Consider the following 144179-nt stretch of genomic DNA (forward strand, 5'->3'; position numbering starts at 1 on the left):
GTGTTGGGAAGGGGAAAAAAGGTTGTGTCCGTGGGGTAGGTGTTAAAGCAACAGTAACATCTGCAGAAGAAAGACCATCTTCCAGCCAAACTAAAATGTCTACTTCTTTTAGCGGACAATGTGATAAGATCCCTTTCTTACGGCCACGCCAATCGCTACAAATTCCAGATGAGGCACAAAAACAGCAGGTGCTTCAACGGATATCAAGTTCTCCTTTAAGTGGGCTCTCCTCCACATCAACTTCAACATCACAAATACTCCAGTCCTCAAAGGTGTCACCCAAATCGCACTTGCTTCCTCACAGCTCCCAAATCTCCAGCTGCCCGTCTGAGTATGAGGTAGAACAGATGGTTGAGTCTGCAGAGCTGTTTACTCATACTATAGCCTGGGAATCAGAGGTCGACTCCAGCGCTTCTGTGAATCCAGACGAGGAAATGATCTGCACTGATGCCCAGAATCTTTATGAGTCGGATCCAGGACCAGACACAGAAGGTTCTGACCATAATGTAGACCCTCATTCCCAAACTGTAACTCCTGTTGGTGGAGACAATGAGGAAGACGATGATAAGACTCAAATACCTGATTGGAGCGACAACTTTAGTTTTTTGTCAGGGCAGGAACAGGTTGGCTCTGAGGACGACGGGTGTGATAACGCACAGGGTGATGATGATGAGGTCGGAGATCCCACTTACTGTCAACCCACAGTCAGCCAAGAGATGAGGTCAGCAGAGGAGGTGGAGGAAGATGCTAGTGACGACGAGGTCAGGTTGCGCCTTCCTGGACAGAGACGTAGTACTGGAAGCACGTCAACAACTGCATCCTCAAACACAACTCTGCCTCTCACCACAAGTCGTGGTGGCTCTTCAGGTCGCATGGGTGCTAAGCCTTGCATAGCCTGGGCATTTTTTCAGATCGATAAAGATGACCCAACTCGTGTTATCTGTAACATTTGTCAGCAAAAGCTAAGTAGAGGCCAAAAAATACATAGTTTGAGTACTTCATGCATGAACCGGCACATGGACATGAAGCATAAGTTGCAGTGGGAAGCTCAGTGTGCTACAATGCGGCCTAGCCGGCCGGGCCAATCACCGTCTGCCATATCTTGTGCATCCGCGGCCTCTTCATCCTCTGTGACTGGGGGGACAGCAGTCACACCTGTTTTGGGGCGCAGACCTGCCACCTCTTTACCCGCAACAGCCAGCGTGATTGGCAGGTCATCATTTTCTTTGGAGGTGGTAACACCAGCTGGTGTTGAGCGCTGTCCGACATCGATAGCACCACCTTTGGATCAAGGCAACCTAACATGTCCGCCTGCATCTTCCTCACAGACCGGCAGTTTGCCGGGGACACCCTTATCAACCCCGTCTAAGCACAATAGCCAGGCCTCGGTCCCTCAGATGTGGACAAGTAAAAGACCATTTCCTCCTAGCCATGAGAAAGCTAAGAGGTTGAATTTCACCATCTGCAAGCTCTTGGCTACAGAAATGCTGCCTTTCCGCCTGGTGGACACAGAGGATTTTCGAGACCTTATGTCCGTCGCAGTGCCCCAGTACCAGATGCCCAGTCGGCACTACTTCTCAAAGAAAGGTGTGCCTGCGCTCCACCAGCATGTCGCACACAACATCACCGCTTCTTTGAGAAACTCTGTGTGTGACAGGGTGCATTTCACCACAGACACTTGGACGAGTAGGCATGGACAGGGGCGTTACATGTCGCTGACTGGGCACTGGGTAACTATGGTGACAGCAGGACAAGGGGCTGCTGTCCAAGTCTTGCCGTCCCCACGAGTTGTGCGTCAATCCTCTTTATGTCAAAGTTCCTCCACTGCTTCTGCCTCCTCAACCTCCTCTCGGTCTTCCACCTGCACCCAAAGCCTGTCTGGTCATGCCACAAGCTTTCTAACTGCGCAGAAGGGATCCTGCACACCTCCTTACTATGCTGGCAGTAGGGCTCAACGTCATCAGGCGGTTTTTACATTGAAATGTCTGGGAAATGTGAGTCACACAGCTGAGGAGTTGTGGTCAGCTCTGGAGAACCAATTTCATGAATGGTTGTCTCCACTGGACCTGAAACCAGGGAAGGCCGTGTGCGACAATGCTGCAAACCTGGGTGCGGCCCTTCGCCAGGGCAATGTCACACACGTGCCTTGTATGGCTCACGTGTTGAACCTGGTTGTCCAGCAATTTTTAGCCCACTATCCCAGACTAGATGGCCTTCTGCAGAGGGCACGGTCGCTGTGTGCTCACTTCCGCCGTTCGCATCCCGCAGCTCAGCGACTTACATCTCTACAGAAGTCGTTGGGCCTGCCACTTCACCGGCTAAAATGCGATGTGCCTACCCGGTGGAATTCAACTCTGCACATGTTGCCGCGACTGTGGCAGCACCGACAAGCCCTGGTGCAATACGTTCTGACGTATAGCCTGGGCCAACGAGATTCAGAGGTGGGGCAAATCACGCTGGAGGAGTGGTCTCAGATCAGGGACCTATGCACCCTTCTGCACAGTTTTGAAATGGCGACGAAGATGTTTAGTGCTGACGATGCCATTATCAGCATGACTATTCCGGTGATTTACATGCTGGAGCACATGTTAAACAGAATTCGGAGTCAGGTGGTGGCACAAGAGGAGGTGGAGGAAGTAGAGGAGGAGGAGTTGTATGCGGAAGGGCTAACATCTGCAAGGTCCAGACGGTCGGCAGCACCAAGGCGGCAGGCATGTGAGGGTGGGGGAGATGGTTTTACCAGGGCGCATGGTAGCAGCCAAACTAGTGAGGAAGGTGCAGGAGCCCAGGAAGAAGTGGAGGACGAACTGATGGAAGACTCATCAGATGAGGGAGACCTTGATCACATTTCTGTTGTGCGAGGTTGGGGGGAGAGGACAGAGGAAGGAAGCATGATTGTTACCTCGCCACCAACACAACAGGGACTTGGTGCTCCTGGATGCGCAACACACATGAGTGCCTTCTTGCTGCACTACCTGCAACATGACCCTCGAATTGTGAGAATTAGAAATAATCCTGACTACTGGGTTGCCACACTGTTAGATCCCCGGTACAAAAGTAAATTTGCAGAAATTATTCCTGCCATAGAAAGGGATGCACGCATGCAGGAGTATCAGCAGAGACTGTTGCAGAATCTTACATGTGCTTTTCCACAAAATACCAGTGGTGCACGTAGTGAATCTCACAGTTCCAACTTGCCAACCGTGGGACCGTCAAGTGTTCAGCACTCAAACCGTAACAGAACCACAGTATCTGCTGGTAACATCAATTTTGCGGAATCATTTCACCACTTTTTTAGCCCATCCTTTGCAAGGCCACAGGAGACAAGAAGTCTGACACATAGTCAACGCCTAGAGACGATAGTACAGGAGTATCTCCAAGTAAACATTGAAGCCACGACTGTGTCACTGGACCCTTGCTCTTTTTGGGCTTCCAATCTGGATAAATGGCCGGAGCTAGCCACTTACGCCTTGGAGATCTTGTCATGCCCCGCAGCCAGCGTTCTGTCTGAGCGTGTGTTCAGCGCTGCTGGTGGTGTGCTGACAGATAAGCGCACGCGGCTCTCCACTGATAATGTAGACAGACTCACGTTCATAAAGATGAACAAATCATGGATCCGAAACGACTTTTCTACCCCTGTGTCATCCTGGGGAGAGTAAAAGCTTGATGATTGGTTAAAATCACCCTACCAACCGTTTTAAGCTTTCAAATTACTAATCATGTTTATCTGTATCTTGACTGGAAAATAATTTGGGCTTTGTAGCAGTGTGCAGCACCGATCCTATTAGACCATCTATACTAAAGCTTCACCAGATTTAAAATTAAAAATAATTTTTAGCTGCATCTAGCCCGGAAAATAATTTTGGGGCTCCGAGATGCGCAAGGCACATAAGTGCCTTCTTGCTGCACTACCTGCAGCATGACCCTCATATTGTCAGAATTCGAAGTAATCATGACTACTGGGTTGCCACACTCTTAGATCCCCCAAACTTTTCGATCAACCTTTTCATTTTAATAAAGACCAAAAAAATGGTCATTTTTGAAATTATAAGCATTAGCAGGTTGTTAGAAACTTAAATCAAACAGTTTTCAACTCAAAACTTTATTCTAGGTGATGTTACATTTTCACATAGGACCCCTTGTTCGAAAGGAGCTTCTGAACTCTCTCGTCCATTGAATTTGTCAGGTTTTGGATGGTTTCTGCTTCAATTGTTTTGCATGAGGACAGAATACCCTCCCAGAGCTGTTGCTTAGATGTGAACTGCCTCCCGCCATCATAGACACTCCTTTTAATGATGCTCCAAAGGTTCTGAATGGGGTAGAGGTCAGGGGAGCATGGGGGTCACACCATAAGTTTGTCCCCTTTTATGCCCATATCAGCCAGAGATGCAGATGTTTTATGTGCAGCATGAGATGGTGCATTATCATGCAGAAAAATGATCTTGCTGTGAAATACACGGTTCTTCTTCTTGAACCATGGCAGGAAGTGCTGTTTGAGAAAATCCACATACATTATGGAGTTCATCTTTAGCGCCTTCAGGGATCCTAAAGGGGCCGACAATCTCTCTCCCCATGATTCCAGCCCAAAACATTACTCCACCTCCTCCTTGTTGGCGCTGTAGCCGTGTTTGCGTGGGGTGTCCATCAACCAGCCATCCTCCACTCCATCCATCTGGACCATCGAGCGTTGCACGGCACTCATCCGTGAACAAAACAGTTTTGAAATCAGTCTTCATGTAATGTTTGGCCCACTGGAGCCGTTTCTGCTTGTGTGAAGTGGATAGAGGAGGTCGACAGGATGGCGCATGCACAGCTGCAAACCTCTGAAGGACCCTGCATCTTGTTGTTCGGGGGACGTTGGAGGCACAAGCAGCTTCAAAAACTTGTCTGCTGCTATGACAAGGCTTTTTTGCCGCTGCTCTTTCAACCTGCTGTAATTGCCTGTAGGAAAGAGTCCTCAATTTGCCCTTATCAGCACGCACACGTGTGTACTGTGAATCAGCTACATACTTCTTGATTGCCAAGACACTTCATCCTGATCATCGCACAATGTTGATTGTAGTCATGCCTTGACCTAAACACTCCACAATTTGTTGCTTCTCAGCAGCCGACACATCCTTTTTCTTTCCCATTTTGGCAGAAAATGTAGGCTGCTTAATAATGTGAGAGAGCCTTCTTAAGTAGTCTTGCCTTTCATTGGACACACCTGCCAAACTAATTAGCACAGGTGTCTGCAATTGCTTACAGTGATATAAAGAGCCCTGACACACATCACCATCAATGAGTTTAACTGACAAACAAACAAATTCTTCCCTTATCACTCCTAAACACTTTTTGTATAATAATTTGGAACGCAGTGTACATGTGCTTTTCCACAAAACACCAGTGGTTCACGTAGTGAATCTTACAGTTCTAACTTGCCAACCGTGGTCTGTATGGAGTTGTTCAATAAAGAGCCCAAAATTAAGATAACATAGATGGGAGAGGTCTCTATGAATAGGAATTCCTAAGTATTTGATACCCTGTGAGGGCCAGGCAAAGGGAAAGTTGGACTGGATGGAATCCTATATGGATTTGGGGAGGGAGACATCGAGGGCCTCAGACTTCGCTGCATTGATTTTAAAATTTTACCATGTAACAAAGTGATCTATTTCAGCCATAACAGCATGGATGGATATATGTGATTGAGTGATATATACTAGGACATCATCAGCAAATAGAGAGCACTTGTACTCGGTGCCTCCCACCTCAATCCACCTAATATTGGGGTTATGGCGAATTGATGAGAGCAGGTGCTCCGTCACTAGGATGTATAAGAGAGGGGACAGAGGACATCACTGCCTTGTCCCATTGGTGATTGTGAAAGGTGATGAAAATGTTCTGACGCACCCCCTGGGCCTTGGGACACCCGGAGCCAGACCCTTTTTGGTGGATGCTGGTGGTTGTAGTCTTCGTGGCGGCGACCCAGTTCCGTGGCTCAGGGCGGTCAAACCAGTGGCGGAACTATTTATGTGGTTTTCATGTTTAAATGTCCGACTACGCCACCCGTGGATTGCGGTCAGAGTGAACCGCCGCTACAGGGCAGACCACTGAGGCTGGTGTTGTGGGTGCAGCAGAGCGTAGCATAACTCCCCACGGGAGGAGTATAGCCTCAGGGCAGTGTATGCGGAGGATGGGGGTGATGGTTCAGGGCAGCAGCAGTAACGACACGGAGTCAGTGATGCAGTTCAGGGCCTTTACTCACAGTTCCTATTATCCAGACCACGTCTGCAGTTAACGGCTGCCCACGTCGTACTGTGCTCACCAGGTGAGGGGCTCAGACAACTCCCAGATAACTTTGGAGCACTTCACAGGACCCCCTTTGTGTGTCCTTTGTCTGGCCTTTCTTACCAACACTTCTGTCTGGCTGCCTCGGGCCTCCTCTTGGTAAACTTGGCGCCAGTTTCCCTGACCCTATGTGGTGCCTTCCTAGCGGGTGTAGCGAGGGGCTGCGCCACATAAAATGTCAGAGCCTCCGGTTTCTAGCTGAGGGTCGTTTGCTGCCTCCACTAGTTCGGGGACCGGTCTCCCCCTTTGGCCTGACCCCTCCACGCAGGTGGATTCGGGCGTGCGGTGGCGACTCGCCCGTCCGCACCCCTGGGATCCCTTCATTCCTCGTTCCTGGAGCCTTCTCCGCTCCTCTTCCTTCCTTCTCCCTCTTCCAGGCCTGGGCCTCTGTTACTAGGCCCGCCTCCGGAGCAGAGCTCATGCAGAGCCCCTGCTCCCTGCCACTTCTGCTCAGACTTCTCTGCACTGAACTAAGATGGTGCCCACCTTTTATACTCCCTTCTCAATGCACCCAGGAACTGCTTCCTCCCTGCTCCTGCACTACAGGGTTCCCCTTCCTCAGTGTTCCCTCCCCCCACTCCAGCCAGGGACAGGGACTGTCGTGCCCATCTCAGGGGCATATTGGTCGCCCTGCCCCACGGCAATGTGGTGTAATGCATGCAGGTGTCGGGTCCTGATCCACACTCCATCCTTACCTGAGAGTGAGATATCACACCTCTGGGTGAGGTGCAATACGTCTGTAGCAACCGAGCCCTCAGGGTGCTACAGTTCCATTTATCTTCAGCCTAGGTGACGTATTGCGATACAGGGCCGTGATTTTGGCTATAAAAGGGTCCCCTAGACCCCTACCCCAAGCTTTTTAAGAGAATCATATATGGCGTGCCAGGAGACTCTATGGAATGCTTTCTCAGCATCCAACGAGAGTATCTAATTACAAATTTTTAACTGCATCTAGCCCAGGAAATACTTTGTGCCTAGTAGCAGTGTCTGCTAGTGAGCGGATTATCCCGGCTGTTAAGCAAGCTGCACCACCTGTAGTTTAGACACTTAATTTTTTCAAAGGAAATGCTTCAGGACCATGGGATACTTAGTGAAGAGCATCAGGAGGCACCCCAAGGCATATGGGCTGGGACTGGCAGTAGGATGCCTTGCGGTGGACAGCCGAGCTCGATCCTTATAAAAGCTTTTTAACTGCAGCAGCTTTAGTGGACGCTACTGGAGCTGGAATTACCGCGGCTGCTGGCATGAGACTTGCCCTCCAATAGATCCTTGTAAATGGATTTAAAGTGTATTCATTCAAATTAGAGAGACAATTTAAATTAAAAAGCTTAGAGCTGCCTCCACCACAGGGGGGCTCGCTCGACCCACCAGCGGACAGGCACCAGTATTGGGAGAGGGGGGCTGGCCGTCAGGGTTCACCGCGGCTCTGGCACAAACCCGGCGACACGGAGGTGGCACGGGCAGGAGCGGACTGGCCGTGTCGGCTTCTCACTTTTTGGATTTTAGAAGGGCATGACATGCCTATATCTGTGTCTCCCCCTCCTTTTACTCCTCCACCTCTTTTATTTTCGCATGACTATATGTACTTGTCACTTTTCCATGTGTTAGTTATGTCTTCTGAGCAGTTTGTCAGCTTTTGGACACCTTTGAAGGTGTTTTCTATGTGTTTCTATGTGTTTTTGTTTGCCTGCCATTGGTTTTAACGGTGTTCGAAGGTGTTCGACGAACAGTTCGACGAACAGTTCGGCGAACACACGGGTGTTCGACGAACCGAACCGAACTCGAACACTACGGGGGTGGCTCAACACTAATAATAAGACCAGCTCACAGCTGTCTGCTTTCCCTTAGCTAGTTATTAAAAAGAGGGGGGACCCCACACCATTTTTTTTATTTATTTATTTTTTTGCTAAATAGATATACAGTAAACTACACAAGTACAGCACTAATTATATATCTCATGGATATCTATCTATCTAGTATCTATCTGTTCTCTATCTAGCACATCTAACATCTAAACATCTGTCATTTCTATTCTGTATTCTATTCCGGTACGTGCCATACTGCTGATGTACACGGACAGCACACGGATGCCACATGGATGCAACACGGGTGACACACAGACACACATGCTCAGGGAGCAGGTGCAATGTTTACATATTTGCATTGGATTAGAAAAAACTTTTTCCGCAGCAAAATAGTGTGAATCATGATATAGATTGCTTTATCAATTGTGATTCACACCATGTTATTTATTGTATTGAATGCCGCACATGTAATCTGCGATTTATTGGTTGTACAACCAGTAAGCTAAAAAAACAAATAGCAGAACATATTAATAACATTCATAAGCAGAATAGCCCCTATTCAGGTGAAGTGAAACACTTTACTACTATCCATGAGGGAGATCTATCGCACTTTGTTTTTTTTGGGGGGTGGAAAGGTGTCACGTCCATCCAGGGGAGGTAACTTTGTGAGAGGGATTCTGAATCTTAAGTTTAAACAACAAGTTTCCCTGTGGAATTAATTATAAAAATTATTTATTTTATATCTTTTGAATTTATATGTCCTAAATAATTTTTACTCTGTTTATTGTTGTATCATAATAAGCGCAGTTAGGCTTTGCTATTACTCCCTATTGTATGAGTTTGGCATAGTCACGTGTTGTAGCAGACAGCTTTTGGCATTAAAATGCAATTAGTTTTTCATGTATATGATTGGCTCATATGTATTTAAATATTCTTCCCATGATTCTTTTCTAGATCCTATGATTAAGGCCACCGATGTTGCACCAGAAACGCATCAGGCTGTTAACATGTTTTTTGGATGCTTTTTTAATGATTTCTGAATAAATCGTGGTTTAATTGTCAGACAGTTGTGCCGGATATCTTCCTTGTTTTGTCTTCATGTTTTTTATGGTCCCCCATTTTTAATAACCAGCAAAGGCAAAGCAGACAACTGGGGGCCGATATTAATAGGCTGAGAAGGTGTATGGATATTGGCTCTTTCCCACCATAATAAGACCATCTCACAACTGTCTGCTTTCCCTTGATTGGTTATTAAAAATAGGGAGGACCTCATGTGTTTTTTTTTACATCTATTTATTAACAAGTACAGTAAACTACACAGGCAAGGCACTGCTTCACTCCTCCACTTGGACCTCCGCCTCCTGGTTCAAGATTATTTTTTATTATTTTTTAATATGCTATTTTAAGTCATTTTCCTATCCACATTTGTTTACAGGGTAATTGTCCTGCTCAAACCCCCATTTGGCTTCCTTTTGCAACATCCTAGCCCTTACTATGACCATTTTGCAGCCATTTTACAGAACCAAAGTTCGGGTCCTTATTGACTTCAATTGGATTTGAGTCCGAGGTCAAGTTCGGGTCAAGTTCTGGTACCTGAATCAAACTTTGAACTCAAGTTCGGCCAAGCTCGATGAGCCAAAACTTCCTTGAGTCTGCTCATCATTAATTGCAAACTTTTTCTGGCCACTTTAAAATATATTTATTCATTAATATCTCAATATTGGCAGAGTGAAAGTACAAAGTATAGATTTACAGTGCTGTAGAATTTCTGCTTCCATTTTATCTGTAGACTGTCATTCTTAGCCCCATAATCTACTTCCTTCAAATGTATTTACACCTGACATACTTTGTGAGCTTCTGATAGACAGGACTTTTGCCTCGTATGGTACCCGTTACAGACAAAACTGCAATCTGTTATTTTATTCTAAACTCTCCATCTAGTCTCTTCAACAAGCATAAATATATACAAATAAAATACCAGAAAAATCCAGGTCACTGAAAAATAAGAAATATGCTAAAAACAAGTTACACATTTAATGCCCTTTCAGTTTTATCAGCACATAATAAATGACAGGCCTCAAGCCACAAGTTTATAAAGAGCAACCCCTAAGGCATATGCCATGAACATCGAGTCTGTGCTTCCTTTGCAACTTTATAACTATATGTGCATATCAATTCTACTAAAAGTATTAGTGAAGGACTTTTACTGGAAGCAAAAACACACCAATCTGATATATAAAATCTTGCTTTGTATAATTTATTAACCTAATTAGTATAATTAGAACCTGTTTACACTGCCTTCTGCAGTGTGCTCATGTCTTCATCCGATGCTTACATCTGAATCCCTACCAAATCTTTTGTAGTAGACTGTGTTCTTGTGCCAATCTGGAAAGATGGAGACTAACAGAAATGAGCGCAAAAAGGAGCCCAAAATTTCATACTTCTTTTGCCTTGTTCAATTCAGTGTCTTCGTCATGTGCATATCTGATTTTTTTTAATGGATTTAGATGGAATACCCTGACAAAAAAATTAACACACTGCAAAACTCAGTGTAAACTGGCCCTGGGGTATTCTTCACAACAGAATAGATTAGCTTCTTCTGGACTGCTCGAAGACTATGATCATCTCATTCGTCCACACATGTTTCTGCACTGATGTTCTTTAATGTCAATACAGTCTAAGCATCTTGCACAAGATCAGCTGGGGGTTTGGGGGCTGGCTGGCAGACACTAGTAGACTTCCCAGAGAATAGATAAACATGGTTCACTACCATGTTTACCATTTCCATCTCTTTATACTCAACGCTGAGCCAGAACATGTGCATATAGATTTGGAAGTAGAAGCACTGACCATGCTTCCTCTTCTGGACTCAGTGGTCATGTTATTGCTGAATATAGGGAGAGAGAAGGAGATGCTTGGTCTTAGAAGACCAAGTCAGATCTGCAATGAAGGCAAAAGGCTGAAATTTCCCCGTGACTGGGGCTACCAGCCCCAATTATAAGGGAATCGGCAAATGGTGAATGTATTAATAAGTTAAAATGCCCCCCAAAGGTCTTTTAAAAATTTATGGAGTGCACAGTGTATAAAATAAATGAAAAAAAAGCAAAAATAAAATCTAAAAAAACAAAAAGATCAATAATCAAACTGCGGGAGCTAGAGAAGTGGCGTAGCGAACGCTTGCACTCTACAAATTCATGATGCCCCCATACCTTTGAGAATGCCAAAAGTCGCATAATTTTAGCACAGCCTTGAGTTGTGTAAAAATTATGCAACTTTTCAGAGCTTTTTATGCCAGAATACTGGCATAAAAACTTTGATGAATCTGGCCCTCTATGCTTTTGAGTGGACCATGCATTCTTAGGAAAAAATCAGATATGTGAACTACCCCATAGACTTTCATAGGTAGGTGTGCTATTTGTTAAAAACACAAATAGCACTTGTACAAGAAAAACTGATGTCTGAATGAGCCCTGTCATTTTAAAATATTTTACTGTTTAATGGAAACTGTAAATAGCTGCTGATTAGTGGAAATCTGGGTCCTGAGGCCTTTATTGCAAGTTTTACCAGCAGATTACATCAGATTAGTATAACTTGATTGATGGGGTTCTCAGCAAAGAGATCCAACAAGTAGGAATTCCAGCTCAGTCCCATTCAGGTGTGTACGTTTAAACAGGAATACTTGGCACAGCTGATAAAAAAAATGTACTGAGCTGTGTCTATTAAACCACAAAAGGGATTCAGGTGCCAAGACCCCCACCGATTTGGTTAATCTTTGGCATTGTTAAAGTCCTGGAAATCCTGCTACTTTGAAATTAACCACTTGTATGTAGTTTCACTTATAAAGCTAAATAATGTATAATTTTTCCTATTCACAAAATGAATTTTATTGAAATACAGAATTTATAGATTTTGGGCTTCCTGTAAGTCATTATATTCCCTAGATGTACAGTACATATTGAATACTCAAGTTGGAGAATACAAGTCTAAAAATGTAAAAAAAAAATCACGCCGTGTACATAGTTTACAATTACATTTTATTCTTGTGCTGCATATCATTCTTTACCTGTCAATGCCAATTTTACTTTTTTTTAATCTCCTTTTGGTGCATTTTAGAAAATCATATGCAAAATAATTTCTCCTATTGAATTATAATGGGTAAGTCTAGTCAGCTAGTCATCTAGTAGAGTGGTGAGTCAGGCATAGAAATCAGCAATCTTATTAAAGAGTCTTGCATTGTAATTTTTATATCTTTGACTTGAAAGACAGGTAAAAATACGTGAAAGCTAATGAACACATTCTCACTGGTGTCATATGGGACAATGAAATTAGCAGACAATAAAATGGTTAATAAGAGGTAATAAAAGCTCATAAAGTAGAAAATTACATCACTGCCCATAGTAACAACATTGATGAAGGTGCCACCAGAGGCCACTTTGGAAAGAACCCTACTTGTTACAAGAGTTGCATGATAATAAGCTGATCACAATGTGTTCCTCTGCTGGAACCCGCAATGACCAGCACTCAGCAGTTTTCTGTGCGGACACCGTGCAATAGGTGATTAATGTCACTGTGGTAACACCACAGGGGAAACTAAGTATTTTTGCCTTTTAAAAACAAAATTATGATCTGACCCCCTTAGACTTTTATCTTTGGGGTCATCTGAAGGCAATTGTCTATGCTGTGAAGATACGAGATGTGCAGCATCTGAAACAACGGCTACTGGAAGCCTGTGCTAGCATTTCTTCTGCGGTGTTGCTATCAGTGTGTCAAGAGTGGGAGAAGAGGGTTGCATTCACCATCCAACACAATGGGCAGCACTTAGAACACATTTTATAAGTGGTCATAAAAATAGAGTTACGTTAAAACCAAGCACACCATTGTTATTCTTATGAAATTCTCAATGAGTTTGATGTGTCACATGATCTTCTTCCCATTGAAAAAAAATAAAGTTGGATCCAAAATGACCGACTTCAAAATGGCCTCCATGGTCACCACCCATCTGGAAAAGTTTTGCCCCTCTCATATACTAATTTGCCACAAACAGGAAGTTGATATCACCAACCATTCCCATTTAATTTAGGTGTATCCATATAAATGGTCCACCCTGCATATACATATTTTCATTTATGCATACTTGAAATGATCTTTAGTGTATAAACTGAAGAATGTCGTAGAGACTGAAACGTCGATGAATTGTATATACACGATTCTGTAATTACTAATAAATCTCTGCAAATGAGTGCCGGATTCTATTGAATTTTTTTGCTTGAATTATTGTCTGTCCAACTGAGGACAGGACAAGATAGGACAGATCCTCCAAGCTTTCACAAATTAATTAATTTGTATATAGGTGTATTTTTTTTAAATGTCCTTGTGTCTTTGTATGTATATAATTTTTAATATTATTTTGTTTAATAGAGATTATATTATGATATAAAAGTCTGTTGTGGACACCCTTATTATCGGTTTACCGGCACCATGCGACCTGCAAGGGCGAACTGCCCCCATAGTTAAAGATCACACACCCAGCCAGGACCTCCATTTTAATGTAGCATGCCGGGGCATGAAATACGAGTACCTCGCCAACGGCTACTGCCTCGTGCCGCTTTACACATGCTCCACTTTGTTTTAAAGATAAAGATCCTAAATAAGAGATTAGACTTTGTTTACTCAAAATTCTCTAATACATCATATAAAAATGGATTTTTTTAAAATCTGGACAATCCCTTTCAGCAGTTTTAATTTCTTTATCTCATCCAGATTGTCTTAGCATTTAAAGCACAATATTGTTCATATTGTGCAGTATTACTATAATGTTGTAAAAATAGACTTTTTTTTTTAGACCAGATGATAAGTGGACATGAAAAGTGATGGCCATTTAGAGAGATAGAAAAGTCCAGCCTGAAAGTGTTATTTAAAATAAAAAAAAACTATAAGTGGAGTATATGAAAATGTGTGCTCAGACTTCACATTGTGCTTCTTTTTGAATAGGTTCAGCCAACAGAAATGATTGCTTATGATAAATAAAAACATACTCCACAAAATTCCTTTACTTTGCAGGCTTTTAGTATCAGTGGAATTGCAGTGACTCAGCCATCTCTTTCTTTTCAGATCACTAACGTTCATCTTTTAATCTCTACTGATGCACATTGTGATTACACCTCGAAAGATGTAATGTCGGAGAAACATTAGGTATGTTCACATGAAACACATGAACCATTTCAGATTAGGAGAAATCCACTATTTTATGGATTTTAAACCAGTCCATTAACTTTGCATTGCATAAAACTACCAGGTTGGGTTTTTAATTGAATGGGTTTGCACTTTGAAGTCTTCTATAACACTTGCTGTCTCAAAGAGGAACAATAGAAGTTAATTTTATCGCGTTATACAAAATATAATATTGTAGATTTTATACATTCTGTTATGATTAATAAGCAGGAGCTATTCATTCATTTCTATAGCATATACTGTTAGTTTCATCCCTATCTCATTTAGCCAGCTATTGTTAATCTGGAAACAACGTAATAAGGTTAGCTTTCAGTGAGTTTAGTAATGGTTGTAATAAGCAGATATGATGTCATTAGTTTTCTCCTTTTCTCTATCTTTTTGCTCTTTTTGAAGTCTGGCACAAATGTACGATATTTTAGAACCATTGGCTGAAGTTTTAAACAATTGTCATGTTTGGGTATGCATCATGACTTTTAGAAACATGGGTACAAACTTTTTTTTGCTTTTTAAAAGGCACATCAAAATGGCTCTTTTATTGGAATTTTTATCTGTTTTTGGAGGGGGGAATTTTTATTTTGTGTCATTTTGTTCAGAATTTTTTTAAACTGCCATTCTTAATGGCCTTTAAAGCAAAAAAATTCTGCTCACTGTTAAAAGTCAGTGACCCAAAGTAAGGTACAAAAAACCCCTCAAAAACCAATAGTACTGTATATTTACACTTTTCATGTACTAACATTTGGGTACAGTGCATAAGACAAAACAAAGTGCATGTAAAATACCATGAAAAACTTGTGCTTTTCAAAATTTTGTAAATAACAAATTAAGATCTAGATATTATGAAGTACCAAAGGCCAAAATAGTTTCGTTGATTAACCATTTCAAGACCAGGTAATTTATCTCCCTTCTTGACCATGCACATGTTTGTTTAGTTTTTTTTCTTCATATTTGAGGTTTAAAGAGTTGTATTTTTTTCCGTTCGGATATTTAAATAATTTTTGCATCATACTCATGCTCTCTTTTATTTTCCTTTTTTTTGCCAATATCAGGCGATATCAGTAGGCAAATAAAGGAAATACATACCTGTTTTTCGCATTTTTCAATTTTTTCATTTTTTTTATAACCGCAAAAGTCCACTAAAATCAATTTTAAAATTTGTTCTCCTTTCTGTAACAACTATTTTTATATATCGAACACATTTTATTTTTCAATGATAAATCAAAGGATTTTTTTTTACCTGCTTTTTATTTATTTATTCATTTATGTATTTCATATATTGTTCTTCCAATAAGGTCATTAAAGACCTTTGGGAGGCATTTCATCATTTAAATACTTTATTTTAAATCTGATTTTCCCGCAACTGGAGCTAGTATATTATTCCCAGTTACAGTGGAAATGCAGAATCCTTGCTGCAGAGCAGAGCTGACTGGATCTCCTAGGACCCAACAACTCCTGTTCTCTCCCTACACTCAGTGATCACATGACTTCTGGGTCAGTAATATTAAGTGCTGTTAGTGCTACCTATATTCAGGTGTAAACAGGGCCTTTTCAGCACTGTGTATATAATGATAGAAAAGGCTTTCTCTTTGGGGAGCTTGGCTGTGTCTGACAGCAGGCTACCGAATACCGCAGCTTCCTGACCGCATATACAGTTAGGTCCATATATATTTGGACAGAGACAACATTTTTCTAATTTTGGTTCTAGACATTACCACAATGAATTTTAAACAAAACAATTCAGATGCAGTTGAAGTTCAGACTTTCAGCTTTCATTTGAGGGTATCCACATTAAAATTGGATGAAGGGTTTAGGAGTTTCAGCTCCTTAACCTGTGCCACCCTGATTTCAAAGGGACCAAAAGTAATTGGACAATTGACTCCAAGGCTATTTCATGGACAGGTGTGGGCAATTCCTTCGTTATGTCATTCTCAATTAAGCAGATATAAGGCCTGGAGTTGATTTGAGGTGTGGTGCTTGCATTTGGAAGGTTTTGCTGTGAAGTAAACATGCGGTGAAAGGAGCTCTCCATGCAGGTGAAACAAGCCATCCTTAAGCTGCAAAAACAGAAAAAAACAATCCGACAAATGGCTACAATATTAGGAGTGGCAAAATCTACAGTTTGGTACATCCTGAGAAAGAAAGAAAACACTGGTGAACTCATCAAAGCACAAAGACCTGGGCGCCCACGGAAGACAACAGTGGTGGATAATCGCAGAATAATCTCCATGGTGAAGAGAAACCCCTTCACAACAGCCAACCAAGTGAACAACACTCTCCAGGAGGTAGGCGTATCAATATCTAAATCTACCATAAAGAGAAGACTGCATTAAAGTAAATACAGAGGGTTCACTGCACGGTGCAAGCCACTCATAAGCATCATGAAAAAAAAGCCGAGACTGGACTTTGCTAAAAAAACATCTAAAAAAGCCAGCACAGTTCTGGAAGAACATTCTTTGGACCGATGAAACCAAGATCAACCTCTACCAGAATGATGAAAGAGAAAAGTATGGCGAAGTATGCTCATGATCCAAAGCCTACCACATCATCTGTAAAACATGGTGGAGGCAGTGTGATGGCTTGGGCATGCATGGCTGCCAGTGGCATTGGGTCACTAGTGTTTATTGATGATGTGACACAGGACAGAAGCAGCCAAATGAATTCTGATGTATTCAGAGCCATACTGTGTGCTCAGATCCTGCTAAATGCAGCCAAACTGATTGTCCATCTGTAGTATGAAATGACGACCAATGACCCAAAACATAAAGCCAAAGCAACCCAGGAGTTTATTAAAGCAAAGAAGTGGAATATTCTTGAATGGCCAAGTCAGTCACCTGATCTCAACCCAATTGAGCATGCATTTCACTTGTTAAAGACTAAACTTCAGACAGAAAGGCCCACAAACAAACAACAACTGAAGACCACCGCAGTGAAGGCCTGGCAGAGCATCAAAAAGGAGGAAACACAGCGTCTGGTGATGTCCATGAGTTCAAGACATCAGGCAGTCATTGCCAACAAAGGGTTTTCAACCAAGTACTAGAAATGAACATTTTATTTACAATTATTTAATCTGTCCAATTACTTTTGGTCCCTTTAAAAACAGGGTGGCACATGTTAAGGAGCTGAAACTCCTAAACTCTTCATCCAATTGTAATGTGGATACCCTCAAATGAAAGCTGAAAGTCTGAACTTCAACTGCATCCGAATTGTTTTGTTTAAAATTCATTGTGGTAATGTCTAGAACCAAAATTAGAAAAATGTTGTCTCTGTCCAAATATATATGGACCTAACTGTATCTTCTCTAATATGCAGTGACATTTTAGATTGGACATTTAATGTCTATGGGCAATCCACAAGTAGCGCAAAAAAAAGAAGCATGGAACGCACCTCCAAAAATCATACATTTTATCTAATGCCTCTCGGCAAAAATATATATAACTGAACATGAGGTTCTTAGTTTAACATTCTGATCAGACTGTATGAAGCCCACTGCCACGTCACGGCAAACCTCATAGTGGGTCCTAACATTTCCTACCTGAACGGGAGCGGAGCCGTGCGCCAACCACTGCCACAGCAACAATGCACCAGCAGGGCGGGCGGCCTGGTGCCTCACAGCACCCATGCTGCAAGACCGAGTCCCCATGACTCCAGGCCACGCCGCTCCACAAGCACAAAACCACAGCAACAATGGCCGACACACTGCACCAACCCACATGAAAGGAGCATTGTGGCTCACCTTCCTCAAGCTCTCAAGTGAGAGCAAAAATAGGCTAAACCCACTTTGCAGACTTCTGCTAATTAAAATCGCCTGTGCCAAATGGGAGGAGTGCTGGTCCAAGAAAGGGGAAAGAATATGCAATGCAAAAAAAAGAAGCATGAACCTCACCTCCAAAAATCATACATTTGATCTAATGCCTCTCGGCAAAAATATATATAACTGAACATGAGGTTCTTAGTTTAACATTCTGATCAGACTGTATGAAGCCCACTGCCACATCATGGCAAACCTCGTAGTGGGTCCTAACATTTCCTACCTGAAGGGGAGCCGAGCCGTGCACCAACCACCGCCACAGCGACAATGCACCAGCAGGGCGGGCGGCCTGGTGCCTCACAGCACCCATGCTGCAAGACCGAGTCCCCATGACTACAGGCCACGCCACCCCGTTCAGGCAGGAAATGTTAGGACCCACTATGAGGTTTGCCGTGATGTGGCAGTGGGCTTCATACAGTCTGATCAGAATTTTAAACTAAGAACTTCATGTTCAGTTATATAAATTTTTGCCGAGAGGCATTAGATCAAATGTATGATTTTTTGGTGGTGTGGTCCATGCTCCTTTTTTTGCAATCCAAAAGTAGTTAAACACATATCAAATCCCAAATCCCTAGCGGTTTAGATGCTGCCTTCAAACAGGCCATGCCTGCCTCACCTGCAACACGTACTCCCACTAGTTTTAAATTTAATTTCATATATGCCATTTGTATATATTCAATAGAAAGTGCAATTAGGACCATTTAATGAATAATGCTAAAAATTAAATCTTTATTAAATACATTTTATATGCAGTTGAACCAAAACGGCATCAGTCCCAGCGGTCGGTATAATAGGTAAGTATATGGCTTGACACAATATGCAAAAATAGACAAATGGTCAATTATTTAGATATTTATGTGCAAGGGAGAGTCAATAGAAATGACGGGTGAGAGGACTCCACCTACATTTTGTGAGAGCCCAGAGCCCCCGCACTTCCGTGGTTTTCAATGCAGTAGACTTCGGGAATATGGTTGCAAGAGCAACCTGCATATGCAGGTTGAGATCTCGGCACCAAGATCTCCGCTTTCGAGATCTCAATCTGTGCATGTGCTGCCTGGCAACCTGGGCTTCCATAACACCTCAGCAGTGCCACAGGCTGATCGCCTCCATGCTATGCTGCATTGATGCAGTAATTGATGCAACAGGAGCCCCGACCAAGTATTGAGTGCATTTACTGAACATGCATTTCAGTAGGCCAACATTTCAGAATTTAAAATAATTTTTCAAGCTGTTGTTATAAAGTACTCTAATTTACTGAGATAATGACTTTTGTATTTTCATTAGTTGTAAGCCATAATCATCAACAGTAACGGAAATAAACATTTGAAATAGATCACTCTGTTTGTAATGACTCTGTATAATATGTGAGTTTCACTTTTTGTATTGAAGAACTGAAATAAATTAACTTTTTGATGATATTCTAATTTAGTGAGATGCACATATACATTATATATATATATATATATATGTATGTATGTATGCATGTATGTATGTATGTATGTATGTATATATATGTGTGTATATACAGTACAGACCAAAAGTTTGGACACACCTTCTCATTTAAATATTTTTCTGTATTTTCATGACTTTGAAAATTGTACATTCACACTTAAGGCATCAAAACTATGAATTAACACATGTGGAATTATATACTTAACAAAATAGTGTGAAACAACTGAAAATATGTCTTATATTCTAGGTTCTTCAAAGTAGCCACCTTTTGCTTTGACGACTGCTTTGCACACTCTTGGCATTCTCTTGATGAGCTTCAAGAGGTAGTCACCGGAAATGGTTTTCACTTCACAGGTGTGCCCTGTCAGGTTTAATAAGTGGGTTTTCTTGCCTTATAAATGGGGTTGGGACCATCAGTTGTGTTGTGCAGAAGTCTGGTGGATACACAGCTGATAGTCCTACTGTATAGACTGTTAGCTGCTTTTTCTTGCCATAATACATATTCTAAGTAAAGAAAAACGAGTGGCCATCATTAGTTTAAGAAACGAAGGTCAGTCAGTCTGCAAAATTGGGCAAACTTTGAATGTGTCCCCAAGTGCAGTTGCAAAAACCATCAAGCACTACAAAGAAACTGTCTCACATGAGGACAGCCCCAGGAAAGGAAGACCAAGAGTCACCTCTGCTTCTGAGGATAAGTTTATCCAAGTCACCAGCCTCAGAAATCGCAGTTTAACAGCAGCTCAGATTAGAGACCAGGTCAATGCCACACAGAGTTCTAGCAGCAGACACATCTCTTCAACAACTGTTAAGAGGAGACTTTGTGCAGCAGGCCTTCATGGTAAAATAGCTGCTAGGAAACCACTGCTAAGGACAGGCAACAAACAGAAGAGACTTGTTTGGGCCAAAGAACACAAGGAATGGACATTAGACCAGTGGAAATCTGTGCTTTGGTCTGATGAGTCCAAATGTGAGATCTTTTTTTCCAACCACCATGTCTTTGTGCGACGCAGAAAAGGTGAACGGATGGACTCTACATGGCTGGTTCTCACCGTGAAGCATGGAGGAGGAGGTGTGATGGTGTGGGGGTGCTTTGCTGGTGGCATACTGAACCAGCATGGCTACCACAGAATCTTGCAGCGGCATGCTATTCCATCCGGTTTGCGATTAGTTGGACCATCATTTATTTTTCAACAGGACAATGACCCCAAACACACCTCCAGGCTGTGTAAGGGCTACTTGACCAAGACGGAGAGTGATGGGGTGCTACGCCAGATGACCTGGCCTCCATAGTCACTAGACCTGAACCTAATCGAGCTGGTTTGGGGTGAGCTGGACCGCAGAGTGAAGGTAAAAGGGCCAACAAGTGCTAAGCATCTCTGGGAACTCCTTCAAGATTGTTGGAAGACCATTTCTGGTGACTATCTCTTGAAGCTCATCAAGAGAATGCCAAGACTGTGCAAAGCAGTCATCAAAGCAAAAGGTGGCTACTTTGAAGAACCTAGAATATAAGACATATTTTCAGTTGTTCCACACTTTTTTGTTAAGTATATAATTCCACATGTGTTAATTCATAGTTTTGATGCCTTCAGTGTGAATGTACAGTTTTCAAAGTCATGAAAATACAGAAAAATCTTTAAATGAGAAGGTGTGTCCAAACTTTTGGTCTGTACTGTGAATATATATATATATATATATATATATGTATACTGTGTGTGTGTGTATATACAGTGTCGAGCAAAAGGGAAAAAGGATAACAATGTTTTGAACTTTTTAATGGATGGACAGACTTGATTTTGTATTCTTTCAACTATCATGGTATTCACATGATGCAGTTTGGCAATTTTTTTGGCCGAGAGATCTCTATTGATGAGCTGGATGACTGGATGATGCTGTTTTTCTTTTGTTGGGAAAGCTTCTTTATGACTGCTCCTCGATTCGAACCAGTGACCTTTCACTTGGGAATCAACACGCCAGCTAATAAGAATCAGACATCGCTTTTGAATTGTGGTTTGACAGAATAATAAAAAAGAAATGAAAATGACCTGGACCATAATGATTGTACCCCTAGAAAATGATTGCAAATAATTAGTGTTGAGCCACCCCCGTAGTGTTCGGGTTCGGTTCGGTTCGTCGAACACCGGGATGTTCGAGGAACTGTTCGTCGAACTGTTCGTCGAACACCTTAGAACACCGTCGAACACCGTTAAAACCAATGGCAGGCAAACAAAAACACATAGGAACACATAGAAAACACCTTCAAAGGTGTCCAAAAGCTCACAAACTGCTCAGAAGACGCTTTCTTTAAAAAAGCCGGCCGGCAATTCAGCAGCGGCATACACCGGTACCCGACAATTTAGACATGAAGGAATAGAGCATCACACATAGATTAGATAGATAGAAACATGTCAGTCACATATATATGAAGTACAGTGACAGTGTTGCTTACTGTACTTGTCATTTAGTGTAAAGGATTTATTAAAAAAATATAATAGTGTTTTCGTGCACCGTCTCTTTAAAAAAGCCGGCCGGCAATTCAGCAGCGGTACCCGACAATTTATAACAGACAAAATAGAGCTTCACACATAGATTAGATAGAAAGAAACATGTCAGTCACATATATATGAAGTACTGTGACAGTGTTGCTTACTGTACTTGTCATTTACTGCAAAGGATTTATTAAAAAAAATAATAGTGTTTTCATGCACCGTCTCTTTAAAAAAGCCGGCTGGCAATTCAGCATCTGTACCCGACAATTTAGAATAGAAGGAATAGAGAATCACACATAGATTAGATAGATAGAAACATGTCAGCCACATATATACGAAGTACAGTGACAATGTTGCTTACTGTAATTGTCATTTAGTGTAAAGGATTTATCAAAAAAAATAATAGTGTTTTCATGCACCGTCTCTTTAAAAAAGCCGGCCGGCAATTCAGCATCTGTACCCGACAATTTATAACAGACAGAATAGAGCTTCACACATAGATTAGATAGATAGAAACATGTCAGTCACATATATAATAAGTACAGTGATAGTGTTGGTTACTGTACTTGTCATTTAGTATTAAAATAAAGGATTTATTATTAAAAAAAATTGGCGTGGGGTTCCCCATAATTTTAGTCTCTAGAGGAGGTTAAGCAGACAGCTGGGGCAGATGTTTGAAGCCTGGGAAGGGGGTAATACCCACGGAGCTTCCCAGGCAACTAATATCAGCCCCCAGCTGAATACCTAGCCTTTACTAGCTATTAAAATGGAGGACCCCCCCAAAAAAATGACGTGGGGTCCCCCCTAATTTAATAGCTAGCAAAGGCTAGGCAGACAGCTGGGGGCTGATATTAATAGCCCACGAAGGGAGCCATGAATATTGGCCCCCTCCCAGGCTAGAAACACCAGCCGTCAGCCGCCCCAGAAATGGCGCATCCATAGGATGCGCCAATTCTGGCACTTAGCCTCGCTCTTCCACGCTGCCCTGGTGCGGTGGCAGGGGGTAATAGGGTTGGGGTTGATGTCAGCTTATAATGCCAGCTGACATCAAGCCCAGGTTAGTAATGGAGAGGCGTCTATAAGACACCCCCATTACTAACCCCATAGTCAAAGTTAAAAAAAAAACACAAACACCCAGAATAAAGTCCTTTAATTGAAATAAAGACACAATTCTTTATTGTTCTAAATTAAACCATACTTAACATCACGCCCATTCCAGCTGAAGCCAACGATCTCCTGCAATAAAAGAAAAATAATAAAGCAACCTCATCCTTACCTTTCCATGGTTCCCAGGACAGCTTCAGCTCTGCTACATCGAGATGACAGGCTGGACCGCAGCAGAACGCTGCCATCCAGCTTGCCATGCCGCACACACTGAGAAGCGCAGGCATGTTTGCGCTCCTCAGTGTCTGACTGTGACGGCATCCAGATGAGCCGACAATGAACTCGGCTCACCTCATGTACGTCACTGACAGCGTGGGAAAATTCTCCTGCACTCAGAGCTTCAGCGTGAGAATTTTCCCACGCTGTCAGTGACGTGCATGAGGTGAGCCGAGTTCATTGGACATGACCTCGGCTCATCTGGATGCCGTCACAGCCAGACACTGAGTAGCGCAAGCATGCCTGCGCTTCTCAGTGTCTGCGGGATGACAGGCTGGATGGCAGCGTTCTGCTGCGGTCCAGCCTGTCATCTCGATGTAGCAGAGCTGAAGCTGTCGTGGGAGCCATGGAAAGGTAAGGATGATGTTGCTTTATTATTTTACTTTTATTGCAGGAGATCATTGGCTTCAGCTGGAATGGGCGTGGCGGTAAGTATGGTTTAATTTAGAACAATAAAGAATTGTGTGTTTATTTCAATTAAAGGACTTTTTTCTGGGTGTTTGTGTTTTTTTTAAATACTTTACTAAAAATTCATTGTGGTCATGTCTAATATTGGCGTGACCCCATGAATTTCGGGCTTAGGGCCAGCTGATAATGCCAAGCTGGCCTTAACCCCTTTATTACCCAGTGAGCCACCGCACCAGGGCCCTGGATGAGTTGGGTACAGCGCCAGAAGATGGCACTTCTATGAACGCGCCATTTTCCGGGGCGGCTGCGGACTGCAATTTGCAGCGGGTGGGGCCCAGAAAGCTTGGGCCTCCCTGCGCTGCAGATTCCAGCCCCCAGCTGCCTAGTTGTACCTGGCTGGACACAAAAATAGGGCGAAGCTCCACGTATTTTTTTTTTAAATTCATGAAATTCATGGAATAATTAAGAAAAAAAGGGCTTCCCTATATTGTTGTGTCCGGCTAGGTACAAATAGGCAGCTGGTGGTTGGGAGCAGCCCGTTCCTGCCTGCTGTACCTGACTGGACACAAATATAGGGCGAAGCCCCACATCAATTTTTTTTTCATTATTTCATGAATTTCCTGAAATAATTTAAAAAAAATTGACGTGGGGCTTCGCCCTATATTTGTGTCCAGTCAGGTACAGCAGGCAGGAACGGGCTGCCCCCAACCACCAGCTGCCTATTTGTACCTGGCCAGACACAACAATATAGGGAAGCCCTTTTTTAAAAAAATTATTTCATGAAATAATTAAAAAAAAATTGACGTGGGGCTTCGCACTATATTTGTGTCCAGCCAGGTACAGCAGGCAGGGACGGGCTGCCCCCAACCACCAGCTGCCTATTTGTACCTGGTTGGACACAACAATATAGGGAAGCCCTTTTTTTCTTAATTATTCCATGAATTTCATGAAATAATTAAAAAAAAAAATGCGTGGGGCTTCGCCCTATTTTTGTGCCCAGCCAGGTACAACTAGGCAGCTGGGAGCTGGAATCCGCAGCGCAGGGAGGCCCAAGCTTTCTGGACCCCACCCGCTGCAAATTGCAGTCCGCAGCCGCCCCAGAAAATGGCGCGTTCATAGAAGCGCCATCTTCTGGCGCTGTACCCAACTCATCCAGGGCCCTGGTGCGGTGGCTCACTGGGTAATAAAGGGGTTAAGGCCAGCTTGGTATTATCAGCTGGCCCTAAGCCCGAAATTCATGGGGTCATGCCAATATTAGACATGACCACCATGAATTACTAGTAAAGTATTTAAAAAAAACACAAACACCCAGAAAAAAGTCCTTTAATTGAAATAAACACACAATTCTTTATTGTTCTAAATTAAACCATACTTACTGTCACGCCCATTCCAGCTGAAGCCAATGTCTTCTGCAATAAAAGTAAAATAATTAAGCAACCTCATCCTTACCTTTCCATGGTTCCCACGACATCTTCAGCTCTGCTACATCGAGATGACAGGCTGGACCGCAGCAGAAAGCTGCCATCCAGCCTGTCATCCCGCGGACACTGAGAAGCGCAGGCATGCTTGCGCTCCTCAGTGTCTCGCTGTGACGGCATAAAGATGAGACAAGTTCATGTCCAATAAACTCGGCGCACCTCATGCACGTCACTGACAGCGTGGGAGAATTCTCCTGCACTCAGCGCTACAGCGTGAGAATTCTCCCACGCTGTCAGTGACGTGCATGAGGTGAGCTCATTCATGTCCAATGAACTCAGCTGACCTCATGTACGTCACTGACAGCGTGGGAGAATTCTCACGCTGAAGTGCTGAGTGCAGGAGAATTCTCCCATGCTGTCAGTGACGTGCATGAGGTGCGCCGAGTTCATTGGACATGAACTCGTCTCATCTTTATGCCGTCACAGCCAGACACTGCAGAGCGCAAGCATGCCTGCGCTTCTCAGTGTCTGCGGGATGACAGGCTGGATGGCAGCGTTCTGCTGCGGTCCAGCCTGTTATCTCGATGTAGCAGAGCTGAAGCTGTCGTGGGAACCATGGAAAGGTAAGGATGAGGTTGCTTTATTATTTTTCTTTTATTGCAGGAGATCGTTGGCTTCAGCTGGAATGGGCGTGATGGTAAGTATGGTTTAATTTAGAACAATAAAGGAATGTGTCTTTATTTCAATTAAAGGACGTTATTCTGGGTGTTTGTGTTTTTTTTTAACTTTGACTATGGGGTTAGTAATGGGGGTGTCTTATAGACGCCTCTCCATTACTAACCTGGGCTTGATGTCAGCTGGCATTATAAGCTGACATCAACCCCAACCCTATTACCCCACTGCCACCGCTACAGGGCAGTGGGAAGAGCGAGGCTAAGTTCCAGAATTGGCGCATCCCAAGGATGCGCCATTTCTGGGGCGGCTGACGGCTGGTGTTTCTAGCCTGGGAGGGGGCCAATATTCATGGAACCCTTCCTGGGCTATTAATATCAGCCCCCAGCTGTCTGCCTAGTCTTTGCTAGCTATTAAAATAGGGGGGACCCCACGTCATTTTTTTGGGGGGTCCCCCATTTTAATAGCTAGTAAAGGCTAGGTATTCAGCTGGGGGCTGATATTAGTAGCCTGGGAAGCTCCGTGGGTATTACCCCCTTCCCAGGCTTCAAACATCTGCCCCAGCCGTCTGGTTAACCTCCGCTAGAGCCTAAAATTATGGGGATCCCCACGCCAATTTTTTTTTAAATAAATCCTTTATTTTAACACTAAATGACAAGTACAGTAATCAACACTGTCACTGTACTTCATATATATGTGACTGACATGTTTCTATCTATCTAATCTATGTGTGAAGCTCTATTCTGTCTGTTATAAATTGTCGGGTACAGATGCTGAATTGCCGGCCGGCTTTTTTAAAGAGACGGTGCATGAAAACACTATTATTTTTTTTGATAAATCCTTTACACTAAATGACAAGTACAGTAAGCAACACTGTCACTGTGCTTCTTATATGTGTGACTGACATGTTTCTATCTATCTAATCTATGTGTGAAGCTCTCTTCTTTCGGTTCTAAATTGTCGGGTACCGGTGTATGCCGCTGATGAATTGCCGGCTTATCATGTTTCACTGTTGGCACTGTTCCCATCGATTTGGGCAATCACTGTAATGCCACAACCACCATGGCTGTGGCATTACAGTGAGTGGCAGACAATCCCTGCATGATTGGTGCTCTAAATAGCGCCAGACATGCAGGACACGCTTTTGGTGCACGAACAGTTATCGAACATAACCTCGAACAGCCGAATTTTTTGCAAATCGTTCGGGTTCGTCGAACAACTCGAACACCGCCCAAAACAGCTCGAATTTGAGATTGTCGAACAGTTCTATTCGAACACCGCTCATCTCTACAAATAATCTGACCATAGGGACACATTAAAATAAGGTGTCCTGTAATTAGCATAACAGGTTTCTACAAACTTGTAATCAGTCAGACTGCTTATTTGCAGGGTGAAAAATAGTCAATGTGCTGTTTGGTATCATGGCGTGTAGCACACTGAACATGGACCAAAGAAAGCTAAGGAGAGAGTTGTCTCAGGAGATTAAAAAGAAAATTATAGACAAACATATTAAAGGTAAAGGCTATAAGACCAACAGCTTGATGTTCATGTTACTTCAATAGAACATATTATTCCGAAGTTTAAGGTCCACCAGACTGTAGTCAACTTCCCTGGATGTGGCCAAAAGAGGAAAATGTATGACATATTAAAAAGAAGGATAATATGAGACAAAGAGCCCAGAATAACTTCCAAACAGATTTGAGGTGAACTTCAAGGTCAGGGTACATCGCATATTAGTAGTGTTGAGCGAGCCCTAAAATGCTCGGGTGCTCGAAGCTCAGGCCGAGCTCGCCGTGATACTCGATTACTCGACCCGAGCAACGAGCCCTATGTTAATCTATGGGAGACCCGAGCATTTTTGCGGCAGCACCCACGGCAGTCTTTTAAAAGCCTAACAAGTGCCCAAAACGATAGTGACAGTGCTCAAATGACATGGGGACAGCATGGGGATCACCCCAGGAAGCATTTCTGACCCCAAGGTCACTGCTGTCAACAACGTGATCAGAGGTATTAAGCCACTTTTAAAGGCTCACAGTAAAACGTTCAAAAACGAAACTGAAACTGCTTTACTGTGAAATATGTTAAGGAAGTTCCGTTCCAGGGTAAAGACTTGTGTATAAGGTAAAATAAATAACCAAAAAAAAATACTCCTCCACACCTTGGGCTATGTTCACAAGTAGCATTTTTTCTGCGTTTTTGCACTTTTGTATTGCTTTCAACCATGACAAATGCATTCACCAGGAAATGTTATTTTAACATTTTACAACCTTATCTGGCCATGTGCTGTGTCACACATGCATACAGTGTTGAAAAGACATGCGAACAGCATGGGGAAGACCACTTGAAGCATCTCTGACACCCAGGTCACTGCCTAAAAGTGTGCCCATCAGAAGTCATCCTTGCCGCATCAGAAGATGCAGACTTGCAACTATCCCTGTGCAAGTTCTTGTTCCAGGGTATTGTTCAATTGTACCTCCCCCATTCCTTGCAATGCAAGCGCAAGTATGCAGCCTGCCACCCACCCACCCCCAGGCTGCTATACCATACTGCTTGCTTGCACTTGAAATTGGGCCTTTTAGGCATGTGGAGGCGGAATCTAGCCACCACGTCATGGCAGCATTGGCGGCCTGGTATCCATACTCAGTCCCCAGCCGCCCGGCGGCCGTGTGTCCACACACGGTCCCCAGCCACCCCTATTTCTCCTTGGAACATCCCCCCACACACTTTTCTTAGCCCAACCTGCTTTAGGGCAGCATTGGACGAGCCCACCAGAGAACCAGACTCCTCCGGTGGGCCCTGGCTTCTCCATCAGGGGAGTTGAGAGTGCCAAAGTGAGGAGCATGATGATGATGATAGAGGTTAGCATCTGCTTTCTTTTCTTGGAATGCAAGCGTAAGTGTGCAGCCTGCCACCCACCCACCCCTAGGCTGCAATGCCATACTGCTATCTTGCACTTGAAATGGGGCCTTTTAGTTTGGAGGAGGCCGAAGCTGGCCACTACCTCATGGCTGCTTCGGCAGCGAGGTATCCATACTCAGTCCCCAGCCGCCCCTATTTGTCCCGATGTGCCATATACATAAGATTAAGCGCGCATACCAAAGCATTACCTGTGCCCTCCCCAGTGCATTTAGTGGGAAGGACTGCCTATTCCGCTGTAGTGTGTGCATGCCAAACCCCTGTTCATGGTACATGCGAAGATGCCTCCCACCCTGCACCTGTCGTTGCAGACTTGCAACTATCCCCATTCAAGTCCTTGTCCCAGGGCAGTGTTCAATTGTACCTCTACCATTCCTTGCAATGCAAGCGCAAGTATGCAGCCTGCCACCCACCCACCCACCTGCAGGCTGCAATACCATACTGCTTGCTTGCTTGCACTTGAAATTGGGCCTTTTAGGCATGTGGAGGCGAAATCTGGCCACCACATCATGGCTGCGTTGGCGGCCTGGTATCCATACTCAGTCCCCAGCCGCCCGGCGGTCGGGTGTCCACACTCGGTCCCCAGCCGCCCCACGGCCGGGTGTCCATAAATGGTCCCCAGCCACCCCTTTTTCTCCTTGGAACATCCCGCCACACACTTTTCTTAGCCCGGCCTGCTTTAGGGCAGCATTGGACGAGCCCACACGAGATCCAGACTCCTCCGGTGGGCCCTGGCTTCTCCATCAGGGGAGTTTAGAGTGCCAAGGTGAGGACCATGATGATGATGATGATAGAAGTTAGCATCTGCTTTGTTTTCTTGGAATGCAAGCGCATGTATGTAGTAGCGGCTAGGCCTGAGGTGGTCAGCGTTTTGGCACATATCCTTCCTCTTCCGAGGATTGCTGGATGTTTTCCTGCTACTATCCCAGTTCTATGACTCCCGTTAAAACAAAGCTTCAGGTGATGAATGATGGATGAGGTAGTGGCAAAGGAGAAAGAGCAGGAGGAACAGGGACCATTCACATCAATATCAGGCCAGTCAACCACTTATGTCTTGTAGGATATGTTTCTGTAACAAAATGAGCGGTTCGTCTACACAGTTATAGGGCATACAGTGAGTGCAATGCCAACCAAAAATTTTGAGGCACTCCAATGCCCCATGGAAATGATATGGAGGTCAGAGGGCCATAACTAAACCATTTTTTCCATTTATAGCAACTGGGTCTCCTGTACACTGTTGGCCTAAGCAGTGAATGGAAGGCTTTCCAAAAATTATGAGGAACTGCAATTCCCCTTGAAACAGACGTGGATTACAGCATACTAAAAACCTTCTACCCATTATTGGGGAGTGGGTCTCCCTTAGTTTTCGCCTTTTCATTGAAAAGCAAAAGCTGACTAAAATTAGGAGGAAATGCAATGCCCGTTGGAAGAGTTGTGAAGGTTAGAGGTAATTTAAAAACAACATTTCAATGCCCCTTGGAAGAGCTGTGGAGTTCAGAGTGGCTTAAGAAGATGCTTTTAATGCCCCTTTGAAGAGACGTGGAGGTCACAGTAGCTTAAAAAGACGGTTTTAGTGCCCCTCGGAAAAGATGTGGAGGTCCCAGTAGCTTAACAAGACGGTTTTAATGCCCCTCGGGAAAGTAGTGGAGGTCACAGTAGCTTAACAAGATGGTTTTAATGCCCCTTACAAGAGCCATACAGTACAGCATATTACAAACATTATTCCCATGATTCGGGAGTGGGTTTCCCATAGTATTTACTTATGCATTCCAAGCAAAAGCTGCCAAAAATTAGGATGGAGGAACTTGCAATGCCCCTTACAAGAGCCATGCAGTACAGCATATTACAAACATTATTCCCATTATTGGGGAGTGGGTCTCCCATAGTCTTTGCTTATGCCTTCCAAGCAAAAGCTGCCAAAAATTAGGAGGAAATGCATTGCCCGCTTGAAGAGTCGTGGAGGTTAGAGTTAATTAAAAACAACATTTCAATGCCCTTTGGAAGAGCTGTGGAGTTCAGAGTGTTTTAACAAGACGCTTTTAATGCCCCTCAGAAGAGACGTGGAGGTCCCAGTAGCTTAACAAGACACTTTTAATGCCCCTCAGAAGAGAAGTGGAGGTCCCAGTAGCTTAACAAGACGCTTTTAATGCCCCTCAGAAGAGACGTGGAGGTCACAGTAGCTTAACAAGATGCTTTTAATGCCCCTCGGAAAAGTGGGGGAGGTCCCAGTAGCTTAACAAGATGCTTTTAATGCCCCTCAGAAGAGACGTGGAGGTCCCAGTAGCTTAACAAGACTCTTTTAATGCCCCTCGGAAAAGTGGTGGAGGTCCCAGTAACGTAACAAGACTTTTTAATGCACCCCAGAAGAGACGTGGAGGTCCCAGTAGATTAACAAGATGCTTTTAATGCCCCTCAGAAGAGACGAGGAGGTCCCAGTAGCTTAACAACACGCTTTTAATGTCCCTCGGAAGAGACATGGAGGTCCCAGTAGCTTAACAAGATACTTTTAAAGCCCCTCGGAAAAGTGGTGGAGGTCGCAGTAGCTTAACAAGATGCTTTTAATGCCCCTTACAAGAGCCATACAGTACAGCATCTTAAAATCTTTAAAACATTATTCCCATTATTGGGGAGTGTGTCTCCCATAGTATTTGCTTATGCTTTCCAAGCAAAAGCTGCCAAAATTAGGATGGAGGAACTTGCAATGCCCCTTACAAGAGCTATGCAGTACAGCATATTACAAACATTATTCCCATCATTGGGGAGTGGGTCTCCCATAGTATTTGCTTATGCCTTCCAAGCAAAAGCTGCCAAACATTAGCATGGAGGAACATGCAATGCCCCTTACAAGAGCCATGCAGTACAGCATATTACAAACATTATTCCCATGATTGGGGAGTGGGTCTGCCACAGTATTTGCTTATGCCTTCCAAGCAAAAGCTGACAAAAATAAGGACGGAGGAACTTTCAATAATGGCAACACGGACCATGGTCACCCTGGTGGTATAATGGTGGTGGAGGCTGAGGATAAGGAGAAGAACAGCCGAAATGAGGAAGCGTATACTCATGTGTGGGTGTGAAGCGGTGCATGTGAATACACCTCCAAAAAAACACAGTGGATTTGACTTTATGTTACTCTGCTGTCATTTGGTGGTGATGAGAAGTCTGGCCCAATCCAGCCCTTGTTCATTTTGATAAGGGTCAGCTTGTCAGCATTGTCAGTTGACAGGCGAGTGCGCTTATCAGTTATAATTCCCCCAGTGGCACTAAAAACACGCTCCGATAACACGCTAGTGGCAGGGCAGGCCAGGACCTCCAAGGCGTACAGAGTGAGTACATTCCAAGTGTCCAGCTTGGATACCCACTAATTAAAAGGCACAGAGGAATCACGGAGGACGCTGGTACGGTCGGCAAGGTACTCGCTCACCATCTTTTGAAACTTTCCACTTCTTGTGAGAGTACCCTGCGCCTCAGGGCCTGTAAGCTGGGGGAGTCTCAGAAAACAAACTGTCCCAGAACGTTGACAGTGTTCCCCTGCCTCTGCTGGATTGGAGTTGCCTCTCTCTCGCTTGTACGCCTTGGTTGGTCAACGAACTGTGACCTCTGCTGGGAACTTTTTTAACAGTTCTGCAGCAAGGGCCTTCTGGTACTGCCCCATTTTTGTAGACCTCTCCACCTCAGGAATAAGAGAGTGAAAGTTCTCCTTGTAGCGGGGGTCTAAAAGTGTCACCAACCAGTAATGACTGTCACCCAACATTTTGATAACGCGAGGGTCACGGTTAAGGCAGCGTAACATAAAGTCAGCCATGCGTGCCTGACAGGTAACGGGCAAGACTTCCGTGCCCTCACCAAGATGACAACTGACCATGCTCTCCTCCTCCTCCCCCCTGTCCTCAGGTCACCCACGCTGAACCGACGGTATGACAGTTGTACAGGTACTACCATCTACAGCGCATGATACAAGCTCCTGTTCTTCCTCCTCCTCCTCCTCCTCTCACTCATTGTCCCCCAATGCACTTTGGGATGAGATGAGGCATGGCTGTGTGTAATCGACCGCTTTGGCTTCTTGATCCATCTCATCATACTCTGGCTGCAATGCCCCCTCTTTAATTCTCTGCAGAGAGAGTTGCAAAAGACAGACAAGGGGAATGCTGATGCTAATGATGGCGTCATCGCCACTCACCATCTGGGAGGACTCCTCAAAGTTTGTCAAGATGGTACAGATGTCAGACATCCAGGTCCACTCCTGAGGTCTTATATGTGTAGTCTGACCTGAATATCGACAGCCTTGTTGCAGCTGGTACTCCACAACTGCTCTCTTCTGCTCACAAATCCTTTGCAACATGTGGAGGGTAGAGTTCCAATGTGTGGGGACATCACACACCAGTCGGTGTAACGGAAGCTGCAAACGCTGCTGCAACACAGCAAGGGCGACGTAAGCTGTAGCCGACTTGCGAAAATGAGCTGACAGGCGTCATACTTCGACGAGCAGATCTGGCAACTCGGGGTACGATTTAAGAAACCGCTGAGCCACGAGGTTAAGCACATGAGCCAGGCATGGTACGTGTGTGATCTCGCCTCAGAGCTGCCACCAGGTTACGGCCATTGTCACACACGACCATGCCTGGATTTATGTTCAGCGGTCTCAGCCACAGATCTGACTGCTCTTTCACAGCTGTCCACAACTCACAAGCAGTGTGAGGTTTCTCACCTAAGCTTAGGAGTTGCAGCAAAGCCTGTTGCCGCTTGGCAGAGTCAGTACTGCAGTGCTTCCAGCTTGTAACTGATGTGTTGATATCTGAGATGGAGGCTGAACATGAGGAGGAGGATGATGTGCAGGAGCTGTACACTGTGGGGGCAACTCTGACTGACATAGGGCCCGCAATCCTCGGAGTGGGGAGGATGTGTTCCGTCCCAAGGTCCGACTGGGTCCCGGCTTCCACTATGTTTACCCAGTGTGCCATCAGGGAGATGTACCGTCCCTGGCCTCAAGCACTTGTCCACGTGTCCATTGTCAGGTGGACTCTCCCAGTAACTGCGTTGTTGAGGGCACGGCAGATGTTTTGGCACACCAGGCAAAATAGTGTCGGCTGGGGACCGAGTACCGAGGGACGGCCACCGCCATAAGGTTGTGGAAGGATTCCATCTCAACGAGCCTAAAAGGCAGCATTTCCAACGCAAGCAGTCATGAAATGTGCGAATTTAGGACTGTGGCCTGTGGGGCGTTAGCTGCGAATTTCCGCTTTCGTTCAAAGGTCTGGGATATGGACAATTGAACGCTGCGGTGGGACGTGGACGTGGACGTTGATGCTGTTTCTTGAGAAACTGCCATAACAAGCGAAGACTGAGAGGAGGGGACATCTTTGCATGCAGTATGGACAGGGGATTGCCTTGCACACACTGTTGACCGCTGACACTGGTCGTGGACCCTGGGGTTCGCCCCACCAAGTCGGGTGCTTTGCTGCCATGTGTCTGATCATGCTGGTGGTGGTCAGGCTGGTAGTTTTGTCACCCCTGCTGATGCTGGCATGGCAGGTGGTACAAATGGCCTTTTTGGGTTTATCAGCAGAGTCTTTAAAAAAATTCCAGACTCTGGAAGACCTACCGGTTGTACTGGCAGCGTCCCTTGTGTTGGTGTTACGGTTGCCCGTCTACTGTCTGCGGACACCACACTGCTTCTTCCTGCCTGTTGGGTTACTCTGCCTTTCTCCCCCTGTGTGCTGCTGGCCTCACTCTGCATGTCCTCCTGCCACGTTGGGTCAGTTACTAGATCATCCACCACCTCCTCCTCTTCCACTTGCGCACCACGATCCTCCTCCTCACTTCCTGGCAATTGTGTCTCGTCATCGTCCACCTCTTGTGACAAATTGTCAGTGTCGACTTCCTATGGCCGTGGCTGTTCAAATATTTGGGCATTGCTACATGGGATCTCCTCTTCCACCACTTCAAACAGAGCAGGCGAGGGGCACAAATATGGAAATGGACCAGTGAACAGCTCTTCAGAGTGTCCAAGTGTGAGATCAGTTGCTGTCTGACGACACTCGGCATGGTGGGAGGAAGGAGCATCAGGGTGAGGAGGAGTATGCGGTCGAGACTCACGGCTACTAAGTCGACTGTGTGGAAGATAGGCCGGAGGTGGTGGTGCCCAGGTAACGGGAAGTATTATCTTCTATCCAATAATAACCTGTTCACACTGATCAGTTCGCAATACTGGTGTTGTTCTGTGCTTCCCTAGTAACTCGGTCAAGAAGTGGGAGCGAGAAGATGTGGCTGTTGGTTGTGGCACATTTTCACCTTGGCCCCCGCACCATCACCAGAACGTCCACTTCCACGTCCCTTGCCACGCGCCTTGCCCATTGTAAACTAAGTAAAATAGCTTACACTCGCACTATCAATGGAAAAAGGGTAATATAAAGTAGAATAGAACCGTGGAAGAGGAAAACCACAGTTCTATTTCTCTTGCCTACACCCGACTCTTTTAAACAATCTGAACAATCAGGGAGAAACTATTACTGTTTTTCTTTACGGAAAAAATACCAAAAGCTGAATAATAGAGATTTCTTGCCGTGGAACAGCAAAACCACAGTTATAATTGACTGGTGTATACCAGACTTTTTTAAATATATATATTTGCGGCTGAACAGTGAGCGACACACTGAAACAGTTTTTTTTTTTTTTAGATACAAATGGCCCAAAAGTGGATAATACAGAGGTTTGAACCATGGAACTGCAAAACCACACTTGTATTTCTCGGGCCTACGCCAGACTATTTTCAACAGATATATTTGTGTCTGAACAATCAGGGAGACACTATTATTTATTTTTTATGGCAAAAAATGTCAAAAGCAGGGTAATACAGAGATTTGACCCGTGAAACTGCAAAACCACACTTGTATTTCTCGGGCCTACACCAGACTATTTTTAACAGATATATTTGTGTCTGAACAATCAGGAGACACTATTATTTATTTTTTACGGCAAAAAATGCCAAAAGCAGGATAATAGAGATTTTTTACCGTGGAACAGCAAAACCACAGTTATAATTGACTGGTGTATACCAGACTTTTTAAAATATATATATTTGCAGCTGAACAGTGAGCGACACACTCAAACAGTTTTTTTTTAGATACAAATGGCCCAAAAGTGGATAATACAGAGGTTTGAACCGTGGAACTGCAAAACCACACTTGTATCTCTCGGGCCTACACCAGACTATTTTCAACAGATATATTTGTGTCTGAAAAATTAGAGACACACTTTTTTTTTTTGGGGGGGGGGACACCAAAAGGTTAATAAGATGGGTCTTTGTACAGTGTGAAGGAGGGAAAAAAAAAGAGGATTTTGATGAAAAAAAAAGGATTTTTCCTGGCCCCCGAGACCTGGAGCTAAGTCCAGCAATTTCAGCAACAGGAGCACATAGGACTGTAATGCAGCGTTTGCTGGTATAACTACTGCGTCTCCTATACAGCCTGCCTGCCTGATATCTGGGATGGATATTAGTCCTGAGAAGGACTGTTTGTTTGATCTGGCAGCCTTTACAGACCCAACACTAACTATTTCGCAAGATATATCTCTCCCTAAATCAGCGCTGTCCCTACACTGTCTGATCCGGAGCGACTGTGTCCAAGATGGCGGCGCCCGGTTTTAAATACTCGATGTGACTCTGTGCGGCCAGCCAATCACTGTAATGCCCACAAACAACATGGCTGGGGCATTACGGTGACTGGTTGGCAATCCCTGCATGTTCATTGGCTCTGTAAAGAGCGCCAAACATGCAGGGCGGAGACCCGAGCTCCCGCCCGAGTAACCCGGAAATGCTCGGTGCTCGCCGAACATCCTGAGTAGCGTGATGCTCGGGCGAGTACTGAGAAGTGTCGAGCATGCTCGCTCAACACTACATATTAGTCACTGTCTAGGCCAAAGTGGACTTCATGGAAGATGACTGAGGAGGAAACTACTGTTATTTTTTTTTTTTAGCAATTACCGTATTTTAAGGATTATAAGACACACTAGATTATAATATGCACCCCAAATTTTGAGGAGGAAAATAGGAAATTTTTGTGATGATGCTGCGGGCCCCAGGCTAGGAGGAAGGGGTGTTCGCAGGTGCGACTGTGCTGGGTGATGCTGCGGGTCCCAGGCTGGTAAATAGGGGTGTTTTGCGGTGAGGGGGCTCTGCCTACATTTTGTGAAAGCCCAGAGCCCCCGCACTTCCGTGGTTTTCAATGCGGTAGACTTCGGGAAAATGGTTACCAGAGGCAGTGCATATGCAGGTTGAGCTCTCGGCACCAAGATCTCCACTTTCAAGATCTCAATCTTTGCATGTGCTGCCTCCGAATGCCATTTTCCCAAAGTCCACCACCCCCTCCTACCAGCCTGGGACACACAACATCACCCCACTCCTGCTGCTGCCGCAAGCTTCCTGCATCGGTGACCCTGGGACCCCGCTCCAATGCAGCTGGTAAGCTACAATTGGATTATAAGATGGACCCCCATTTTCCCATTTGGAAGAAAAAAAGTTATTTATGTAATTTGCTTATACTGAATAATGCCATTAATTCCATAGAGCTTTATAGACATTTTCTGTTGAAAGCAAATCTTAAAAAAGCGAGAGTGGAATTTGCCTAAATGTATATTGACAAGTCGTAAAGAATCTAGGAGGATGTTCTTTGGACAGATGAGATAAAACAGGAGGTTTTTGGCCAGCCACATCAGCTCCATGCTCATAGGCGCAAAAATTAGGCATACAATGAATAGAAAATTGCACCTACTGTGAAACATGGAGGAGACTCGGTTATGTTTTGGGGCTGCTTTATTGCATCTCGCACAAGGTGTCTTGAATCTGTGCAGAGTTCAATGAAATCTCAAGACTACCAATGCATTCTTGAGTGAAATGTGGTGCTCAGTGTCAGAAAGTTTGGTCTAAGTTGAATGTCATGGTTCCTCCACCAGGATAATGACCCAAAACACACAGCTAAAAATGGTAGTAAAAAAAGGGATAAAAGGGGAGACAAGGGGCAAAGAGTCTAAGTGAAGATGAATATGTGCATTTGCCACAACAATATTTGTTTTTTGCACTCACCCTTTAGATGTCTTGTGTTTTCACTCAAATGATCCGTATAGTGGATCAGCTCTTTGCAATACTCTGGTCTGCAGCACAAATGCAGGAACTATGTCAGCCTTGGTAAAAGGCTTGCATGTTGGATAATGTAGTGGAAAGAAGGTTTCCCTTTTTCGGCGCTTCCGGAGGATAAGGATGGTTAAAGATTAGTGTTGAGCGAGCATGCTCGACACTGCTCGGTACTCGCCCGAGCATCTCGCTACTCGGAATGTTCGGCGAGCACCGAGCATTTCCGGGTTACTCGGGCGGGAGCTCGGGTCTCTGCCCTGCACGTTTGGCGCTCTTTACAGAGCCAATGAGCATGCAGGGATTGCAAGCCAGTCACTGTAATGCCGCAGCCATGTTGTTTGTGGGCATTACAGTGATTGGCTGGCCGCACAGCGTTACCTCGAGTATTTAAAACCGGGTGCCGCCATCTTGGACACAGTTGCTCCAGATCAGACAGTGTAGGGAGAGTACTGCAGAGTTAGGGAGAGATATGTAATGTGAAATAGGTAGTGTAGGGTCTCTAAAGCCTGCAAAATCAAACAAACAGTCCTTCTCAGGACTAATATCCATCCCAGATATCAGGCAGGCAGGCAGGCTGTATAGGAGACGCAGATATTATACCAGCAAATGCTGCATTACAGTCCTGTGCACTCCTGCTGGTCAAATTGCTAGACTTATCCCCCGATCTCAGGGGCCAGGAAAAATCCTTTTTTTTTTCATCTAAATCCTGTATTTTTTTTTCCTCAGTCAGACTGTACAAATACACATGTTATTAACCTTTTGGTATTTCCCTCCCCCCAAAAAAAATTTAGTGTGTCTGTGACTGTTCAGACACCAATATATCTGTTTAAAAGAGTCTGGTGTAGGCCAGATAACTAGAACTGTGGTTTTTCAGTTCCACAGGTCAAATCTCTGTATTATCCTGTTTTTGGCGTTTTTTCCGTAAAAAAGAACAGTAATAGTGTCTCCCTGACTGTTCAGACACCAATATATCTGTATAAAAGAGTCTGGTGTAGGCCAGATAACTAGAACTGTGGTTTTGCAGTTCCACGGGTCAAATCTCTGTATTATCCTGCTTTTGGCATTTTTTCCGTAAAAAATCAGTAATAGTGTCTCCCTGACGGTTCAGACACCAATATATCTGTTTAAAAGAGTCTGGTGTACGCCAGATAACTAGAACTTTGGTTTTGCTGTTCCACGGTTCAAATCTCTGTATGATCCCGCTTTTGCCATTTTTACCGTAAAAAAAAAAACAGTAATAGTGTCTCCCTGACTGTTCAGACACCAATATATCTGTTTAAAAGAGTCTGATGTAGGCCAGATAACTAGAACTTTTGTTTTGCAGTTCCATGGTTCAAATCTCTGTAATATCCTGATTTTAGCATTTTTACCGTAAAAAAAAAACAGTAATAGTGTCTCCCTGACTGTTCAGACACCAATATATCTGTTTAAAAGAGTCTGGTGTAGGCCAGATAACTAGAACTTTGGTTTTGCAGTTTCACAGTTCAAATCTCTGTATTATCCTGCTTTTGGCATTTTTACCGTAAAAAAAAACAGCAATAGTGTCTCCCTGACTGTTCAGACACCAATATATCAGTGTAAAAGAGTCTGGTGTAGGCCAGGTAACTAGAACTGTGGTTTTGTAGCTCCATGGTTCAAATCTCTATTATCCTGCTTTTGGCATTTTTTCCGTAAAAAAAAACAGTAATAGTGTCTCCCTGACTGTTCAGACACCAATATATCTGTTTAAAAGAGTCTGGTGTAGGCCAGATAACTAGAACTGTGGTATTGCAGTTCAACGGGTCAAATCTTTCTATTATCCTGCTTTGGCATTTTTTCCATAAAAAAAAACAGTAATAGTGTCTCCCTGACTGTTCAGACACCAATATATCTGTTTAAAAGAGTCTGGGGTAGGCCAGATAACTAGAACTTTGGTTTTGCAGTTCCACGGGTCAAATCTCTGTATTATCCTGCTTTTGGCATTTTTTCTGTAAAAAAAAAACAGTAATAGTGTATCCTTGACTGCTCAGACACAAATATATCTGTTTAAAAGAGTTTGGTGTAGGCCACATAACTATAACTGTGGTTTTGCAGTTCCACGGTTCAAATTTATGTATTATCCTCCTTTTTGCCTTTTTACATAAAAAATAAAAAAAATTGAGTGTCTCACTCAGTGTTCAGACACAAATATATCTGTTTAAAAGATTCTGGTGTAGGCAAGAGAAGTAGATCTGTGGTTTTCCTCTTCCACGGTTATAATCTCCTTTTTATTACCCTGTTTCCATTGATAGTGCGAGTGTAAGCTATTTTGCTTCATTTACAATGGGCAAGGCGCGTGGCAAGGGACGTGGAACTGGATGTTCTGGTGATGGTGCGTGTAGAGGACGGGGCCGTGGCCAAGGTGAAAATGTGCCACAACCAACAGCCACATCTTCTCGCTCCCACTTCTTGACCGAATTACTAGGGAAGCACAGAACAAAACCAGTATTGCAAACTGATCAGTGTGAACAGGTTATTAATTGGATAGCAGATAATACTTCCAGTTACCTGGGCACCACCACCTCCGGTCTGTCTTCCACACGGTGAAGTCTTAGTAGCCGTGAGTCATGACCGCATACTCCTCCTCACCTTGATGCTCCTTCCTCCCACCATGCCGAGTGTCGTCAGACAGCAACCGATCCCACACTTGGACACTCTGAAGAGCTGTTCACTGGTCCATTTCCATATTTGTGCCCCTCGCCTGCTCCGCTTGAAGTGGTGGAAGAGGAGATCCCATGTAGCGATACACAAATATTTGAACAGCCACGGCCAGAAGAAGTCGACTCTGGCAATTTGTCGCAAGAGGTGGACGATGACAAGACACAATTGCCACGAAGTGAGGAGGAGGATCGTGGTGCGCAAGTAGAACAGGAGGAGGTGGTGGATAATCTAGTAACTCACCCAACGTGGCAGGAGGACACGCAGAGTAAGGCCAGCAGCACACTGGGGGAGGGAAGCAGAGTACCCCAACGAGCAGGAAGAAGCAGTTTGGAGGTCGCCTACAGAAGGCGGGAAACAGTTCCCCATAACACCAACACGAAGGACGTTGCCAGTACAACCGGTAGGTCTTCCACAGTCTGGAATTTTTTTAAAGACTCTGCTGACAACACCAAAAAGGCCATTTGTACCACCTGCCATGCCATCATCAGCAGGGGTGACAAAACTACCAGCCTGACCACCACCAGCATGATCAGGCACATGGCAGCAAAGCACCCGACTTTGAGGGGCGAACCCCAGGGTCCACAACCAGTGTCAGCGGGTGTCACCACTGCTTCTTCCGCTGTCGTGCGTGTAATACAACCCCCTGTTGTGCGTGCAAGGCAATTCCAGGTCCATACTGCATGCAAAGATGCCCCCTGGTCTCAGTCTTCACTTGTTATGGCAGTTTCTCAGGAAACAGCATCAACGTCCACGTCCACCTCTCATCGCAGCATTCAATTGTCCATATCCCAGAGCTTTGAATGAAAGCACAAATTCGCAGCCAACACCCCACAGGCCACAGTCTTAAATTCGCACATTTCACGACTGCTTGCGTTGGAAATGCTGCCTTTTAGGCTTGTGGAGACGGAATCCTTCCGCAACCTTATGGTGGTGGCTGGCCCTCGGAACTCGGTCCCCAGCCGACACTATTTTGCCCGGTGTGCCATCCCCGCACTGCACAAACACGTGTTCCAAAACATCTGCCATGCCCTCAACAACGCAGTTACTGAGAGAGTCCACCTGACAACGGACATGTGGACAAGTGCTTGTGGAGAGGGATGGTACATCTCCCTGACGTCACACTGGGTAAACATAGTGGAAGCCGGGACCCAGTCGGATCTTAGGACGGAACACATCCTCCCCACACCGAGAAGTGCGGGCCCTTTGTCAGTCAGAGTTGCCCCCACAGTGTACAGCTCCTGTGCATCATTCTCCTCCTTCTCCTCATGTTCAGCCTCCATCTCAGATATCACCACATCAGTTACAAGCTGGAAGCACTGCAGTACTGCCTCAGCCAAGTGGCAACAGGCTGTGCTGAAACTCATAAGCTTAGGTGATAAACCTCACACTGCTTGTGAGTTGTGGACAGCTGTGAAAGAACAGGCAGATCTGTGGCTGAGACCGCTGAACCTACATCCAGGCATGGTCATGTGTGACAATGGCCGTAACCTGGTGGCGGCTCTGAGGCGAAGCGAGATCACACACGTACCATGCCTGGCTCATGTGCTTAACCTCGTGGTTCAGCGGTTTCTTAAATCGTACCCCGAGTTGCCAGATCTGCTCGTCAAAGTACGCCGCCTGTCAGCTCATTTTCAGAAGTCGGCTACAGCTTACGCCGCCCTTGCTGTGTTGCAGCAGCGTTTGCAGCTTCCGTCACACCGACTGGTGTGTGATGTCTCCCCACGTTGGAACTTTACCCTCCACATGTTGCAAAGGATTTGTGAGCAGAAGAGAGCAGTTGTGGAGTACCAGATGCAACAAGGCTTTCGATATTCAGGTCAGACTCCACACATAAGACCTCAGGAGTGGACCTGGATGTCTGACATATGTACCATCCTGACAAACTTTGAGGAGTCCTCCCAGATGGTGAGTGGCGATGACGCCATCATTAGTGTCAGCATCCCACTTCTCTGTCTTTTGCAACGCTCTCTGCAGAGAATTAAAGAGGAGGCATTGCAGCCAAAGTATGATGAGATGGATCAAGAAGCCATAATGGGCGATTACACACAGCCCAGCCTCATCTCATCCCAAAGTGCATTGGGGGACAATGAGGGAGAGGAGGAGGAGGAGGAAGAACAGGAGCTGGTATCATGCGCTGTAGACGGTAATACCTGTACAACTGTCATACCGTCGGTTCAGCGTGGGTGGCCTGAGGACAGGGGGGAGGAGGAGGAGGAAAACATGGTCAGTCGTCATCTTGATGAGGACACGGAAGTCTTGCCCGTTACCAGTCTGGCACGCATGGCTGATTTTATGTTGCGCTGCCTTAACTGTGACCCTCACGTTGTCAAAATGTTGGGTGACAGTCATCACTGATTGATGACACTTTTAGACCCCCGCTACAAGGAGAACTTTCACTCTCTTATTCCTGAGGTGGAGAGGTCTACAAAAACGGGGCAGAACCAGAAGGCCCTTGCTGAACTGTTAAAAAAATTCACATCTGAACACGCTAGCGGCAGAGGTCACAGTACGTTGCCCAACCAAGGCGTACAGGCGAGAGAGACGCAGCTCCAATCCAGCAGAGGCAGGGGAACACTGTCAACATTCTGGGACAGTTTTCTGAGACCCGCCCAGCTTACAGGCCTTGAGGCGCGGGGTACTCTCGCAAGGAGTGGAAAGTTTCAAAAGATGGTGAGGTAGTACCTTGCCGACCATACCAGCGTCCTCCATGATTCCTCTGTGCCTTTTAATTATTGGGTATCCAAGCTGGACACTTTGAATGAACTTGCTCTGTATGCCTTAGAGATCCTGGCCTGCCCTGCCGCTAGCGTGTTATCGGAGCGTGTTTTTAGTGCCGCTGGGGGAATTATAACTGATAAGCGCACTCGCCTGTCAACTGACAATACTGACAGGCTGACCCTTATCAAAATGAACAAGGGCTGGATTGGGCCAGACTTCTCATCACCACCAAATGACAGCAGAGTAACATAAAGTCAAATCCACTGTGTTTTTTTGGGAGGTGTATTCACATGCACCACTTCACACCCACACATGTGTATACGTTTCCTCATTAAGGCTTTTTTTTGCTCTTCTCCTTATCCTCATCCTTCACCACCACTATACCACCAGGGTGACCGTGGTCCGTGTTGCCAGCATTGCAAGTTCCTCCATTCTAATTTTTGGCAGCTTTTGCTTGGAAGGCATAGGCAAAGACTATGGGAGACCCACTCCCCAATAATGGGAATGTTTTTAATATGCTGTACTGCATGGCTCTTGTAAGCGGCTTTTAAACCATCTAGTTAAGCTACTGTGACCTCCACCACTCTACCTAGTGGCATTAAAACCGTCTTTTTAAACCACTCTGATCTACACGTCTCTTTCAATGGGCTTTCAAACTGTCTTGTTAAGCTACTGTGACCTCCACCACTCTTCCAAGGGGCATTTAAACTGTCTTGTTAAGCTACTGTAACCTCCACCACTTTTCCAAGGGGCATTAAAACTGTCTTGTTAAGCTACTGTGACCTTCACCACTCTTCCAAGGGGCATTAAAATTGTCTTGTTAAGCTACAGCGACCTCCACCACTCTTCCAAGGGGCATTAAAACCGTCTTGTTAAACCACTCTGACCTCCACGTCTCTTCCAAGGGGCATTAAAACCGTCTTGTTAAGCTACTGCCACCTCCACGTCTCTTCCAAGGGGCATTAAAACCGTCTTGTTAAGCTACTGTGGCCTCCACGTCTCTTCCACGGGACATTGATATTGTCGTTTTATTCCACTGTAACCTCCACCACTCTTCCAAGGGGCATTAAAACCGTCTTGTTAAACCACTCTGACCTCCACGTCTCTTCCAAGGAGCATTAAAACTGACTTGTTAAGCTACTTCGACCTCCCCCACTTTTCCAAGGGGCATTAAAACCATCTTGTTAAGGTACTGCGACCTCCACCACTCTTCCAAGGGGCATTGATATTGTCTTTTTATTCCACTGCGACCTCCACCATTCTTCCAAGGGGCATTAAAACCATCTTGTTAAGCTACTGTGACCTCCACGTCTCTTCCACGGGGCATTAATATTGTCTTTTTATTCCACTGTAACCTCCACTAATCTTCCAAGGGGCATTAAAACCGTCTTGTTAAGCTACTGTGACCTCCACGTCTCTTCCAAGGGGCATTAAAACCGTCTTTTTAAGCTACTGTGACCTCCACAGCTCTTCCAAGGGGCATTGAAATGTTGTTTTTAATTACCTTTAAACTCCACGACTCTTCCAACGGGCATTGCATTTCCTCCTAATTTTAGTCAGCTTTTGATTTTCAATGCATAGGCGAACACTAAGGGAGACCCACTCCCCAATAATGGCTAGAAGGTTTTTAGTATGCTGTATTCCACGTCTGTTTCAAGGGGCATTGCAGTTCCTCATAATTTTTGGAAAGCCTTCCATTCACTGCTTAGGCCAACAGTGTACAGGAGACCCAGTTGCTATAAATGGAAAAAACGGTTTAGTTAAGGCCCTCTGACCTCCATGTCACTTCCATGGGGCATTGGAGCGCCTCAAAATTTTTGGTAGGCATTGCACTCACTGTATGCCCTATAACTGTGTAGCCGAACCGCTCCTTTTGGTCCAGAAACATATCCTACAAGACATGTGTGGTTGACTGGCCTGATATTGATGGGAATGGTCGCTGTTCCTCCTGCTCTTTCTCCTTTGCCACCACCTCATCCATCATTCATCACCTGAAGCTTTGTTTTAACGGGAGTCATAGATCTGGGATAGTATCAGGAAAACATCCAGCAATCCTCGGAGGAGGTAGGATATGCGCCAAAACGCTGACCACCTCAGGCCTAGCCGCTACTACATACATGCGCTTGCATTCCAAGGAACAGAAAGCTAAGTAGATGGATGGCCTCATGATCATGAATAATTTACTCAATGTGTAGGAGGCCGACCACTGCTGCTGTCTACCTTCTGAACTTTGTGTTGAAGTCTGATTGACCCAGGACCCGCAATCCTCTATGTCTGGAGGACGTGTTGCATCCCAGTGTCCAACTGTGTCCCGGCTTCCACAATGTTAACCCAGTGTGAAGGCGTCAGTCAGATGGACCATCCCTGGCCACATTCACTTTTCCACGTGTTTGTGGTTAGGCTGTCCTTCAAATAGGGGCGACTGGGGACCATTTATGGACACCCGCCCACCCCCAGGCGGCTGGGGACCGAGCGTGGACACCCGGCCGCCGGGCGGCTGGGGACTGAGTATGGATACCAGGCCACCGACGCAGCCATGACATGGTTGCCGGCGTCTGCCTCCACATGCCTAAAAGACCCAATTTCAAGTGAAAGCAAGCTAGCAGTATGGTATTGCAGCCTGGGGGTGGGTGGGTGGCAGGTTGCACACTTACGCTTGCATTCCAAGAAAGCAAAGCAGATGCTAACTTCTATCATCATCATCAATGTAACATCCCTGGCGGCGTGCTTGCAAAGTGCACCACCTCCCACCATGCAAGACCGCAATTTTACCCATCAGTCCAGCCTGCAAACCTTGCTCCAGTTCATGCTGTGTGCATGTCTCTTGTCTGATTGCTTAGGGCGGAGGCTAGTTAACTCCTGATTCTTATAGCTGCAGTGGGCGCACTCCTAGTTCGTCCCCAGCCTATTGCTGTGAGTCACTGGATATTTAAACCCCCTCCACCCAGAAGGAGGTGCCTGAGCAACACTAACTATCAGTGTGCTCTTTGCCTCTGATTTGCCAGGTCCTGTTCTGCATCTTGTCTGTTTCTGCCACCCTGTGGGCCGCATACCCAGGCCTCTTACCTGTATCTGAGACTTCTAGTCTGTTTCTGCCATCCTGAGGGCTGTATACCCAGGCTTGTAACCTGTGACTTCTAGTCTGTTTCCGCCTCTCTGGGGGCTGTATACCCAGGCCTGTTACCTGTGACTTCTAGTCTGTTTCTGCCTTCCTGGGGTCTGAGTACCCAGGCTCGTTCCTGTATCTCGTTGCAGTGTCAATTCCTGTCTGAACTGTCTCCTAGCCTGATACCTGTTTGTCTCTATGTCCATACCTTCCCTTTTCCTGCAGTGTCTGAACCTGCACCTAACTCCAACTCGTTGTCTCTGTACTTCTGTTTGTGAGATTAGAGTCCACTCGCTACTTCATTGTAAGTACCTTGTGTGTTTCTGGTTCTGCTTGTCCCTTTTCCCTTCCTCCGTATCTACCTCCTGTGTTCTGACCATCTTCCTGTATTTTCCAGTCTGTTCCATGTGAACAGAGCCCTGTCTTCTCTGCCTGCACCTTCAGCCCTGTTCTGCTCTGCTTGCTCACCGCTCCGGCGGTTTCGCTCTGCTCTGCCTTGTCCACCGCTCCGGCGGTTTTGCTTTGCTCTGCCTTGTCCACCGCATCTGCGGTTTAGCTCTGCTCTGCCTTGTCCATCACACCGGCGGTTTCGCTCTGCTCTGCTTGCTCACCGCACCAGCGGTTCCTCTCTACTCTGCCTTGTCTACGGCTCCGGCGGTTCCTCTCTGCTCTGCCTTGTCCACCGCATCTGCGGTTTAGCTCTGCTCTGCCTTGTCCACTGCACCTGCAGTTTCGCTCTGCTCTGCTTGCTCACCACACCAGTGGTTTCACTCCGCTGTGCCTTGTCCACCGCTCCGGTGGTTTCGCTTTACTCTGCTTGTATACCGCATCTGCGGCTCTGTTCCTGTATCCCAGTCTGTACTGGATCCTATCCAGCCTGCGCTCCAACCTGCTAGTACCTCCCTGTCTGCACGCCAGCCGTACCTGCCAATACCTCCCTGTCTGCACTCCAGCCGTGCTTGCCAGTACCCACCTGTCTGCATACTAGCCGTGCTTGCCAGTACCCACCCGTTTGCATACCAGCCGTGCTTGCCAGTACCCACCTGTCTGCGTACCAGCCATGCTTGCCAGTACCCACCTGTCTGCATGCCAGCCGTGCTTACCAGTACCCACCTGTCTGCATACCAGTCGTGCCTGCCAATACCTACCGGTCTGTATGCCAGCCTAACCTGCCTGTTCCTGCATTCCCCGGTGTGGGTCAACAGCCGTGTCCGGCGTCTGACCTGGAGTAGCACCTGGTCCCTCTGCTCGGTACCTCCCTGGTGCACGGAGTCGACTAATCCGCCGTCCAACTTTGGTCGGATCGGGTTGATACTTAGCTACGCACCTCCAGGCACTCCTCGGTTCATGGTACCGTGGGATCACTAATCACTCACACGCCAGTCAGTCCGGGCGTTAGCTTAACAGTTTGCTCAGGCCATGGTTCCCGTTGTGCCCCACGGCCCTTCGCTCTCAGAGACGTTTGAATTCTTGTCTGGCGAATAGGTGCACCAAGAATTTTTTTTTTCACAAGCTGAGGTCCAGGCGATTTACGCACCAGCCCAAATGGAGCTATCAGCACTCGTTCCTGCGGATCCGCCACGGTACTATGGGGATCCCAAACAAAGCTGTGCATTTGTGAAGCAATGCATGCTGCATTTCAAGTTCTATGCTCACTATTTTCCTACCGATCGGGTTAAAGTGGCATTTTTGATGTCCTACCTAGCGGGTGATGCCTTGAAATGGATCACCCCCCTATGGGAAGCATGGGATTCTATCATTTTTGACCTGCAGGCCTTCCTGGTGGCCTTTCTAATGGTCTTCGATGACCCTAATCCTGAAGCCTCTGCTAAAGCTTCCCTTCCCAATATCCCGGAGCAGCCCCGATGGTTAATGTGTGTAGGTAGCCTACCAGTTCTCCAGTCCGAAGAGACTGCTGCACACCCAGAATCCACACAGGATGACTATGCTCCACAGAATACTTCTCTTCCCAACCTCAAGAGGCAGTCCATACGTGCAAGGCGTAGAGGTAAACCATCACGCCAGGTTCTGTCCTCCCAAAGACCTCCTGTTCCCCAGCCTGTAGAGGCAGCTATCCGCACTGAATCCATGAAGATTGACCTTGTTCGTCAGGCAAAGCAGAGGCCGGAACTCAGTCACAAAATCGGATTGCGGTCCCACTGTGGTTGTTTGGGACCCCCTGATGGTCTTTGTACAGTAAAGGTTGGAGAATCCCAAGACATTAGGCCTGCAGGAGAGGCTGCCTTTGGCGTTAGTGTTAACTCTCCACAGATGACCATGAGTGGCTCTGTGGCAAGTGAAGGCCTCGAATTAACCGAAAGTTTCGGGCTTAAAGCCTTGAAGAGTCAGTGTTTGATTCCCGTCCGAAAACTCCAGAAGCTGGTTTGGGCATTGTCAGCGGAAGGACGAGCCCTACTCATAAACAGTCAAAATATGTCTGTACAAATTAAGCCCCAGATTGGAGCTTTACACATGAAGAAGTTCACATTCCAGGTGTTGACTGGTTTACCCACAGGTCGTCCAGAGCCGAGAGATCTAGTGCCCGCTCAGGTCTGGAGATCCTGCATGGTGTATCCTGGGGGACTGCTAAGGTACAAGGGGTGTCCAGTCCCCATACCTTCAGGACAGTCAGCAGTTTCTTCTTCTTCTTCTTCACCAGATCTGCTAGTCACTGACTCGCTGTGCGCTGAAGTCTCCGAAGGAAGAGAAGCGGAGGCGATTTCCCCACACAGTCTCGACGATTGAACCAATGATCTGGCTTCAGGTACCGTTCCGCCTCACAGACATGTCATCTCTGAAACCAGATTGAAGATGGTCCCAAAGCAAGGACCCTCCATCTCTAATAAATCTGGCCTTACGTCCATCAAACCGGTGTTTACCCCAGAGTCTCTGCACCCCTCTAACCAGGCGGAGGACCTACAGTTGTCTCCTGAATCCTCCGGGGTGCTACCTGGTAACAAATGGAGAGAGACTTTCCTACACCCTGTACCTGTTACTTCGCCCACTTCATCCAGTAAGCTTGGCAAAGTGTATGTCAAGGCTGTGGTTACCCCTGAGTCTCTGCACCCCTCCAACCAGGCCAAGGCCCTCTAGTTGTCTCCTGAATCCACCAAGGTGCTACCTGATAACAAATGGAGAGAGACTTTCCTGTGTGCTGTTCCTGGTGCTTCACCCACTTCATCTGTTGCTGAGGATGGCTTGATGGGAGGAAGCATCCTGGTCACCAAGATGATGAGACCAGTTTCGTTTCCTCTAGTGGACAGAAGAAGTAATCCTCTTGAAGAGAAGGATTGGCCTCCAGTTTCTCTGCAGAAGACCCTTGCAGGCTAGAAGAAGAGGGGGCGTAACGGGTGGGGGTACTGTAACATCCCTGGCGACGTGCTTGCATAGTGCACCATCTCCCACCATGCAAGACCGCAATATTAACCATCAGTACAGCCTGCAAACCTTGCTCCAGTTCATGCTGTGTGCATGTCTCTTGTCTGATTGCTTAGGGTGGCGGCCCAGTTACTTCCTGATTCTTATAGCTGCCGTGGGCGCACTCCTAATGCGTCCCCAGCCTATTGCTGTGAGTCACTGGATATTTAAACCCCCTCCACCCAGAAGGAGGTGCCTGAGCAATGCTAACTATCAGTGTGCTCTTTGCCTCTCAGTTGCCAGGTCCTGTTCTGCATCTTGTCTGTTTCTGCCACCCTGTGGGCCGCATACCCAGGCCTGTTACCTGTATCTGAGACTTCTAGTCTGTTTCTGCCATCCTGGGGGCTGTATACCCAGGCCTGTTACCTGTGACTTCTAGTCTGTTTCCGCCACTCTGGGGGCTGTATACCCAGGCCTGTTACCTGTTTGTCTCTATGTCCGTACCTTCCTTTTTCCTGCAGTGTCTGAACCTGCACCTAACTCTAAATTATTGTCTCTGTACTTCTGTTTGTGAGTTTAGAGTCCACTCGCTACTTCATTGTAAGTACCTTGTGTGTATCTGGTTCAGCTTGTTCCTTTTCCGTTCCTCCGTATATACCTCCTGTGTTCTGACCATCTTCCTGTATTTTCCAGTCTGTTCCATGTGAACAGAGCCCTGTCCTCTCTGCCTGCACCTTCAGCCCTGTTCTGCTCCACTTGCTCACCGCTCCGGCGGTTTCGCTCTGCTCTGCCTTGTCCACCGCACCGGCGGTTTCGCTCTGCTCTGCTTGCTTACCGCACCAGCGGTTCCTCTCTGCCCTGCCTTGTCCACCGCTCCTGCGGTTTCGCTTTTCTCTGCCTTGTCCACCGCACCTGCGGTTTCGCTCTGCTCTGCCTTGTCCACTGCACATGCGATTTCGCTCTGCTCTGCTTGCTCACCACACCAGCGGTTTCGCTCCGCTCTGCCTTGAGCACCACTCCGGCGGTTTCACTTTACTCTGCTTGTCTACTGCATCTGTGGCTCTGTTCCTGTATCCCAGTCTGTACTGGATCCTATCCAGCCTGCGCTCCAACCTGCCAGTACCTAGCTGTCTGCACACCAGCCGTACCTGCCAATACCTCCCTGTCTGCACTCCAGCCGTGCTTGCCAGTACCCACCTGTCTGCATACCAGCCGTGCTTGCCAGTACCCACCTGTTTGCGTCCCAGCCGTGCTTGCCAGTACCCACCTGTCTGCATACCAGCCGTGCTTGCCAGTACCCACCTGTCTGCATGCCAGCCGTGCTTGCCAGTACCCACCTGTCTGCATGCCATTCGTGCTTACCAGTACCCACCTGTCTGTATGACAGACTAACCTGCCTGTTCCTGCATTCCCCGGTGTGGGTCAACAGCTGTGTCCGGGGTCTGACCTGGAGTAGCACCTGGTCCCTCTGCTCGGTTCCTCCCTGGTGCACGGAGTCAACTGAGCCGCCGTGCGACTTTGGTCGGATCGGGTTGATACTTAGTTACGCCCCTCCAGGCACTCCTCGGTTCATGGTACAGTGGGATCACTAATCACGCACACGCCAGTCAGTCCGGGCGTGAGCGTAACAATCATGCTCCTCACCTTGGCTCTCTCAACTCCCCTGATGGAGAAGCCAGGGCCCACCGGAGGAGTCTAGTTCTCTGGTGGGCTCATCCAATGCTGCCCTAAAGCAGGCCATGCTAAGAAAAGTGTGAGGGAAGTTCCCAGGAGAAATAGGGGTGGCTGGGGACCGTTTATGGACACCCGGCCGCCCCCAGGCGGTTGGGGACCAAGCATGGACACTCGGCCGCCGAGCGGCTGGGAACTGACTATGGATACCAGGCCGCCGACGCAGCCATGACATGGTGGCCGGCGTCTGCCTCCACAAGAATAAAAGGTCCAATTTCAAGTACAAGCAAGCTAGCAGTATGGTATTGCAGCCTGGGGGTGGGTGGGTGGCAGGCTGCATACTTGCGCTTGTATTGCAAGGAATGAGGGAGGTACAATTGAACACTGCCCTGGGACAAGGACTTGCACGGGGATAGTTGCAAGTCTGCATCTTCTGATGCAGCAACGAACACTTCTGATGGGCACACTTTTAGGCAGTGACCTGGGTGTTAGAGATGCTTCCAGGGGTCTTCCCCATGCTGTTCCCATGTCTTTTCAGCACTGTATGCATGTGTCACACAGCACATGGCCAGATAAGATTGTAAAATGTTAAAATGACCTTTCCCGGTGAATGCATTTGTCACGGTTGAAAGCAATACAAAAGTGCAAAAACGCATAAAAAATGCTACTTGTGAACATAGCCCAAGGTGTGGAGGAGTATTTTTGTTTTTGGTTATTTATTTTACCTTATACCCAAGTCTTTACCCTGGAAAGGAAGTTCCTTAACATATTTCACAGGAAAACAGTTTCAGTTTCGTTTTTGAAGGTTTTATTGTGAGCCCGTAAAAGTGGCTTAATACCTCTGACCACGTTGTTGACAGCAGTGACCTGGGGGTCAGAAATGCTTCCTGGAGCGATCCCCTTGCTGTCCCCATGTCTTTTGAGCACTGTTACTATCGTTTTGGGCACTTTTTAGGCTTTCTACAGACTGCCGGGGGTGCCGCCGCAAAAATGCTCGGGTCTTCCATAGACTAACATTGGGCTCGTTACTTAGGTCGAGCACCCGAGTATCACAGTGAGCTCTGCCCGAGCTTCGAGCACCCGAGCATTTTAGTGCTCGCTCAACACTATTAAAGATGAATTATTTTTCTCAATATCAGATTTATTCGAACATTTTTCTAAAAACAAGTTTGTTCTTAGAAAAATGGTCGAATAAATCTGATATTGAGAAAAGTAATTCATCTTTAATAGTGTTGAGCGAACATGCTCGACACTGCTCGGTACTCGCCCGAGCATCACGCTACTCGGGATGTTCGGCGAGCACCGAGCATTTCCGGGTTACTCGGGCGGGAGCTCGAGTCTCCGCCCTGCATGTTTGGCGCTCTTTACAGAGCCAATGAACATGCAGGGATTGCCAGCCAGTCACTGTAATGCTGCAGCCATGTTGGTTGTGGGCATTACAGTGATTAGCTGGCCGCACAGCGTCACCTCGAGTATTTAAAACGGGGCGCCGCCATCTTGGACACAGTCGCTCCGGATTAGACAGTGTAGGGACAGCGCTGCTGATTTAGGGAGAGATATAAACTGCGAAATAGTCAGTGTAGGGTCTGTCAAGGCTGCCAGAACAAACAAACAGTCCTTTAAAGGACTAATATCCATCAAAGATACCAGGCAGGCAGGCTGTATAGGAGACACAGTGGTTATACCAGCAAACGCTGCATTACAGTCCTGTGTGCTCCTGTTGCTGAAATTGCTGGACTTAGCACCAGGTGTCGGGGGCCAGGAAAAATCCTTTTTTTTTTTATCTAAATCCTCCTTTTTTTTTCCTCCTTCACACTGTACAAATACCCGTCTTATTAACCTTCTGGTGTGCCCCCCCCCCCCCCCCCAAAAAAAAGCGTGTCTCTGATTTTTCAGACACAAATATAACTGTTGAAAATAGTCTGGTGTAGGCTAGAGAAACAGAAGTGTTGTTTTGCATTTCCATGGTTCAAACCTCTGTATTATCCATTTTGGGCCATTTGCATCTAAAAAAAAAACAGTTTGAGTGTGTCGCTCACTGTTCAGCCACAAATATCTCTATTTAAAAAAGTGTGGTATACCCCAGTAAACAATAACTGTGGTTTTGCCATCCCAAGGTAAAAAATCTCTATTATTCAGGTTTTGGTAGTTTTTTCCGTAAAGAAAAACAGTAGTGTCACCTGACTGTTGTGACACAAAAATATATCTGTTGAAAATAGTCTTGTGTAGGCCCGACATCCCAGTGTGGTTTCGAAGTTCCACGGGTCAAATAGCTGTACAATCCAGTTTTGGGCCTTTGGTATCTAAAAAAAAAAGCAGTTTGAGTGTGTCGCTCACTGTTCAGCCGCAAATATCTCTATTTAAAAAAGTGTGGTATACCCCAGTAAACAATAACTGTGGTTTTGCCATCCCACGGTAAAAAATCTCTATTATTCAGCTTTTGGTAGTTTTTTCCGTAAAGGAAAACAGTAGTGTCTCCTGACTGTTGTGACGCAAAAATATATCTGTTGAAAATAGTCTTGTGTAGGCCCGACATCCCAGTGTGGTTTCACAGTTCCACGGGTCAAATCGCTGTACTATCCAGTTTTGGGCCTTTGGTGTCTAAAAAAAAAAAGCAGTTTGAGGGTGTCGCTCACTGTTCAGCCGCAAATATCTCTATTTAAAAAAGTGTGGTATACCCCAGTAAACAATAACTGTGGTTTTGCCATCCCACAGTAAAAAATCTCTATTATTCAGCTTTTGGTAGTTTTTTCCGTAAAGAAAAACAGTAGTGTCTCCTGACTGTTGTGACACAAAATTATATCTGTTGAAAATAGTCTTGTGTAGGCCCGACATCCCAGTGTGGTTTCGCAGTTCCACGGGTCAAATCGCTGTACTATCCAGTTTTGGGCCTTTGGTATCTAAAAAAAAAGCAGTTTGAGTGTGTCGCTCACTGTTCAGCCGCAAATATCTCTATTTAAAAAATTGTGGTATACCCCAGTAAACAATAACTGTGGTTTTGCCATCCCATGGTAAAAAATCTCTAATATTCAGCTTTTGGTAGTTTTTTCCATAAAGAAAAACAGTAGTGTCTCCTGACTGTTGTGACACAAAAATATATCTGTTGAAAATAGTCTTGTGTAGGCCCGACATCCCAGTGTAGTTTCGCAGTTCCACGGGTCAAATCGCTGTACTATCCAGTTTTGGGCCTTTGGTATCTAAAAAAAAAAGCAGTTTGAGTGTGTCGCTCACTGTTCAGCCGCAAATATCTCTATTTAAAAAAGTGTGGTATACCCCAGTAAACAATAACTGTGGTTTTCCTCTTCCACTGTTCTAATCTACTCTTTATTACCCTTTTTCCATTGATAGAGCAAGTGTAAGCTATTTTACTTCATTTACAATGGGCAAGGCGCGTGGCAAAGGACATGGAAGTGGACGTTCTGGTGATGGTTCGTGCAGAGGACGGGGCCGTGGCCAAGGTGAAAATGTGCCACAACCAACAGCCACATCTTCTCGCTCCCACTTCTTGACCGAATTACTCGGGAAGCACAGAACAACACCAGTATTGAGAACTGATCAGTGTGAACAGGTTATTAATTGGATAGCAGATAATACTTCCAGTTACCTGGGCACCACCACCTCCGGTCTGTCTTCCACACGGTCAACTCTTAGTAGCCGTGAGTCTCGACCGCATACTCCTCCTCACCCTGATGCTCCTTCCTCCCACCATGCCGAGTGTCGTCAGACAGCAAGGGATCCCACACTTGGATACTCTGAAGAGCTGTTCACTGGTCCATTTCCATATTTGGGCCCCTCGCCTGATACGCTTGAAGTGGTGTAAGAGGAGATCCCATGTAGCAATGCCCAAATATTTGAACAGCCACGGCCACAGGAAGTCAACGTTGGCAATCTGTCACAAGAGGTGGACGATGACGAGACCTAATTGCCAGGAAGTGAGGAGGATGATCGTGGTGCGCAAGTGGAAGAGGAGGAGGTGATGGATGATCTAGTAACTGACCCAACGTGGAAGGAGGACATGCAGAGTGAGGCGAGCAGCACACAGGGGGAGGGAGGCAGAGTACCGCAACAGGCAGGAAGAAGCAGTGTGGTGGCCGCAGACAGAAGGCAGGCAACCGTTCCCCGTAACACCAACATGAGGGACGTTGCCAGTACAACCGGTAGGTCTTCCAGAGTCTGGAATTTTTTTAAAGACTCTGCTGATAACCCCAAAAAGGCCATATGTTCCACCTGCCATGCCAGCATCAGCAGGGGTGACAAAACTACCAGCCTGACCACCACCAGCATGATCAGGCACATGGCAGCAAAGCACCCGACTTTGTGGGGCGAAACCCAGGGTCCACGACCAGTGTCAGCGGGTGTCACCACTGCTTCTTCCACTGTTGTGCGTGCAATAGAACCCCCTGTTGTGTGTGCAAGGCAAACCCCTGTCCATACTGCATGTAAAGATGCCCCCTCCTCTCAGTCTTCACTTGTTATGGAAGTTTCTCAAGAAACAGCATCAACGTCCACGTCCACGTCCCACCGCAGCGTTCAATTGTCCATATCCCAGACCTTTGAACGAAACCGGAAATTCGCAGCTAACGCCCCACAGGCCACAGTCCTAAATTCGCACATTTCAGGACTGCTTGCATTGGAAATGCTGCCTTTTAGGCTGGTGGAGATGGAATCCTTCCGCAATCTTATGGCGGTGGCCGTCCCTCGGTACTCGGTCCCCAGCCGACACTATTTTGCCCGGTGTGCCAACCCCGCACTACACAAGCACGTGTCCCAAAGCATCTGCCGTGCCCTCAACAACGCAGTTACTGGGAGAGTCCACCTGACAACGGACACGTGGACAAGTGCTTGTGGCCAGGGACGGTACATCTCTCTGACGGCACACTGGGTAAACATAGTGGAAGCCGGGACCCAGTCGGACCTTGGGACGGAACACATCCTCCCCACACACCGAGGATTGCGGGCCCTATGTCAGTCAGAGTTGCCCCCACAGTGTACAGCTCCTGCACATCATCCTCCTCCTCATGTTCAGCCTCCATCTCAGATATCAACACATCAGTTACAAGCTGGAAGCATTGCAGTACTGCCTCCGCCAAGCGGCAACAGGCTGTGCTGAAACTCATAATCTTAGGTGATAAACCTCACACTGCTTGTGAGTTGTGGACAGCTGTGAAAGAGCAGGCAGATCTGTGGCGGAGACCGCTGAACCTACATCCCGGCATGGTCGTGTGTGACAATGGCCGTAACCTGGTGGCGGCTCTGAGGCGAGGTGAGATCACACACGTACCATGCCTGGCTCATGTGCTTAACCTCGTGGTTCAGCGGTTTCTTAAATCGTACCCCGAGCTGCCAGATCTGCTCGTAAAAGTACGCCGCCTGTCAGCTCATTTTCGCAAGTCGGCTACAGCTTACGCCGCCCTTGCTGTGTTGCAGCAGCGTTTGCAGCTTCCGGCACACCGACTGGTGTGTGATGTCCCCACACGTTGGAACTCTACCCTCCACATATTGCAAAGGATTTGTGAACAGAAAAGAGCAGTTGTGGAGTACCAGCTGCAACAAGGCCGTCGATATTCAGGTCAGACTCCACACATAAGACCTCAGGAGTGGACCTGGATGTCTGACATATGTACCATCCTGACAAAATTTGAGGAGGCCACCAAGATGGTGAGTGGCGATGACTCCATCATTAGTGTCAGCATCCCACTTGTCTGTCTTTTGCAACGCTCTCTGCAGAGAATTAAAGAGGAGGCATTGCAGCCAGAGTATGATGAGATGGATCAAGAAGCCGTAGTGGGCGATTACACACAGCCCAGCCTCATCTCATCCCAACGTGCATTGGGGGACAATGAGGGAGAGGAGGAGGAGGAGGAGGAAGAACAGGAGCTGCTATCATGCGTTGTAGACGGTAGTACATGTACAAGTGTCATACCGTCGGTTCAGCGTGGGTGGCCTGAGGACAGGGGGGGAGGAGGAAGAGGAGGAGGAGGAGGAGAGCATGGTCAGTTGTCATCTTGGTGAGGACATGGAAATCTTGCCCGTTACCAGTCTGGCACGCATGGCTGACTTTATGTTACGCTGCCTTAACCGTGACCCTCGCGTTGTCAAAATGTTGGGTGACAGTCATCACTGGTTGGTGACACTTGTAGACCCCCGCTACAAGGAGAACTTTCACTCTCTTATTCCTGAGGTGGAGAGGTCTACAAAAATGGGGCAATACCAGAAGGCCCTTGCTGCAGAACTCTTAAAAAAATTCCCATCTGAACACGCTAGCGGCAGAGGTCACAGTTCGTTGCCCAACCAAGGCGTACAGGCGAGAGAGATGCAACTCCAATCCAGCAGAGGCAGGGGAACACTGTCAACATTCTGGGACAGTTTTCTGACACCCGCCCAGCTTACAGGCCCTGAGGCGCGTGGTACTCTCACAAGGAGTGGAAAGTTTCAAAAGATGGTGAGGAAGTACCTTGCCGATCGTACCAGCGTCCTCCGTGATTCCTCTGTGCCTTTTAATTATTGGGTATCCAAGCTGGACACTTGGAATGAACTCGCTCTGTACGCCTTGGAGGTCCTGGCCTGCCCTGCCGCTAGCGTGTTATCGGAGCGTGTTTTTAGTGCCGCTGGGGGAATTATAACTGATAAGCGCACTCGCCTGTCAACTGACAATGCAGACAAGCTGACCCTTATCAAAATGAACAAGGGCTGGATAGGGCCAGACTTCTCATCACCACCAAATGACAGCAGAGTAACATAAAGTCAAATCCACTGTGTTATTTCGGGAGGTGTATTCACATGCACCGCTTCACACCCACACATGGGTATACGCTTCCTCGTTTCGGCTGTTTAATCTTCTCCTTATCCTCAGCCTCCACCACCACTATACCACCAGGGTGCCAGCATTGCAAGTTCCTCCATCCTTATTTTTGGCAGCTTTTGCTTGCAAGGCATAAGCAAATACTATGGGACACCCACTCCCCAATAATGGGACATATGTTTGTAATATGCTGTACTGCACGGCTCTTGTAAGGGGCATTGCAAGTTGCTCCATCCTAATTTTTGACAGCTTTGGCTTGGAAAGCATAAGCAAATACTATGGGACACCCACTCCCCAATAATGGGACTTATGTTTGTAATATGCTGTACTGTATGGCTCTTGTAAGGGGCATTGCAAGTTGCTCCATCCTAATTTTTGGCAGCTTTTGCTTGCAAAGCATAATCAAATACCATGGGACACCCACTCCCCAATAATGGGACTTATGTTTGTAATATGCTGTACTGCATGTGACGCGCCCCCTGGGCCGTGTGTACACGTGTGTGGGATACCCGGTGCCGGGTCTCTGGGGTCTGTAGTCTCCGTGGCGGTGACCCGGTCCCGTGGCTCAGGCTGGTCAAACCAGTGGCAGTCTTTCTTAGGTTTTGAGGTTAATTGTCCGACTGCGCCACCCGTGAATTTCGGTCAGGGAGTACAACCGCTGCGAGGCAGACCGCTGAGGCTGGTGTTGTGTGCGCAGCATAGAATGGGATAACTCCCCTCGGGAGGAGTATAGCCTCAGGGCAGTGAGTGTGGATGATGGGGGTGATGGTGCAAGAGCGCAGCAGGAATGACTCTGAGTCTTTGCAGTGCAGTTCAGGGTCTTTGCTGATGATTATAAGGTAGACCCTCCCGGGAGTACTGGCTAGCATAAGAGGCCTGGTCAGTCTGTGAGCAAGCAGGAGTTCCCCTGGCCAGGTGGAGTTGTAGGCCTCCCCGTCTGTCTGCACTCTTCCTGGCTACCTTGCTGTAAGCGGGTAGAAGTAGCCCACGTCCCTGAGTGTACCGTGTAGTGCTCACCCGTATGGCTGGTGACTTGGGGCCTTCTGTTAGCCTCCGCTCCACGACGGTGGTGCTGGTCCCTTGCTTGTGACTGAGCCTCTGGGCTTCTATGGCCAGAGGACCTGAAATCCCCTGCCGGCTGGTTTCTGCTGCTGGATATATAAGTCCTCACAGCTTCGGACTCCTGTGTCCGGTTCCTATTGTCTTCTGCCAGGGCGAGCTCTGCTCAGCTTCCAGCCCCTGGTCTTTAGCTCCTAGCTCCTACAGAGCTCCTTGCTGTTACTTTCCCTTGCTCTCACTCTGACTTTGATTGTTCTCTGACTCACTCAACCCCGCCCCAGATCCAGTTTATAAGGGCAGAATTCTCCCCTCCCAGGATTGGGGCAGGAGGATATTGCATGTTTAAGGGATCCTGACCAGGAAACCTCCCACTTGCTCTCCGACGTAATATCTCCATTACTGTGGTGACCAGACCCCTGGGGTGTCACACATGGCTCTTGTAAGGGGCATTGCAGTTCCTCATAATTTTTGGAAAGCCTTCCATTCACTGCTTAGGCCAACAGTGCACGGGAAACCCAGTTGCTATAAATGGAAAAAAAGGTTTAGTTAACGCCCTCTGACCTCCATGTCATTTCCAAGGGGCATTGGAGTGGCTCGAAATTTTTGGTAAGCATTGCACTCACTGTATGCCCTATAACTGTGTAGTCGAACCACTCCTTTTGTTACAGAAACATATCCTACAAGACATATCTGGTTGACTGGCCTGATATGGATGTGAATGGTCCCTGTTCCTCCTGCTCTTTCTCCTTTGCCACTACTTCATCCATCATTTATCACCTGAAGCTTTGTTTTAACGGGAGTCATAGAACTTGGATAGTAGCAGGAAAACATCCAGCAATCCTCGGAGGAGGTAGGATATGCGCCAAAACGCTGACCACCTCAGGCCTAGCTGCTACTACATACATGCGCTTGCATAAAACAAAACAAAGCAGATGCTAACTTCTATCATCCTCATCATGCTTCTCACCTTGGCACTCTCAACTCCCCTGATGGAGAAGCCAGGGCCCACTGGAGGAGTCTGATAGTCCGGTGGGCTCGGCCAATGCTGCCCTAAAGCAGGCCAGGCTAAGAAAAGTGTGGGAAAGGTTACCGGGACAAATAGGGGTGGCTGGGGACCGAGTATGGACACCCGGCCACCCCCTGGAGGCTGGGGAGCAAGCGGGGACACCCGGCCACCAGGCGGCTGGGGACTGAGTATGGATACCAGGCCGCCGACACAGCCATGGCGTGGTGGCTAGATTCCGCCTCCACATGCCTAAAAGGCCCAATTTAAAGTGCAAGCAAGCAAGCAGTATGGTATTGCAGCCTGGGGGTGGGTGGGTGGCAGGCTGCATACTTGCGCTTGCATTGCAAGGAATGGGAGAGGTACAATTGAACACTGCCCTGGGACAAGGACTTGAATGGGGATAGTTGCAAGTCTGCAAAGACAGGTGCAAGGTGGGAGGCATCTTCGCATGTACCATGAACAGGGGTTTGGCATGCACACACTACAGCGGAATAGGCTCTCCTTCCCACTAAATGCACTGAGGAGGGCACAGGTAATGTTTTGGTATACGCGCTTAATCTTATGTATAAGGCACACCAGGACAAATATGGGCGGCTGGGGACTGAGTATGGATACCTCGCTGCCGAAGCAGCCATGAGGTAGTGGCCAGCTTCGGCCTCCTCCAAACTAAAAGGCCCCATTTCAAGTGCAAGCTAGCAGTATGGAATTGCAGTCTGGGGGTGGGTGGGTGGCAGGCTGCACACTTACACTTGCATTAAAAGAAAACATAGCAGATGCTAACTTCTGTCATCATCATCATGCTCCTCACCTTGGCACTCTCAACTCCACCGATGGAGAAGTCAGGGCCCACCGGAGGAGTCTGGTTCTCTGGTGGGCTCGTCCATTGCTGCCTAAAGCAGGCCGGGCAAAGAAAAGTGTGTGGGGGGATGTTCCAAGGAGAAATAGGGGCGGCTCGGGACCGTTTATGGACACCCGGCTGCCCCCAGGCGGCTGGGGACCGTGTGTGGACACCCGGCCGCGGGGCGGCTGGGGACCGAGTATGGACACCCGGCCACCAGGTGGCTGGGGACTGAGTATGGATTCCAGGCCGCCAACACAGCCATGACGTGGTGGCCAGATTCCGCCTCCACATGCCTAAAAGGCCCAATTTCAAGTTCAAGCAAGCAAGCAGTATAGTATTGCAGCCTGGGGGTGGGTGGGTGGCAGGCTGCATACTTGAGCTTGTATTGCAAGGAATGGGGGAGGTACAATTGAACACTGCCCTGGGACTAGAACTTGCATGGGGATAGTTGCAAGTCTGCATCTTCTGATGCGGTAAGGATCACTTATGATGGGCACACTTTTAGACAGTGACCTGGGAGTCAGAGATGCTTCCAGGGGTCTTCCCTATGCTGTTCCCTTGTCTTTTCAGCACTTTATGCATGTGTCACACAGCACATGGCCAGATAAGGTTGTAAAATGTTAAAATGACATTTCACGGTGAATGCATTTGTCATAGTTGAAAGCAATACAAAAGTGCAAAAACGCATAAAAAATGCTACTTGTGAACATAGCCGAAGATGTGGAGGAGTATTTTTGTTTTTGGTCATTTATTTTAACTTATACACAAGTCTTTACCCTGGAAAGGATGTTCCTTAACATATTTCACAGGAAAAAAGTTTCACTTTCGTTTTTGAACGTTTTATTGTGAGCCTGTAAAAGTGGCTTAATACCTCTGACCACGTTGTTGACAGCAGTGACCTGGGGGTCAGAAATGCTTCCTGGGGCGATCCCCATGCTGTCCCCATGTCATTTGAACACTGTCACTATCGTTTTGGGCACTTGTTAGGCTTTTAAATGACTGCCGGGGGTGCCACCGCAAAAATGCTCGCGTCTCCCATAGACTAACATTGGGCTCGTTGCTCGGGTCGAGCACCTGAGTATCACGGCGAGCTCGGCCCGAGCTTCAAGCACCCGAGCATTTTAGTGCTCGCTCAACACTAATCTTTAACCATCCTTATCCTCCGGAAGTGGCAAAAAAGGGAAACCTTCTTTTTACTACACAGCTAAAAATATAAAAGAACGGCTATCAGCAAAGTATTAGAATATTCTTACCTATAATCCTATTGAACATATGTGGAAGGAGTTGAAACCTAAAGTCTGGAGAAGGCATTCTTCATACCTAAGACATCAGGAACAATTTTCTCATGAGGAGTAGGCCAAAATATCTGTGGAGAGATGCAGAAGTCTCATTGAGAGTTACAGAAATCGTCTGTCTGCAGTGATTGCCTCAAAAGATTGTGCAACAAAATATTACGTTTTGGGAACCATCATTTTCGTACAGGCCATTTTCATTAGTTTGTTTTTTAAAATTTTTCTGTTGGACCAAAATTCAAAAGCAAAGTCTGATATCCATTAGTTGATATTGAGTAAATTTAAATTGAAAATTACTTTTTTCTCCTTTCCCCATGACTGCACCATGGAGAAAGAGGATCCACCCTTCAAGGACAGGAAACCTACAAATAGAAAGGGCGGTACCTCTCTCCCGCATCAGTTGGTTTCCTGTCCTTGACAGGGAACTTACAGCGGCGTACCTGTAAAGAAAGATATACCATATGGGTGCCAGAAGAGAAGAATCATCGTGGGATGCCAGGCCCGGCCAGACTGACTCAGGCAGCGGTGGATCCCTGCCTCGGCTCGTGCGGAAGCCTGAAGCAACGCTTCTGGGGTCATGGGGCCTCTAGGGTGGCGGGGAAATGCAGTGACACTAAAAACGGTGGTCGGCGCTGGTAAGCCCCATGGATGAAACACAGCATCAGCTGTGGTTCTGCTGCCTCTCCTTGAATACCCATTACCAGCTCCGAGCCAGCGCTGGTGATTGTAGCGCACCGGAACTTCCGGGTCCCATTGCGCACGCGCGCTCGCCGGGTGCCCCCCCCCCATTGATGCGGCACCGCAGTGCATTAGTGGTAGGTCAGTCGGCGCATGTGCACAGTCTTTCTCAGGGGCACGGCATATAGGGCGTCTCTATGAGAGAAGGGCGTACCTGCGTCCATATAATTAGATATATTTAACTATAATTAACAAACCCGGGGATCAGCCAGAGGGGGAGTGCACTAGGATTTATATACCACCAGATAGAACTGGGAAGGTGCTTCTCATAGTGACTTGGCGGTTTCCCCATTAGCCATGAGTGAGCATGAGCGGCAGGAGGTGCAGTCTCTGCATCCCCAGTCACCACCGCAGCAGCGGTAGTCGCAGCCACAGCAAAGCATTAAAGAGAGAAGCAGAAGAAGGAAGCAGGATGACAAGAAGACCCTTCTCATCATTACAAGTGTGGTAACAGTGGGAGTGGGCACCCTGGAAGATCGTCCCAGTGTAGCAAGGACTCCAGTGTGGCGTCGGCCAAAAGAGAGAGCCCATCTACAAAAATGGTTCCTCCTCCTAATCCGGTAGCCCTTCTTTCATCAGGATGGTAAGTGATCTTCGTGAAAGTTCACTTTGTAACTAAGGTCCCCCTTTTTTTCTCTTCTCTTACCAGGGAAGGAAAAGTGCGTGCAAGACCAAACACAGGACCTGTTAACACAGAAGAGTTACCCACTACATGGAAGAAAATAAATACTTGAAATAGATCACTCTGTTTGTAATGACTTTATATAATATATGTGTTTCACTTTCTGTATTGAAGAATGAAGAACTGAAATAAACTAACTTTTTGATGATATTCTTATTTAGTGAGATGCACCTGTAGAAACACAGCTGAGAGAAAAAACATCCAGGGATACTATACTAGTCTCCATCCCTGTAATGAAAGGGCAGCTGCTTTCCTGGCTGACGCATCCACTGACTCTGTTAGGACAGCGGCCAGGGCGGCAGGCTTATCCAACGCAGCCCGGAAAGCTCTCTGGCTTAAATGTTGGCCAGGAGACCTCCAGACAAAATCAAAGTTGTGCTCCATTCCCTGTGAGGGCGAAATCTTATTTGGGCCTATGCTCGATAATATACTAGACAAGGCCGGGGATAATAAAAAATGCTTCCCTGTCCTCTCCAATACCTCTTATAGGAATTCCTTTCAGAGTAAGAAGTTTATCCACAGAAAACCCCCAAGACAAGTGGGAGGATAGGAGGAAGACTAAAGGGTTCATGTTCAACAGACCCACCAGTGACAACAGAAAGCCCTCCCAATGAGGGTTTTCCCCAGGTGGGGGAAGCTTATCGTTTTTTCTCCCAACCTGGGAAAGGATATCCATCAGCTCTTGGATCTTAGACCTGATAAAATCAGGTCTGAAATTTCAGTTCCACTCAATTCCCCAACCAAATTTCATAATAACATCCAAGAGATCCTCAAATGAAGAACAGCTAGTGTTAGAACAAGAGATTCTAGGCCTGATAGGGAAAGCAGTCCTTCAAGAAGTCACTGCCAAGGAAAAAGGCAAAGGATTCTACTCCCTTCTGTCCTGAGGAAATGACTAGATGGGACTTTCAGGACAATCATAAACCTAAAGAAGTTGAACAAGTTTCTGAAGGTTCAAACCTTCAAAATGGAAACAATAAAAACATCAATAAAAATGCTGTTTCCAGGTTGTTTCATGACTGTTCTGGATCTAAAGGATACTTACTATCACGTCCCCATCCACAAAAATTATCATAAATTCTTCAGGGTAGCAATACCGATGGGAGGGGTAGTCAAGCACTATCAGTACATGGCTCTCCCATTCAGTCTAGCCATAGCTCCACGGGTGTTCACCAAGATAGTTGCAGAGGTAATGGCACACTTGAGGGAACAAGATATCCTGATTGTCCCATACCTGGACGATTATCTGATAATAGGCAGTTCTTTCCAACATTGCAAGAACCAACTAGAGAACGTCATGGATTCCTTGATGAACTTAGGCTGGCTTTTGAATCTAAAGAAATCCAAAACCGAGCCGAACCAAGTGCAAGAATATCTGGGCATCAAGTTAGATTAAAAAAAATCAGGAGTATTATCTCCCAGCAGGAAAAAATTCAGAAAATCATAGCTCAAATATCTCGGGTAAGGGACAACCCCTATATTACTCTGCGAAAGCAACATCCCTCCTAGGTTCCATGACTACCTGTGTCCCGGCCGTTCAATGGGCTCAGATTCATACCAGAGATTAGCAGTGTGAAAGCTTGGGAGATGAAAACTCTCTAAAAGGTCATTTAGAAGGTCATCTAACCTTGTCGTCAAAAACCACACTTTCTCTAGAGTGGTGGATGAGGATAGGCAATTTAACCCAGGGTATTCCGTGGGTGACCTCAGTCTCTCAGATTATGACCACAGACGCAAGCCCCAGGAGTTGGGTGGCTCACTTGAATGACCAGTTAGCTCACGAGGTCTGGACAGAGGACCTAAGATCATTATCCTCAAACATGAAGGAGCTACTAGCAGTAAAGTTTACTCTATTAGAATTCTTAGACACTCTACAAGGTCACAACGTAAGAGTGTTCTCAGACATTTGGGTAGTAGTAGCATACCTGAATCACCAGGGAGGAACCCAGTCCCGTCCTCTAATGCAAGTAACAAAGTCTATCTTCCAGTTAGCCAAGAACAATTTGGGGTTTCTATCAGCTCTCCACATAAGAGGGTCAGAAAATCGCAGAGCAAACTTCCTGAGCCAGACCCAGATGAGGCAGGGCGAGTGGGAACTAAAACAGTCGATATTCAGATAGCGGAAATGTGGGGACGTCCTACCATAGATCTATTCTCCAACTGTCAGAACATTCTGCTCGATAGACCCCAAAAGGGAACCCAGTAGCATTAGACGCCTTCATGATCCCATGGAACCACCCTCTAGCCTTTTCTTTTCCTCCGATTGCTCTGATTCCGACAGTTCTGAGAAAGATCAGGGAAGACGAGGCAAAAGTAATCTTGATAGCCCCTTTCTGGCCGAAGAGGATGTGATTTTCTTGGCTGAGGATGATGTCCATCTCCAACCCCTGGGTACTCCCGGAACTTCTGGATCTTCTTTCCCAGGGACCGATCCTTCATCCTCAGGTAACAAACTTGCACATGACAGCCTGGAATTTAAGAGGGCTCTCCTAAGGGATTAAGGTTTTTTCCCGAACTTAATCTCCACATTTCTACAAAGTAGGAAACCTGTAACCACCAAACTTTATGGGAAAACTTGGAGGAAGTTCCTTTCATCTTCAGGTTCTAGGTTAGGAGAGGTTCCACTAACAGCCATTTTAGAGTTTCTACAAAGGGGGTTGGAACAGAGCCTAGCTACAAGCACCTTGAAGGTTCAAGTCGCAGCATGAGGGATCCTATACAATTGCGACCTAGCCAGGAATCGATGGATATCTAGATTCATAAAGGCATCAGCTAGATATAGACCCATCCCCACTCAGAATACTCCTCCTTGGGACTTAAACTTAGTCCTTACAGCTCTAACCAAACCTTCCTTCGAACCTTTGATATTTCGAAAGGGGCAAAAAGCTTCCAAAGGCACATTGGCAAGATGGATAAGAGACACCATCACTCTGGCATACTCCTCATATGAGAAAGCCGCCCCAGAGAATCTGAAAGCTCACTCAAGAAGCAGCCTCCTGGGCAGAAAGAGCCGTTGCCTAGATAGAACAGATATGTAGAGCTGCAACTTGGTCTTCCCCCTCTACATTCTTCAATCACTATTGGCTGGACCTAGCCTCTTCTTCAGATCTTACTTTTGGGAGAAGGGTTCTGGAAGCAGTAGTCCTTCCCTAATGATACATTTCTCTGCAATTCTCTCCATGGTGCCATCATGGGGGAAGGAGAAAGATGTAGTTACTTACTGGTGACGGGATTTCTCAGAGCCCATTACGGTACCCTTACATTCCCTCACTTCACGTGTGGGTGTGCACACTTATTTTCGCTATTTATACTTAGTCACATGGTGTTCCTAATAAGCTTCATAATAATGTTGAATATTGTGTTATTAACCAGGAGGTCCTCTCGTGCTCTGTAAACAACTGATGCGGGAGAGAGGTACCGCAATTTTTATCTGTAGGTTTCCTGTCCTCTCTCCATGTTGCCGTCATGGGCTCTGAGAAATCTCGTCACCGGTAAGTAACTGCATCTTTCAGCTTCAAGTTATTTCAGTGATCATTGTGGGTTTTTCTTATTTTAACAGAAAGTTACAAACAATTACATACTTAATTTGCATTTTATTGCATGAAATAAGTATTTGATACAATAGAAAAACAGAACTTAATATTTGGTACAGAAACTTTGCATTTCCAAAGGTCAGATGTTTCCCGTAGTTATTGACCAAGTTTGCACACACTGAAGCAGGGATTTTGGTCCACTCCTCCATATAGATCTTCTCCAGATCTTTCAGGTTTTGAAGCTGTCACTGTGCAACATTGAGGTTCAGCTCCGTCCAAATATTTTCTATTGGGTTCAGGTCTAGAGACTGGCTAGGCCACTCAAGGACCTTGAAATGCTTCTTACGGAGCCACTCCTTAGCTGCCCTGGCTGTGTATTTCGGGTCATTGTCATGGTGGAAGACCCAGCCATGACACATCTTCAATGCTCTTACTGAGGGAAGGAGGTTGTTGGCCAAAATCTTGCGATACATGACCCCAATCCTTCCTTCAATACATTGCAGTCATCCTGTCCCCTTTGCAGAAAAGCAGCCCCAAAGTATAATGTTTACCCCACCATGCATCATGGATGAGATGGTGTTCTTGGGGTTGTTCTCATCCTTTTTCTTCCTCCAAACACGGCAAGTGTAGTTGATACCAAAAAGTTCTATTTTGGTCTCATCTGACCACATGACCTTCTCCCATGCCTCCTCTGGATCATCCAGATGGTCATTTGTCGAACTTGAAACAAGGCTGGACATGTGCTGGTGTGAGCAGGGGGACCTTGCGTGCCCTGCAGGATTTTAATACATGACTGCATAGTGTGCTACTAACGGTAATGTTTGAGACTGTGGTACCAGCTCTCTTCAGGTCATTGACCAGGTCCTCTCGTGTAGTTCTGGACTGATTCCTGACCTTTCTCAGAATCATCTTTACCCCTTGAGGTGAGATCTTGCATGGAGCCCCAGACCAAGGAAGACTGACTGTCACCTTGTGTTTTTTCCATTTTTTAATAATTGCGCCAATGATTGTTGCCTTCTCAACAAGCTGCTTGGTTATTGTCCTGTAGCCCACCCCAGCCTTGTGCAGGTCTACAATTCTGTCCCGGGTGTTTGGTGTCCTTAGACAGCTCTTTGCTTTTGGCTATGGTGGAGAGGTTGGAGTGTGATTGATTGTGTGGATAGGTGTGTTTTATGAGGTTAACAAGTTCAAACAGCAATTAATACAGGTAATGAGTGCAGAGTAGGAAGGCTTTTTAAGGAAAAACTAACAGTTCAGTGAGCCAGAATTCTTGCTGGTTGGTAGGTGATCAAATACTTATTTCATGCAACAAAATGCTATTTAATTATTTAAAAATCATACAATGTGATTTTCTGTTTTTATTTTTAGATTCTGTTCCCCACAGGTGAAGTGTACCTATGATAAAAATTACAGACCTCTCCATTCTTTGTAGGTGAGAAAACTTGAAAATCGGTAGTGTATCAAATGCTTATTTTCCCCACTGTATAATATGTAATGTAGACCGACAGATCGATAGATAGCTAGATAAAGTAATGTTATAGAACATGTATAAGCTTTGTATGTAATATGAAACTCCCTGAAAAGAATTAAGCTAAAGCAGCAATGCTTATAACCAACTGTGATTTGTGACAAATTGCTTACACGTGGGTGACAACAACTCCTTGCTCTGGAATTTGAATTTAGAATATGAAAATTGCTTGAAGAAAATCTGGATTTTGAAAGGTAAAAATTGCTGATTTCCAAACAGTTATCAAGGATCTCCCTCTTGTGGTGATTATTGGGATATCATGAAGTTAACCAAACATCTCATTTAGTAGCGCAGTTAAAATAATGTCTAATGACAATATCTGTCCTGTGATGACAAATTAAGTAAATGACATCAAAATTAACTGCATAGCCTCTAATTACAAAAGTTAGAAAATCACTTAACAAATGTTTGAATGGTCTGGAAATAATTCAAAAAGAAAAATGACCACACAAAAAAAGAGAATAACGTGGCATTCAACATAGGCTTAAAAGGAATAAGCAAATTTACATACACAATGTTAGATATATTATTAATGGAGTTGTTCAAAAGTTATTTTTCTTTTTTAAAAAAGCTCAGACTGATTAAAAGAATTAAAAAGAAATATTGCCCTCATCGCTTTCCCATTTAAAATGTTTACCAGGAGCTCACTGGTCCTTTTCTGTGCCGACTCATCAGAAATGGTGGGAAATGCTTTAAACATTAAAACCACCCAGCCAATATGTCATCAAAGTAAATCTGACTCATTGAGGCATGGACTAAGGACTCCATAAGACTCCGGACAAGACCATGGAAACCAAGAAGATGATAGGAAGGAGGAAAAACACCAAGACTTCTGACTCAGCCTGCATTCAGTGACAGCAGAGAAAGGCACTTCTGACCTTTAGTTTTAGTGATCTGTGGGGGTCTCAACACCCAGGTCCTCACATATCATTCTGTCATGATTTGATAATTTCTGTAAGTTGTCAAGTGGAGCCTCCTTAGATCAAACTTGAATTTCCAGCACATCTAGCTCTATCATTGTGGGATTTGGGGAATTTAGAGACCTTGAATTCTTTTTCAACTGCCTTAACTCATTCATGTACAGTTTCTGATGTGTGGAAGGGCACCTTATCCTCCTGAAAAAGGTCATTGCTATTAGATAATGCAGTTTTTATGTCAGGTCCAAACTTTTTCCAGCAGATCATTGTCCAATCACACTCCCTCTGCCATGCCCAGGTAAGCAATACAGGTACCTGGCAATCCAAAAATGTAAACTAAAATGTGATTCATAAGACCAAACCATTTTCTTGCATTGCTCCATGGTCCAGTTGTGATGCTTACATGTAAATTGTAGGTACTTTGGCAATGGATATTGGTCAGTTTGGGCCGTCTTTGTGGTCTGCAGCTACAAAAGCACAAAAATAAGCAAGTTCTACTGCCTGGTATATTCTGACACCTTTACATCATGCCCTAGGTCACCTTTTTCAGCAGTTTGGGATGAATTTGAACCAGGTGGGCTAGCATTTACTACTCATGTGCATCAATTCAAGGGATTGTTCACTACTCGGAAAACCCCTTCTCACTTCCTATGTTTCCCCCTTGTAAAATAATAACACATATTCACCTCCAGTTCCAGTGCAATTCCAGCGGGGTCAGCACTGGCTCTCTTAGGGATCATGTAAAAATCCACGCACTATGGAGGAAGCTTGCTAAGCTAAGTATGCCACTGTTTTGTTATTTGTGTGTAAAAAACAACAACTATTGTATATGCTGTTCACTATATTTACAACCCCTGGCAAAAATTGTTCTTTCAGTTGTGTAATGTTGTTGAAAAAAAGCAGATCACAGACATGGCACAAAACTAAAGTCATTTCAAATGGCAACCTTTGGGCTTTAATAAACACTAAAATAAATCAAGATAAAAAATGTGGTACTCAGTAAGGGTAATTTTTTTCAGACCAAGCAGAGGGAAAAAATTATGAAATCACTCAATTCTGAGGAAAAAATTATGGAATCATGAAAAACAAACACACAAAAGAACACTCCAATACATCACTAGTATTTTGTTGCACCCCTTCTGGCTTTAATAACAGCTTGCAGTCTCTGAGGCATGGACTTAATGAGTGACAAACAGTACTCTTCATTAATCTGGCTCCAACTTTCTCTGATTGCTGTTGCCAGATCAGCTTTGCAGGTTGGAGCCTTGTCATGGACCATTTTCTTCAACTTCCACCAAAGATTTTCAATTGGATTGAGATCCGGACTATTTGCAGGCCATGACATTGACCTTATGTGTCTTCTTTCAAGGAATGTTTTCACAGTTTTTGCTCTATGGCAGGATGGATTATCATCAAAATGATGTCATCATCCCCAAACATCCTTTCAATTGATGGGATAAGAAAACTGTCCAAAATATCAATGTAAATTTGGGCATTTATTGAAGATGTAATGACATCCATCTCCCCAGTGCCTTAACCTGACATGCAGCCCCATATCATCAATGACTGTGGAAATTTGCATGTTCTCTTCATGCAGTCATCTTTATAAATCTCATTGGAACAGCACCAAACAAAAGTTCCAGCATCATCACCTTGCCCAATGCAGATTCGCGATTCATCACTGAATATGACTTTCATCCAGTCATCCACAGTCCACGATTGCTTTTCCTTAGCCCATTGTAACCTTGTTTTTTCTGTTCAGGTGTTAATGATGGCTTATGTTTAGCTTTTCTGTATATAAATCTCATTTCCTTTAGGTGGTTTTGTACAGTTCGGTCCCAGACATTAACTCCAGTTTCCTTCCATTCGCTCCTCATTTGTTTTGTTGTGCATTTCCTGTTTTGGAGACATATTGCTTTAAGTTTCCGGTCTTGACGCTTTGATGTCTTCCTTGGTCTACCAGTAAAGTTTGCCTTTAACAACCTTCCCATGTTGTTTGTATTTGGTCCAGATTTTAGACACAGCTGACTGTGAACAACCAACATCTTTTGCAACATTGCATTGATGATTTACCTTCTTTTAAAAGTTTGATAATCCTCTTCTTTGTTTCAATTGACATCTCTCGTGTTGGAGCCATGATTCATGTCAGTCCATTTGGTGCAACAGCTCTCCAAGGTGTGATCACTCCTTTTTAGATGCAGACAAACGAGCAGATCTAATTTGATGCAGGTGTTAGTTTTGTAAATGAAAATTTACAGGGTGATTCCATAATTTTTTCCTCAGAATTGAGTGATTCCATAATTTTTTCCCTCAGCTTGGTCTGAAAAAAATTACCCTTACTGAGTACCACATTTTTAATCTTGATTTATTTTACTGCTTCTTAACCCCTTAAGCCCCGAGGGTGGTTTGCACGTTAATGACCAGGCCAATTTTTACAATTCTGACCACTGTCACTTTATGAGGTAATTACTCTGGAACGCTTCAACGGATCCCCCTGATTCTGAGATTGTTTTTTCGTGACATATTGTACTTCATGATTGTGGAAAAATTTCTTCGATATCACTTGCGTTTATTTGTGAAAAAAAACGGAAATTTGGCGAAAATTTTGAAAATTTTGCAATTTTCAAAATTTGAATTTTTAAGCCCTGAAATCAGAGAGATATGTCACACAAAAGAGTTAATAAATAACATTTCCCACATGTCTACTTTACATCAGCACAATTTTGGAACCAAAATTTTTTTTTGTTAGGGAGCTATAAGGGTTAAAAGTTGACCAGCGATTTCTCATTTTTCCAACAAAATTTACAAAACCATTTTTTTAGGGACCACATCATATTTGAAGTCACTTTGAGAGGTCTTTATGACAGAAAATACCCAAAAGTGACACCATTCTAAAAACTGCACCCCTCAAGGTGCTCAAAACCACATTCAAGAACTTTATTAACCCTTCAGGTGCTTCACAGGAATTTTTTGAATGTGGAAGAAAAAAATGAACATTTAACTTTTTTCACAAAAATGTTACTTTAGACCCAATTTTTTTTATTTTCACAGGGGTAACAAGAAAAAATGGACCGCAAAATTTGTTGTGCAATTTCCCCTGGGCACGCAGATACCCAATATTTGGGGAAAAAACACTGTTTGGGCGCATGGCAGGGCTCGGAAGGGAAGGAGCGCCATTTGACTTTTTGATTGTAAAATTTGCTTGAATAATTAGCGGACGCCATGTTGTGTTTGGAGAGCCCCTGTGTGCCCAAACTTTGGAGCTCCCCCACAAGTGACCCCATTTTGGAAACTAGACCCCCCAAGGCACCTTTCTAGATGCATAGTGAGCACTTGGAATCCCCAGCTGCTTCACAAATTGATTCGTAAAAATTAAAAAATGAAAAAAAAAAAACTTTTTCATTTTTACGAATCAATTTGTGAAGCACCTGGGGGTTCCAAGTGCTCACTATGCATCTAGATAGGTGCCTTGGGGGGGTCTAGTTTCCAAAATGGGGTCACTTGTGGGGGAGCTCCAATGTTTGGGCACACAGGGACTCTCCAAATGCAACATGGTATCCGCTAACAAATTGAATGGAAAATCGGCTCAAATTGTTTGCGGACACCACGTTGCGTTTGGAGAGCCCCTCTGTTCCCAAACTTTGGAGCTCCCTCACAAGTGACCGCATTTTGGAAACTAGACCCCCCAAGGCACCTTTCTAGATGCATAGTGAGCACTTGGAACCCCCAGGTGCTTCACAAATTGATTCGTAAAAATGAAAAAGTGAAAAAAAAAACACTTTTTCATTTATATGAATCAATTTGTGAAGCACCTGGGGTTCCAAGTGCTCACTATGCATCTAGATAGGTGCCTTGGGGGGTCTAGTTTCCAAAATGGGGTCACTTGTGGGGGAGCTCCAATGTTTGGGCACACAGGGACTCTCCAAATGCAACATGTATCCACTAACAAATTGAATGGAAAATCGGCTCAAATTGTTAGCGGACACCACGTTGCGTTTGGAGAGCCCCTCTGTGCCCAAACTTTGGAGCTCCCCCACAAGTGACCCCATTTTGGAAACTAGACCCCCCAAGGCACCTTTCTAGATGCATAGTGAGCACTTGGAACCCCCAGGTGCTTCACAAATTGATTCGTAAAAATGAAAGAGTGAAAAAAAAATAATTTTTCATTTTTATGAATCAATTTGTGAAGCACCTGGGGTTCCAAGTGCTCACTATGCATCTAGATAGGTGCCTTGGGGGGTCTAGTTTCCAAAATAGGGTCACTTGTGGGGGAGCTCCAATGTTTGGGCACACAGGGACTCTCCAAATGCAACATGGTATCCGCTAACAAATTGAATGGAAAATCGGCTCAAATTGTTAGCGGACACCACGTTGCGTTTGGAGAGCCCCTCTGTGCCCAAACTTTGGAGCTCCCCCACAAGTGACCCCATTTTGGAAACTAGACCCCCCAAGGCACCTATCTAGATGCATAGTGAGCACTTGGAACCCCCAGGTGCTTCACAAATTGATTCGTAAAAATGAAAAAGTGAAAAAAAAAACACTTTTTCATTTTTATGAATCAATTTGTGAAGCACCTGGGGGTTCCAAGTGCTCACTATGCATCTAGATAGGTGCCTTGGGGGGTCTAGTTTCCAAAATGGGGTCACTTGTGGGGGAGCTCCAATGTTTGGGCACACAGGGGCTCTCCAAACGCAACATGGCGTCCGCTAACAATTTGAGCCGATTTTCCATTCAATTCGTTAGCGGACACCATGTCGCGTTTGGAGAGCCCGTGATGTGCCTAAACAGTGGAGCTCCCCCACAAGTGTCCCCATTTTGGAAACTATACCCATCAAGGATTTTATTAAGGTGTATAGTGAACATTTTGAACTCAGAGGTACGGCACAGAATTTGTTTACATTAGGTCATCATATTGAATAAGTTGTCATTATTATTGAGCGCAAGTGCTCGCTACTTGAGTTTGCATCGGGTACTCAGGTATGCACCATGTACAGCGTGTGCTCGAGTGACATGCTCGAGTCCCTGCTCCGCATGTTTCACGGTTATTAGACACCCAAAAAAAAACATGCCGGAATCGCTCGTGCATGGCAGGCAATCCCCGTAAAGTTTTTTTGGCCGCGAAGCATATGGGGCAGAGACTCGAGCATGTCACTCAAATACCCATGATACTCAATGCATACCAGAGCACCCGATGCAAACTCAAGTAGCGAGCACTTGCGCTCAACACTAGTCGCCATATCGTCATCTTTTTTTCTTACTTTTGAAAAAATTCCCAACCCCAGCCCTAACCCTAGCACAACCCTAACCATAGCACAACCCTAGCTCTAGCACAACCCTAGCCCCAGCACAACCCTAGCCCCAGCACAACCCTAGCCCCAGCACAACCCTAGCCCCAAACCCAGCCCTAACCCTAGCCCAATCCTAACCCAAGAGTTTATTTTTGACGCCGTTCCTTGTGCGGTATAAGTGATTAGACGACTTTATTCTTTAGTCGGTGTGATTACAGCAATGCCAGAATCATATGGGGTTTTTATGACTGACAGCTGTCACACACTAAAAGACGCATTTTTTGTAAAATCTAGTTTTTGCATCGCCATATTTTGAGAGCTATAATTTTTCCAGATTTTGGCAGACAGTCATGTGATGGCTCGTTTTTTGCGGGATGACTTGACATTGTTATTGGTGCCATTTTCAGGCACGTGACATTTTTTGATCGCTTTCTATTCCGATTTTTGGGAGGCAGAATAAACAAAAACCAACAATTCAGGAATTGTTTTTTTTTTTTTTCTATTCTGTTCCGCGTGTGGTAAAATTGATAAGGTAGCTTTATTCTTCGGGTCAGTACATTTACAGCGGTACCACATTTGTATCATTTTTCTATGTTTTGGCGCTTATACACAATATAAGCTATTTTATAGAAAAAAATATTTTTTAGCATCGCTTTATTTTGAGAGCTATATCTTTTTTATTTTTCGGCTGATGGAGCTGTATGGCGGCTTGTTTTTTGCGGGACGAGATGACATTTTCAGTGGTACCATTTTTATTTATATGCATCTTTTTGATCGCGTGTTATTCCACTTTTTGTTTGGCAGTATGGTGATAAAGCATTGTTTTTTGCTTCGTTTTTTTTTTTTTTACCGTGTTCACTGAAGGGGTTAACTAGTGGGACAGTTTTATAGGTCAGGTTGTTCCGGACGCGGCGATACCAAATATGTGTACTTTTATTGTTTTTTTTTTTATTTTTTTTATAATAATATTTATTGATGGGTACATTATATTTTTATTTTTGGTGGATTATTTTTTTATTTTTTTTTTTTTGCAATTTTTTTTTTTTTTTTCCACTTTCAGACAGTTTATACACTTTATTACTTTGTCCCACTCTGGGACTTTCACTTTTTTTTCTCTGATCGCCTGCATGGCACAGGAATGCAGCACCATCCCTATGCCATGCAGGCTATCAGCGGTGCACAGTGTGAAGATTGTTTGGAGATGCACTGCGCATGTCCAAACAATCTTCCTGCTGTCTGGTGACCCGGATGTTGTCATGACGACATCGGGTCGTCATGGCAACACCCGGGAAGCCTTTGCAGACTGCGCTGGAAGCCGGAAGAGGAGGTGAGTATCGGCGATCACCTCCCCTTGCCCCCGCAATGCCGCGATCGACTTCGATCGACTTCGATCGCAGCATCGCAGGGGTTAATGTGCTGGGAGCGGTGCAGGACCGCTCCCTGCACATAGTACCGGGTGTCAGCTGTGACAATCAGCTGACACCCGGCGGCGATCGCGCCGGCACAGCCTGTGTGCGCGCGCGATCGCGATGACGTACTAATACGGGTCTGGCTCTTAAGTCCCAGGGCACAGACGCGTATTAGTACGTCAGATGTTATTAAGGGGTTAAAGCCCTAAAGTTGCCATTTGAAATGACTTTAGTTTTGTGCCATTTCTGTGATCTGCTTTTTTTCAACAACATTAAACAACTGAATGAACATCCTCCGATCCCGGTGATTCCATAATTTTTGCCAGGGGTTGTACTATGTGTTTTAGATTTTCAATTTTTTTTTATGTCTAACAAAGGGGCTGGCCAAATTGGAAAATGGATGTGGTGTAAAATGGGAACTGCACCAAAACTGTGCCAGAATTTTTAAAATAAATTTCTGGTGCAAAATAAGTGAGCTAATAGATAGTATCAAGTAAATAATTGGAATATTTTAGGACAATTTGGTCTTTACAATGTTTAAAAATTAGACACGTTAAAGAAATCTGCCCTAGTATTTAGAGAACTCAAGGTTCCTTTTTATTTGTTATAGAGATTGCAAAAAAAAATTATGTAATTTATTCAAACCTCTCAAAAGGCTTTTTTCTCCAAAATTCAGTCATGCAAAGGCATGATCTGCATGAAAATAATGAAATCATCATTAGTTACCCACTGCAACCCAAGTGCCACCTTCCTGCAGCCACCTACTGGCCTTTATTTATATGACGCCAGCATATCATGTCGTCAGAGTGTCACGGCTGCAGCCAATCACTGTGCTCAGCGGTTATGGTGAGGTACATGGCATAAGGCAGAAAAACTAATAAGCCAATAAGCAGCAACATTCCTTGTGTCATTTGCCATACATTTTTCCTTACTAATCAAACAGAACAGCTGAATTTGCAGAAAAGGGAATGTTTTTCTTATGCCCATTTGGCTAGCTGAAGTACAGCTTTAATAGAAAAAGGCATAAGATAATCCATATGAACAGTATGTGGGGATTTCATACAAAATATTTATTGAAAAAAAAAAGTATTTTGTATGAAAGCCAGAAGTGGGTTCAAAAGGAATGGGAGATATAAAGGAAGGATTTATGGTATATTTTTCCTTCTTATTGGAGCCATTTCTGATTTTGGCAAAAAAATCTACAGCAAAAAAAAAATGCAGAGGCATTTAAAAAAAATGCAAAAAATTCTCTGTGGGTAAGTTATCCTGAAAGGAAGTTTTTAAAGTCAGTTTTACTTGAGGCTGCATTGATGTCATTGTATGTACCAAATTTATGAAGTTGTTGTATAATGTTTTATAAATTTGGCACATTTTTATATATAAAACGATTGTGTAGAGCTGTTTTTTCCCCACTTTTTCCTTTAATGGAATGAGATTTGCAACTTTCTTTTGCAACTTTTGAAAAAGTTGCAATTCATATACTTGTTTTAAAGGGAACCTCTAATCAAGTTTTAGTTCACCCAACTAATCTAATGTGTGCTTGGCTAAATCCGTACTTTTGATTTTTCAATCAATAATTCCAGTCTTGACTAATCGCTTTTCCGATTTTTATGCAAATGAGCCATTAGTGCAGGAAGCTTGACTCTGCACTTGCAGCTCTCCGGGCTCTCCCCCTCTTTCTCCACCCACCACTGTCCTCCCATCACTGACTGACAGGTCAATCTTCTCTCAGTGACCTGCTCCCCTCTATGGGATCTTGTGTCACTCCCGGACATATAAAGTAAGATCTTGATGATCTATTAAAAGCCAGACTATGAATCTGCACATGTGCCACCCCAGTCAATGATGGCGCTTGCACTCCTCCCTCCAGTGGGAGGAGGCAGGTCACCCAGACACAAGTAACCTGTCATTCAGTAACCAGAGGATGTTGTGGGTGAGGAAAGCAGGGGAAAAGCCTGGGAGCTCTAAATGCAGGGCCAAGCTTGTGGCTCATTTACATAAAAAATGGAGAAGTGATTACTCAGTAATGGAAGATAGGATTGAAAAAACAAGGCATGGATTAATCTGCATAACAGTAACATAACATAGATTAGATTAGTTGAGGGTACTAAAACCTGCTGACAGGTTCCCTTTAAGTCTTATTGACATAACTAACCATGCCTGCTTTACATCTACTTTTAAAAAGTATCAAGAAGGGCATAACATTTAACACAAAAAAGTCACAAATACATGTAACAATTTTGGCAACTTTCTGCAAAAACAGTGATGAAAAAGCTTTTATACATCCCCCCTGCGTGTGTTAAACTATTCTTTTAATGGTAGAACTAGTCTTCAATTAATGGGCAAGAATAAAAAGGGAAGTTAGTGTACCTAATAATTTTTAAATAACAAAAGTGACTTCAGAAGTTGTAATGGATTTTCAGGAAAAAAAACAGTATAATGTAAATAGAAAGCTTAATAGTACATCCTGCAGTCATTAGAGTCACAAAGCACAGTACAATGAGAACCATTTATCAGTGAATGGAAAATATGGGTTCTAGAAGATAAAGTTGTGTAATTAGCTTACATTTTACGTATATTTGTCAAGTACAATTTACTAATCATATTTCTATTATCTGCCCATGTAAATTGCATGTAAATCAGCTCAACACATGTATACAGGTTTAAGTAACTCTCATATTGTGCGGCATAAAATGATTAATTTTCTTATTAGAGTACCGCTAACTAAAAAGAGCTGATATCACTACTAAAAAAATATAGAGGTTTAAGAGGATAAAAAGTAATTAGAAGAATAAATTATATATGGGGTTAAATTAGATGGTCATTTGCATACAATGCAAATGGGTAAATGATGCAACTGTCACGGGTGTGTTGCCACGAAGATCGTCACGAGTACACAGCCTGACTTCTCGCAGCTGACTTGTTGGTGCTTTGTGTTTTCTCGGCAGTGTAGGAGTTAATTCTCTCTCTCTCTGGGCTAGCTGAGGTCCAGCCTCGCCCAGCTGCAATCAATGCTTCTTTAGTGAGACTCCTTTATATTCCTGCAGGTCTGTTTGGGAGGTGTCGGTGAAAGCTTTTCATTCAGACTTACAGAGCGGATCGTGGTGTTTGGAGTTGCTGAGATAAGTGTATTTGGAAGTGTTTTTTCCCTTTCCTCGCTTTATCATTTATCTCCTTTCCCGTTGGTGTTCCCTCTGTTGTAGTTGTGTAGAAGTTGTATGCAAGGTGGTTTTGGTTTTTCCCTTGTACTGTCTCGTTCGTCTAAATACTGTGTGTGGGCATATTATTTCTGGTTCCCTATTGTTGTGATCGGGGTCCTTCTCAGGACTAGATTACTTAGGTGCAGGGATCCTCAGGAGGTAGGGGTTACGCTGGCGGCCTGGACCTCTGTACCTTTAACAGTACCTCCAGGTTGAGGGGTTAGTCAGGGTCCCAGCTTAGGGTCAGCTTAGGCCCCCTACCTCCAGTATTCTGTGACAGTGTGACATTTTCACCGACCAACTTAGTTTTCTCCAGCTACCATGGATCCAGTAGCCGGTCTAGCTCGGCAGTTGCAGAGTTTGTCCATGGGGCTGGCGGACGTTAAGTCCAAGGTTTTGCATCCTCTGGAGCAAGCCGGACCAGAACCTAAAGTAGCTCTCCCTGACAAGTTCACTGGGGGGCGGGACAAGTTTTTTGTTTTCCGGGAGGCATGCAAATTGTACTTTCGGCTGCGGCCTCGGTCATCGGGCAGTGAAGAACAAAGGGTGGGAATTGTCATCTCGCTCCTACAAGGGGACCCTCAATCTTGGGTGTTCTCTCTTCCCCCAAGCTCCCCGGTTCTCCAGTCAGTGGATAGGTTTTTCGCTGCTCTGGGACTCGTATATGATGACCCAGATCGGATCTCCCTTGCTGAGTCTAAGTTACGTAGGATTCAGCAGGGAGATCGTCCGGCGGAGGAATTCTGTTCGGAGTTCCGTAGGTGGGCCACGGACACCCAGTGGAATGACCCGGCTCTTAGGAGCCAGTTTTGTCATGGTTTATCCGACAAATTACAGGATGTGTTGGCACAGTATGACTCTCCCGCGTCACTGGAAGCCGCTATGGCCCTTGCTATTCGTGTTGACAGACGGCTTCGGGAGAGGTGCGGGATAACTCTACCCCCTGTAATGTCTCCACCTCCTACAAGGTCCCCTCATATGGTGGTTCCCCTGGTCAGTCCGGAGGAGCCTATGCAATTAGGAGGGACATCATTTCGGGGAAGGGGACCGGTGGTGCGCCATAAGACAGGAAGGTGTTTCCTCTGCGGGAAAAAGGGACATTTTATTGGGGGGTGTCCATCCCGTCCCTTGCAGAGTAAAGAGTCGTCGAAAAAACTGTTGATCCCAGGTTGTGTGGTGGACGGCAATCTGGGAGTAGGTATTTCGTCCCTAGGTTCGTCTCAGTTTCTCGTACCGGCGGAGGTGGTGGTGGGTACGAGAACTGAGAGGATATCTGTTCTTCTGGATAGTGGGGCCGGGGCTAATCTGGTTGATGCTCGGTTTGCCCGGGTTCAAGGTATGCGATTGAGTGAGTTGGCTAAACCCATCCCCATATTCTCGATCGATGCCAGGCCTCTCGGTCAGGGAAGTTTTTTGCAAGCTGTGCATGGTGTAAAACTTCAAGTGGGGGCAATACATAAAGAACTGTTGTCTTGCTACGTGTTGGAGGGTCTTCCCACTCCTATAGTGTTGGGCCTTCCTTGGTTAGCTAAGCATAACCCGGTTATTAATTGGCAAACCAGAGAGATAAGCCAATGGAGTAAATTCTGTAATAAAAACTGCATGAACACGGTCATCGGTGCGGTTACTCCTTGGGTCTTACCTCCATTTCTGGCGGACTTTGAGGATGTATTCTCGGAGAATGGGTGTCAGGAACTACCTCCTCATCGCGAGTATGACTGTTCTGTAAAACTGCTCCCTGAGGCCAAGTTACCTAAAGCTAGGTTGTATAACCTTTCTGGTCCTGAGAGGCAGGCCATGAAGGATTATATTTCTGAAAGTCTGGCTAAGGGGCATATTAGACCTTCATCTTCACCGGTGGCCGCGGGGTTCTTCTTTGTTAAGAAGAAAGATGGAGGCCTACGCCCTTGCCTGGATTTCCGTGAACTTAATCGGATTACGGTCCGAGATCCGTATCCGCTCCCACTTATTCCCGATCTCTTTAATCAGATCGTGGGCGCCAAATGGTTCTCTAAGTTGGATCTCAGGGGGGCGTACAATCTGATTAGGATGAAGGAGGGGGATGAGTGGAAGACGGCTTTTAACACTCCGGAGGGGCATTATGAGAACCTTGTCATGCCATTCGGTCTGACTAATGCCCCGGCGGTGTTTCAACACTTTGTTAATGATATTTTTCGCCACCTGGTGGGACAGTTTGTTGTCATATATCTGGATGATATCTTAATTTACTCGCCGGATCTGGTGTCTCATCAGGAGCACGTTAGACAGGTGTTACAGATCTTGCGGGATAATAAACTGTATGCCAAGTGGGAAAAGTGTGTGTTCGCCGTACAGGAACTCCAGTTTTTAGGCTTCCTGGTTTCAGCGTCCGGTTTTCGTATGGACCCTGGGAAAGTGCGGGCAGTTCTTGAGTGGGATCGGCCGGAGAATCTTAAGGCACTACAACGTTTCCTGGGGTTTGCTAACTATTACCGGAAGTTCATTCGTAATTTCTCGTCCATGGTTAAGCCTCTCACAGACATGACTAAAAAGGGGACGGATTTTTCTAGGTGGTCTGACAAGGCTTGTCAAGCATTCTCCTCCTTGAAAAAATGTTTTGCCTCGGCACCCATACTCATTCAACCTGATGCGTCTCAGCCATTCTTTGTAGAGGTAGACGCTTCCGAGGTAGGGGTGGGAGCAGTATTGTCACAGGGTTCGTCCCCTGGTAAGTGGCATCCGTGCGCCTTTTTCTCTAAAAAATTGTCGTCCGCTGAGAGGAATTACGATGTCGGCAATAGGGAACTCTTGGCCATTAAGTTAGCTTTTGAGGAGTGGCGCCATTTTTTGGAGGGGGCAGTTCATCCGGTCACCGTCATCACCGATCACAAGAACCTGCTATATCTGGAGTCCGCTAAACGTCTGAATCCCAGACAAGCTAGGTGGTCATTGTTTTTTACCAGGTTTAATTTCGTCGTTACATATCGTCCTGGGTCTAAAAATGTAAAGGCGGATGCCTTATCTCGCAGTTTCCCTGGGGCCGGGAATACGGACGACCCGATTCCTATTCTTCAGGAGGGGGTGGTGGTTTCGGCAGTATGCTCTGAGCTGGAGGAGGAGATATTGGAGGCTCAGGGGGACGCCCCTGTTGGACCTTCGGGGAGACTGTTCGTTCCAGATCATTTGCGATAAAAGGTGATCGAGGCACACCATAACTCAGTTTTTGCAGGACACCCGGGGAGTAAAGCAACTGTGGATCTCCTCTCGCGTCGGTTTTGGTGGCCTAACTTACATAAAGAGGTGGTAACTTTTGTCGCGTCCTGTGGGGTTTGTGCGCGCTCTAAGACCTCACATACCCGTCCGTCTGGGGCCCTCTTACCTTTGAAGATCCCGGAGCGTCCTTGGACTCATCTGTCTATGGACTTTATTACGGACCTCCCTCCGTCTTCGGGTAAAACGGTCATACTCGTTGTAGTGGACAGGTTCAGCAAGATGGCACATTTATCGCTCTTCCGGCTCTCCCTAATGCTAAAACTCTTGCGCAGGTGTTCATTGGGGAGATTGTGAGGCTTCACGGGGTACCCTCCGAGGTGGTGTCTGATCGGGGGTCTCAGTTTGTGTCCAAGTTCTGGAAGGCGTTTTGTGCTCGGCGGGGGATGCATTTGTCATTCTCGTCGGCTTTTCATCCTCAGACCAATGGTCAGACGGAACGTATGAACCAGAGCTTGGAGACATATCTTCGGTGTTTTGTGTCAGAGAACCAGGAGGACTGGGCTTCTTTCTTACCTCTGGCAGAGTTTGCTCTCAATAATAGGCGGAGCGAGTCCACTGGTAAGTCCCCGTTTTTTGGGGCATATGGTTTTCACCCCCAGTTTTGTACTTTCAGTAGGGGGGGCTCTTCGGGGGTTCCGGAGGAGGAACGATTTTCCTCATCTCTCGCTTCAGTATGGAGAGGGGTGCTGAAGAATCTGAATACTATGGGGAACCGATACAAACGTATGGCTGATAGGAGGAGAGTGTCTGGTCCGGACCTAAGTGTGAACGATCAGGTATGGTTGTCTACCAGGAATATTAAACTTAAGGTTCCCTCCTGGAAACTGGGTCCCAGGTTCATCGGGCCGTACAGAATCAGTTCTGTTATTAATCCGGTGGCATTCCGTCTTGACCTCCCCCCTACGTTTAAAATTCACAACGTGTTTCACAGATCATTGCTTAAGAGGTATGTGGCGCCGGTGGTACCGTCACCTTTACCTCCCCCTCCTGTGGTTGTCAATGGTAACTTGGAGTTCCAGGTATCGAGGGTCATTGATTCACGCTTTAATCGCCGGTCCCTTCAGTACTTGGTTCATTGGAAGGGGTATGGTCCTGAGGAGAGGATGTGGGTTCCTGCATCGGATATTAACGCAGACCGATTAGTTCGGGCCTTCCACTCGACTCACCCGGATAAACCTGGCCCTGAGGGTCCGGAGGCCCCTCGTAGAAGGGGGGGTACTGTCACGGGTGTGTTGCCACGAAGATCGTCATGAGTACACAGCCTGACTTCTCGCAGCTGACTTGTTGGTGCTTTGTGTTTTCTCGGCAGTGTAGGAGTTAATTCTCTCTCTCTCTGGGCTAGCTGAGGTCCAGCCTCGCCCAGCTGCAATCAATGCTTCTTTAGTGAGACTCCTTTATATTCCTGCAGGTCTGTTTGGGAGGTGTCGGTGAAAGCTTTTCATTCAGACTTACAGAGCGGATCGTGGTGTTTGGAGTTGCTGAGATAAGTGTATTTGGAAGTGTTTTTTCCCTTTCCTCGCTTTATCATTTATCTCCTTTCCCGTTGGTGTTCCCTCTGTTGTAGTTGTGTAGAAGTTGTATGCAAGGTGGTTTTGGTTTTTCCCTTGTACTGTCTCGTTCGTCTAAATACTGTGTGTGGGCATATTATTTCTGGTTCCCTATTGCTGTGATCGGGGTCCTTCTCAGGACTAGATTACTTAGGTGCAGGGATCCTCAGGAGGTAGGGGTTACGCTGGCGGCCTGGACCTCTGTACCTTTAACAGTACCTCCAGGTTGAGGGGTTAGTCAGGGTCCCAGCTTAGGGTCAGCTTAGGCCCCCTACCTCCAGTATTCTGTGACAGTGTGACAGCAACATAACAAAGAGCGGCTCTGAATTTGAGTCACAATAACAATGCTAATTGCATGCGCTGACATCTAATGTACAGTATAATGTGTTCACGTGACACACAACGTGAGGTTAACCAAAGTAGATGTGTAGGAATATATTTTGCAGATTTTCCAGATATTGGCTCTCCAGGAAGAGTCGGGATCTTCTATAAAGAAGTGTTGCAGACATCTTAGATCATACAATATTTCCATTGGATGGAATAAAAGTCTGTGCCTGAGCTACCACTTCTTGTACCATTTCATTTATAGCTATTTTTACAATAAACAAAGAAAAAGAATGGGCTAAGGCTCAAAATGAAACCTGAAAGGGAAGGCAAAATGATCAACTCTATTTCCTAAGAAGACCCCAAAAAGAGAACTTGCAGAGAAGAGCAGATTGATCCGCGAAGGATCGAGTTAGAGTCAAAAGTCCTGAAATTTGCATTTTCAAACACTTTCAGATTCGATTTGCGGTTCTCAAAAAGAAAGACTTGCCCTGCACCATCCCCACACTGCTGAACCATTAGAGAGCAAGCTAATGTAATTTTGCGTGGACTTCCGCATACTGTCCTGCAACTATGACATCTAGAAGATTATCATTTCTTGTAAATGTAGTCAGTACCTGGGCCATTACCGATCAGCGGTTCCCAGAGGAGCTTAGTTTGTATGGCAGAGTCATTTACTATCTCCAGAGTCACTGGTTAAGTCTCTACTGTAACGTGTGTGCTCTTATGATCAGCAGGTTCCTCTCTCTCTTCTGTAGAGTGTAAGCTTTTAAAATCAGTGGGGTCCTCTCTCTACTGTAGATTGCAAGCTCTTACGATCAGCAGGTTCCATTCTCTTCTGTGGTTTGTCAGCTCTTATAGTTAGTAAGGTCCTCTCTCTCTTTTCTCTCCCCCTAATGTGTTTTCTGAGCAATTACAAGCTTTCCAGTATTGAGATTTGTGCACATTTATTTGCTGCAAATCAGATTTTTGGGGAAAATGTGGTGAATTTGAATTTCAAAAGATCCGCTCATCTCTAACTGCTTAGACTATTAGGAATAACCAAAAAAGTATTTGATTCCCTTCCAACTTTTATCTGCTGCTGTTAAATATTTTTTGTAAGAGGAATATTTTCATTGTTTCTGAGTGAAGGAAGAGGCCAACTTTTCAGTTGATCATGTTAGTGACAGTTGATTTGCAGGATGGGATGGAGAGTTTTGTTTTTTGATGACTATCATTGTTTTTGAAAAATGTTGCCCTCTGTTAACGATAAAGTACCATGAAATAAAGTATTGTCATACTACCCTGGGCCAAGCGCAAAAGGTAAGAGGCTAAAAGGTCTTTTAACAAACTCACAGTCAGACCACTAGGGTGAGAGAAGATATTAACTCTAACGTTTTCCTTGGGAGAATCCATTGAAATGCTTTGTTCAATGTTCATTCAAAATTTGGAAGAGTGTTGAAAATGGGTCTTTCCACCAGTACAGAGTTTGACTATCTCTGGCAGTCTTGTAGACAATGAACGAATCAGAAGTGGGCATGCTAACCTTTCTGTCCATTACGATGGTCTCTCATTCTTGGTGAGATCCCAGTGGTCAGGCCCCCGTGAGTCAGTGAGTTAAATCCTTCCAAAATTGCTTCTACTTGAATCCCACCTTAACTTGCTAAACTGTCCAGGACTGTATTCCTTTTGTAATTGCTAAGGGTGACCATTGATCTTGTTGCAGTGCAGATACTACATGCTTACTAAAGTTGTCATATTACTATGGAATATTTATGCTGTTATATGCCATGCAATGATATATAGGATGTTATGTTGTTGCTGCGGTGCATTGACAGCGATGAGCTTTTGTGCCCATTTAAATAAACATGCACTGTAATATTATGATATCATTCATCTATGCAATGTGAATGTGGTGACAAATGTGTGGATAGCATTAGATTTTTGAGTAGTGACGTCAGAGTTAACAGCAATATAAGAGATAAATGGTCTGACAATCCCTAGGTAGGTTGCTAGTGAGTAGCGAGATCTGAGCTGGTGCTCATTGAGCAGAGGATGGTGCTTTGTTCTTTGTTATGGTAAATATTTATACTTTGCTTTGATTATTATTTTAGACAATTAAATATACATATATATCTAATTGATAATTTTGTATTTTAATATTAGCTTTGTAAGAGTTATTTTGTTGTATCTAACATAGAGCTGTCTCTGTATTAAAGCCTTTGTTTCTGAAAGTATAGTAAACTAGATATAACCAGTCTAAGGAATTTAGTAGAATACATAATTTACAACTTTGTTTTTCCTAACTTATTTTCCTTTTTAGGTAATGTAATGTAAGCTATTCCCACTTTCCTTATCTTTGTGGTTTGTAATAAAAACTTGTAACCAGGCATCTGAGTGCAGAGAAGCCTAGGACACAAACAGAATTGGTTGTGTTTTCTCTTGTCTCCGATCGATCAACTCCCTGATTTGATCAAAACTGGCAAACGTTTGAAACTTCTTGCGTTTCTCCTAAAACTTTCTATATAGGTTTCTCCATCATCTTTAATAAGCTAATGCGTTAAATTTGCTCATGATATGACTGAGTAACTATTAATATACTTGTTCACTGCAATGGGAATGTACAGAGAATAAAAGTTTCTGCTTTCTAACAATAGAGGTTAGATACATGATAACAAACAGCAAAGAGTGTCTGCATCAGAGCTAGCTTGAAGTGGGCATGAGAAGCATTCATTACACTGAATACATTGCCCAAGGGCTTTATAGAGGGTCATACAGGAGCAAAGCACTAAGCTCAAACTTGTACTAATGTCAATGTAGTCTGTCTCAGGTGTACGAGAACAGGCAGGCCACCTGCACGAATGGATTTGCCAAAAAAGTAACAAACCAAAAAAGCAAAAGAAAATAAATCCTGATATCTTGGCTCCCTAGTTCTCAATCTGAACATGCGTTGCCTCCAGCAGCCAATTTCCCAAGGTCCACCACAGTGAAAACGATGAGAGGTGTTGGGACTGTGGGACTGTGTGTGCTGACATTTTCTGAAAGCCCTGAGCCTATCGCAGCTTCATTCCATCGAACCCTCCCTCCTCCCAGCCTGGGGCCCACAGCATCGCCCCACTCCTGCCGCCATTAGTTTCCAGCAGCAGCGACCCTGCCTCCTGGGACCCTGCTCCACCACAGCCGACCACCAATAAGCTACCATAAAAGTGGACTATAAGATGCACCAGCATTTTATTAAAAAACATTTTTCATATTTTCTTCCCCAAAATTAAAGGTGCATCTTATGGTCCGGTGCATCTTATATTCCGCAAAATACGCTATTTATTATCCTTTGCTTATATAGCGTCATTAATTCCAAAGCACTTTACAGACATCATCACAACTGTCTCCATTGGGGCTCACAATCCAAATTCCCTATCAGTATGTCTTTGGAGTGTGGGAGGAAACCGGAGAACCCGGAGGAAACCAGGGGAGAATATACAAACTCCTTGCAGATGTTGTCCTTAGCGGGACATTGTGCACACTTGTGCAGAACCGTCCCAGGCCTCATCAGAGTTGGAAGTCCTGGCCTAGCATGAAGATGCCTGGGGATTTCAGTGCTTGTGGCAGTGATAAGAAGATGCGACAAGGACTAGACGGATGACAGTAATGAGTGGAAGGGCCAGAGAGGTGAGCAATAAGTTGAGTATAAGGATTTTTTTTTACATATTATGTTTATTATGCTCTGGGGTCAACAGATCACTCATCTCTAGTCAATGTGTCATATATATCCTTGGTGAATATAACACTGATATATGAGGAGTTGCTTTATGTCCTTTCTACATTGGAAAGCTGATTTAGAAGTCATTTGTGACATGATATGAATAGAGGTCGTTGTTCTCACCATGACTTTGAAAATTTGACTCAGGAACAGTGCAAAGCCATAACATTATTAGTAAAAAGAGAGAAAAATAAATGTGACATAATTTTTTCCCCCATATCACAAGCAAACACTAGGCAGTTAAATGAAGAAGCACTCTTCTGAAAAAATCCACTGCTTTAGATGTGCCATATGGGAGATGAAATGCTAAAGTGCCCAAGGTAAAATCACCAATGGAATCTGCACCATGACTCCTAATTTTCAAGTGTCATTGTTATGTCACATGAGCGCTGCAGCCCATCAGTGTCCACTAATAGGTTGCAACCTTCACAGTTCTATCAGATAAGCTGCAACGCTCATGTGACATAACAATGTCATTTGAACGCTGCGAGTCATAGCACCAGTATCACTGGGACAACACCGATGAAGCACAACTTTGAAAAGAAATGAAGAAATATGCAAGTGTAAAAGGAACAGACAACCATTTCAAGCTAAATATGCCTACACAATAAGTGGCAAGGGTTAAACATAAGGCAAACAAGCACAAGAGAAAGGCTTGAGAGAAATTCTATAAGCAAATTGTTTAATTTGATAGAAATAAAACATAGTAAACGTAGAAAACAGAATCAGTACATACTGGAATAAGTAACATTGACATTGTTCTGGCATATATCATAGGTGATTTTTACATGTATTTAACACTGCGGCTATAATGTCAGAGTAAAACAATAGTAAGAGAATTGACCTTGTGGGTTTCTCCGTGATATTACTGTTATTATCTCTAGAAGGTGTTATTATCACATAATTCATTATTCCTGTGTGGGTGTAAATCAAGTTAACACATTCATTTGTGCTGTAAGGCTAATTAATATTTTTGTATACAGTATCGACAATGTATCTTCAAAGGGATATATATGTCAAGTCTTAAATGAGGCCATTCATGAGCATTTACTTTGCAAAATTGTAAGGAAAACTTATACAAAACACTCTTAACATGACACGGCAAGCTTAAAGCATAATATAATAGGGTAGATGCATAAATAAAAACTGATTTTTATCTGTGAATCATTTCCATAATGACTTTTCTATGAATGGAAAAACTGTCAAGTGAAATATTTCGGTGAGTTAGATGCCTGTGGAATCTTTTTGTTTTTTGATACGAAAGATGACAAAGAAGGACATATATTCACTTTAGGCAAGTTATAGGTAAGTTAAAAATGAAATGGTAAGCATGGCTCAGTTTTATGCAAAACTGAGAAGATCTGATACATTTTGCATTTTTAAACTTATCAAAAGCTATTGTTAGAGATTAGATGTAGGTCTTTTGAGGGAAAATTGTCCTAAAAAAGGATCTTAAAATTTTGATTAATGAAATTCTTTGATCATTTAATTTATTCTCTGCTACTACCAACCCAACTTCTCTAGTAGTGTTGAGCGAATTTGTTCGGCATTTCAAATTCAGGTTCGTGTTCGGGGTTCCGCACCAAAAAAATCGGCTCTGCCCATGAACATCCCTGATTTGCCACGCTGTCATGCAGATAATATCTACAGCTAGAAGCTTTTCTGCCATCTCAGCTCTGCTGTTTCAAGGTGCTGTCTGCACTTCTACATCAAGGTGCCTACCTACACAACTCTGTTCTTCCAGGGTGCAGTCTAAAATGACTCTGCTGTTCCGAGGTACCTGCTCACATAGCCAGCTCTAGCTTTTCTCTCTATTCCACCTGAGATTCAGCATTTCCAGCTCCAAAGTCCCAGCCTATCCAACTTCTCTGCTTCAATGCCTTTGGCACCTGCTGTTCAGTCTGATCTGCAGCTTTAACAAATCCATCTCTCCAGGTGACCCCATAAAAACAAAACAGAATTGTCTATGACAAATACTGTATTATATCGCTTGCCCTACGCTGCAGGAAAAAGACAGAGGGTATTATCACTTATCATAGCAGTGAAATTTTTCAAGTTGCCATGTTTTGCTTATATTGCACATACAGGGCTCTGAACAGCTCAAAATGAACACTATTACTATTGTAGGCACTATGGGTGCACCATTACTGTCTGGAGGCACAATGAGGACACTAGCTGTTAGAGGGCTTATTTTTATGTAATGTAAAGGATATTATTACTGTGTGAAATCACAGGGGCGGAACTATTACTGCAAAGTGTGTTCATTAAAGATTTCCCCTGACCCACTTCTATTTATTGCAGGACTCTGCAACTGCACTTGTAATGATATGTCTGTACATGTTACGTGCCAATTTGCAACTCTGAACTGATAACGTTCTTTCTTTTACAGGTGCTGAAGTGGTGTGAGGTGTGACACTGGACCCAGTGGAATAAATACAGTCATCAAGTTCCTTTACTTGAAAGGCCACACACCAAGGGAGATGTTCGATGAGATGAAAGAGATTTATGGTGACTATTCCCCATCATATGATGTAGTCAAAAACTGGCATCGTAAATTCAAAAGTGGTCGGACTTCGGTAGAAACGACTCTTTGGTGGCTCAGTGGTTAGCACTGCAGCCTTGCCTCCCACACTCCAAAGACATACTGATAGGGAATCAAAAAGAAAAATGACGTATAGCGAACAATATCTAAAAATATCATAAATTTTATTAATTTTTATTATGCACCTATCACTTGCAGCGTTGCAGAAAATTTGTGGGATGGTCTCTGTACGAGGCCTTATTATTAGGCAGTATACAATACTTAAGGGATACTGATTTTACTGATGTCACACCCCCGGAAGAAGGCACAGCGCTGAAACACGCGTAGGGGCGGCGGCACCATAGACAGATTAACACATGTGAGTAGTGACAGCATATTTATATGTATCTAGGTGTGAGATGTTTTTTTTAAAAAATATACAATGCACTGCGCACTTTAACACCTATCTGTGGTCCAGACTTATGAAGTGTTTATTTACCTTGTGAGTGGGCATTTTTTAATACCACTCCAGACTGTCTGTTCCACTATTTATAAGCTTCTTCCTCATGTGGATATTTATCTGTGGTGCCTCTTTTTGGATCATTACTAATATATTTGTTGCCATTGGAATTGTGTATGTTTTTAACGATTTACATTAATAAAATTTATGATATTTTTAGATATTGTTCGCTATACGTCTTTTTTTCTTTTTGATTTATCTTTTGATTGATGTTGAAGTGTTACTTTGTCCTGATTTATCTAATCAAATATATATATGATCCTGGTGGTCAATTGCTTTGTCTGATACTGATAGGGAATGTAGATTGTGAGCCCCAATGTGTACAGTGCCGATATTGTTTGAATTGTAAAGTGATGCGGAATATGTTGGCACTATATAAATAGATTATTATTATATTATTAATTACAGGGCAACCCCACCTCACTATCGATGAACATGCCATCCAGCAAGTGGAGGCAGCCATTTTGGAAACTTCATAGTAAGAGGTACAGTACATTGGAGACACAATTACTGTATGAGGGCACAGAGGGACTGTTTCTGTGTAAAGACACTGAAGGGGTACTATTACAATGAGAAGGTACAGAGGGTGAACCCTTACTATATGGAGGCACAGTGGGAGTACTATTGCTGTGTAGTGATACAAAGGGATTTAGAATTACTGTGTGTATGCACAGAGGGGAAATTAACATTTTTTAAGGCATTAACCAGCCCATTTCATGGTCATCCACCTCACTGTAACAATACTCTCTTCTGCCTCAAGTACTGACTCTCCAGTTGTAGTGCTGCTGGTCATAAATGCTGACTCACACTGCTGAATAACCATACAAAAAAAAAACAATAAATGATTGCGTACTCTGACTAAGGTTGATGTTGCCTTTATTATACACAGACTAAATATTTAAAGGCAATATGTTATGTCTTTAGTGCATTAAAGATACCTTTTATATTGAGCCTGTCTATTTCAAAGGAGGTGAGGAATATTAAGCTTAAGGCAAAAATAAGTGCAACACAAGTGATTTACAGATTTCCTAATGTCATAAATCATGTTGAGTGTAATGTTGGCTCATTGCTGTTTTGCAAAAATGACACCAATATTTATTGCATGATTAATGGTGAACGAATACAATAATTCCTTGGGGGTATGTTCTGGAACACCAAGAGATCTAGAAAGTAATAAAGCATTATCCACTATGATTTTGTGCAATATAAAATACATATTATGTGTAAAATTATGATGAGCAAACATTAAATACATGCTATTAGTTGTGTTAAGAAACTGGAATATGTTAATTAAACTCCTAATTTTACATTAAATATGTAACTGCAGTTTCTACCTATTTACCTATTTATCTATCTATTAGAGCTGAGTTAATCAATTTGATGTGTATCGCATTTATGTAGAATTTTATGAAATGCTCAGGTTCTGGTGAATTTGATCTATTTGCAATTTGATTCACCCGAACGGCCAAAAAATATATTCCCACTCTTTTACACATTGCAGATTTTTGGATCAGCTACAGAAGGTTTACATGACCTCAGTCACAACTGCAGTCTTCCCCATAATGCATTGTAGCTGCCACATCATGTCCAATAGCACAGCTTATCAGGGAAGGCTATCATAGCTTGTATAAAAGCTGAGGCAGGGTAATTTAGAATAGTGAGAGGATGTCAGAGCTCAGAACTCAGCAATAGAGATAGGAAAAGAAAGCACTAAAATATTGGACATATACTCCAAACAGTAATGTGTTATAAACCTGCTGCAGTGTAAAAGATGAGAGTAGCAGTTTGTGACTATTGCAGAGGTTCAATTTATAGGGGAGAGAGATAGGGGAGCTGACAGCATGAGTGCCAGACTTGGTGTGATTGATCAGTGTTTGAGCTCACTCACATGAGTGTATAACACGGTCGAGTTCTACACATTTTTTCTGCATTATTAATGCTCTAGAAAGCAGCAAGCCAGTGCAATATTTTTGAAAAAAAAATCTGAATTCATTGTCAGAGACAGTGTGCTAGCTTGTGTAAGGCGGCGGTGTTCACACCGTGCAGTAACTGAGGCAGTGACCCAACCAAGTCCAACATATGCAGCTTTTATTCAGCATTCACGGGTAAAACAGAAAGTCCTCTGGTTCGCAGCCGGGTTAACATCAGTCCATAACAACGGTTGCCGTGGGCAACGGCCGCGCCGGGCCGCTCAGAGCCTGATGGGTGCAGAGCCTTCCCAGGCATAGGTTCAGCTACACACAGGCCCGACAAGCTTTCCTGCTATTTTCCTAGCAGGTCCCAACACTGAACAACACTAATCCTTAATGCAGGGTTTTTAAAGGACCTGTGGCAAGAGCCATTGGAAAACCCAGGTTGGAGGGAGGAGGCCGCCCCACTGCCTTCCTTTAACCTCCTCCAAGAAATGAAGGCCCTGCTGGGTTTTACTAATCTGCCTTAGCCAGATAGCCTGACCAGGTCAATGCTCACCTTCATTCCTGCATTGCAGCCGCAGGTGAGTTTGTGACTGCAATACACTCCAATGGATTTAAGAGGTCTCTGTACACATTCTGGGGGATAAATAACGTCCCTCATATACGATCCCAGTCACTGCCTCACATATCCCCCCCTCTGTTCAAACTTGTGGGATTGAACATTTGTCACCATACAGGGTGCCCAGGACAGGGCATCCGCGTTTGCCTACGACTACCCAGGGTGATGTTCTACAGAGAAACTGAAATTTTACAGTGACAGAAACCACCTGGTGACTCTCGCATTCCTCTCCTTGGCGTTCCTCATCCATACCAAGGGTGAGTGGTCCGTCATCAAGCGGAACTGATGCCCGAGTAAATAATAACGTAGCTACTCCAAGGCCCACTTAATAGCCAAACACTCCTTCTCTACCAGGCTATAGTTTTTCTCTGCCTGGATAAGTTTTCTACTCAAGTAGGTGACCGGGTGCTCTTCGCCATTCACTTTTTGTGACAATACCGCCCCGAGGCCTACCTCCGAGGCATCTGTCTTTACAATGAGGGTTTCCTTGAAGTTGGGACTGATGAGGACTGTCTGTCCACACAGGGCCAATTTTATGGACTGAAAGGCTTCTTCTGCCTGAGGGTTCCACCGAACCATTACCGATTTTTTTCCTTTCAAGAGATCGGTCAGGGCCGCCATTCTCCCCGCAAAAATAGGTATAAACCGACGTTAATAACCAAGGATGCCAATGAACGCCCTCATCTGTTTTGTACTTAATGGTTTAGTCCAGTTTTTAATGGCCTCAACTTTATTGATTTGGGGCTTGACAACTCCTTGGCCAATCACATACCACAAATATCGGGCTTCCTCTAGCCCTATCGCACATTTTTTTGGGTTTGCCGTTAACCCCGTTGCTCTGAAAGAATCCAGCACCACTTCTACCTGGGATGGTGCGTATGCCAGTCTGTACTAAAGATGATAATATCATCTAGACACGCGGATGCATACTCCTGATGAGGCTTGAGCACTATGTCCATCAGCCTTTCGAATGTAGCCGGGGCCCCATGTAACCCAAAAGGTAAGACCACATAGTGATATAGACCCTCCGGAGTTATGAAAGTGGTCTTTTCCTTCGCCGATTTCGTGAGAGGTACCTGCCAGTAACCCTTGGTGAGATTGAGCGTGGTAAAGTACTGGGCCTGCCCCAGTCTCTCAATCAGCTCATCCACCCTGGGGATTGGATAAAGATCAAACTTCGACACTTCATTTAATTTCCGGAAATCATTACAGAAGGGTAACTATCCATCTGGTTTCGGAATCAGTACGATGGGGTTAGCCCACTCACTCCGTGATTCCTCGATGATGCCTAACTGGAGCATTTGTTTTACCTCAGCCGTGATGGCTTGCCTCTGGGCTTCGGGTACCCGGTACGGTCTCATTCGTACCCTTACCCCAGGTTCGGTGACAATGTCATGTTGGAGAACCTTAGTCCTACCCGGTAGCTCTGAGAACACCTCGGTATTCTGCTGCACCAGCGAGCGAGCCTACCATCGCTGCTGTTTAGTGAGAGCATCACTTATCCTGACCTTTCGTCCGGACGCATCCCTGGCTGAAGGTAGAGAACTCTCTGGCGATATGCCCGGAGTGACGTCTGTAACTAAACACTCTTGATCTTTCCAAGGTTTTAGCAGGTTTACATGATAAAGCTGCTCAGGTTTCCTCCTTCCGGGCTGATACGCCCGGTAATTTACCTCCCCCACCTTTTCTCGAACCTCATATGGCCCTTGCCTCTTGGCCATGAGCTTACTCTCGGCTGTGGGTACCAGTACTAACACCCGATCGCCCTTGTTAAAAGACCTGACGGTGGCTCTTTTATTATATGTACGCTTCTGTGCTGCCTGGGCATCTAACAGATGATCTTTCACGATGGGCATGACCGCCGCGATCCGGTCCTGCATACTAGCCACGTATTCAATTATACTCCTATGTGGAGTCGGCTCTTGTTCCACGTCTCTTTGGCTACATCCAACAGACCCCTAGGGTATCTGCCGTACAATAACTCATAGGGAGAGAACCCTGTGGAAGCCTGGTGTACCTCACGGACAGCGAACATCAAATAGGGTAGCAACATGTCTCATTCCCTTCCGTCCTTGGAAACCACCTTTTTTAACATGGACTTGAGGATTTTATTGAACCGTGCTACTAGCCTGTCGGTTTGAGGGTGGTACACCGAGGTGCGCAAATGTTTTATTTTTAGCAGTTTGCACAGTTCTCTCGTCACCTTGGATATAAAAGGGGTCCCTTGATCCGTCAGGATCTCCTTAGGTAGCCCAAGGCGACAGAAAATGGCAAACAGCTCCTGTGCAATCAGTTTCGCCGAGGTGTGGCGTAGCGGTACAGCCTTCGAGTACCGGGTGGCATAGTCGATGACCACAAGTATATGTTGGTGGCCACAAGTGGATTTTACAATGGGCCCTACCAAGTCCATTGCAATCCGTTCAAAAGGTACCTGTTAGAACTCTCCTGTTGGTTTTTTTCTAGTTTGCTGGTCACATGACCTTTTTTGCCTATTTAATCCGGCTCCGCCCTCCTGGCCTTGCTGGACTTCATTGTATTACTACTCTTGAGCTAGCTTGGTGCTCTGTTACCTTTCTCTGTTAGTTTTGCTAGGTCTTCTGACCTCTATGTTCTATGTTGTGTGTTTGTCTTTTACTGCTACAATTTCTGCTAGGAGGTGTCCAACTTTATCCCAGTCCCTAGATCTTGTAGGGATCCCTCCCTTGCATCTATAGGTCTTCGTACAGACTAGCTGAGGACTTTAGCGGGTCTGATCGCAGGATCAGGTTCCCCGTTACATCGTAGGGATCCAGTTTAGTTCTATTGTAGGGACAGATCTCCTGTCTTTCCTTAGTGCTTGTAGCAGATCATAACAGTACCTCTATCACTGGCAGAGGTAACAATGGGCTACGGAAACTGATGGTGGGCGTGGTCAGTTGACATTCTGGGCAGGATTCGCAGTACTTTTGGTCCTCCGCGTAAATCTACGGCCAAAAGAACCGCTGCAAAATACGGTCTTGTGTCTTTTTAACCCCTAAGTGTCCACCCAGCAGGTGTGTGTGTGCCATCTCCAGAACCGTCCGACGGTACGACTGGGGTACCACTAACTGTTCCACGTCCTCGTCCCTGATTTTGTCTACCCTATAGAGCCACTCACCGTTGACTACCATGTGTGGAATTACAGTATCTGCACTGGGTTGTTGAGCTACGCCATTTACCTCTAACACCCTTTCCCGCCCCCGAGTCAGGGTGTGATCCTGTAGCTGAACTGTCCCAAACAAGTCCCGGGACATTTCCAGCTCGGGGATCAATGGGGTCTCCTTGACCTCTCCTGCCAGCACCTCTAGGGGAGACCTATCGGGGTTACACTCTGTCCTTAGGTTGGACACCCCTACGGCAGGTACTTCTGACTCGGGTTCGTCGGGTACAGCGCCTGTAACAAGTTTTAAAGGGGGAGAGTGGATTTTGTTTTTCCACAGAGTCCAGAACAGGGGCATGTCTCTTCCCAACACAGTCCCATAGGGAAGAGTTTTTACCACCCTCACCACATGTTTTATGTCGCCACATGGCGTGGAAAAACTACCTCTGCAGTTGGGTACTCTCGGAGGTCCCCATGGATACACACAACCCCAACTGTCCATCCACTGGGGTTGTCTCCTGCCACCAGCGACCCATGTACCAAAGTCACTAGGCTCCCCGAGTCTAGGAGGGTCTCCGTGGGGTACCCATTATCCAGTACCTGGCACAGTTGAGGTTCACTGTCCGAGGGGTCGGCACTCACAGTGCAGACGGTCTGGGCGTACATTGAGACCTGGTGGTTATACCCGTAGTCCATGGGTTCCGTAGTCAGGGGGCAGTTAGCAACCACATGTCCCAGCCCCTGACACCACCAGCACCTAATGGTGGAGGTACTGTTAGGTGTTATGACCGTTTGGGAGGGAACCGGTCTCCTGCACTCTCACTCCGGGGTACCCCTTCAGCACTGGTACGGTGCTGACTGTCCTCAGCACAGGGACGCGACCCCTTTCCCAGTTCCTGGGTTGGCAGGGATCAGCATGATGGCCACAAGGGGGCAGAGTCCCAGATAAAGTCCTGAGTGGCTGAGTAGCGCTCGATCAGGCTGACCACCTGGTCAAGTGTGCCGGGGTCCCCTTGCCCCACCCATTGTTGGATAGCGGTGGGCAGAGTCCTCACCAGCCGGTTGACCACCACCCTCTCCACCATCTGGGCTGGAATCAAACACTCAGGCTGGAGCCACCTCTTTACCAGCTGCAAAAGGTCATAAGCCTGAGACCGGGCGTGTCAGGTCTCCACGTAGGCCCATGAAAATACACTCTGAGCCCTCACATATGTATTGACCCCCAGTCGAGCAAGGATCTCACCTTTGAGCCTCTGGTAGTCCTGGGCGTCCTCCCGACTGAGGTCGAAGTAGGCCTTCTGGGCATTGCCGACCAAAAATGGAGCTACCACTTCCATCCACTGGCCGGCTTGTAGGTTTTCTCGTTCTGCTGTATGTTCGTAGATGGACAGGAAGGCTTCCACATCGTCCTCCGGTCCCATCTTCCTCAATGCTGAGTGAACCTTGTCCCAGGCCTCTCGACGTTCTGGGGCTGGTGCCGTCGGCGTCTCCCACAGGGCTGTGAGCTGCTGCATGATCAGCTCATTGGTGTGCTGCTGCTGCTTGAACTGCTCCTGTTGCTGCCACTGTGTGAGGACCAATTGCCTTAACAGCTCCTCCATTTTGTCCACGGGGTTGGGCTGAAAGGTGTCCGGCCGGATTGTGGTCATGCAGCTGCCAGTGGGGTATGCCTCAGTCACAATGCTCGCATTCTCCACCAAGCTGTAAGGCGGAGGTGTTCACACCGCGTAGTAACTGAGGCAGTGACCCAAGCAAGTTACCAACATAAGCAGCTTTTATTCAGCACTCACGGGTAAAACAGAAAGTCCCCCCGTTTTGTTTTTTTTGCACATCTTTTCTACTATTCAAATGTTACATCTGTATATGCCACAACAATACAGTGCCCTATGGGAGCCTATTGGAGATGCTAGCATTAGTGGGAGGAAGTGGAGGACAGATTGTTTGAGTCAGTGTTCTGCACAGAATGGTCTGCAAGATTACAAATGACTAAGCAGCTTGAAAGCGGTTGGGTATAGGCCTAAAAGACCTTAAAGTGTTACACACGTCTGTCTATTTGTCTGTCTATCTCCCTGTGTCTAATAAACCATTCTCGGGGCATAAAAGTGATAGATCTATGATGCTATTAGTTTGGGATATTGCACACATGGTCAGGTTGGTATTTGTTAAAAAATGTAGGACAGGACTTTTGTTACGGCTGTAACCAGCCTTAAACTTACTAACTGGTTAGTTGAATTATTTATGGAACTATTTGTATGTACATTGAGTATCCTATTACAATTCTTTTACTGTTTGGTTCTTAACACAAAATGCAGGAGAAGGGGGGGGAGACATCATGAGGTACATTTTTATAGACAGTTTTGCTTGTGGCTGTATTGTCATTACTTGCACCAAATTAAAGTGTCACACAGTGTTTGATAAATTTGGCACATCTTTGAATATAACTCCTCTGTCTAGAGCTGTTTTTCCACTTTTCGCTCAACACACCTATTGAAGTAAGTTTTTCATGTTTCATGTGACTTTGAAAAGTCATAAAAAGTCACCTTTCATAAATCTGGCTTAAAACTTATTTGCATAGCTAACTATATCCAAATTATACTCATTTTTTAAAAGTGCTGAGAGTGGCATAATATCAAAAAGATGTAAATTTTTGTATAAAATTGACATATGTCAAAATTTGCAACTTTTTGAATCCTAAAACTGGCACAAGACCCTTAATAATTTCTCCTATGGTGTATTGTGGAAAACTGTAGTTGTTAAAGCATTTATATGCAGCTGGAGAGTTCATTTACACATTTTCATAAAAAGTATCTGAAATGTCACTGTTTTATTTTACAATCATGTTATTAGGTTTTTCAAATAACAAGTTATCATTTATGGTGTTCTCACAGATAAACAAATAGAAAAAGAAAATGTTAGGGTATTCAAGATCCTGGCAAAAAATCTCTTTTATTCCATATTAATTATAATAATTACATATAAAATAATGGGACAGAGAGCGATCCATCAGCCTAAAATAATCAGGTTAACAAATCAACTAAGTACAAGTATATTATGTGATCAAGAAAAAAATAAAACATAGAAAAAAAATTATATATAAAATCACAGCCACATAATTATATCTGAAAAGCAATAAAGTGAAAAACCTAAAAGAAGCATAACAAATTAAATACACAATGATACATGATTTCACTCCGTAAGTTCAAACCTTCAGGGAATCGGGTGCCGAGATGAAAGGTCCAAAATGCTTCCCTGGTTTGTAGGCGTCTCCTCCTCATGTGTCCCCCATGAGCCGGTCCATTAACCTTTTCAAAACCAAAAATTTATAAAGACAGAATCTGTTGTTGATTTATTGAAATAAAATGTTTTGCTGCGGAGGAGACATGACGGTCAATACTATTGACAATGGTAATGTCATTCCAATGTTTGGTAATACGAGTCTTCAATTAGCGGGAAGTACAAAAATATATTTTTATTACTTAAAGATCATTTGATGGCATAAATTATGTTCTCAGTATTACAATTAATGAATTGCTTGATATTTTTATTATTTTAATAATTTTATCATTATTATGGAATAAAAGAGATTTTTTACCAGGAGCTGGAGTGGAGATACCACAACAATTTCTTTTGTTAACCTTTTTGTTGCCTGAAGTTTTTTTTTGTAAAGGTTTTGTAAATGCTTTGTAAACATTTTTTAAGTGCTTCTCATGGTCTATTAAATCCACTAAGCAATGAATAATATGCCAGCATTTTGTAAAAATGACTCAAAAAACTTCCAAATCGTTGAAAAGACACCTTGGCATTTTTGTAGTCTTACAATAGACTTTTATTATGAAGTAGGGAGCTCTTTACCTGAAAAAATTAACAGATCGTTTCTTTCAAACACTTGGCGTTTTTGAAAACCTGGAGCTGATTAAAAATGATCAAAAGCCTGAATGCATGAACTGCAAGACATTTTTCAATAGAAATTAATTGTGAAAGTCTTACTTGTGTTTTTTGGAGTGGACCTGCTCCAAAAGCCTCCACAAAAAACTCTGTGTGCACACAAACTTAAATATTTGTTCTTATAGGGTATATATCGTGCACAGGTCCTATTTAGGAAGCTTATAAAAGTGTCTCATTAGCTTTGTGTACTTTTATTTTTGAGGATATTATCCCAGTTTATAGCTTTATGATCATCTCTTAGCTGATGAAAATTAGCCTTCCTGAAGTATAGTATTTTTTATAATCCCTCTACTAAACATCTTATTAAAGGATAAGTGAAAACTTATTATTTATGATCATTATTACCTAAGAAACCCCCAACCCATACATTTGATACTCTGTCAGGCCTATTGGTTAAAATTAGGTCTACAAGTGCCACTCCTTGGGGTCCTGCACCAGATGTGAAAGGTAATTGTATTTTGTTATTGCATAAAGTCTGTTACTTTTCAAGATCTGCAGGTTTCTCCAACTCATTTCATATCAGGGTAATAATATAGGGTGTCCTATAATAATTAGTTCGCCCTTATTTGCTACTTAATCTATTTGCTTTATTAGTAGATATGCTTTAGGTAAGTTATAACATAGAAGTAAACCCCTCTCTGTCATTTATTTGTAACCAGACTGTAGCCCTGTAAATTTACAGCACAGTCAGAGTTGTCATCCAGCCATGTTTTTGTTATCCCATAATGTTACAATTTTCTTACATTTTTATAAAGCACAATGTGGATTTTTCACCTCCCATTTCATGCCTGTTGGTTGTTTGTTGTTTTTTACCTTTGTTTAACCTTTTAACAATAAAATGTTCACTTATTCTACATCCTGATTGATCCACTTTTCATACCATCTGGACTATCCACACCATTAGTGCCCCATTAGTGATGGGGTGCTACGCCAGATGACAGGGCCTCCACAGTCACCAGACCTGAACCCAATCGAGATGGTTTGGGGTGAGCTGGACCGCAGAGTGAAGGCAAAAGGGCCAACAAGTGCTAAGCATCTCTGGGAACTCCTTCAAGATTGTTGGAAGACCATTTCTGGTGACTACCTCTTGAAGCTCATCAATAGAATGCCAAAAGTGTGCAAAGCAGTCATCAAAGCAAAAGGTGGCTACTTTGAAGAACCTAGAATATAAGACATATTTTCAGTTGTTTCACACTTTTTTATTAAGTATATAATTCCACATGTGTTAATTCATAGTTTTGATGCCTTCAGTGTGAATGTACAATTTTCAAAGTCATGAAAATACAGAAAAATCTTTCAATGAGAAGGTGTATCCAAACTTTTGGTCTGTACTGTACATTATGATGGCCTCCACAGTTCCCTATACATATAGTATGTTGGCCTCCATAACTCTCTGCTGCGTTCATTCTCAGATGCACAGGTTAAAAGGCAGAGAAGAGAGCCATTGGCTCTATTCTTCTTCATTGTATTTAACAGTCCTCCTCAGGATACAGATACCGGTGAAATCCAGACAGTGACATTGGCAACACTTCTATCTCGCCAGCTGCAATTAGGCACAAGGTTCTCCTAAACTCAAGGGTTTAATAGCGGCCAGGTGGTCTACTGCTATAGATGCCCCAGATGCCCCTGAAGTAGATCACAGGACCCACTGACTTTGGGCTAGAAAGACCTGCCTAGAAACTTAGGAGTAGTGTTGAGCCACCCCCGTAGTGTTCGAGTTCGGTTCGGTTCGTCGAACACCCGTGTGTTCGCCGAACTGTTCGTCGAACTGTTCGTCGAACACCTTCGAACACCGTTAAAACCAATGGCAGGCAAACAAAAACACATAGAAACACATAGAAAACACCTTCAAAGGTGTCCAAAAGCTGACAAACTGCTCAGAAGACACAACTAACACATGGAAAAGTGACAAGTACATATAGTCATGCGAAAAGAAAAGAGGTGGAGGAGTAAAAGGAGGGGGAGACACAGATATAGGCATGTCATGCCCTTCTAAAATCCAAAAAGTGAGAAGCCAAGACGGCCAGTCCGCTCCTGCCCGTGCCACCTCCGTGTCGCCGGGTTTGTGCCAGAGCCGCGGTGAACCCTGACGGCCAGCCCCCCTCTCCCAATACTGGTGCCTGTCCGCTGGTGGGTCGAGAGAGCCCCCCTGTGGTGGAGGCAGCTCTAAGCTTTTTAATTTAAATTGTCCCTCTAATTTGAATGAATACACTTTAAATCCATTTACAAGGATCTATTGGAGGGCAAGTCTCATGCCAGCAGCCGCGTAATTCCAGCTCCAGTAGCGTCCACTAAAGCTGCTGCAGTTAAAAAGCTTTTATAAGGATCGAGCTCGGCTGTCCACCGCAAGGCATCCTAGTGCCAGTCCCAGCCCCTATGCCTTGGGGTGCCTCCTGATGCTCTTCACTGAGTATCCCGTGGTCCCGAAGCATTTCCTTTGAAAAAATTAAGTGTCCAAACTACAGGTGGTGTAGCTTGCTTAACAGCCGGGATAATCCGCTGACTAGCAGACACTGCTACTAGGCACAAAGTATTTCCTGGGCTAGATGCAGTTAAAAATTTGTAAGTAGATACTCTCGTTGGATGCTGAGAAAGCATTCCATAGAGTCTCCTGGCACGCCATATATGATTCTCTTAAAAAGCTTGGGGTAGGGGTCTAGGGGACCCTTTTATAGCCAAAATCACGGCCCTGTATCACAATACGTCACCTAGGCTGAAGATAAATGGAACTGTAGCACCGAGGGCTCGGTTGCTACAGACGTATTGCACCTCACCCAGAGGTGTGATATCTCACTCTCAGATAAGGATGGAGTGTGGATCAGGACCCGACACCTGCATGCATTACACCACATTGCCGTGGGGCAGGGCGACCAATATGCCCCTGAGATGGGCACGACAGTCCCTGTCCCTGGCTGGAGTGGGGGGAGGGAACACTGAGGAAGGGGAACCCTGCAGTGCAGGAGCAGGGAGGAAGCAGTTCCTGGGTGCATTGAGAAGGGAGTATAAAAGGTGGGCACCATCTTAGTTCAGTGCAGAGAAGTCTGAGCAGAAGTGGCAGGGAGCAGGGGCTCTGCATGAGCTCTGCTCCGGAGGCGGGCCTAGTAACAGAGGCCCAGGCCTGCAAGAGGGAGAAGGAAGGAAGAGGAGCGGAGAAGGCTCCAGGAACGAGGAATGAAGGGATCCCAGGGGTGCGGACGGGCGAGTCGCCACCGCACGCCCGAATCCACCTGCGTGGAGGGGTCAGGCCAAAGGGGGAGACCGGTCCCCGAACTAGTGGAGGCAGGAAACGACCCTCAGCTAGAAACCGGAGGCTCTGACATTTTATGTGGCGCAGCCCCTTGCTCCACCCGCTAGGAAGGCACCACATAGGGTCAGGGAAACTGGCGCCAAGTTTACCAAGAGGAGGCCCGAGGCAGCCGGACAGAAGTGTTGGTAAGAAAGGCCAGACAAAGGACACACAAAGGGGGTCCTGTGAAGCGCTCCAAAGTTATCTGGGAGTTGTCTGAGCCCCTCACCTGGTGAGCACAGTACGACGTGGGCAGCCGTTACCTGCAGACGTGGTCTGGATAATAAGAACTGTGAGTAAAGGCCCTGAACTGCATCACTGACTCCGTGTCGTTACTGCTGCTGCCCTGCACCATCACCCCCATCCTCCGCATACACTGCCCTGAGGTTATACTCCTCCCGTGGGGAGTTATGCTACGCTCTGCTGCACCCACAACACCAGCCTTAGCGGTCTGCCCTGTAGCGGCGGTTCACTCTGACCGCAATCCACGGGTGGCGTAGTCGGACATTTAAACATCAAAACCACATAAATAGTTCCGCCACTGGTTTGACCGCCCTGAGCCACGGAACCGGATCGCCGCCACGAAGACTACAACCACCAGCATCCACCAAAAAGGGTCCGGCTCCGGGTGTCCCAAGGCCCAGGGGGTGCGTCAGAACATTTTCATCACCTTTCACAATCACCAATGGGACAAGGCAGGGATGTCCTCTGTCCCCTCTCTTATACATCCTAGTGACGGAGCACCTGCTCTCATCAATTCGCCATAACCCCAATATTAGGTGGATTGAGGTGGGAGGCACCGAGTACAAGTGCTCTCTATTTGCTGATGATGTCCTAGTATATATCACTCAATCACATATATCCATCCCTGCTGTTATGGCTGAAATAGATCACTTTGTTACATGGTAAAATTTTAAAATCAATGCAGCGAAGTCTGAGGCCCTCGATGTCTCCCTCCCTAAATCCATATAGGATTCCATCCAGTCCAACTTTCCCTTTGCCTGGCCCTCACAGGGTATCAAATACTTAGGAATTCCTATTCATAGAGACCTCTCCCATCTATGTTATCTTAATTTTGGGCCCTTTATTGAACAATTCCATACAGATCACGGTTGGCAAGTTAGAACTGTAAGATTCACTACGTGAACCACTGGTGTTTTGTGGAAAAGCACATGTACACCGCGTTCCAAATTATTATGCAAAAAGTGTTTAGGAGTGATAAGGGAAGAATTTGTTTGTTTGTCAGTTAAACTCATTGATGGTGATGTGTGTCAGGGCTCTTTATATCACTGTAAGCAATTGCAGACACCTGTGCTAATTAGTTTGGCAGGTGTGTCCAATGAAAGGCAAGACTACTTAAGAAGGCTGTCTCACATTATTAAGCAGCCTACATTTTCTGCCAAAATGGGAAAGAAAAAGGATGTGTCGGCTGCTGAGAAGCAACAAATTGTGGAGTGTTTAGGTGAAGGCATGACTACAATCAACATTGTGCGATGATCAGGATGAAGTGTCTTGGCAATCAAGAAGTATGTAGCTGATTCACAGTACACACGTGTGCGTGCTGATAAGGGCAAATTGAGGACTCTTTCCTACAGGCAATTACGTCAGGTTGAAAGAGCAGCGGCAAAAAAGCCTTGTCATAGCAGCAGACAAGTTTTTGAAGCTGCTTGTGCCTCCAACGTCCCCCGAACAACAAGATGTAGGGTCCTTCAGAGGTTTGCAGCTGTGCATACGCCATCCTGTCGACCTCCTCTATCCACTTCACACAAGCAGAAACGGCTCCAGTGGGCCAAACATTACATGAAGACTGATTTCAAAACTGTTTTGTTCACGGATGAGTGCCGTGCAGCGCTCGATGGTCCAGATGAATGGAGTGGAGGATGGCTGGTTGATGGACACCCCACGCAAACACGGCTACAGCGCCAACAAGGAGGAGGTGGAGTAATGTTTTGGGCTGGAATCATGGGGAGAGAGATTGTCGGCCCCTTTAGGATCCCTGAAGGCGCTAAAGATGAACTCCATAATGTATGTGGATTTTCTCAAACAGCACTTCCTGCCATGGTTCAAGAAGAAGAACCGTGTATTTCACAGCAAGATCATTTTTCTGCATGATAATGCACCATCTCATGCTGCACATAAAACATCTGCATCTCTGGCTGATATGGGCATAAAAGGGGACAAACTTATGGTGTGACCCCCATGCTCCCCTGACCTCTACCCCATTCAGAACCTTTGGAGCATCATTAAAAGGAGTGTCTATGATGGCGGGAGGCAGTTCACATCTAAGCAACAGCTCTGGGAGGGTATTCTGTCCTCATGCAAAACAATTGAAGCAGAAACCATCCAAAACCTGACAAATTCAATGGACGAGAGAGTTCAGAAGCTCCTTTCGAACAAGGGGTCCTATGTGAAAATGTAACATCACCTAGAATAAAGTTTTGAGTTGAAAACTGTTTGATTTCAGTTTCTAACAACCTGCTAATGCTTATAATTTCAAAAATGACCATTTTTTTGGTCTTTATTAAAATGAAAAGGTTGATCGAAAAGTTTGGGGGATCTAAGAGTGTGGCAACCCAGTAGTCATGATTACTTCGAATTCTGACAATATGAGGGTCATGCTGCAGGTAGTGCAGCAAGAAGGCACTTATGTGTCTTGCGCATCTCGGAGCCCCAAAATTATTTTCCGGGCTAGATGCAGCTAAAAATTATTTTTAATTTTAAATCTGGTGAAGCTTATTATAGATGGCCTAATAGGATCAGTGCTGCACACTGCTACAAAGCCCAAATTATTTTCCAGTCAAGATACAGATAAACATGATTAGTAATTTGAAAGCTTAAAACGGTTGGTAGGGTGATTTTAACCAATCATCAAGCTTTTACTCTCCCCAGGATGACACAGGGGTAGAAAAGTCGTTTCGGATCCATGATTTGTTCATCTTTATGAACGTGAGTCTGTCTACATTATCAGTGGAGAGCCGCGTGCGCTTATCTGTCAGCACACCACCAGCTGCGCTGAACACACGTTCAGACAGAACGCTGGCTGCGGGGCATGACAAGATCTCCAAGGCGTAAGTGGCTAGCTCTGGCCATTTATCCAGATTGGAAGCCCAAAAAGAGCAAGGGTCCAGTGACACAGTCGTGGCTTCAATGTTTACTTGGAGATACTCCTGTACCATCGTCTCTAGGCGTTGACTATGTGTCAGACTTCTTGTCTCCTGTGGCCTTGCAAAGGATGGGCTAAAAAAGTGGTGAAATGATTCCGCAAAATTGATGTTACCAGCAGATACTGTGGTTCTGTTACGGTTTGAGTGCTGAACACTTGACGGTCCCACGGTTGGCAAGTTGGAACTGTGAGATTCACTACGTGCACCACTGGTATTTTGTGGAAAAGCACATGTAAGATTCTGCAACAGTCTCTGCTGATACTCCTGCATGCGTGTATCCCTTTCTATGGCAGGAATAATTTCTGCAAATTTACTTTTGTACCGGGGATCTAACAGTGTGGCAACCCAGTAGTCAGGATTATTTCTAATTCTCACAATTCGAGGGTCATGTTGCAGGTAGTGCAGCAAGAAGGCACTCATGCGTGTTGCGCATCCAGGAGCACCAAGTCCCTGTTGTGTTGGTGGCGAGGTAACAATCATGCTTCCTTCCTCTGTCCTCTCCCCCCAACCTCGCACAACAGAAATGTGATCAAGGTCTCCCTCATCTGATGAGTCTTCCATCAGTTCGTCCTCCACTTCTTCCTGGGCTCCTGCACCTTCCTCACTAGTTTGGCTGCTACCATGCGCCCTGGTAAAATCATCTCCCCCACCCTCACATGCCTGCCGCCTTGGTGCTGCCGACCGTCTGGACCTTGCAGATGTTAGCCCTTCCGCATACAACTCCTCCTCCTCTACTTCCTCCACCTCCTCTTGTGCCACCACCTGACTCCGAATTCTGTTTAACATGTGCTCCAGCATGTAAATCACCGGAATAGTCATGCTGATAATGGCATCGTCAGCACTAAACATCTTCGTCGCCATTTCAAAACTGTGCAGAAGGGTGCATAGGTCCCTGATCTGAGACCACTCCTCCAGCGTGATTTGCCCCACCTCTGAATCTCGTTGGCCCAGGCTATACGTCAGAATGTATTGCACCAGGGCTTGTCGGTGCTGCCACAGTCGCTGCAACATGTGCAGAGTTGAATTCCACCGGGTAGGCACATCGCATTTTAGCCGGTGAAGTGGCAGGCCCAACGACTTCTGTAGAGATGTAAGTCGCTGAGCTGCGGGATGCGAACGGCGGAAGTGAGCACACAGCGACCATGCCCTCTGCAGAAGGCCATCTAGTCTGGGATAGTGGGCTAAAAATTGCTGGACAACCAGGTTCAACACGTGAGCCATACAAGGCACGTGTGTGACATTGCCCCGGCGAAGGGCCGCACCCAGGTTTGCAGCATTGTCGCACACGGCCTTCCCTGGTTTCAGGTCCAGTGGAGACAACCATTCATGAAATTGGTTCTCCAGAGCTGACCACAACTCCTCAGCTGTGTGACTCACATTTCCCAGACATTTCAATGTAAAAACCGCCTGATGACGTTGAGCCCTACTGCCAGCATAGTAAGGAGGTGTGCAGGATCCCTTCTGCGCAGTTAGAAAGCTTGTGGCATGACCAGACAGGCTTTGGGTGCAGGTGGAAGACCGAGAGGAGGTTGAGGAGGCAGAAGCAGTGGAGGAACTTTGACATAAAGAGGATTGACGCACAACTCGTGGGGACGGCAAGACTTGGACAGCAGCCCCTTGTCCTGCTGTCACCATAGTTACCCAGTGCCCAGTCAGCGACATGTAACGCCCCTGTCCATGCCTACTCGTCCAAGTGTCTGTGGTGAAATGCACCCTGTCACACACAGAGTTTCTCAAAGAAGCGGTGATGTTGTGTGCGACATGCTGGTGGAGCGCAGGCACACCTTTCTTTGAGAAGTAGTGCCGACTGGGCATCTGGTACTGGGGCACTGCGACGGACATAAGGTCTCGAAAATCCTCTGTGTCCACCAGGCGGAAAGGCAGCATTTCTGTAGCCAAGAGCTTGCAGATGGTGAAATTCAACCTCTTAGCTTTCTCATGGCTAGGAGGAAATGGTATTTTACTTGTCCACATCTGAGGGACCGAGGGCTGGCTATTGTGCTTAGACGGGGTTGATAAGGGTGTCCCCGGCAAACTGCCGGTCTGTGAGGAAGATGCAGGTGGACATGTTAGGTTGCCTTGATCCAAAGGTGGTGCTATCGATGTCGGACAGCGCTCAAGACCAGCTGGTGTTACCACCTCCAAAGAAAATGATGACCTGCCAATCACGCTGGCTGTTGCGGGTAAAGAGGTGGCAGGTCTGCGCCCCAAAACAGGTGTGACTGCTGTCCCCCCAGTCACAGAGGATGAAGAGGCCGCGGATGCACAAGATATGGCAGACGGTGGTTGGCCCGGCCGGCTAGGCCGCATTGTAGCACACTGAGCTTCCCACTGCAACTTATGCTTCATGTCCATGTGCCGGTTCATGCATGAAGTACTCAAACTATGTATTTTTTGGCCTCTACTTAGCTTTTTCTGACAAATGTTACAGATAACACGAGTTGGGTCATCTTTATCGATCTGAAAAAATGCCCAGGCTATGCAAGGCTTAGCACTCATGCGACCTTAAGAGCCACCACGACTTGTGGTGAGAGGCAGAGTTGTGTTTGAGGATGCAGTTGTTGACGTGCTTCCAGTACTACGTCTCTGTCCAGGAAGGCGCAACCTGACCTCGTCGTCACTAGCATCTTCCTCCACCTCCTCTGCTGACCTCATCTCTTGGCTGACTGTGGGTTGACAGTAAGTGGGATCTCCGACCTCATCATCATCACCCTGTGCGTTATCACACCCGTCGTCCTCAGAGCCAACCTGTTCCTGCCCTGACAAAAAACTAAAGTTGTCGCTCCAATCAGGTATTTGAGTCTTATCATCGTCTTCCTCATTGTCTCCACCAACAGGAGTTACAGTTTGGGAATGAGGGTCTACATTATGGTCAGAACCTTCTGCGTCTGGTCCTGGATCCGACTCATAAAGATTCTGGGCATCAGTGCAGATCATTTCCTCGTCTGGATTCACAGAAGCGCTGGAGTTGACCTCTGATTCCCAGGCTATAGTATGAGTAAACAGCTCTGCAGACTCAACCATCTGTTCTACCTCATACTCAGACGGGCAGCTGGAGATTTGGGAGCTGTGAGGAAGCAAGTGCGATTTGGGTGACACCTTTGAGGACTGGAGTATTTGTGATGTTGAAGTTGATGTGGAGGAGAGCCCACTTAAAGGAGCACTTGATATCCGTTGAAGCACCTGCTGTTTTTGTGCCTCATCTGGAATTTGTAGCGATTGGCGTGGCCGTAAGAAAGGGATCTTATCACATTGTCCGCTAAAAGAAGTAGACATTTTAGTTTGGCTGGAAGATGGTCTTTCTTCTGCACCTACCCCACGGACACAACCTTTTTTCCCCTTCCCAACACGCCTATTCCCCTTTCCACCAGCAGCAGGCCTTTTTCCACTCATTTTGGTGGTTAACTAATTCACAACTCTGGAGTTGTTTGCACAAAAAAACAATGGATGGTAACCGAGCAGAGTTGAGTGGCCAAACTGTGGTATTAGGCCAAAACTATTGGCTGGGTTAGATGCAGAAAAAAATTATTTTTAATTTGCAACCTGATGGAGGTCAGTATAGATGGACTAATAGAACAAGTCCCACACGCTGCTAGAAGCCCAAATATTTTTTCAGAGATAAATGAAGAAAAAAATTATTTTTAATTTGCAACCTGATGGAGGTCAGTATAGATGGACTAATAGACCAAGTCCCACACACTGCTAGAAGCCCAAATATTTTTTCAGAGCTAGATGCAGAAAAAAATTATTTTTAATTTGCAACCTGATGGAGGTCAGTATAGATGGACTAATAGAATGATGCTATGCCCAAAAGATTTTACTTCACTAGGTGCAGTAAAAAAATTGGTATTCTATACACAGGTGGTATATCTTGCAACACAGATAGGCTACTCCACTGACTAACACACTCTGCAATAGGCCAAAAAGGATTAGCTTTGCTAGATTCAGCCAAATGCTGTGAAAAAAACTTGCACAGCACTGGCACAGACCTGCCTGGCAAAAACTGATAGGAACTGATGTAACCTAGTCCTGAAAAGGACTCCAATTACAATTAGTCTTTACTCCCACAATCTATCTATTTAAGAGCACAGACCTGCTTGATAAAAGTCATAGGAAATGCTGTAACCTAGTCCTTAAAAGGACTGCAATCACAACTATTCCCTACTCCCAAGCTATCTGTATATTTGTGCGAAAATTGGCTTGAAATTAACAAGGTATAGCGCACACAGCAACAGCGGTGCCGTCTAACACGCAGCTGCAGCAGTGAGAAAATGGTGGCGACGGGGAAAATGGCTTGGTCTTATAGGGCAAGGACATGTGACATACACTGCCAATCACACATGCCCTTGCTTGTGTGAAAAAAAGCACTTCGCTCCGTGTGTGCGCTGCTGATAGGCTGACAGATTGCACCTCCCCACTGCAAATGCGGGAAAGAGAAAAAAAAATGGAGATCTTCATTGTTCCTGCAGAGATCCATCCCCTGCCCCTCCCCCCGCCCCGCTGTACACTCAAACTGCGTATTAACATTAATTTTCATCATTACTGAGAAAAAATCCAGTTATGATTTTGGTGCACGAACAGTTATCGAACATAACCTCGAACAGCCGAATTTTTCTCAAATTGTTCGTGTTTGCCGACCGGCTCGAACACCGCCCAAAACAGCTCGAATTTGAGATTGGCGAACAGTTCGAGTAGAACAACGCTCATCTCTACTTAGGAGTTAGCTCCTCAGCCTGGAATGTACTGTAGATACTGCATATAGTTGGCCAGGCTCTAGTGGTTGGTCTCCTTAGAAACAAGCTGTACACTATCTAAGATAAAAGCTCTCACACCAGGAGAATGAAAGCTGATAAAAAAGCTAGTCGGTTGCAAACTTGCTTATTTTCATGCTGTCTAACTAACTGAAGCAATATGAGAATACACTTTAAATTATGATTTATTTTTATAGTAAAACATATTTTTTAAACTCTAGGCAATTTTTTAATATTTTCTATGTTGCATATCTGTATATCTATATTAAACCCTTAATGACGCAGACATTTTTCTTCCTTGTGTTGCAAAAGCTAAACCTTTTTTATTTTTCGCTAACATAGAAGTATGAGGGTTTGTTTGTTGCGAGAATAGTTGTATTGTTAGAATGATAACTTTTTACCATATAAAGTTCTTAAAAACAGGATAAAATTACAAGTATTGCAGTTTATAGTGAAAAAAAATTCTCTTATGAAGCCCAAACTGAAATTGGGCTTCAAAGGAGTATGAAGATGACAGACATGGGGGCCTTCAGCAGGTCGTCTAATGCCATGGCAACCCATCAACATTCTTTGATCACATCAGAAGGGGGAGTTTGAACAGATGTCCCACCATGCTTATGCCAGTTATATGCCGCAGTCAGAGATTGGTAGCATATAAGGGGTTAACAACAATAAACAGAGGTTGGTATGGTCACTGTTATAAGCAGCAGTTCCTGGATTTATGAGCCAGCCAGCAATTGCCTGTGTGGAACGGGCTCATCTCCTGAACCTTCTACATATGCCCACACCGGCTATTAGCTCATCAATAAAAGGGGTTAAAATAAATTCCTGAAATCTTGCAGTTTTTTCTTTGACCACTAAGCCCCAAAATAGTCTGACACTGTTCGTTCTGTAGAGATCACTCCTCAGCAGTTAATTTATTATCATATTATCAAGATGGAATCTGATAACACATGAAAATTTATTGACAATAGAAGATGACCACTGCCCCACTCCCTTTCTCTCCAGAGTGATATCTGCACATGTCATAGAGCACCATGCTGTCCCATTGAGATCAAAGAGTCATCTTCAGAATTCAGTACCTTATGGTCCTCTGTTGTAAAACATACCTCTGAATACAATAATAAAAAAACCTACAATCAGAAAAAAATCAACACCTTGCCAAACATAAACAACAATATCCACAATAGCACTCCTGACTATCTTCTCTTACTAGCTGCAAGTAATCCGACGAATCCACTCATCGCTGGTAAAACTAAAATATATAAAATCCCTTATAGGGATAATTGATTAACATACACCAAAAATTCAATTCAATTTTTAGTGTATGTTAATCAATAATCCCTATAAGGGAATCTATATAGTTAACCCACCTACCGCCATCTGAGCACTGGTTCACTGTTTTATATATACCTTGTCAAATATGTTTTGCTAAATTGTTTTATTTTAGGATTATTGATTATTTTAGTCCAAAACAATGATCACTTACAAATGAATACCCTAATTATTACTTTCATGATTGATTTAACATAGAGAGGGACAGATTTACAATATCTGTCTAATTCAGGGTGTAAAACAGACTAGACAGGCTAAAAATGTGCTAAATTGACAGTAGTGACTCAGGCTTTTGATAAATTTGGTGCGTCTTTGGCCTGTCTGGTCTAAATTTATAACAGATATTGCTTGGTCAAATTTGCGCTAATAACATGTACCAAATGTTTTGCTCAATTTTGGGACATAGAGTCACTGTAGCATCGGCGTCTCTGCCTCCTGTCCAGCAGAGACGCCGTCCCCCTTACAGCCGCGGTTCTGCTCCGGCGTCTTCTGGCCTCCCTGCAGCTGCTGTTGGTGCACGCAGCTTCCCTGGCCCTGTGCTTAGGGCGCGCACGCGCGCTTCCGCCCTCTTAAAGGGGCCACGCGCTCCGTCCTAAAAAGTCCCCGGCAAATGGCCAGAGGACTTCCCCTATAAAAGGCACCTCCTCCAATATGGAGGTGCCCGTGCAAGGTTGTAGCTTTGTGTGTGATACTCTGCTTCAGCCCTCAGGTCCCGCTGCTAGCCTGACTACAAGTCCAGCCCGCCAGCCAGACTACAAGTCCAGCCCGCCAGCCAGACTACAAGTCCAGTCCGCCATACGGACTACTAGTCCAGTCCATCTGCTTGTCTGCTCTCCAGCCCGACAGTCTGCCTACTGCCAGTCCGCCAGTCTGTCTATGGGCTCTGCCTGCCTGCTTATCTGAAAGCACCTGCCTGTTACCTGCCGTGCCTGCCAGACAGCCTACCTGGAGGCTCCTGCCTGTTACCTGCCATGCCTGCCAGCCAGCCTACCTGGAGGCTCCTGCCTGTTACCTGCCGTGCCTGCCAGCTCGCTTACCTAGAAGCACCTGCCTCTTACCTGCCGTGCCTACCAGCCAGCCTACCTGGAGGCTCCTGCCTGTTACCTGCCATGCCTGCCAGTCCGTCTGCCCAGATCACCTGTCAGCCTGCCTGCCGTGCTCATCTGCTGTACCGGTCAGTCCCTGCCTTCTGACCCGTGGGAGTCACCTGCTCTCATACAAGGTCGGTCCGCAGAGTAGCACCTGGTCCCCCTGCTCAGTCCCTCCCTGGTCACGGAGTCGATTGAGCTGCCGTACGACCTTGGTCGGTCCGAGTTGATACCTAGTTACGCCCCTCTGGTCCCTCCTTGCACAGCAGCACAGAGGTTCCACCACCCGGATCCGTAACAGTTTGCACGGGCCATGGAACCCAGTGGCCCCCAGGTCCCTTCGCTTGCTGACCTGTACCAGGAGGTTTCTCATCAGAGATCCCAACAGGAAACCATCCTGACCTACCTGCAGTCTGTCAACACTCGCCTGGACAAGCTGTCTGTAGCACCTGTGTCTGCCCCAAGTCGAGCGACACCCGCTCCGGCAGCGCCGCTACCTACCCATACCACGGCATCCAGCCAAGGACCCCGGCTTTCTGCGCTTCCTCGTTTTGGAGGCGACCCCTTTGTCGGGACTTTCTGAACCAGTGCACGCTGCACTTTGAACTTCTGCCACATCAGTTTCCCTCCGACTGGGCCAAGGTGGCGTTCATCATGTCTCACCTCACCGGGGAAGCATTGGCATGGCTTAACCCTCTATGGGAAAGAGGGGATTCCCTGGTGTCCGATCTTCCGGCTTTCCTCACTGCCTTCCGGAAGGTCTTCGATGAACCCGGATGAAGGACCTCTACTGCCTCCTCATTGCTCCGTCTCCGCCAAGGGAGTCTCACTGTGGCCCAGTATGCCATACGGTTCCGTACCCTCGCTTCTGAGCTTGCCTGGGACAACGAGGCCCTGGTGTTCACCTTCTGGGAGGGCCTTTCCGGTCGAATTAAGGATGAGTTAGCCGTTCGGGATGTTCCTACCACCCTAGATGACCTGGTGTCACTTGCAACCCGGATTGACATCCGTTTCCAAGAACGTGCTAAGGAGACTACCCGGGAGAGAAGATTTCCTCATCTTGCTCCTGCTTTCCAGAGACCCACTTCCCAAACTGCATCTCCCCGGGCACGCTCGCCCGAACCTATGCAGGTCGACCAGACCAAGATGGTCAAATCTCGCCAAGAGTCACGCCGAGCCGAGGGGAGCTGTTTCTACTGTGGCAGTAAGGAGCACCTGATTCGTTCCTGCCTGGTAAAGTCGGAAAAATCCAGTGTCTAGGACTGCTCGGAGAGGTCGTCCTAGGCAAAAGTAAATCCTCTCCATTCTTGACTTTATCCGTCTCTATTTCCTGTGGAGAGAACCGCTTCTTTGAAATCGCACATCTGGATTCCGGAGCCGCTGGGAATCTCATATCCCAGTCCCTTGTAGAGAAGTATCAGATTCCTACCGAACCTCTGGACGAACCATTGGCAGTCGCTTCCGTGAATGGAAGACTCCTTCCGGTAACCATCTTGCTCGTCACAGAGCCCATAACTCTGCAGGTGGGAATGCTGCACTCCGAGAGGATTTCCTTCCATGTGCTTTCCAGACTCTCTCACCCACTTTTGCTAGGTCTACCCTGGCTACAGAAACATGAACCCGTTCTGAATTGGCAATCCGGTGAGGTGCTCCGTTGGGGGCAGGATTGCCATGAGACCTGCCTGGTTCCAGTTCGCCCGGCTCGACCCCCATCTTCTCCGACTAATTTACCCGGCCTACCGGCACCCTACTGGTCCTATTCTGATGTCTTCGACAAGAAGGAGGTAGAGACTCTGCCACCCCATAGGCCATATGATTGCCCTATCGACCTGATACCCGGTGCCACTCGACCCCGTGGGCGTATCTACCCGTTGTCATTGGACTGAAACCCGGGCCATGTCGGAGTACATTGAAGAAAATCTGGCTAGGGGATTCATCCGGAAATCTTCCTCCCCGGCTGGAGCCGGATTCTTCTTCGTTAAAAAGAAAGACGGTTCATTTCGTCCATGTATCGATTATAGAGGACTCAACCAAATCACTGTCAAAAACAAATACCCCCTGCCGCTCATCTCTGAGCTGTTCGACTGCCTTAAAGGTGCGAAGATCTTCACCAAGCTCGATCTTCGTGGGGCGTATAACCTGGTCCGGATCCGCCAAGGAGACGAGTGGAAGACGGCATTTAATACCCAGGACGATCACTATGAATACCGTGTGATGCCCTTCGGTCTCTGTAATGCTCCCGCCGTCTTCCAAGAATTAGTTAATGACATCTTCCATGACCTCTTATATTCTTGCATGGTGGAGTACCTGGACGACATCTTGGTCTTCTCTCCGGATCTTCCCGCACATCGGAGGGATGTTCGTCAGGTCCTGCTTAGGCTCAGGCAGAATCACCTATATGCAAAATTTGAGAAATACCTCTTCAAGCAGTCCTCCCTTCCGTTCCTGGGCTATATTATCTCTAAGACAGGTCTACGAATGGACCCCAAGAAGGTCTCTGCCATCTTAAAGTGGCCCCATCCGGAGGGGTTGAAGGCGATTCAGCGATTCCTGGGCTTCGCCAACTATTACCGTCTCTTCATCTCACATTTCTCTTCCCGGACTGCTCCCATCTCTGCGCTCACCCGAAAGGGAGCAAATCCTAAGGAATGGCCGTCCGAAGCGGAGGATGCCTACCTCTCTTTAAAACAAGCCTTCTCCTGTGCCCCTATGCTGTACCGTCCGGAAAACAACAAACAATTCTTTCTGGAGGTTGGTGCTTCCTCTTCCGGAGCCGGAGCAGTGCTCACCCAGAAATCTCCATCCGGGAGAATAGTAACCTGAGGCTTCTTCTCCAAGCTCTTCTCCTCGTCTGAGCGCAACTACTCCATAGGATACCGAGAACTGCTAGCCATCAAATTGGCGCTGGAGGAGTGGCGTTACCTGCTCGAGGGGACTCTGCACCCGGTGGTCATCTATACTGACCACAAAAACTTGACTTATCTTCAGAACGCCCAAAGACTCAATCTGCGTCAGGCCCGGTGGTCTTTGTTCTTCACCCGCTTTAACTTTACCCTACATTACCCCCTGGCGGACAAGAACATTAAAGCTGATGCCTTGTCCCGATCCTTCCTGTCTTCCGATCAAGAGGAGGAGCCTATGCATATCATCGATTCCTCTAAAGTGATGAATGTGGCCCCCTTGGATCTGTCTCGTCTCCCACCCGGTAAGATGTTTGTAGCGGTTCCGGATCATAAGAAGGTTCTTCACTGGGGTCATTCATCTAAACTAGCCGGCCATGCTGGCCAGAAGAAGACCCTCCTGCTCATTACCCGGCATTACTGGTGGCCTACCCTGCGCTAGGATGTGGTAGACTTCGTCATGGCCTGTTTGTCCTGTGCCCGCAACAAGGTTCCCAGACATCTTCCTGCCGGCCGTCTCCTGCCTCTTCCCGTACCTGCTGCCCCGTGGCAACACATTGCTATGGACTTTATTACGGATCTCCCTGTTTCTGCCGGTTGTACTATCATTTGGGTGGTTGCTGACCGCTTCTCTAAAATGGCCCACTTCATTCCTCTGCCTGGTCTCCCGTCTGCATCTGTGCTGGCTAAGGACTTCATCCATCATATCTTTCGTCTCCACGGCCTACCCCTCCACATTGTGTCTGATTGAGGGGTCCAGTTCACTTTGCGCTTCTGGAGAGCTACGTATAAGCTGCTTGATGTCACCCTGGATTTCTCCTCCGCTTACCATCCGCACTCCAATGGCCAAGTGGAGCGTATCAACCAGATCCTTACCAGCTACCTCCGGCACTTCGTCAACGCTCACCATACTGATTGGGTAGAGCTCCTACCTTCGGCCGAGTTCTCCTACAACAACCATGAGAGCGAATCTTCTTCCAAGTCCCCGTTCTTTGTGGTCTATGGTCAACATCCCCGGATTCCGTTTCCCGTTTCCGCGTCTGTGGACAACCCGGCCGCAGAGTCTCTGGTCAGCGAATTTTCCACTATTTGGGAGGACACTAGATCCGCACTTCTTCAATCCTCCAAGCGGATAAAGAAGCATGCTGATAAGAGACGTCTGGACCCACCTCAATTCCGTCCGGGAGACAAGGTTTGGCTCTCCTCCAAACATGTTCGTCTCAAAATACCCTTCTATAAGTTGGGCCCACGGTTCATTGGCCCATTTGAAGTCCTCAAGCAAATCAACCCAGTAGCCTACAAGTTAAAACTCCCGGCCACCTTACGGATTCCCAACTCCTTCCACGTATCTCTCCTCAAACCAGTTGTGCTTAATTCTTTTTCCGACAATACAGGTACCTCCCCAGCTCCGGTCTCCGCTGAGGACGTCTAAGAGGTAGAGAACATTCTGGCCACAAAGAGGGTAAGAGGAAAAACCTTTTTTCTGGTGGATTGGAAGGGGTTTGGCCCAGAGGAGAGAACTTGGGAACCCAGGGAGAACATCCACACCCCGCTTCTCCTTAAAAAAATTTTTGCGGGCCTGAAAAAGAGGGAGCGTAAAGGGGGGGGTACTGTAGCATTGGCGTCTCTGCCTCCTGCCCGGCAGAGACGTCGTCCTCCTTTCCGTCGCGGTTCTACTCCGGCATCTTCTGGCCTCCCTTCAGCTGCTGCTGGTGCACGCAGCTTCCCTGGCCCTGTGCTTAGGGAGGGCACGCACTCGCTCGCGCCCTCTTAAAGGGGCTGCGCGCACCGTCCTAAAAAGTCCCCGGCCAATGGCCGGAGGACTTCCCCTATAAAAGGCACCTCCTCCAATATGGAGGTGCCCGTGCAAGGTTGTAGCTTTGTGTGTGATACTCTGCTTCAGCCCTCAGGTCCCACTGCTAGCCTGACTAGAAGTCCAGCCCACCAGCCAGACTACAAGTCCAGCCCGCCAGCCAGACTACAAGTCCAGTCCGCCATCCGGACTACTAGTCAAGTCCGTCTGCTTGTCTACTCTCCAGCCCGACAGTCTGCCTACTGCCAGTCCGCCAGTCTGTCTATGGGCTCTGCCCTCCTGCTTACCTGAAAGCACCTGCCTGTTACCTGCCGTGCCTGCCAGCCAGCCTACCTGGAGGCTCCTGCCTGTTACTTGCCGTGCCTGCCAGCCAGCCTACCTGGAGGCTTCTGCCTGTTACCTGCCATGCCTGCCAGTCCGTCTGCCCAGATCACCCGTCAGCCTGCCTGCCGTGCTCATCTGCTGTACTGGTCAGTCCCTGCCTTCTGACCCATGGGAGTCACCTGCTCTCATACAAGGTCGGTCCCCAGAGTAGCACCTGGTTCCTCTGCTCGGTCCCTCCCTGGTCACGGAGTCAATTGAGCCGCCGTACGACCTTGGTCGGTCCAAGTTGATACCTAGTTACGCCCCTCTGGTCCCTCCTTGCACCGCAGCACAGAGGTTCCACCACCCGGATCCGTAACAGTCACATCCTAGGCCATGACTCTTTTATCTGCCAGCCAGGCCCCTATGTTTAGCAAGTGGGAAAACACATAATAAATGGGGTGCAAAGATTTTGTGACATTATTTTGACATAACTTAAGTTAAAATTTAGAAACATTTAGTCTAGTAAATTTCCTGCAGTTTTTCTCGGTAAAATGCTGATGTTTTTCCAGCAGTTTTTCAAGCAGTTTTTTGAGACCAGCCAGAAATAATGGAAAACATTAAGAAAAGATTTATTATTTTCCTTCCTGCTGGATCCACTTCTGGCTTTGGCTCAAAATGTTACACCAAACACTGCATTAGGGTTTTGTGTTTGTTTGTTTTTTTGTCTGTTAAATTTTGCAAAACCACCTAAAGAAATGGAATTATTTTTCTAAATTTATACTTTTTGGTTTCAATGTGCTATTTTTAATTACTCTCCTATTAAATTTTCATTTCTCCTGTGAGGTTTAACCCTTTGTATGTCCACAAATGTCAAAACTATAAAATGCTTTGAAACACAGCATATTTAACCTTTTTTATAAAGGAAATATGTTCCCTATGGGCTCGTGCATATGACAAAACCGTGTCTCACTTTAAAATTAGCTTTTCAGATTCGATGGAAAAATGTCATTCTCATGGTATTCAGTTTCTAAGCCATTCAATTATGGATGACAAAAAATATGGATTCACTTCCTATTGCTACTTTTTCAAAAATGGCCGCCACTGGAATCGTTATAAGTAAATAATTATGGCTGAACTTTGCCTATTGCTTTAAATAAATTGCTTTATTATTATCAGGGAATGTTCCAGAATTTCTGCACCATTCATCTAAACGGAATATAACTGGATTTAGGTGCAATTATGATAATGATGACAACACTGGCCATGACAACCAACTGCTTCAGAAGGGCAATGACAATAAAACAACGAGGTCTTCGGTCATCCTGGGGAGCAGGCAAGCTATAAGCTGCAATGCTTGTAGGAGGACAAGCCTATTGTTAACATGAAGCAAAGTAATAGATAGCCACACTTTTAGACCCTAAAGGAAACAGGTGTTTAGGTGTTTTTTTACAGCTTCTAAAAGGGAGTCCAAATGGGTTTATTACCAAGATAATCTCTGTTACCTAATCTGCAAAGCATTTCCCAAAAGAATGCTAGTTCCCAGCATTAGAGCTCCAAAAAGTAGCTAAGGCAGCACCAGCAATGCCTACAATATATTTGACATAATAAACAAGATGATTTATCAGCTATTGCAAAAACCTGTTGCACTTAACCCCTTCAAGACATTGGACGTATCCATACATCCAGGTTGGTAAGTACTTATCGACCTTGGACATATGGATACATCGAGGTGATTTTGCGCTACATCAATTTCAGCATTTGGAAGGCAGGCAGGAGGGCGCTCCCTCTTCCCTCTGATCGGCGCCCCGCCAAGGGCCCGATCATTGCCATGGTGACCCAAAGTCATCATGACAACATTCGGGTGGCCAGGCTCTAGCAAGTTAGTTAGATGAAGCAAAAAAGTACACATATTTGGTATCGCTGCACCCCCGTAACTACCCGACCCTTAAAACTGTTCCACTAGTTAACGCCTTCAGTGAACACGAGGCAAAAAACTGTGCTTTTTCATCATACCGCCAAACAAAAAGTGGATTAAAATGCAATTAAAAAGACAAATGTAATTAAAAATGGTATTGCTGAATACGTCATCTTGTCCCACAAAAAACAAGCTGCCATACAGTTCTATCAGCAGAAAAATAAAAAGTTATAGCTCTCAGAATAAAACGATGAGAAAATATATTTTTTTTCATTAAAATAGTTTTTATTGTGTAAAAGCACCAAAAAATAAAAAAACTATATATATGTGGTATCGCTTAGTGATGAGCGAGCATGCTTGTTTCTCAAGATTTACGAGCATGCTCGGGTGTTTTCCAAGTATCGTGTTCAAATGTCATGTTTGGGTTACTCCGTGTGCATGATATGCGACTGTTTGACAGCTTTAATACATGTGAGGAATGCCTGTTTGTTAGTTATTCCTCACATGTATTAAAGATGTCAAACAGTCGCAAATCATGCACACACAGTGACTCAAACATAATGTTTGAGCACGCAGCAAATACTCGTTGAGCAGCCGGGCATGCTCGCCGAAAGGGTTAACAGAACATGCCCGCTCATAACTAGTATCGCTGTAATCGTACTGACCCGAAGAATAAATCTGCCTTATCAATTTTACCACACGCGGAACGGCATAATAAAACCTTAAAAAAAAACAATTCCCGAATTGCTGGGTTTTGTTCATTCTGCTTCCTACAAATCGGAATGAAAAGCGATCAAAAAATGTCATGTGTCCGAAAATGATACCAATAAAACGTCAACTCGCTCCTCAAAAAGAAGCCCTCAAATAACTCTGCTGGACGAAATATGGAAAAATGATAGCTCCCAAAATATGAAGATGCAAAAGCTTGTTTTTGCAAAAAAAAAGCGACTTTTAGTGTGTGTTAGCAGCCAAACCCGATATAGATCTGGTATTGCTGTAATCGCACCGGCCCAAGGAATAAAGTCGTCTAATCACTTTTACCGCACGAGGAACGGCGTATAAAATAAATAAAACCAATTATTCACCTGCGGTTGATTTGTTCATTCTGCCTCCCAAAAATCACAGTATGGCTCAGCTAACATTGTGAAAATGTAAAATCCGGGGCTAAAACAAAGTTTTGTTGTGAAAATATAATTATTATTATTTTTTCTTCACTGCCCAAAAGGTATAAAATTCTATGACACACCCATGGTGTCAATATGATCACTGCGCCCTTAGATAAATTCACTGAGATGTGTAGTTTGTAAAATAGGGTCACTTATAGGGGGTTTCTGCAGTTCTGATACCTACGGAGCACTCCCAGTGGGTCATGGCACAAGCAAACCATAACAGTAAAATCTGCACTACATTATGGAGCTCCTTCCTTTCTGAGCTTTGCACTGTGCCTCAAAAGCTGTTCCCGATTACATGTAGGGCATTGGCGTACTCAGTAGAAATTGCGCAACAAACTGAGAAGTCCATTTTTTCCAGTCAGCCCTGTAAAAATTAAAAACTTGGGGCTAAAACAACATTTTAGTGGTAAAAATATAATTATTCTTTCTTCACCGCCCAATGGTATAAATTTCTGTGAGGCACATGTGATGTCAACATACTCACTGCATCCCTAGATGAATTCATTGAGAGGTGTAGTATGTAAAATTACATCACTTAAGGGGTTTTCTCCTGTTCTGGCACCTCAGCAGCTCTGCCAATATGACATGGCACCCTCAAACCATTCCACCAAAATCTGAACTCCAATGTGGCGTGTCTTTCCTTTTGAGCTTTGCAATGTGCCTCAATAGTAGTTTTTGACCACATATGGGGAATCTGTGTACTAAGGAAAAATTGCTTAACAAATTGTATGGTGCAATTTCTCCTGTTACCTTTGCGAAAATAAAAAAAATTGGGCTAAAAGAACATTTTTGTGGGAAAAATTAGGTTTTTTATTTTCACAGCTCGTTATAAATGTCTGTGAAGCACCTGGGGGTTCAAGGTGCTCAACACACATCTAGATATATTTCATGAGGAGTCTAGTTTCTAAAATGGGGTAACTAGTGGGGGGTTTCCACTGGTTAGGCACATCAGGGGTTCTCCAAACATGACATTGCATCCGCTTTCGATTCCAGCCAATTTTGGGTTCAAAACTTCCTGCGGTGCTCCTTCCTTTCTAAGCCCTGACGTGAGCCCAAACAGTAGTATTCCCCCACATTTGGGGAATCAGCATACTTAGGAGAAATTGCACAACGAACACAACAAATTCTGGGGTCCATTTTCTCCTGTTAACCTTGTAAAAATAAAAAAATTGAGTCTGAAGAAATTTTTTTGTGAAAAAAAGTTAAATGCTCATTTTTTTCTTCCACATTCCATTAATTCCTGTGAAGCACCTGAAGGGTTAGTAAAAATCTTGAATGTGGTTTTGAGGACTTTGAGGGGTGCAGTTTTTATAATGGTGTACCTTTCGGGTATTTTCTGTCTTGCAGACCCCTGAAAGTCCCTTCAAACGTGATGTGATTCCTTAAAAAATGTTTTGTATTTTTTTTGGAAAAATGAGAAATCTCTGGTCAACTTTAAACTCATCTAATTGTGCTGATTGTAGACATGTTGGAAATGTTATTTATTAACTATTGTGTGTGACATAACTCTCTGGTTTAAGGGCAGAAAAATTAAAATTGCAAAATTGCTAAATTTTCCAAAATTCAGATTTTTTCACAAATAAACGCAAGTCATATCGATCAAATTTTACCACTATCATGAAGTACGATATGTTTCTAAAAGTCTCAGAATTAGTGAGATCCGTTGAAGTCAGAATTGTAAAATTTTGCTTTGTCATGAAGGTGAAAACAGGCTTGGGGTTTGAAGGGGTTAAAGTGTAACCATTGTTGTAATGTTTATTTTATAAATCAATAGTACACATGAAAATAAGCAACTCTGTAATACATCTTATCAGAGAGATTTGCTTTAATCTCTGCCAGAATTTATCAGTCATTATTAGTGATGAGCGAGCATGCTCGCTACTACTCGGTGCTCACCCGAGCATCTCACTGCTCGAGATGCTCGGCGCTCGCCGAGTATTTCCGGGGTTGCTCGGCGGGAGCTTGGGTCTCCTCCCTGCATGTTTGGCGCTCTTCACAGAGCCAATGAACTATATTGGAGACACATATCCATCTCAACAAACAGTCCTTCTGAGGACTAATCCATCTGCAAAGATATCAGGCAGGCAGTGTATATAGGCAGACAGGCAGGGTATATAGCAGACTGCAGTGCACATAGCACAAGAGTCTCCATTCCAGTTTTGTCTGCTGCTGCTGTTAGATATTTCTAGAAATTGACCCAGGTCTCAGGGGTCAGGAAAATTTTTTATTTGGATCTTAATCCTCATTATTTGCTTAAAAAGCAATCCAGAGAACTTCGTTGTTCTGCGCCATTTGCTTGTAGGTGCTACAGAATACAGCCAGGTCCTTTCCATATTAGAGCACCAAAAATCCAGCTATTTAAAAATGTGGTTTGTCTGTCACACGAATCACATATAATTGCGCTGAAAATACTGCCATTTCTGGCATCCATTAAAAATTTCTTTCAGTGTGTCAGTGAAGCAATTGACACCAGATTGCTGTTAAAAATGGTAACCTACAGGCCAGGAACCTATAATTGTGTTTTCTCCGTCACACGGATCACATATATGTTTTCAGAAAATACTGCCATTTCTGACCTCCATTAAAAATTTGTTTCAGTGTGTCAGTGAAGCAATTGACACCAGTTTGCTGTTCAAAATAGTTACCTACAGGCCAAGTATTTAAAACTGTGTTTTCTCCATCACACTGATCACATATACGTTTTCAGAAAATACTGCCATTTCTGGCCTCCATTAAAAAAAAAATTCAGTGTGTCAGCAAAGTTTTTGACACCGGTATACTGTTCAAAATAGTTACCTACAGGCCAGGTATTTAAAACTGTGGTTTCTACGTCACACGGATTACATACAACTTCGCTTCAAATTCAGCCATTTGTAGTGAGCGTGTAAGATATTGTCCTCCATTTAAAATGGCCAAGGCGCCTGGCAAGGGACGGGGTACTGGATGTGATGGTGATTGTGATGGTGCATGCAGAGGCCTATGCCGTGTGCAAGCTGAAATTGTGCGACAACAAACACCCACATCTTCTCGCCGGACCTTTCCTGTCCAAATTCCTAGGGGAATGCAGCACACCACTATTGAACCCAGAGCAGTGTCAAAAGGTTGTTGGTTGGATAGTGGATAATGCTTCCAGTCACTTTGCCACCACCACCACCCTGTCTTCCACATGGTCAAGTCTCAGTAGCCCTGAGTCTGGACTGCATATTCCTCACTCTGTTTCTCCTTCATCCTTCATCCCACCATGCCGAAGGCCCGGAGACAACTGATCCCACACTTGGACACTCTGAAGAGCTGTTCACTTTTCCATTTATAGGTTCGGGCCTCTCGTCCGGTCCACTTGAAGCGGGGCAAGAGGAGATCGCATGTAGCGATGCCCAAATATTTGAACACCACGGTCACACGAAAGCAATGGTGGGAAAGTGTCACAAGAGGTGGATGATGATGAGACACAATTGCCAGAAAGTCAGGAGGAGGACCAGGGTGCTGAGGTGGAAGACGAGGTGGTGGCTGACAAAATAACTGACCCAACCTGGCAGGAGGACATGCAGAGCGAGGACAGCAGCACACAGGGGAAGGGAGGCATAGCACCCCAACAGGCAGGAAGAAGCAGTGTGTTGGCTGCAGACAGAAGGCAGGCAACAGTTCCCCGTAACACCAAGACGAAGAAAGTTGCCAATACAACTGTTAGGTGTTCCCGAGTCTGATTGTCTTTTAAAGACTCTGCTGATAACCCCAAAAAGGCCATTTGCACCACCTACTAGGCCAGCATCAGCAGGGGTGGCAAAACTATCAGCCTGACCACTACCAGCATGATCAGGCACATGGCAGCAAAGCACCCGACTTTGTGGGCTGGACCCCAGGTTCCAGGAACAGTGTCTGCGGATGGCACCACTGCTTCTTCCGCTGTTGTGCATGCAAGCCAATCACCTGTCCATGGTGCATGCGAAGATGCCTCCTGCCCTGCACCTGTCGTTGCACACTTTCAAGTAGCAGCATCAGGTAGCAAGTCCACGTCTTTGTCCCAGAGCAGCGTTCAGTTTTCCATACCCCTGACCTTGGAACGCAAGCGCAAATACGCAGCCAACGCCCCACAGGTCTCACTACTAAACTCACACATTTCACGACTGCTTGCGTTCGAAATGTTACCTTTTAGGCTCGTGGAGATGGAAGCATTCCGCAACCTGATGATGGCGGCCGTCCCTCGGTACTCAGTCCCCACTATTTCTCCCGGTGTGCCGCATTACACAAGCACGTGTCCCAAAACAGTAGCCGTGCCCTCAACAATGCAGTTACTGGGAAAGTCCACCTATCAACAGACACGTGGACAAGTGCTTTTGGGCAGGGATGGTACATCTCGCTGGCAGCACACTGAGTTAACATAGTGGAAGCCGGGACCCTGTCGGACCTTGGGACGGAACACGTCCTCCCGACGTCAAGGATCACAGGCCTTAGGTCAATCAGGGTTTCCCTTACAGTCTACAGCTGCACCTCACCCTCCTCCTCCTCTTAAGCCTTCATCTTCAAAATGACCACATCACTCACAAGCTGAAAGTACTGCAGCACTGCTTCAGCCAAGCGGTAACAGGCTGTGCTGAATCTAATATGCTTAGGTGACAAACCGCACAATGCTGAAAAGTTGTGGACAGCTCTGAAAGAGCAGACAGATCTGTGGCTCACACTGCTGAACTTACAGCCAGGCATGGTCATGTGTGACAATAGCCAGAACCTCGTGGCGGCTCTGAGGCGAGGCGAGCTTAAAAACGTGTCAAGCCGGCCCATGTGCTTAACCTCATTGTTCAGCGGTTTCTCAAATTCTACCCGGAGCTGCCAGATCAGCTTGTTAAAGTACGCCACCTGTGTGCTGATTTTAGAATGTCACCTACAGCTGCCGCCGCCCTTGTCGTGTTTCATCAGCATTTGCAACTTCCAGCTCACAGACTGTGTGTTATGTCCCCACTCGTTGGAACTGTACACTGCAGATGTTGGGAAGGATTTGTGAGCAGAAGAGGGCAGTTGTTGAGTACCAGCATCAACAAGGCCGTCGGTATTCAGTTCAGACTCCACACATGAGACCTCAGGAATGGACATGGATGTCAGACATATGTACCATCCTCCAAAACTTTGAGGACTCCACGAAGATGGTGAGCGGCGATAATGCCATAATTAGCGCCACCATCCCGCTTCTCTGTCTTCTGAAATGCTCTCTGCTCACAATCAAAGAGGATGCACTGTAGGCGGAGCACGATGAGATGGAGCAAGGAACCATACAGGGTGATTACACACAGCCCAGCCTCATCTCTTCCCAACGTGGATTGGGTGACAATGAGGAAGAGGAGGAGGGGGGGAGAACAGGAGCTAGTTTCATGCGCTATAGATGGTACTACCTGCACAACTGTCATACCGTCTATTCAGAGTGGATGACCTGAGGACAGGGAGGAGGAGGAAGAGGAGGAGGATGATAAGGAAAGCATGGTCAGTCGTCCTCTTGGCGAGGACACGGAAGTCTTGCTTCTTTGCAGTCTGGCTCACATGGCTGAGTTTATGTTACGCTGCCTTTCCCATGACCCTCGCGTGGCCCAAATTTTGGGTGACAGTCATTACTGGTTGGTGACACTTCTAGACCCAAGCTACAAGGAGAACTTTCTGTCTCTTATTCCCGCGCAGGACAGGCATAATAAAATGGGGCAGTACAAGAAGGCCCTTGTAGCGGAATTATTTAAAAAATTCCCATCTGAAAACTCTGGTGGCAGAGGTCACAGTTCATTGGACAACCAAGGAGTACAGGCACAAATGCAATCCAGCAAAAGTAGGGCAACACTGTCAAAGTTCTGTTACAGTTTTCTCAGACCCTCCCATCGCACAGGCCCTGAGGCGTGGGGTACTCTCACAAGGAGGGAAAAGTTTCGGAAAATAGTGAGGGAGTACCTTGCCGACCGTACCAACGTCCTCCTTATTTCCTCTGTGCCTTATAATTATTGGGTACCCAAGCAGAACATGTGGCATGAACTGGCTCTCTATGCCTTGGAGGTCCTGGCATGTCCTGGCACTAGCGTTTTGTCACAGCGGGTTTTTAGTGCCGTTTGTGGAATTATAACCGATAGGCGCATCCGGCTGTCAACTGAAAATGCTGACAGGCTCACTCTTATAAAAATGAACTAGGGCTGGATAGGGCCAGACTTCTCAACACCACTGAATGATAGCAGCGTAACATAAACTCAAACACAGTGTCTTTTTATTGAGAGGTCTAACTCTTCCTGATTTTGTCTATTTGCTCTTGTCCTCCTCCTTCTCCTCATCCTCATCCTCCACCACCATATGACCTCAATATCTACCATATCACCATATCTACGTCTCTTGCAAGGGGCATTAGAGTTCCTCCAAATTGTTGGCAGCTGTTGCATTTACTGCATAGGCAAACAGTATGGGAGACCCACTCCTTTCTAATGGGAACATATTGTTTCTGTGGCCCAGCTGTATGTGTCTTTCAATTTTTATTGGAGTATTTTCAAAATTTTGGGAGCAGTTGGACTCATTGCATACCCTATAACTGTATAGCAGACCCACTCCTTTCTAATGGGAACATGTAGTTACTGTGGCCCAGCTCTATTTGTCTTTAAATTGGTATTGGGGTTTTTCCTAAATTTTTGCAGTCGTTGGACTCACTGCATACCCTATAACTGTATAGCAGACCCACTCCTTTCTAATGGGAGCATGTCATTACTGTGGCCCAGCTCTATGCGTCTTTATATTGGTATTGTTTTTTTTCTAAATTTTGGAAGCCGTTGGACTCACTGCATACCCTATAACTGTATAGCAGACCCACTCCTTTCTAATGGGAACATGTCGTTACTGTGGCCCAGCTCTATGTGTCTTTAAATTGGTTTTGGGGGTTTTCCTAAATTTTGGCAGCTGTTGGACTCGCCTCATACCCTATAACTTATAGCAGACCCGCTCCTTTGTAATGGGAATATGTCATTACTGTAGCCCAGCTCTATGTGTCTTTAAATTTGTATTGGGGTTTTTCCTTAATTTTGGCAGCCGTTGGTCTCACTGCATACCCTATAACTGGATAGTAGACCCGCTCCTTTCTTATGAGAACATGTCGTTACTGAGACCCAGCTCTTTGTGTCTTTAATTTGGTATTGGGGTTTTTACCAAATTTTGGCAGCCCTTGCAGTCACTGCATAGGCATTACCACTATAGGAGAACCGCTGCTTTATAATGGGAACATTTTTTTTATTGAGGCCCTCTTCTATGTCTCTTCAAAGGGGCATTGGGGTGCGTCCAAATTTTTGGCAGCCCTTGCTGTCACTGCATACCCAATAACAGTATAAGCGACCCACTCTTTAATAATGGGAACAACAAAGCATAGCCGACTGCTGGCCCTTTAAGAATAGTAAAAGCCGCCCGATGGCCCTATAAAAATAGTGTTTGTGACTTTCAGAGTCCCTCCTTCATAAATTAAACAGGATATGTCTGATCATGTCTCACACACCACATGGCAAGATAAGGTAGTAAAATGTTAAAATGACATTTACCGGTGAATGTATTTATCACCGTTGAAATACAAAAGTGCAAAAACGCATCAAAAAAGCTATGTGTGAACATAGCCCAAGGTGTAGAGGAGCATTTTTGTATATTTATTTTGCTTTATATACAAGTCATTACCCTGGAAAAGATGTTCCTTAACATTTTTCCCAGGAAAATCCATTTTGGTTTAGTTTTTGTATGTTTTATTGTGAGTCCATAAAAGTGGCGCAATACCTCTGACAACATTGTTGACAGCAGTGACCTGGGAGTCAGAGATGCTTCCAGGGGTCTTCCCCATGCTGTTCCCATGTCATTTGAGCACTGTTCCCATCGACTTGGGTAATTTTTAGGCCCTCTGCAGACTGCCGGGGGTAGGGGTGCGCCAGAATAGTGCTCGAGTTTCCCATAGTCTTACATTGGGCTCGTTACTCGGACTGAGCACTCGAGCATTCCAATTTGCTCGACCCGAGCAACGAGTACCCGAGCATTTTAGTGCTCGCTCATCACTATGAATAATGTATTGCGTCTTTTTGTATACAGTATACTCTGTCATGTGAATTGTATTGTATTGTGATGTTGCCTGTGTTCTTGTATAGTAATGTAATGTACAGTATAGTGTAGGACATAGTGTACAGCATAGTGTAAGACATAGTTTAGGACTTAGGACACAAGATAGGTAGGATAAGTTAGTGACTGTTGTTAGATAAGTGACATTGGGGTAAGATAGTGTAATGTTTGGGACTAGCCCATAGTGGTAGGAGCTTAGTGTTGGGGAAAGAGACCACTTCCTGTAGTTAGGCAGGTAGGGACAAGTTCAAGTAGTAGTAGGCAGTGTCTGTGAGCAGTGCTGCAATTGTGGGTGAACTATGACAAATGAGACTAAGGGACAAGGGAGTAGTGCGACTTTGAAGTGATCGAAGAGACAGTGTGGACCTTCACCTTAAAAGGGGTCCTTGGATAGGATGACATGTCGCAAACTACTGCTCTGCATCGCGCTATACTCCCTCGTCACACACAACACACTATAACATGTCAGTCTGCCAACTGTCAGACCTTTTGTCTGTCTCTACTGAACACTGAACTCTCACTACTCACTATCAAGAAGTTGTCTTTTGTCTTTTCACATATCCCCTCCCGTTCTGGGCTAGTCCCAACTATTAACTCTATCTGTACTCAACTAAGTGCATGCAAATTACTAAACAGACAAAATCACATTGAAAACAGTACAATGCATTATTTCACAACGCATATCATCAAAGGGGGTGTGGACAGCACCTCCACTTCCCTACATTTGCAGTACAGAGCTGAAAACAGATTTAATAGATTTGAAGGAGAATTGAGAGTGCTATACATGTATTTTCCAGGCAATTAGAGGCCTTTTTGTTATATGATTCTAGACTAATTTATTTGCTGCTAATCGATTTCTTTGGAAAAAAATTGGCAAAGCCGGCATATTCAGATTTCAAAAGACCCGCTAATCTCTAATTGTAATACTTTTTACCGCGACGGTAATAATGGTCTTTCTTACCAGTATAATCATGATTTGTTACTGGGAGTATCATAAAAAGACATATTTTGTGCAGCATGAAATTTGCATTTTACCTCTTATTAAAAATCCTCTCTATTTTCAAGATATTTAATTCTATTTTACACTGCTCATTGCCAAGGTTACTGGCCACCTCAGAGGATCAGCTCTGAAACTGGCGGGATACCCCAATCTGGCAAATCTCAGTGCACCTGTACTCCTTTGATGCTGCAGAACCAAAGCTACCCTTACATCCTTTTGTGTATCTATGAGGTTGTAAGTTCAGGTCTGGAGACCTGCAGTCAGTCTGGGCATTGCGGTCCATACTTGGGCTCTGTAATGTGTTCATATGAACTTGGCCTTAACAAAATAAGGAGACACAGTACCTTTTGAAGAGTGCACCCAGATTGATATAGATGATTTGTGAGTTGGGCAACTTCACTTCCAAATTTCCACCGAAAAAATGGTATTTATTAGTAATAGTAGTATTATCATACAATTTACATGTAATGAAATGTTTTTGTTAGATTTTTGTAAAAATAAGAAAAAAAAAAGGATTATTAAACACCATCCAAAGCGACTTGTTTTACTGATAGTTCCTGGCTTACATATGCTGTGTTCATAATCTTGGTGTGGTGCCATATTTGTTAAACAGCATGAAAATATTCATAAAGCGATAATGATTCCTTCAGTGTATGCAAAACTAGCTTTTAAGCAGAGATTTACGGTTGTGCTGCAGTAACAATTCTATTTACGATAAATCTACCCAAATAAAAGAAAAAAACAACAACAATAAAAGAGATAAAGATGACACAATTACTCTCTCTCTGATTGTTTTCTCTAAATGATAGGGATTTTTATAAGAAATCACAAAGATAAATACTGCATAAATAATTATGTATTTGTGTAATTTTTACAAAGAAGTGCCCAAAACATGTAAAACATGTAAACCTGAAAGTGATTATAATTAGAGTTCACTTCAGAGTTTATTGCATTATTTTATTATTATGAGCACACTTATGTGTGTAATACAATTTAGGATACAATAAAACATCAGATTGGTGAGAAGATAAAGCTGGAAACTCACAAGCATTTTCCGATGCAGAGCTAGAAAAGAATCCAGAAAGAAGAGAAATATAAGACTTTCCTTTATCCTTTTTCATTAAAGATGATCAAATCTTTTGAAAATCGACCTCGTCAGGTTTGACTTTTTTTTCTTTAAAACATTGATTAGCAGGAAATTGCAATATAGAAAAGTCTTCAATTTCCCTGAAAAGATATATGCAACACTCTGAGGTTTCCTAGTTTTGTTTTTAATCCTTTCAGACTTTCAAGGTTTAAGGCAAACAAAGAGTAATAAAATCCAACTGCAGAAACAGACAGACTTTTAATGTTTTTTATTTTTAATAAAAAATAATGGTCAAAAAATGATCACTTAATTATTTGTGGTCTGTTAGACTGTTTTGTGCAGAAAATAACCTAAACCAGAGACAAAATAAACATATACCATGCTGTAAGTAAAAGCAAAAAAAAATGAACTGGAGTATAAGATGGTATGCATGCAAAATAAGAGCATGTTCACATTGGCCATTAGACAGACAAAACCTAAGACAGAGACAAAATGAACATATACCCTACTGTAAGTAAATAAGTAAAATTAAAAGTGCATTTAAATAACACAGGGTACTTCGTAAACACTGTTTTTGATCAAAAAAGCGTAAAAGCCATCCCACCAGTGTTCTGTGCACAACACTGACGGTGTCATGCAGAGGTACTGTAACCTCATCTTACTGTGACTGTGATGAGTAATAAGTCATGTATTCCATAATGCCTTCCGCCTCCTCACTAATAATTTGGTTAATCAAGGCAAAAAAGGCCAATTATGACCTCTGTATGGCTGGTACAAGTGGTTGTGGTGCTTATGCTCCTGAATCAGCTCCCACATGTTTTGCTGTGGTATGTATTATTTTTCTTTTACACTGCAACTTCCATTTCCATTGCCACTTTTTCTTTAATCTTGTATTTTGTACAACACTATTAACTTTTGACAATCTTTTCAACCCCACAATATTCAATCCTTGCGAAAAAGGGCATAACAAAAAATGCTAGATAGCTACACACGCAAAAAGTAAAATGTGGCAGCAGGCTGCAGTATAGTTGTGCCATGTATGGTTGTCAAATTGGATTAGTAAAACAGGTGTGCAAAGACAGACATGCAGTTAAATGTCTATGTTAAAAAAAATATTTAGCAAAATTCGATCCCCTTCCTAAATAAAATGTAATAAGAAAAGCAAGGTAGGTACACATACAAAAATCCAGCAACTTCAAAATTGTTTGTGACGTGCACACTTTGTGAGGTAGGCAGAAAAAGTTAAATGTCTGGATTTTGTTCAGTTTTATTTTGTATTTTTAAAAAAACAATGATTTTCCCTTTGACAAAAAGGATTGCACAAGAAATGCAAAAACTCATAACACTTGCTCGTGACAAGCAAGCACATTGTCTCTGACTGACACTGATTTCAGATATTTGTTTCCTGTAAAGAATACTGTACTGGCTTTCTGCATTCAAGTGCACTAAGAATGAAGAAAAAAATTGAGTAATTGTAATTCAAATGCAGCAGAACAAATGCCAGCTGCACCATATCACTGATCAATCACGCTGAGTCTGGCACTGTTGCTGGCACTTCCCTTATCCCGCTCTCCCCCTACATATTGAATCTCTGGTCTATTCTCAGAATGTTATACTCATCTTCTTCACTGCTGTAATTGTACAATACATTACTGTGTTGAGTATTTGTCCAATATTTTAGGGCATTCTCTTCCTATTTCTATTGCTGAGCTGTGATCTCTGATGTCCTCTCATTATGCTAAGTATTCCCTAAAATGGCTGCTGCATTCCCTGACTTGACTTTTATAAAAAATGTTATATTCCCTACTGATTGACTGCGCTATACTAAGTGAAGTTATAGCTGCAAGGCATTATAGGGAAGCCAGCATGGTAATGTCTGAGGTCATGACAGCTTTATGTGGCTGAAAGTATTTTATATTCTGTGTATGTAGTGTTATTAAGCTTTGTACAATACTGAAAATCAAGTTCAGCTATTATCTTAATTATTAATAGACTGATTGGAGCTAGCAATACACATGTGAGGGCGACCTCATCAGGCATAAATGGACTTTAAGGAACCGCTGTTTTTCATGTAAGTGTGGGTACAAGAAATGGGAGTCTATATACTGCAGATATGTCATAAATGCATTCTTTAGAAATATCTCTTTAACAGGGTGCTAGGCAATAGTTATTCTAGATGCTAGTTATCAGTGACTTCCTTTTTCAGTGATCATATTGTCTTTATATGTATGGCTCTGTTCACACTGATGTTCATGCTTGGAGAGTACAGCAAAATATTTAATTCAGAGAGATGCAGCTGTGATGCTTTACAGAATATTCACGAAACTACTCACACATGTATAAAATATAAATCAATTTTATTGAAATTGATTGAAAACAATTAAGACAAAAGGTTTCAGAGGAAATTCAAGTGGACAAGGGGGGTGGGCCGACAGATCAATGTTAGCAGCTACAAAATGAAGGACAACAGCTTCCATGCATATTCAATCTTAAGCTGTTATATGTAAAAAAAAGGGGCATAAATATGTGTAATTTTCTAAATCTAACCATCAAGATCTATTGCATGCTATTGCATTATTGAATATTCCCCTTGAAAAGCACCGTGTGCAGAATGCGCATTGGGGTGGTCCCCACATTATACTATGGGTAAGCAGCAATACACTTGACATTAAGACATCTGAGTCTATTTTTGCTCCTTTATTATATGCAACCGCATTACAATGCTGATAAATACAGTATGTGGGAGTTTCTTATCTTGGATAGCAGCTTTAGATTAGATATGTATGAAAGTTGTTGTCCTATATTTTGTATCTGGTAATATTTATCTGTAGGCCCACCCCCCTTCTCCACTTGAATTTCCTCTGAAACCTTATATATTTTTGTCTTAATTGCTTTTAATCAATTCCAATAGAATTTATTTACATTTTATACTTGTATGAGTGGTTTCATAAATACTCTGATATTCACATACAGTGGTGGCCAAAAGTATTGGCACCCCTGCAATTCTGTCAGATAATACTCAGTTTCTTCCTGAAAATGATTGCAATCACAAATTCTTTGGTATTATTATCTTCATTTAATTTGCTTGCAAGGAAAAAACACAAAAGAGAATGAAGCAAAAAATCAAATCATTGATCATTTCACACAAAACTCCAAAAATGGGCCAGACAAAAGTATTGGCACCATCAGCCTAATACTTGGTTGCACAACCTTTAGCCAAAATAACTGCGAACAGCCGCTTCCGGTGACCATCAATGAGTTTCTTACAATGCTCTGCTGGAATTGTAGACCATTCTTCTTTGGCAAACTGCTCCAGGTCCCTGATATTTGAAGGGTGCTTTCTCCAAACTGCCATTTTGAGATCTCTCCACAGATTTTCTATGGGATTCAGGTCTGGACTAATTGCTGGCCACCTTAGAAGTCTCCAGTGCTTTCTCTCAAACCATTTTATAGTGCTTTTGGAAGTGTGTTTTGGGTCATTGTCCTGCTGGAAGACCCATGAACTCTGAGGGAGACCCAGCTTTCTCACACTGGGCCCTACATTATGCTGCAAAATTTGTCTGTAGTCTTCAGACTTCATAATGCCATGCACACAGTCAAGCAGTCCAGTGCCAGAGGCAGCAAAGCAGCCCCAAAACATCAGGGAACCTCTGCCATGTTTGACTGTAGGGACCGTGTTCTTTTCTTTGAATGCCTCTTTTTTTTTCCTGTACACTCTATGTTGATGCTTTTTCCCAAAAAGCTCTACTTTTGTCTCATCTGACCAGAGAACATTCTTCCAAAACGTTTTAGGCTTTCTCAGGTAAATTTTGGCAAACTCCAGCCTGGCTTTTTTATGTCTCGGGGTAAGAAGTGGGGTCTTCCTGGGTATCCTACCATACAGTCCCTTTTCATTCAGACGCCGACGGATAGTACAGGTTGACACTGTTGTACCCTCGGACTGCAGGGCAGCTTGAACTTGTTTGGATGTTAGTCGAGGTTCTTTATCCACCATCCGCACAATCTTGCATTGAAAACTCTCGTCAATTTTTCTTTTCCGTCCACATCTAGGGAGGTTAGCCACAGTGCCATGGGCTTTACACTTCTTGATGACACTGCGCACGGAAGACACAGGAACATTCAGGTCTTTGGAGATGGACTTGTAGCCTTGAGATTGCTCATGCTTCCTCACAATTTGGTTTCTCAAGTCCTCAGACAGTTCTTTGGTCTTCTTTCTTTTCTCCATGCTCAATGTGGTACACACAAGGACACAGGACAGAGGTTGAGTCAACTTTAATCCATGTTAACTGGCTGCAAGTGTGATTTAGTTATTGCCAACACCTGTTCGGTGCCACAGGTAAGTTACAGGTGCTGTTAATTACACGAATTAGAGAAGCATCACATGATTTTTCAAACAGTGCCAATACTTTTGTCCACCCCCTTTTTTAGGTTTGGTGTGGAATTGCATCCAATTTGGCTTTAGGACAATTCTTTTTGTGTTTTTTCTTTGAAGATAATAATACCAAAGAATTTGTGATTGCAATCATTTTCAGGAAGAAACTGAGTATTATCTGACAGAATTGCTGGGGTGCCAATACTTTTGGCCACCACTGTTTAGGCATTAATATTGAAGTAACCCATTCCACTAACTATTTCTACAGATTGATGGAGAGACTTATATTATTATGTCTCTAGCTAGAAATATTAACCATATACAGTCATGGCCAAAAGTGTTGGCACCCTTGAAATTGTTCCAGAAAATAAAGTATTTCTCCCAGAAATTTATTGCAATTAGAAATGTTTTGTTTTACACATGTTTATTTCTCTTGTGTGTATTCGAAAAACACAAAAAAAAACAAAGAAAAAAATGGCAAATTGGACATCATTTCACACAAAACCCCCAAAATGGGCCGGACAAAATTGTTGGCACCATCAACTTAATATTTGATTACACACCCTTTGGAATAGATAACTGCAATCAATCACTTTCTATAACCATCAACAAGTTTTTTATACCTCTCAACTGGAGCTTTGGAGCACTCTTCTTTTGCAAACTGCTTCAAGTTTTTCATATTTGAAGGCACCTTCTCCCAACTGCAATTTTAAGATCTCTCCACAGGTGTTCAATGGAATTTAGATCCAGACTCATTGCTGACCACTTCAGAACTCTCCAGCACTTTGTTTCCATCCATTTATGGGTGCTTCTTGAACTATGCTTGGGGTCATTGTCCTGCTGGAACTTTATTTACAAATTGCCATAAGGCAAATAAGCCCTAACTAAAGGTTCTGTGATAATTAAAAAGGTAATCTTTATTATTTATTTATCACCTTATCAGTTTGTGCAGTTTTAAAACACAAGTTTGTGTTGGTCCTTCCTTGAAGCAATTTTCAAATACTGGGTTAAAACTTTTAGTTAATATTTCTATTAGCCAATTAATTAGGGAAACTCACGGCCAGAGAAGGAGATAGATGTTATTGGTATGAAATAACTCCTAATTGACAAATGTCTCACAGGAATTTAGCACTGAGCTCTTTCTAGTAATGAATAGTGTTGAGCCAAACCCGTAGTGTTCGAGTTCGGTTCGGTTCGTCGAACACCCGTGTGTTCGCCGAACTGTTCGTCGAACTGTTCGTCGAACACCTTCGAACACCGTTAAAACCAATGGCAGGCAAACAAAAACACATAGAAACACATAGAAAACACCTTCAAAGGTGTCCAAAAGCTGACAAACTGCTCAGAAGACACAACTAACACATGGAAAAGTGACAAGTACATATAGTCATGCGAAAAGAAAAGAGGTGGAGGAGTAAAAGGAGGGGGAGACACAAATATAGGCATGTCATGCCCTTCTAAAATCCAAAAAGTGAGAAGCCGAGACGGCCAGTCCGCTCCTGCCCGTGCCACCTCCGTGTCGCCGGGTTTGTGCCAGAGCCGCGGTGAACCCTGACGGCCAGCCCCCCTCTCCCAATACTGGTGCCTGTCCGCTGGTGGGTCGAGAGAGCCCCCCTGTGGTGGAGGCAGCTCTAAGCTTTTTAATTTAAATTGTCCCTCTAATTTGAATGAATACACTTTAAATCCATTTACAAGGATCTATTGGAGGGCAAGTCTCATGCCAGCAGCCGCGTAATTCCAGCTCCAGTAGCGTCCACTAAAGCTGCTGCAGTTAAAAAGCTTTTATAAGGATCGAGCTCGGCTGTCCACCGCAAGGCATCCTAGTGCCAGTCCCAGCCCCTATGCCTTGGGGTGCCTCCTGATGCTCTTCACTAAGTATCCCGTGGTCCCGAAGCATTTCCTTTGAAAAAATTAAGTGTCCAAACTACAGGTGGTGTAGCTTGCTTAACAGCCGGGATAATCCGCTGACTAGCAGACACTGCTACTAGGCACAAAGTATTTCCTGGGCTAGATGCAGTTAAAAATTTGTAAGTAGATACTCTCGTTGGATGCTGAGAAAGCATTCCATAGAGTCTCCTGGCACGCCATATATGATTCTCTTAAAAAGCTTGGGGTAGGGGTCTAGGGGACCCTTTTATAGCCAAAATCACGGCCCTGTATCACAATACGTCACCTAGGCTGAAGATAAATGGAACTGTAGCACCGAGGGCTCGGTTGCTACAGACGTATTGCACCTCACCCAGAGGTGTGATATCTCACTCTCAGATAAGGATGGAGTGTGGATCAGGACCCGACACCTGCATGCATTACACCACATTGCCGTGGGGCAGGGCGACCAATATGCCCCTGAGATGGGCACGACAGTCCCTGTCCCTGGCTGGAGTGGGGGGAGGGAACACTGAGGAAGGGGAACCCGGCAGTGCAGGAGCAGGGAGGAAGCAGTTCCTGGGTGCATTGAGAAGGGAGTATAAAAGGTGGGCACCATCTTAGTTCAGTGTAGAGAAGTCTGAGCAGAAGTGGCAGGGAGCAGGGGCTCTGCATGAGCTCTGCTCCGGAGGCGGGCCTAGTAACAGAGGCCCAGGCCTGCAAGAGGGAGAAGGAAGGAAGAGGAGCGGAGAAGGCTCCAGGAACGAGGAATGAAGGGATCCCAGGGGTGCGGACGGGCGAGTCGCCACCGCACGCCCGAATCCACCTGCGTGGAGGGGTCAGGCCAAAGGGGGAGACCGGTCCCCGAACTAGTGGAGGCAGGAAACGACCCTCAGCTAGAAACCGGAGGCTCTGACATTTTATGTGGCGCAGCCCCTTGCTCCACCCGCTAGGAAGGCACCACATAGGGTCAGGGAAACTGGCGCCAAGTTTACCAAGAGGAGGCCCGAGGCAGCCGGACAGAAGTGTTGGTAAGAAAGGCCAGACAAAGGACACACAAAGGGGGTCCTGTGAAGCGCTCCAAAGTTATCTGGGAGTTGTCTGAGCCCCTCACCTGGTGAGCACAGTACGACGTGGGCAGCCGTTACCTGCAGACGTGGTCTGGATAATAAGAACTGTGAGTAAAGGCCCTGAACTGCATCACTGACTCCGTGTCGTTACTGCTGCTGCCCTGCACCATCACCCCCATCCTCCGCATACACTGCCCTGAGGCTATACTCCTCCCGTGGGGAGTTATGCTACGCTCTGCTGCACCCACAACACCAGCCTTAGCGGTCTGCCCTGTAGCGGCGGTTCACTCTGACCGCAATCCACGGGTGGCGTAGTCGGACATTTAAACATCAAAACCACATAAATAGTTCCGCCACTGGTTTGACCGCCCTGAGCCACGGAACCGGAACGCCGCCACGAAGACTACAACCACCAGCATCCACCAAAAAGGGTCCGGCTCCGGGTGTCCCAAGGCCCAGGGGGTGCGTCAGAACATTTTCATCACCTTTCACAATCACCAATGGGACAAGGCAGGGATGTCCTCTGTCCCCTCTCTTATACATCCTAGTGACGGAGCACCTGCTCTCATCAATTCGCCATAACCCCAATATTAGGTGGATTGAGGTGGGAGGCACCGAGTACAAGTGCTCTCTATTTGCTGATGATGTCCTAGTATATATCACTCAATCACATATATCCATCCCTGCTGTTATGGCTGAAATAGATCACTTTGTTACATGGTAAAATTTTAAAATCAATGCAGCGAAGTCTGAGGCCCTCGATGTCTCCCTCCCTAAATCCATATAGGATTCCATCCAGTCCAACTTTCCCTTTGCCTGGCCCTCACAGGGTATCAAATACTTAGGAATTCCTATTCATAGAGACCTCTCCCATCTATGTTATCTTAATTTTGGGCCCTTTATTGAACAATTCCATACAGACCACGGTTGGCAAGTTGGAACTGTGAGATTCACTACGTGCACCACTGGTATTTTGTGGAAAAGCACATGTAAGATTCTGCAACAGTCTCTGCTGATACTCCTGCATGCGTGCATCCCTTTCTATGGCAGGAATAATTTCTGCAAATTTACTTTTGTACCAGGGATCTAACAGTGTGGCAACCCAGTAGTCAGGATTATTTCTAATTCTCACAATTCGAGGGTCATGTTGCAGGTAGTGCAGCAAGAAGGCACTCATGTGTGTTGCGCATCCAGGAGCACCAAGTCCCTGTTGTGTTGGTGGCGAGGTAACAATCATGCTTCCTTCCTCTGTCCTCTCCCCCCAACCTCGCACAACAGAAATGTGATCAAGGTCTCCCTCATCTGATGAGTCTTCCATCAGTTCGTCCTCCACTTCTTCCTGGGCTCCTGCACCTTCCTCACTAGTTTGGCTGCTACCATGCGCCCTGGTAAAATCATCTCCCCCACCCTCACATGCCTGCCGCCCTGGTGCTGCCGACCGTCTGGACCTTGCAGATGTTAGCCCTTCCGCATACAACTCCTCCTCCTCTACTTCCTCCACCTCCTCTTGTGCCACCACCTGACTCCGAATTCTGTTTAACATGTGCTCCAGCATGTAAATCACCGGAATAGTCATGCTGATAATGGCATCGTCAGCACTAAACATCTTCGTCGCCATTTCAAAACTGTGCAGAAGGGTGCATAGGTCCCTGATCTGAGACCACTCCTCCAGCGTGATTTGCCCCACCTCTGAATCTCGTTGGCCCAGGCTATACGTCAGAACGTATTGCACCAGGGCTTGTCGGTGCTGCCACAGTCGCTGCAACATGTGCAGAGTTGAATTCCACCGGGTAGGCACATCGCATTTTAGCCGGTGAAGTGGCAGGCCCAACGACTTCTGTAGAGATGTAAGTCGCTGAGCTGCGGGATGCGAACAGCGGAAGTGAGCACACAGCGACCGTGCCCTCTGCAGAAGGCCATCTAGTCTGGGATAGTGGGCTAAAAATTGCTGGACAACCAGGTTCAACACGTGAGCCATACAAGGCACGTGTGTGACATTGCCCCGGCGAAGGGCCGCACCCAGGTTTGCAGCATTGTCGCACACGGCCTTCCCTGGTTTCAGGTCCAGTGGAGACAACCATTCATGAAATTGGTTCTCCAGAGCTGACCACAACTCCTCAGCTGTGTGACTCACATTTCCCAGACATTTCAATGTAAAAACCGCCTGATGACGTTGAGCCCTACTGCCAGCATAGTAAGGAGGTGTGCAGGATCCCTTCTGCGCAGTTAGAAAGCTTGTGGCATGACCAGACAGGCTTTGGGTGCAGGTGGAAGACCGAGAGGAGGTTGAGGAGGCAGAAGCAGTGGAGGAAAAATGACATAAAGAGGATTGACGCACAACTCGTGGGGACGGCAAGACTTGGACAGCAGCCCCTTGTCCTGCTGTCACCATAGTTACCCAGTGCCCAGTCAGCGACATGTAACGCCCCTGTCCATGCCTACTCGTCCAAGTGTCTGTGGTGAAATGCACCCTGTCACACACAGAGTTTCTCAAAGAAGCGGTGATGTTGTGTGCGACATGCTGGTGGAGCGCAGGCACACCTTTCTTTGAGAAGTAGTGCCGACTGGGCATCTGGTATTGGGGCACTGCGACGGACATAAGGTCTCGAAAATCCTCTGTGTCCACCAGGCGGAAAGGCAGCATTTCTGTAGCCAAGAGCTTGCAGATGGTGAAATTCAACCTCTTAGCTTTCTCATGGCTAGGAGGAAATGGTCTTTTACTTGTCCACATCTGAGGGACCGAGGGCTGGCTATTGTGCTTAGACGGGGTTGATAAGGGTGTCCCCGGCAAACTGCCGGTCTGTGAGGAAGATGCAGGCGGACATGTTAGGTTGCCTTGATCCAAAGGTGGTGCTATCGATGTCGGACAGCGCTCAACACCAGCTGGTGTTACCACCTCCAAAGAAAATGATGACCTGCCAATCACGCTGGCTGTTGCAGGTAAAGAGGTGGCAGGTCTGCGCCCCAAAACAGGTGTGACTGCTGTCCCCCCAGTCACAGAGGATGAAGAGGCCGCGGATGCACAAGATATGGCAGACGGTGGTTGGCCCGGCCGGCTAGACCGCATTGTAGCACACTGAGCTTCCCACTGCAACTTATGCTTCATGTCCATGTGCCGGTTCATGCATGAAGTACTCAAACTATGTATTTTTTGGCCTCTACTTAGCTTTTGCTGACAAATGTTACAGATAACACGAGTTGGGTCATCTTTATCGATCTGAAAAAATGCCCAGGCTATGCAAGGCTTAGCACCCATGCGACCTGAAGAGCCACCACGACTTGTGGTGAGAGGCAGAGTTGTGTTTGAGGATGCAGTTGTTGACGTGCTTCCAGTACTACGTCTCTGTCCAGGAAGGCGCAACCTGACCTCGTCGTCACTAGCGTCTTCCTCCACCTCCTCTGCTGACCTCATCTCTTGGCTGACTGGGTTGACAGTAAGTGGGATCTCCGACCTCATCATCATCACCCTGTGCGTTATCACACCCGTCGTCCTCAGAGCCAACCTGTTCCTGCCCTGACAAAAAACTAAAGTTGTCGCTCCAATCAGGTATTTGAGTCTTATCATCGTCTTCCTCATTGTCTCCACCAACAGGAGTTACAGTTTGG

This window comes from Phyllobates terribilis, unplaced genomic scaffold (genome assembly GCF_046119375.1).
Source record: "Phyllobates terribilis strain yellow unplaced genomic scaffold, ASM4611937v1 Scaffold_1__5_contigs__length_1240528914, whole genome shotgun sequence".
NCBI classification, from domain to species: Eukaryota; Metazoa; Chordata; class Amphibia; order Anura; family Dendrobatidae; genus Phyllobates; species Phyllobates terribilis.